This window comes from Xyrauchen texanus, chromosome 16, assembly GCF_025860055.1.
Source record: "Xyrauchen texanus isolate HMW12.3.18 chromosome 16, RBS_HiC_50CHRs, whole genome shotgun sequence".
NCBI lineage: Eukaryota > Metazoa > Chordata > Actinopteri > Cypriniformes > Catostomidae > Xyrauchen > Xyrauchen texanus.
In genome coordinates this window covers 31,553,900-31,671,012 of record NC_068291.1, presented here as the reverse complement: position 1 = coordinate 31,671,012, position 117,113 = coordinate 31,553,900, and the positions used below count along the sequence as shown (strand labels likewise).

Below are 117,113 nucleotides of genomic sequence, written 5' to 3'. Positions count from 1 at the left end.
AATAGGGTTTAGGTCTAGAGACATGCTTTGCCAGTCCATCACCTTCACCCTCAGCTTCTTTAGCAAGGCAGTGGTCGTCTTGGAGGTGTGTTTGGGGTCGTAATCATGCTGGAATACTGCCCTGCGGCCCAGTCTCCGAAGGGAGGGGCTCATGCTCTGCTTCAGTATGTCACAGTACATGTTGGCATTCATAGTTCCCTCAATGAACTGTAGCTCCCCAGTGCCAGCAGCATTCATGCAGCCCCAGACCATGACACTCCCACCACCATACTTGACTGTAGGCAAGACACACTTGTCTTTGTACTCCTCACCTGGTTTCCACCACACACGCTTGACACCATCTGAACCAAATAAGTTTATCTTGGTCTCATCAGACTACAGGACACGGTTCCAGTAATCCATGTCCTTAGTCTGCTTGCCTTCAGCAAACTGTTTGCAGGCTTTCTTGTGCATCATCTTTAGAAGAGGCTTCCTTCTGGGACGACAGCCATGCAGACCAATTTGATGCAGTGTGTGGCGTATGGTCCAAGCACTGACAGGCTGACCCCTCCCCCCCCTCCTCCCCACACACACACCTTCAACCTCTGCAGCAATGCTGGCAGCACTCATATGTCTATTTCCCAAAGACAACCTCTGGATATGCCGCTGAGCACGTGCACTCAACTTCTTTGGTCGACCATGGCGAGGCCTGTTCTGAGTGGAACCTGTCCTGTTAAACCGCAGTATGGTCTTGGCCACCGCGACACTGCAGCTTAGTGTCAGGCTCTTGGCAAACTTCTTATAGCCTAGGCCATCTTTATGTAGAGCAACAATTCTTTTTTTCAGTTCCTCAGAGTTCTTTGCCATGAGGTGCCATGTTGAACTTCCAGTGACCAGTTTGAGGGAGTGTGAGAGCGATGACACCAAATTTAACACACCTGCTCCCCATTCACACCTTAGACCTTGTAACACTAACAAGTCACATGACACCGGATAGGGAAAATTGCTAATTGGGCCCAATCTGGTAATTTCTTTACGGCCAGATATCCGTTATTGTGATCGTCTTTCCACTTTCAAGTCCCTCCTCCAAAATCCACCTTTTTAAATTAGGTTACTACAAATAACTCTTTGTGACTGTATATATTCCTATGATAATGCACATTTATATTTGTGATTTTAGGTTATTATCTTTTCTTATTGTAAAATTGATTATGTCTGTAAGGTTTCCTTGAGAGTCTTGAAAGGCGCCTATAAATATAAATAAAAGCTATTATTATTATTATTAATTTGGACATTTTCAGTAAGGGGTGTACTCACTTTTGTTGCCAGCGGTGTGAGTTATTTTGAGGGGACAGCAAATTTACACTGTTATACAAGCTGTACACTCACTACTTTACATTGTATAAAGTGTCATTTCTTCAGTGTTGTCACATGAAAAGATATAATCAAATATTTACAAAAATGTGAGGTGTACTCACTTTTGTGAGACACTGTTTATATATATATATATATATATATACACACACACACAAATCTATATATATTTTTATTGTAGCTGGTTGATAGTTGTGATTTGTGTGAAGTCATCATTAGGGTGAATGTTACCACTCTACTCAATTGTTCTTTACAGAAAGTGCATATTTATGTGCACTAAGAGGTACTGAGGAGAATCCAATGAGTCTTATGGGTAGTCCAGTCATAACTTGTCTTATCCTGCATAAGATGCGCTATAACTCAATTTAAATAATTAAACTATAGTTTACTTGTAACTAGTTAAATGTACTTAAATAATTAAGTTCACTTTACTTGAGCCAAATAAGTGTTTACTAAGAAAAAGCATGCAGACCAATTGTCTTAAAAAAAATTAAAGCTCAACTAATTAGATTTTACTGTGTAGTAACTATTTTTGAAAGACTTCTCCCACAAAAACAACAGCAAATCAATGGTATTTTCACTCGCTTTAAGAAAAATATGCAAATATTATGACAATAAACAAATCAATCTGTCAGTCACAATAATAATATAATTTAATTCATCTGAGAGGTTTGACAGGACTGCAATCAACACAGGTAAAACACGTTTATGCACAGAATAAGAGGTTGTTTAATTATTCTTGCATCACAGCACAAACTTGTATATTTGAAAGCACAGCTGCTGAAAACATCCTCTATCCTACTCTAAAGGCAAATAACCCTGTCAGTGACAGCCACACACTATATGATCAATCAACACCTATAATTACCTGTCTGTCATCTTACCAGAAACTACGTTCGGTGTTCAGGCTTTCATTATTATAATTTTTTTTTACATTAAAAATAAATAAAAACAAATATCTTCAGTGACTGGCTATTATTAACTAGTTTGAAGGTAAACCAAATAGCCATAATTATTACATTGGAATGTTTGGAAATCTGGTATGATGTGTGTTTATGGTGTGCGTATAATGCTTCAGTGATGTTTGTGACAAATGTGTGCAAGTCAACCCTGAATTTTTTACTTTGAGCTCAAATGTTTTACACACTCTCTTTAGTTTGGGGACAATGAAACAAAAAAGAAACAAACTACAGAACAGTTTGCATCTCTGGAAACAAAACAGTAAACCAAAACAAAAGCAAACAGAGTACAGCAATCACAATTACACATCTTATCCACACACTGCAATACACACAAACATGTACAACACAACAATGGGGGACACTGGAATAATCTCTGGAGGTCAAAACACACTGGTTTAACAACATTATATGTTTATAGAACCATTATATGATTTATGTCATAACCCAGAGTTAACCCCCAATCATTTTAACATCACTGTATTCGGTATCATAGTAAAGGTGGACACAGGGGTCTGAGAGGAGATTTTGGGGGTGCACAGGTCATGTGACCTTTGGCCTAAGCCTCCTGAAGGTGTTTAGGCCTTAAGAGGTGCTGTGGCGGGCAGCAGACTCTCTCGGGTAGAACTCGGACAGTGTGCTCTGAGGAATTCTCTTCAGCATTTCTTTGGGGAAGATTCGGAGCAGCTGCCAACCAATGTCTAGAGTCTCGAACACAGTTCTGTTGTCATAGGGACCTAGAAAAATTGATACACACACACACTTCAGAAAAGTCCAATTACTTCATACCTATATGTTTCACCAACATCTCTGCCACACACAAAAAAAGTTCTGAAAGTGTGCAAGCATAGAAAACACAAATACAGAGATAAAAGACAGACTATAATAAAAAAATAAAATAAACAGAATATACTGAATGCAATGGAATGCACTGCTTTCAAAAGATATATTTTCTATAGCCTTGTATTTGGCATAAAAAAATACCATATCAAAACCACAGCCCGACTCAACTTAATTCATGTCATGTTTTAGTTAAACAACAGAAAATTGCTTTACAAGAAGGAAACATTTTATTGTTGCATAAACAATGTTGAGTGAATTCATGTTTTGTTCTCAGTAAATAGAAGCAATAACAGATTATTTCAGTCCAAAATGTGTTGGTGGAATGTAGACAATGTCCTTTTCTACCAGTGATGGTAATGACACAGTGATTGTGTGAGCACACAAAGGCAGTGGAGAGATTTCTTCCCCAAAATAAGGCTGTGATCAATGTGAAAGATGTACATGTGCTTTTTTGAAAGTGAAGTGGAGGGTTTTTGGAGATGGAGGGCCTTGCACCTTCTGCCTCACTGAAGAGCAGCAGTATTCAGAAGAACATTCAGTGGGGTGAAAGTGCATTGCGGCAGAGCAAGAGAAGTGGCGGACAGAAATACCACCAAGTGGCTTCCGATACAGAGTATTAAAATGGAATATACCATAATAGAAAAATGCGCGCACACTGTCAGCATCCTAATTCTGGAATTCTGGAGGTTGGTGGCATAGCTTGGTTAGAGGAAAATTAAATATAATTTATCTTTATTTATAGTTTACTATGCTGAGAAAATAATTTAGTTAAGCAGAGGAAGTTTTTGAAACGATTGCCTATTTGTAGGTTTCCTAACTGGAGCACAGCGGGAAAGCCTTGAGAAGTTCCTTTAAAATTTTAATTGCCATTAAATGGATAGTTCATCCAAAAATGAAAATTCTCTCATCATTTCCTCACTTTGATGCCATCCCAGATGTGTATGACTTACTTTCATCTGCTTAACACAAACATAGATTTTTAGGATCTCAGCTCTGTAGGTCCACACAATTCAGGTGAATGGTGACCAGACCTTTCAAGCTCCAAAATCACAAAGGCAGCATAAAAGTAATCCATATAACTCCAGTGGTTAAATTAATGTCTTCTGAAGCATTGCAATCATTTTGAGTGAGAAACAGATCAATATTACAATACTTGTTTTGGTATAAATCTCCACTTTCACTTTCAGAATGTGAAAGTGGAGATTTATAGAAAAAAAAGACTTATATATTTATCTGTTTCTCACCAACACATTTCACATTGCTTCTGAAGATATGGATTTAACCACTGGAGTAATATGGATTATTGTTTATGCTGCCATTGTGCTTTTTTGAGTTTGAATGTTTTGGTCACCATTCCCTTGCATTGTATGGACCTACAGAGCTGAGATATTCTTCTATAAAGCTTTGTTTGTGTTCAGCAGAAGAAAGTCATCCACATCTGGGATGGGATGAGGATGAGTAACTGATGAGAGAACTTTCATTATTGGGTGAACTATCCTTTTAAATTTAAATTACAGGTCTAGAATCCTATACCTAAAGCAAGCAAGCCTAAAACAGGAGCAAGAGATTGTACCTTGAGCAATGAAGTTCTTCTCAAACTTTTGTAGGAACTCCAGGTACAACAGATCATCAGGGGTCAAAGCTTCCTCACCCACCACCGCTTTCATGGCCTGAACATCTTTACCAATGGCATAACATGCATACTGTGAAAGAGAGAGGAACATAGAGACAAACGGTAAACATTATCATCATTAGCCAACATACTCTTTTATCTTAAAGTAAACAATACGCATAGCTCAACATGTTTACCAGTTGGTTAGAGACATCAGCATGATCCTTGCGAGTCATTCCCTCTCCAATAGCAGATTTCATCAAACGAGAGAGAGACGGCAGTACATTGATGGGAGGATAAATCTTTAGAAAAAAGTTGAGGAAAAAAAAAAAAGAAAAAAAATCAATTGAGCATTTTGAGCACTAAAGTTTTATTTTAACTTAAACTTTATAAATGTAAATCCTAAAAAACCATGTGTGTGTGTCTTTGCAGATGATTTCATAAAAAATGTTTTACTTGTCTATTATGACTCTTGAAACTTCTCACCTGTCGGTTATGCAGTTGTCGGTCTACATAAACCTGTCCCTCTGTGATGTACCCCGTCAGATCAGGAATTGGGTGGGTGATATCTGTATTGACATGAAATAAAAATATTTTAGCTTTTTTATATTGTTTTTTTAATGCTTGGTCAAAACTGCATCCAATGAATGAAATTTTTTTGCCAGTTTATATACTATATAACAAAAAAAAGGTTTTACAAAAAACATGTCAGTTGCTGTCTTTGATTAAATCTGAAGACTATAACCAGTATAGCAATTTTGTGTGTTGGGCAGTGAAGAGACAGAGTTATCGAGATAGAGGGTCCAACAGTGAGAAAAAGACTGAACGAAAAAGAGATTGTGGTTTCCTAGTGCTGCTATAATGGGAAAGACCTATTCAGAAACACACACAGGTCCTTCACAAGGATGTTTCTATAGTAACCAAAGCCATCAAGATTACTAGTTACGGTGTCTGGCCAGAACACAAAATAAAGATGTGAACGTTTTCTCTACTGTCCACAATCAGCCTGATTCTGGCTCTTTCTTACCTGTATAATAGATGAAAAGTGATGAAGTAAATCTTATAGATAATTCTATCTGAGAATAAAGTGTGAGAGTTGTGAGAATGGGTGTGATGGCCATTATGATATTGTCATTACAAAAAAATGATATATATAAGTTGTAAAGAATTTATACATTAGTACTCCAGTAATACCATAACAAATGAGTGTTACGGTAATGAGAATCATCATGAAAACTATCTGGATGAGTTATGGTAATGAGAATTGGGTGGTAAATAATGCCAGAAAGGAAAAAAATATTTTAACAATATTCTGGGTTCAATACAAGTAAAGCTCAATCAACAGAATTTGTGGCATAATGTTGATTACCACAAAAATAATTTTGACTAGTTCCTCTTTTTCTTTATATATATATATATATAAAAAGCAAAACATGGTTACAGTAAGGCACTTACAACAGAAGTGAATGAGGCCTGACTTGAATTGAACCCGAAATATTCCTTTAATGGTCTCAAATGTAGGCATCGTTTCCTTTATCAAAATAGATAATTTCATTTGTTTCTGTATCGATTTGGGCTTAAATATGACTGTGGCATTTTCTTGACAGGTTTTGTAAGAATTGCCTTGTGTGTGACTGAAGTGTGAACGCATGTGTGCCCACCATCATTAGGCATGGTCAGAATGGGGATTTGAGTGATTGATCCATTTCTGCCTTCCACTCTACCAGCGCGCTCGTAGATTGTAGCAAGATCAGTATACATGTAACCTGGGAAACCACGACGACCAGGCACCTCTTCACGGGCAGCAGACACCTACAACACACACACACACACACACACACACACACACACACACACACACACACACACACACACACACACACACACACACACACACACACACACACACACACAGGGACAAAAAGTTGTTTTACATCATGAAATGAGTTGTACAACGTATGAGTCACAGGAGACACTTGGGACACACTTTATTTTACAGTATTAATGTTAACGTGTATTTACATTTACTGCATAATACTAATGAAATGCATGTAATTACTGTGTCATTATTTTGTTCAGCTGCTTGCATATGCATGCATATTTTTATTATTAATACTCAAGTAATTAATAACAGTAAAATGTGCAACACAGACACTATAAAATAAAGTGTTACTGACACTTGCATAAATTCCAACTTAAGAACAGTCAAACCTGAGAGTTTGTCTTCAAATACATCCCTTGAAGGTTAAAATAATTTAAAAAAAAAGTAATCCATTTGATTGGTAAAAACATAACCCATAAGCTGAGCTCTATCAAAGCCTAAAGGTGACAGTTACAGGTGAAGTATATAATAATAATAATAATAAAATAAAAAAACTAGTATAATACTACATAAAACTATGCCTTATTTTGGTTTTAGTGTGCACAGACTACTAACTATAATTGTGTCATTGGAAGGTTGATTGCCTCAAGAAGTGTAAACACTGCAGCCTAACAGTGCTTTCAAAACATTGCTCTGTATATTTAAGCATGAATTACTGACAAAGCAGCAATTACTCAACCAATGGTGTAAGAAAAGGATGAATTAGGGCAGTGACATCTGTACCGAATGATCTATGGAAATCATTACCATTAATCTCCCCTTTATTTGCTACATCCACACACTGATACACTTTATTAAGTAGAAAATACACTCAGATTTTCTACCAAGGTTAAAGAGTTTCAAATACTCCTAAACCACCAATTCTGTTCTTAGCCTAACCTTTCCCAGGCTGAATAGGAGAGGAAGTTAAATATTAATGCTCCTGGCGCTTTTTGGATGCGTCTGACTACCAAAGAAGCCAAAGCAGGCAGCTCTGATAGGACTGAATGTATCCCAAGGTTATAGCTTCACAAAGGCAGTAAGCAATGGTCCTTTCACATGCACGCAAACTACTTAGAATGAGTATTATGTGTTTGACACATTCAGACATCAAAACATATTCATTGCACAAAAACGATAATCAGTGGTATGAGGGAGGAAAAAAGGAGATGGTGCCAGAAAAGGGAAGCCAAACAAAAAAAAAAACCTCTTTCTCTCATACTGAGCATCTGAGAATAATTAACTTAAGGCATCTGTGAGGCTGAGGAACATCATGGAATGCAGCTTTTCCACTCTTTCTCTTTCAGAACTGATGTTATGATTACTGCACAAATTATATTTTGTGCTTGTCTTCTGCTTGATTCTTGTACCACTGGTTTGGTTTGTATCGAATGGTATGTTCAGAATTGTGGTTTCCATACTACTCGTACAATTTTTGCAGTATGTGTACTGTGCATAGAATGCACATTTGTTGTATGCACAAAATACCCTACTAGATTTGCCAAAATGTGCAGTATACAACCAGAGCACACTGTGTGCACATATTGCAATATATTTAACCTCACCTTCCATTTTCAGTGTGACAAAGCGGTATACTTTTTTTTTGTCATCTCTTTCAGGACCAATTTGATTGGACTTCCAAAAGGGCAGATATTTCACAGGTGAAAATAAGATGCCACTCTAAATTAAAAATGCAGCAGGTCATGTGACAACATTAATGTACCATGCTACAACTTTAAATGTTTAAAGTTGCACACTGTGTACTATTTAACATACTATTGCATGTTACTATACTATAAATGTATGCAGTATGCTAGCATTCCATTTAAAATACAGCCATATTCTTGGTTTGTGCACAAAGTCGAGTGGAGTATGTGGGTTTTCTCTTTAACAATGAGTTTAAATGCTCCTTACGCTTGGCAGATGGTACTGAAATCCATTCATTATGATTGGACACGGTGGCTCTTAAACATAAATTACACCGGAAACACAATACTAACCGTGACACTGTCCTTTGCTCAAACACTGTTCCAAATGTCAAGAGCAGGTTACTATGCTTTTGTTACGGGAGACTGTGCTCTTTTATAGCTGTTCACACGGTTGTCTGTTTGATCACTGGCATACAGTTGAAATATGATATCAAGTAGCCCTGTGCACACAAAACTACTTTTATTGGTAATCAGAGCTGAGAGAAAGTAAAAAGGTTGTTATATAGGATACACCACTAAGATGATTCGAAATAAATGTGCTTTAAGTGAATCTAGCAAATGAAGCACATCTTACAATTGTTAGTAAATCATAAAACGATAAGGGATCAGACAGAGAGAGACGTTATTTTTTACATCACAAGGTCAATTCTGATTAAGCAGTTCTGAAGTTTCATATACCAAACAACTTGTTACAACAAGAAACAGGGCACTGGAAAATCCCTACAAAGCAGAGAATGGTGTTGTAGCTCTGCATCTAATAGAAAAAAACTACATCTCCATTGAATGCTTTTCGAAGCAATACACTGACAACAGGAACAGTTTATATGAGGGTGCAAGTACAAGTGCAATATATCTTTCTAAAGGAGACCTTCGACCAACATGGTTGAAATGGATGAATTCACCACTGCAAGATTTTTCAAAAAGCGTACAAACATAAGAACATTTTTGTCAAACTGAGAAAGTAACATTCCCTAAGTCTTGATATCTTGACCATCTGTCAATAAAACCCACTGTGATTGCTCTCACAAACCAATTGTTTTATGGTCTCCAAATGGACATTTTAGCAAACTAGGACACCATTTGTTCTGGGAAATTATTAATAGACATCAAATCCTCCTTACCTCTCTCAGAGCTTCTGCATAAGAGCTCATGTCCGTGAGGATAACCAGCACGTGTTTCTCACACTGATAGGCCAGATACTCCGCCGTAGTCAATGCCAGACGTGGGGTGATGATTCGTTCAATACTACAGAGACATTTAGAAAATACATAAGGTAGCATGAGACAATGCATGTTTTACAAAATACACTGAATAAAATCAATAGAGATGGTCAGTCATGACGTAAATTTAAAGGCCAACTTGCAAGGAAAATTAGCTATTGGTTTCCTTGGGAATTTTAATGAGTTTTTAGAAAAATTTTCGATTTCAATTTAAATAAGGTCTGTGGGTAACATTCCTTGAAAGACACTATACCATCAAGGGCACATGACGTGCGTAAAACAGTTTATTATCAATGGGATAATCCTGGTAGTACTTATAGTACTGTTGTAAATTTATGTTGTAGAACAAAACAGGTTGGGTAACAAAAAAGTATCTTCATGTTACCCAAAGACCTTATTTTTCTCATACATTAAAAACTGCTTAAACTCTAAGGAATATTTAATACGAAAACAAAAATTCTGTCATAATTAACTCACCCTCATGTAATTCCAAATTGAAATCACTTTCTTTCTAATGTGGAATATAAAAAAGGATATGTCTTAACGAATATTGTAATTAGTGGTCGACCGATAAATCGGCGAGGCCAAAAAATTGGCCGATATTCCGAGTTTTTGAATTATCGTATCGGATGTAAAATTTTCCCGTTTGGACTATTTGTTTCTTAAGACTGCGAGAGCGCTGACAATGTGAAGGAGCGTCTCAGACATGTAAACAACCTATCACAGTTTGTTTTGTTATTATGTGACATTGTATTACTACAATAATAGTCGGGTGTGGAACAGTTTCATTTAAACGGTTCGCATATCAGAGCCGTGATAGATGCGTTCGAGCTCATAATGTTAAAGTGCTTGCCCGTTTCATTCTCTCTCTCCTCAACAGTTCTCTGTAACTTTTGTCTTGCCTAACATTATTGCCCAATATTTTTGTTTTAAGAAGATTATTTTTGTTTTAAGAAGAAGAATACGAAATTGCTGAATGATAACAGCTGCATTTAAATGCGCAACCTCGTTATAGTGTCGCAGAGGATTCAGTCATAAGACTCCCAAACTGACAGTGCCGATATTAATGTTCAAAATATACTGATTCATGACATAGGGAGTAAGATAATACGCACCATAGAAAAGTCATTTTAACATGTATTATGTTTTTGTATTGTGGAGCATTTAAGTATTGAGTAATTAAGTATTGTGTATTTGACCTGTTTACTTTCATTATAGGAAATATAATAATACCCACTACCCTCCCAACAAAGTCTTGCAGGTGTACAAATGATGCTGAAATAGGAGGGTTTATGACACTTTAACAACAACAAATCAGGTGTTTTGTTGCCAGGAAGATACTTAAGATAATTTAAAATGAGTTCTCACGTAGGATCGTTGGCCAGGTTCAAGAATAAGCACACGTTGTCCATAGATCCATTTTCCTCAAAGTCCGACTTAAAGAAACGGGCAGTCTCCATGTTGACCTGGGATTTAAACAAACAAATAAACTTAAGCAGTGAACAAACCAATATTAAGACATCATTCTAACTGTGTAAATTATGTCAGGTATAGTTTGCCCATTATTCAGTTCAAAATGACCCCTTGAAGTACACTTCCTGCAAGAGGAACAGCATCTTTTCTATATAATAGGTTTAACATTTTGACCACCCTGCCTATGAAAGCAAGATATAGAGTTACAGGTAGTCAATAGTGAATGCATTAGCCATTAGTCCAAACCAGGTCCAAGCGGCCAGAGGACACAAGGTTGGGTCACTGGCATTTCAAACACAGGTTAATAGAAGCCCTCCACACTTGAATACACAGGTGAACCTGACACCTGACATAGGTAATACCTGTCTGAGAGGACAGACTGCAGCCACTCAGGTGACAAAAAAAAAAGGTTTGCAGAGTAAGCGGACATGTGAGGGCAGAAGGTTAAGGTGGTGTTGAAGAGCAGGATTAAACCACCTATGAGGAACAGCATTCATTAACTCACTCAAAAAAGTACACAATTTCACATTCTGTCCACTCAGAGTATTTTTACACTTTACACAAGCATCCTACAATTCATGCAAGAAGACTAACATCCAAGGCCTTATATAGGAAATGGTCTTTATTTATACAACAACAAAACAAAAAGAAACACATACATAAAACAGCCTAGCACTCACCCCCATAGCAGCAAAGACGATGGCAAAGTTCTCAGCACTGTAGTCCATCACATCTTTTGATTTCTGCACCAAACCAGCCTGACGACAGATCTGAGCAGCAATCTAAAAGTCAAAAAGTCAAAACCAAAAAAACATTATGCCAAAAATTATGCTGATTAAGCTTTACTGGTATTGAACCCAGAATACTGCTTGAACTACCATTCCAGTATTGCTTTCCAGGACTTTAGGACGGAAATAATTTCATATTTCCCTGGCATTTGTTTTCCATGAATGGGAATTCTAATTTAAAAGTACATGTCATTAACTAGCAGTTAAATACTTTAGGTACAGGATAAACATTCACGGATGTGTGACAGCTCTGGAAGAATATATTTTGGGCTATTATTGTACATATTCACACATTTCAGAAAATATTTTTTTTTAATTGAAATTCCTAAACACACAATTGGTTAGATAAGGAAAAATATAAGAAATACAAATGTTTGAAACTATATTATTTTTAATACATGTAAAACATTTTGAATATAACAAACTATATGATTAAAATGAACACCAATTTATTTTGAGAAGCCCATTTACTGAATATACTGTATGTGTGTGTGTGTGTATATATATATATATATATATATATATATATATATATATATATATATATATATATATATATATATATATATATACATATGTATATATGTATATGCATGTTGAGCAGTTAGCGCTATCTGAACCTGGTGACCCGAGTTCGATTCCCGCTCATGGCCAACACCAGTGACGATTATCTGAACCGGTCCCGGGCCTCCCCTAGGTCGACTCAGCCTAAAATGAGTACCTGGTGCGGTGTGTAAAACATCGCCACTGGGGAGACAAAGGCGGTCGGGCGTGGTGCTGGCCACCCACCCCCTCGTGTACCGTTCCGGCCTTCATAGGTGCTCGCTAACAGCACTTGCCCCTACAGTCTGTTAAGGCTAAATGGGGGATCTTTGTCTTTGTTGCAAACACACACACACACACACACACACATATATATATATATATGACAAAGATATTACGATTATAAGCATGAGGAATTTCACGCTTATCACTTAATGTAATGGCCCTCGACGTCTAATCCGGCCTGACCCCTGCCTGAACTCTAACCCTGAACACCTGTTTCTCTGAGGGGATAAAGCCGACTGACCCCACGACTCCTGTTTAATGAAACGAGAAACTTTTTATATTACTCCAACAGCAAGAGCACAGTGCCTTCATTAGCGAGACACTAAAACCCACTTTACACTTTGGTTGTTGGAAGTTCATGCAATTCAACCTATGCTTTTGATCATATATTTTCATAACTGACAAACACTATAGCTTTATTCTCTTAACTGCCTCTATACTAAAAACAATAAACAATAATTGGCCAATAGACTGAATAATTTAGTCAGCAAGAGCCACTGGAAATATAGATCCTCAAAAATTTCCTTTTAATTTCTTCTTACAGAGCAGTTTTTCCAAATATTAATCTTTCACAATGTTTCTGTATATTTGTAGCCAAAGTAGAAATTCCAAAAATCATTATAATAAAGAGACATCTTCTGAGATTTAAGGTTAGGCTATTTGGCAAAAACAAATTATGCAATTAAATTATTTTTGCTACTGAGTCTAAGATAAAATACATTTAAAATAAATATCTTTAAATTGGAACGATATGCCATTTAAATAAAACATTTGAGATATTTTATACATTTGACCTACACTTTCTCATTCCTTTGTTTAACTACTATCTGTTAATAACTGACAGGACACAACATTCACTAAGAAAATGTTAAAGTAGCAAAATAATTGCAGAGGGCAAATTTTAGGGGTTAAGACAGCTGTGACGAGGAGGAGGGCGTACCCCGCATGGTCGCCGTTGAATCAGTTGATCAGAGGGAGAGCAAGATAAAGGGGAGACAGAGAGATCAGTCTGAGAGAGACGCACATGGCCACGCAGCATGCGTGTCTGTTTGTTTATGTTTTATCTTGTTTTAAGTTAATTTATATCAGCTGTGACCCTACGACTCCTGTTTAATGAAATGAGAAACTTTTTATATCACTCAAACGGCAAGAGCACAGTGCCTTCATTAGCGAGACACTGAAACCCACTTTACACTTCGGTTGCTGGAAGTTCATGCTATTCGACCTTGACATAACTGACAATCACTATAGCTTTATTCTCTTAACTGCCACTATACTAAAACAATAAACAATAATTGTCCAATAGACTGAATAATTTAGCAGTTGATCAGTGGGAAAGCGAGCCGGAGAGGCCAGCTTGAGAGAGAGGCACAGCATGTGTGTGTTCGTTTATGTTTTTTATCTTGTTTTAAGTTAATTTATATAATTAAACCTTTATGTTGACTGTTCAGACGGTTCCTGCCTCCTCCGTGCCCATTCTTGAACTGTTACAGCAGTGCCGAAACACGGCAGGGAGGAGTGATGTGCAGTTGCGGAGTCCTCAACACTGCCATCCGCCAGGGATTTCAGCATTACTGTAACAGTTCAGTCTCCCTCTCAAATGGGCATCTCTGGCTCCCCTTTATCTCGCTCTCCCGCTGATCAGCTGATTCACGACCTCCTCCTCGTCACAACAGCATAATAAATTATATGACTCAAAATGAAAAAACACACACACACACACCTCTCTCTCTCTCTCTCTCTCTCTCTCTCTCTCTCTCTCTCTCTCTCATGAAAGCATGAGCGAGTATGCTGCAAGCTGGTTTGGCATCAGATGGCTGCAGTGTATTTGTTATGTTTGTTACATCTGTCATGTTTGTTTTGTACAGGAATGTGTACATGTCTGTGTGTGACTGTATGTGTGTGCGTGCATGTTTGTAAACAAGATGCAGTCCCAGTGAGAGATGAAAAATTGTGTGAGAGAGTATGGGAAAGAGGCTAAAATGTAAGTGAAGTGCTTAGAAGTACAAATATTATTCATAGATGTACAAAAATATCTACATAATATCATGTGCACATTGACACCAGGGTTAAACCATTGACCCGCGAATGCAAAAGAAAAAAAAAATGGTTATATCTTAAACAATTTTATTAAGAAATATGGGAAAAACAAAATAAAAAAAAAATATTCTGTGTATTTTGAAAATCTTGACAAAGCTCACAATTTGATTCCTGTACTATAAACGATGTAGCATTTAAAAATTATTATCTATCTCTCCCGGGTCAAACATGAGTGTTAATTTTAAATAATATCCTGGTTTTCCAAGAAGGTACAATATTATAATTTTTTTTTATAAAACGATTGCATCAAGATTTAGAAATGATATGACAATATTACTATGAACAACTTTACAGTAAACACTAAACTGGACTCTAGGGACTAGCAAATTATCTTTTCTAGCAATATTAAGCTTCCATCTCTTAAAACAATACAAGACAGTCTTATCTCTTTAACAGCTCATGTTGTGGGTTATTACATTCATTTTCCATTCTGAATGCAGGAAGGTTTAGCAAATTCTGAGTCATATACAGTCATAGCTGGTGGGCATAACAAACAAGGCACAGCAGTATGTTTAAGGGTAAAGTGTGTATTCATCTGTCAATCCATCCATCAATTCGGTATTCCATCCATGAACAGAAAAGCATAAAATCCAAGTAAGCTGTTTATAACAAAAACATATGTTGTTGTTTTCATAGAACATCCTTCTAGCCATTAACAAAAGCCATTGTATTATTTATTATTATTAGAGCGCTCTCCCTCAGTGCATTGTATGGTATAGGCTATTATCCAATTTATACACACACTACCGTTATGAAGATTTGAAACACTCATTATTTATTATAATTATTTTTTTTGTTTTCACATTTTAGAATACTAGTTAAGCCATCAAAACCATGGAATAACATAAATGGAACTATGGGAATTATGCGGTGCCTAACAAAATCCAAAATAAATAAAAACGGTTATATTTTAGCATCTTCAAAGTAGTCACATTTTCTCGACCAACTTCTTGAGGTATCACCCTGGGATGCTTTTTAAACACTATTGAAGAAGGTCCCAACTATGGGCACTTATTGGCCGCTTCCCTTTATTATTTTGTCCAAATAATCAATTTCAGAAACTTATTTTTCACAAATTTTTGTTTTATAATGAAAAAAAATAATATGGTGGCACAATTATATTTTTTGGCTACAAAACTCATTACAAACATTTAAGAATACGCCTTCAGATCAAAAGATTTTTTAAAGGTCATAAGAAACATTTCAGTCCAGTGTTTTAAAGCGCACACACTTCTCTCCATGTGGCATCTAATACCATACTATTCATAAAGGAATTGATTGCAACCTCTGCCTCTGTTATTTGAAAGTTTTAGAAATCAATTTATGGTTCAAGAATAATTTGTGAATCATAAGAATACAGCAAAAACATCCTATTTACCTTGGCACCAAACAAACCAGCTGACCTATAGCATGTACAGCATGTATTGATCAGTGCTAAGTGGTTGGTTTTGTTATCTTACTCTTGAAATCATACCAGTTCCTCCTGCATTCACACAAATGTAAATGTAAAATGTAAAGCAACAAACCCTTACCCAACTCACTGTCTCCACAGAAACCCCACAGAGTGAAATCAGCTGAAATCAAAAAGCCACCGCAGCTGCTTTAAAGCTGTACAATAAAGGTGCCAAATTTGACCACACCACCTTGAATAAGAACATTTATGTAAATCCCTCATGATTTAATTTGTATAATTAAAAACAGACTGGCAAGCAGCATGGTCTGTATTGTATCTTGTGTTCCTGAATTGGGCTCTGGATAAAGACAGACACATTATTGGAGTGCATTTCAAAGAAAGTTACCTCAGCTAAAAATCTGGCTAGCTGAATGTAAAAGAAACGTTAATAAAAACTGTCACAGTATGATATGCAGTTTCATTTAAAAGTAGTGTTCATTTAATTTCAGGAATTCAGTTTGTCTAATGTAAAGTTATCATTAAATTGTATTCTATTCTGCTTTTCTATATAACAGCATCAGCAAAACCCAAATCAGTCAACCTCTAATGTATTCATGAGAAAACCATGTCAGGTGTAGCTCTTAAACCTGCCATGTCAGGTAATGAACTTCCTGTACTGTTGAACATACCTCATTATGCGGCAGTCCAGCGGCACTAAAGATGGGGATCTTCTGTCCACGAGCAATGCTGTTCATGCCGTCAATAGCCGAGATGCCAGTCTGGATCATCTCCTCCGGGTAGATACGACACTGAGGGTTGATGGGCTGACCTACAAGGGGTCAAAAGGTAAAAAGATGTCTAGTGAGCTCACCGGAGCAGGAAAATGTATCTAATACTTTGCAAATTTATAAAATCATATAAAAAATCATAAAAAAAAAAAAAAGAAAAAAAAGGAGGGCTAACGAAATAGCTGATTTCACTCTGTGGGGTTTCTGTGGAGACAGTGAGTTGGGTAAGGGTTTGTTGCTTTACATTTTCCCTTTGTGTGAAATCAGAGTCATGAGGTAAGTAAATGGCTTAAAAAAAGGACACAAAAATTCCCATTACACCTTAAAATATACAAATACCATCAAGCTGGAATTTTAAGTATTTTTTAAATATTCTAACATGCTGGCCTTTTAACAACACTGCAAACAAACGGAGAGCAAGCTGCAAAAATGCATAGAGAGAAATAACATATTTAACATGGCTGATGGTAGCCTAATTGGCATGGATTTACTGCTAAAAACTGTTTGATCCCATATATTTGACCCAACATCTAGTTATTGACATCAGTTTTGTCACCTGTGAGCCTTTGAATAAGGCACTTTTTCCCAGGTTACACCAGAAGAAGATTGTTAAATAACTTTTGTTGTGTAAATGTTGTAAAACATATTATAAAACTAGTCTCTTACCCATGATGTCCAAGTAGTCCTCAGCCATAACAGTAGGACCCCGGTCAATTGGTTTACCTGATCCATTGAAGACACGTCCTAAAATAAAATGAAATCAGTACTGGTTAGTCAGAAGAAAAAGCTAAAAAAAAAAAAAACATGCATCGATGAATAACATCATCGGATCATTAAATAATTTATGTGTGCACATTTATCTGTTATATGCTTACCAAGCATGTCTTCAGACACCGGTGTGCGCAAAATGTCCCCAGTAAACTCACATGCTGTCTTCTTTGCGTCGATACCGGAGGTTCCTTCAAATACCTGATGGACATAAAATGGAAATATTTTCAGCAGTGTGGATTTTTAATACGCTTTTAAAGGGATAGTCATCAGTACTCACTCTAATGCCATCCCAGATGTTTATGACTTCCTTTTTTCTGAGGAACACAAATATTTTTAGAATATTTCAGTTCAGTTGGTCCATAAAATACAAGTGAATGGTGACCTTTCAAGCTCCAAAAATCACATAAATGCAGCATAAAAATAATTTGAGAGACTCCAATGGTTAAATCTATGTCTTCAAAAGCAATATAATAGGTGAGGTTGAGAAACAGATCAATATTTAAGGCCTTTTTTTACTATAAATCTCCACCTACACTTTCACATTCTGTTTCTCACCCAAAGAGATTGACAAATGAATTACTTTTATGCTGCATTTATGTAATTTTGGGAGCTTGAATGGTCTGGTTACCATTCACTTGCATTATATGGACCTTCAGAGCTGAAATTCTAAAATTCTTCTAAAAATCTTTGTTTTTGTTCAGCAGAACAAAGAAAGTCTTACACATCCAGGATGGCATATAAGGGAGTAAATGAGAGAATTGTAATTTTTGGGTGAACTATTTCCTTGAACCTGCGATGCAATAGAGCTTTTCCCACTGCGGCTACCCCCGGGTTTTTGTCTTTTTAAACCCAGCTTTCAAACCCGGGTTAATCAACGTTTTACACTTGTAATTTTGAAAGGGGGTTAGCACCGGAGCAGGGTTTGCACTACATTGCTGTGCCAAATGTATACCGTGTGAAAAGATGTGGTGTTAGAAATTTACGGAAAGTTAAGCAACATCCAATCATATAATGCCTCAGTACTTACCTAATTTAATATTCACGCACTGTTATTCACACATCGTAAATATGAACGTCAACCCTGAGTTTACGGATGCACAGTGTGAAACCTCAGAACATGAATACCCAGGATTAAGTTAATCCAGGGTTAAGCATGACCCTGGGTTAACAATTTCAAGCGTGAAAAAGCCCTAATAAGTACACATTTTTGTATTACGGCAGAATTCCAAAAGTTTAGAATAATTTGACAATTTAATTTTCACACAACAAATTCTGATAATTTTTTTTAACTTTAGAATGAAAACCTGTATGTCACTTACCTGAACGACAGCCTTGGTGCCAATCACTTCCAGTACCTGACCACTCCTCTTGGTCCCATCAGGTAAAGTTAGGTGAACAATCTCTGCATAACGTGGAAACTATAAAAGGAGGAGGAGAAAGATTGAAAACAATATATGGCCCCACAAAAACAGAAATTACTAAATACAATCTAAAATCTAGTTTAAATGTTTTTCGAAAGAAATAAAAATGTTTTTAACTTGAGTATTTCTGTACAGAATACCACTAATTGTATTGCTGCATTGGAGAAAAGCCCATTTGTTTCTCCAGAAACAAACCCAAATGTTTAACATTCATAACTATTTCCTGTTTTAATCTCATGACTACGGTAAGTATTTGACCAATGGTGAGTCAACAGGACAGTGCTAACAATAAAACAACAAAAATCTAAACCAAAACTAATGTTTCTTTGCTTTTCTGTTACCAGAGAAAATTTAATACAATTTAAGAAAGAAAAAAAAAAAAAAAAATTTTAAAATATTATCACATCCTCTTTTAGTCTGAAAAAATTCAGGTGACAAAAAAAAAAATACTTACTTTGACATGGTCCAGGATGACCAGCGGTCCATTTACACCTGACACAGTGGAGTAGGCTGAGGAGGACAAAAGCATGTTACACCTTTTACAGAAACGGTGCTGGGTTTTTGCCAGCAAAAGAAGCTTCATCTATATTTATATAATATTAGTAAATTATACACATTACATTTTCTGTTTAAACATTTTAAAATGGCTCTGAATAATAAACTTGCTATTACTAAACAGATATATGGAATACTTATTGATTCTAGGTTGCTGCGTGTCTTCTTGACAGGCACGAGTGCGCTGTACACTCACTGCATGCACTAGCCACGACCAATAAAGTGCATGAAATTTACCACAAAAGCCCACAATTGCATGGAAATGAGGACTCTTTCTCTTGACACCTGTGCATCTAATTGTACACAGTGACCTTTACCAGAGTATTCTAAATGGCTTTCATAAATTTCCATGTACAAATGTCACGGCTAGAGGAACATGGTTGGTGCATTTGAGACGCTCTTTCGGCAGATGTCACAACGATAGAAGGCATCTTCACTTTGCTGATGGAACGGTCTATGTTCTTTGAGTGACAATTACTCTGCTCAGACTATGGTAATTTAAGATCCAGGTCCCCAAAAAGTCTGATAACAGACCAGGCAGATGGGTTATTCTGCAAGGGTGGCAGAAATTTGAGTGGGACACAGATGTACCTTTGGGACACCACTTCTTTTATCTTGACCGGAGAGCATGTAACAAGTGAATCACGCTTGGACATTCTAACTATAATCCAGCTATTTTTATTTTTTTGTTACGAGTCATTTGCTCAGACACCCTAAATATAAGAACGGAAAGATATAAAAAAAAAAAATACTGTTAGATGTGTAGTGCAGAGGTATTGCACCACAGTGCACAGATCTGTGATGCAGATTAAAAAAACAAAAAAAACAAAAAAAAAGTGCTGCTAATCTTCAGGGCTATGACATTTCTGGACAAAGTAAAAGAGCTTTGAGCAAAACAAAACCTTATCATTTTTGTGTCAGTTCCAATTTTAAACACAATTTTTATTAATGAGGTGCACGCTCAGGGTGGGCCATCATTAGGACCAGAGGATGTGGTCTCATACTTTAGCCTTTTAATTTAGAAGGGAAAACATTATCCATCCTGTCACGGGAGCCAATTCGGTGTGTGTCCTTTCACTTTGTTTCACTGTGTGTAAAAATATATATATGTGTGTGTGTGTGTGTGTGTGTGTGTGAGAAAGATGGAGCAAGTGTCTAGTGCTTGCTAAAGGGAGAAGAGTCAGCTTTGTCTGTTCTGGGTCGTCCATCACGCCTCAGTGTCGGTTTTGTGTGCGTCGTCAGACTGTGGTCTGATATCAAAGGCAGTAGGAAATGAGAATGGACTTGTCCTAACGCCCAGCCCCACGGGGAGCAGACACTATGCCACTAATTAGGCTTCAGACTGCACAATCGTTTGTCAATGTACTATTGCCATCACACACACACACACACGAAAAGGATGGGTTCCAAAAAAAAAAAAAAAAGCGTAACATTATTCCATTCTTTATTTAATCTGTTCAGATTTTTTTTCATTTTCTATTTATTTTTTTATTTGTTTTGTGTGTTTTGTAATTTTAAAAAAAGTTCAGGAACAGAGGAACTGTGCTGGAATAAATTTGTAAAAGTTTTGTAAAGCCCCCCTGCTCTCATAAATGAATAAATATTGTGTAAAAACTGATTTAAACGTCTTGTGACAGTCTATTATTGAGCTTACAAGTATCATAGTAGCTGCACTTTCCCCTCACCGGCTGCCCTGTGGCTCCATCAATGAATGGAGATAAATGTGTATACCATTAACTAATAGCAATTAATTCATACTGCCCAGTGGACTAAACAAGACCAACCAGTGTCATAGCTACTGCCCTGCAAATGTGGGCCATCAAAGTTTAAAGTAAAATAACAACATATCAATTTAATTGATATGGCAGAATTCAAACAAACATTCATATTACTAAATGTTAACACCTTGCAACATACAAAAAAAAAAAAAAAAAGTGCTTAATTTCCCCATTATATATTATTTTTCAAAAAGCTAAGAAAAATGGCTGGTAAACCACCAGTGGCATTTTACTGGCATTATAAACATTGCAAAAAGAAATCTTAGAAGATTATATTTTCTCTTGTAGGACTTAAAAAAGAAAAAAAAATGAGAAATTCACTTGGCTTGTATTATAGGCAAAGGTGAATGAATTCAGCCATAGCTACCATTATTGTGATTCTCTGTGCAACATGTCTTCCCTAAATAAATGATTAGTCTCATAATTGCAGTTATTACTGTGAAAGAAAAAAAAGTAGTCAAATCACCAAACACTGAATATTTCCTTCTCTCAAAACACACAAAAACATATGCTTTCTACAAATGCGCATACACACTAAAATGCTCGCTTTCTCGAAATTCCATAATTTTTCCAAGACATTATGGGTTTTCCTTGCCTCTGTCCTTTTTGCCTCTACCCAGAAAAATTGCAGTATGTGCTTCACAGGGAGGTGCTTATAAAATGGATTTAATAGCTACACTTACCCTACAAATTGCCCATATGTTTCAAAAGAGATACATATTTCTATTTACTGAGAGGTGATCATAATTACGAGGCTGGAAAATTGCAGCCATATAATTGTACAACAACCCCTTAAAAGTCTGCAAATGCAACGCTAATGGAAAACAGCGAGGAGTTGAAATCTTTACTCAAACAATGCTCGTGACATGCTCCGATTTTGTGCAAAACACTAGACGAATGCTAAATGAAAGTGCGCAGGTGCTAATCTGCTCAACCAAAACAGGACGCAAGACCTGACGGCAATTTTTACTCAAATGCCGAAGGTACATTTTCGTTCCATTGTATCCAAATGCACTGGAATTAATAAAAATCATGAGTTCTGCAAACTGCAAAAATACTTCATGTAGAAAAATCTGATCATAAATAAGATAAAATAATAAAAAACTGAGAGAGAAAAGAAATGGGACGATGAAATAACCCTGCCGAACCATGAGCCAATCACCTCCAGGCTCTGTGACGTAGAGAAGTCTGATCATAAAGAAGCTAAAAGAAATACTAAAAACAAGAAAGAAAAATGGGGCGATGAAATAACCCTCCCGAACCGTGAGCCAATCACCTTCCAGCACTGTGATGAAGATGGTGGCCCACTTCAACTCAACACACAGAGGACTCAGTGCTTCATAAGAGGCCTTGTAAAATAAAGATTAAAAAATGGCTATACATTCACATGGCGTGAAGTAGCAACATTTTCCATTAGGCTTGAAAAACTTTCCCCACCCCTCTTGGGACACTTGAGTTTGAGTGCACCGATCCGAGTGCTAGGCATGCAACACCGGCGCGGGTCAACACGAAGCCTGTGGAGCTGCCAGGCCCCATTGTGTGCTGAGATGTTAATTGGTTCTAATCCGGCGGTAGAAGCTGTTTTGGTAGCCTGACCCCACGCCCTGAAGGACACCTTGGTGTGAAATACTAAAGGGCCCATTCAAGTGGTGGTGAAAGGAGGCATGGAGCATTCCAACACATTTCCATTTCAGCTGTGAAAGAGAAGCGCTAACAGGGAGGGGGAAACTGTGGGACAGGCGTTTTTTGGGCTTGCCAGTTGCATTGCGCAGTGAAACTGAATTAACGATACAAAAGTGCAGGCAAAGGTGCAGGCAAAGGTGCCAGGCCTCTCTCATTCACGTACATGCTCTCTGTGTTTCTTTTTTATTTTAGCGAGCATGCACACAGTGGTTTCCCATAAGACACTTTAAAAGAGTGCTAATTGCCCCATGTTTGGGATCAGATGGACACAAATTCAACAGTCATCAAAAAGACAAACAAGACTCACACAATTGAGCCATGACACCCGCTACTCATTTCCCACAATGTTCTCATTTAACTTATTTGATAATAAGTCAGAAACATTGGATAACTTACCATAAACCATAACTAAAAATGAGTGACCAGACTCCAGAATCCAAAAGCAGTGGAATAATACAGAAACCCATTGATGGGGAGAGTTTACTGCCATCCAAAGACAATCCATAACCCCATAAGTACGAGAAATGAAATCTCATTTCAGCTGGAATAGTTATCAACAATAAAAGCATGTTTTAAAGTGTAGACTTACTCACCCAAGGCTGGACACATTTCTGAAACTATTTTTTCATTGAGACATTGCAAGAAAACGATTTTCATTCAAGCGTTTATGAGGACAACATGTACAAAAACAGTAAAAATTACTTATTGGAAGTGGATTTTGTTGCTACGGCACAAGGTGGCAAGAGTATCAAATCACTTGACTTGTACAATTTAACAATTTGTATACAAAATTCTGAGACTCTGAAATGACTATGGTTAGATATGACACCAGTAATTTTTGTAGTAATAATAAATAGACTGCTTCAGGCATATAAGTGAGCAAATGCTTTATGGCTGAAAGAATTAACTGAATGACTGGCCAAGGCCAAGGCCAAGGCCAAGGCCAAGGCCAAGGCCACCCCCCCCCCCAAAAAAAAACAAATTATGAAGCTCTTCCGCAAGTACGAACAATGTAAAAGACCTTTCTTTATGCGTAAACATGAATGGCATAGGATAAAATGTACATTTTGTGCTTTTGATTAAACACACATTAGCACATTTCTGGGAAAATAAGACAAATATTTTTATGAAAATAATAATGGTTTCTGTAAAGACATGTAATAGCAACTACATTCTAAATTCAGATTTACGCCCATTCAGAAATGCAGAAGACTAAACAAGTGTTAAAATTCAAAGTAGAACAAAATAAATTGCATTTCGGAAACGCTGGATGACCAATAGACAGACATATGAAAGACAGTGAATCAGAGCTCACAGGGGACCTTGATGGTATTCTCTTGGTCTTCAATGCTAACAGAGGGAATCCAATTATGGCACTGACAGCACAATGTGCAACAGACTCAAAAGCGCAGTTGTTAGATTTAAAAGTGGACTATGTATCAAAATAAATTGAGCAAAATCTACATTACACATTTAAATATAAAGCAATATACAAAACATTATACTGTATATACATTATATACCCGGGCCTTAAGGCACTATTGCCTCGCTTTTGATTCTGTTTTCATTTGTTCCCAATTTCTGCTATTTTCAATGTTGTGCTAGAGTAAAACATAACATTTGTTTGCCCTTAATTGGAATTTCCACCCACATTGAACACAAGGCTTCATGGGAATCTTGTGGCAATATCAAGGATACATATAAACATGAATTTGAGTATGATAAAATCACTTACCTTATTGTGTGTAAAGTTTTATCCAATATTACAACTTTACTGTCATGATGTTGTATCGCCACTAAACCCTGTTATCCCAGTAAGCAATTTGAACACAATAAAATCATGTATAATGTTTACATATTGTGGATATACTTCCGAAACAGTATGTATTTTAACAATTTAGATTGGCCCTATTCACTCTTATTGTAAGTGCGATGTTATAGCTTTTAAAAAAAAAAGAAAAGTCTAAATTATTTTTTGTGGTAATTTTTAGAGCTACAAAGGCTGTTGATTGAGCATAACTAGTATTGCATACGGAACATTCTTTTGGATATTCAATTAAATGAAAACCTTTGAAAAAACATTAATACTTGACATAATACTCAAAAAATATTAAATCACAAAGTTTGCATTGAATGTTTACACACAGGTCAGGTAATGTTCTGTTAATGAAAAGGTAATGTCATTTTCAAGAGCTATTTCAGAGTCAGTTTGTCTGAAGCTACAATGTTTGGAATAACATGACAGAGTTAAACGGCAAAATAAAAAATTTGAAAGCCATCATAAAGTTCTAAAGCTACCGCAAAAAAAAAAACAATGACAGCTAAAAAATAAAAAAATATCAAAGCAAGACCACGGACAATCTGATAAAGACAGAGACACTCGCAACCGTGCACACACAATTGTGGCTGTTCATCTGTCCTAACAAAGACAACAGTGATGACACCCCCATCAAATAGGAATGCTTTTAACCCCACAGGTAGAAGCAGAGACTGCAACGGAGGACTCTCCACATGCAAGCACTGATTGGGTCGTGTGTAATCAGACGACTGCGCGTGAGTATGTGTATGGGGGGGGGTTTGGTGGGAAGAGCTGTAATCTGTGTGCGTTTCCTGGTGGGATGCAGACTCAAGAGGAGACAGCTAAACTGTGACAGCTGGTTAACCCCGATGCCTCTTGAGGAGAGGTGGCAAAGTGGTGCAGTTACAATAGATCGAAACAGCCATAATGTTACTGCAACAGTTTTAGAGTGGTTTGCAGGGATAGGCGCATTTTCACCCATAGGCTGCCTAGCAACAGATCTATAACAAAGGTCCGAAAGCGAGCCTCTGACAAGCCAAGTTTATGCAGTTTATCATATCCCATTTATTTGAGTTAAGGTGGATGGCACATTTAAGTTACCTTAACACTTAGAAGTTGGGGGGCATAAAAAAATGGGCATAAATATTTTAACCCTTGCAACTTTCTCGTATCTCAATGAATATTTTCACGCATAATCCAATAAAACTTTAAACGGAATTTCACTGGCTAATAGGGCATTCAACACCATGCATAGATGTACAAACAAGGTACAGTTATAGTATGTAACACACGCAATAAAATGGGCAAAGTAATATTTTTGTATGAAGGCAAAATGCATACTGATATATTTAAATTATTATCAATTTAGGAAACTTGATGTGAAAACTATGACGTAAAAACGGCTAGCTATGCAAGTATACTATACACATTTAAATTGTGTATCAAACCATAGATTCAAATGCCAGAAAGCTGATATTGTGTCTTATATGTGGTTTGTAAAATGGGCAAGGATTTCAGCACATCATTTCATATACTTGGATACTATTTTTGAAAGTCGACTGTTCTATACTCCTCTTTCATTTCCTTTTCTTTGATGGCAAGATGAAGTTGAACGCCCACCAAGGGCTTTCTCTTTCACTGTCATGACAACTGATTAATTACAGGAGGACAAAAGGATTAGCAACAGGAAACAGTAGTTAAAATAAAGGAGGGCTGTGACATCTGAAAGATTTGTTTATAACCATGTCATTATGGGCAATTGTTTCTTCACAGAAATACCATTACTGTGCTGAATGTCTTTTCAGCACATTTTAAAGTCTATTCAGCATTAAAACAAAAGGAATAGACAGTCTGGGTTAATTGCTTTTGTTAAAATGACATGATTAAGACAAAAAGTCCTCTGCTTCCACAGAAAAGATGACATACACTGTATGTTTACTTTGTTTGTTTCTTTATGCATCTTCGAAATTTGACTGGGCACAATGTGCCAACATATTACTTAGACCAGCAAACTATAAATTGTTGGAAATTTTGAGAGGGCCAAACAGAAAGAAATTGGTGAAAAAAATAACAATGGAATTGAATGGCATTTTTTCTACATACCAAACATTTAGTTTGAAAAATGTGAAAAATGCAGAAATTCTTTCAGCAGCTTGAATTCTTTACTGTGCTTTGAATGGCTTTAATAGAACAGTTTCTTTTTTTAATTTGAGAATTAAAAGTTTTAAACACCAGGCACAAATATCTTTTCACAGTGTTTTTGAGAACATATAGGACCAATCAGAACTGCGTTGAAAGACATGGCCTCTCAACTATGATGGCATAGGGATTCATTGGTACAGATCTGTCTGTTTGCCTTCCCATCAGTCTTCATTGCCTTCACTCACAGCCCACTATCAGCATGCACTCTGCCAGTGATGAGGCACAAAATGGTGCTGCTATCTGGCATGCCTACATTAGAGGTGGGGGGTAGAGCTGAGTGTTCAGATCGGGGGTCTTTATGCATGCAGCTTCTTTGGCTTTTTAGTAGGGCAGCCTTCAATTCTTACATTAAGTCATTTATTTTCTTACTGGTTTGCTAAGAGGCTTTTAGCCTGATCTTTCCTTTGACATCTTCAGAGAAAAAAAGAAACAAGCTCCCTGGCCTTCTCAGTGGGACAGTATGTTTTGAGGACTAAATTAATGAGATTTACAATGAATAACAACAATAATACACATGCAGAAAAAAAGGTGAGAGAAAGATGTCAGATGAGTGGTAATTTGAGCAGGTTCTCCATTAAATGGGTAAACAAAATTAACTACTCAAGTGCTGAAACATCACACAAGAGTCAAATTATGCTATTGAAGAGATGCCGGAAACACATTATGGCCGAGAGTCGTGGTTTGATGTTTCAGCTGATTGAATGCAGAATACAAATTCACAGAAAGATGATGGAGAAGACGGAATATCTTATAGGTCAGTGGTTACCAGAAAAAAAAAAAGAAGAGAAAACTCAATGTGTGTGTTATTTGCTTAATTTGCTCAATGCAACTTCAATGAATTGCATAACTTTTAAGTTTTGTTAAAGAATTCAGCAGGCTTATGCATCATGAATGTGAGATCAAACCTTGCATTCAAGCAGATAGAGGGCTATATCTGGGGCCTATATAAAGCAGATAGAGGGCTATATCTAGGGCCTATATAAAGCAGATAGAGAGCTATACATACAGGTGCGTTAGCAGAGGTTGTGCCTCCGCCTGTGTATTTGACGCTGCTAAACTAGATACTTCAGATGCATCTCTCGACTTAAAAATAAGAAGAACTGCGGTACAAATGCGTACCAGCCAGTATAATTGAGAACCAACTGATATACTCAAAGTCTAGATAAAATATTTAATGCAAAGAGGAACCTGAAAATTTGATTATTATTATAAATAAACACCCTCCTTTTGTAGACCCCCACCCCCCACACTAATGAGCTTTCAGCGCCCCCTGGCATCCTTTGAACGCCCCCGTTAAAAACCCTTGTTATAGGTTTTAAAAAAAAACAAGACAAAACAAAAAAACACACACATGCACATAAAAGTTAAGAGGAAAAACTTTGGGTGATCATAATGGTTCTCTTGTGGAACGTTTGGATCATAGAGCACCTATACTTCCCCCATAAATAAAATGTACACATGTGCAAAAGAATCATCCACAAATTAGCTCTTTTAAATCTAGAACCACTGGGTAAGTGAAACCACTTAAATAATACAGAAAAACACACAATTTTGCAATTGTGTTGCAAAATCATGTTTGAATCAGCAATGTATCCAGGGCCTGTTTCCTCTTTGTCAATCATTGCATTTTACTGGGATTTCTTTGTTGAAAATGTAATCTTTTCTCTACAATCAATACAAGCTGAAGAAATACTGTAGAAACCAGCATAAATAAGCCATTTTTGTATCCAAGCAAGTTTTAAAGTCTGAAGTGATGGCTGAATGGATGTCTTTAAAGGAATATTCAGGGTTCAATACAAGTTAAGCTCAACCGAAAGCATTTGTTGGCATAATATTGGATTAACAGAAAAATCTGGGTACCAGTGAGGCACTTACATACATAACAGAGAATGACACAAAACTCCAAACTAAGAGTCTCTTGCAAAATTCAAATCAAGAGTCTTAAAAGTTAAAACACAAGAATGACGTGACAGAACCTAGATTTGAGCTTTTTCTTTAAAGGAAATTTGTGATAATCAACATTATGCCACAAATGCTGTCAATTGAGCTTAACTTGTATTGAACCCAAAATATTCCTTTAACACAGCAGATTGTGCTACTAAACTAAAATTGTAAAAGGCTGCAATGATTTACCCTTTTTATGATTAACAGTTCATATACATCTGCATAGTGACACAGGCTGCGAGGGGCAAAGCCATAATCATATTAAATGTAATTGTACGCAGCGAATCAATTTTCTCTGAATATACTAATATTAGAAATGGCCATTCTGTAAGCCGCAAGCAGCGCATGTATTCAGCATAACATTGATCTAATATAGTCAGGACTGTTTCAATTCTGTTTTCAACTCTTGGATACAAATACTGTCTAACCTTCAAATGGAATCATTCTGGAAAACACTACTCTGAGAATAAAACTCTTATTACAGCATTTTCATGATTGTTTTCATGAAATATGAAAACAGTCAAATAATATATGACTTCAATTTAGTAATGAGGGCATTAGAATAGAAGATATGGGTACTCTGGTTACAGATATGTCACTTTTTCCTGGTTAAAAAAAAAATATTAAAGAAATCACATGATTTGTGTGAAGTATAAGGTTCCTCATGCACATTATTCACCAGCTCAGCTGGCTGTCACGTGATCATATCACATGAGAGGGATCGTCACTTCATCTGTCTCTTGCTATTTAATAACCGATGCGTGTAAAAAAAAATAACCGATGCGTGTGAATCGAAGACCAAATCTAAAAACATGCATTCAAATCACTAAATAAAGACCTAAACTCTATATTTAATGTAAGGACTGTCAGTTGCAATACAGCTAATCGTCTAAATAAAGTTAAATTAATTCTCAATGGACAGAGACTTAAAACACTCATACACAAACTTGATGTTGGTGCCTATTAATCGCCTAAATCGTGCAGTGTATAACCAAAATAATTTTCAAAGAGATTTTGAAATGATCTGGTCACATTAATCCGCCAGCCTTCAAAATAACTAGATTTAGCAATGCTAGCTAGCATGTTTACTTGAGAACTTTTCAGTTTTCTACTTAAAATAAACTTCTTCAAACCATTTCTCCTTTTTAAATTTACACAATGACCTTTCCAGAAATTACCTGCACACAAGCTAAAGCATTGATTTATTTCCTATAAATCTCGGCTTATGGTGGCTACTATAAACTGGAAAGCTATGCTACATTCAGCCAAATGTGTCGTTTAACAAGACTAGCCGTATTTCAGACCTGCCCTGTCGTTATTTAATCTCTGAATGAACAGTAAATGCAGATTGAATCGCAGTGCATGGTATAAAATACCACATAAATGACAAATTTGGCTGCTGTTAGCTGTATGAATGAAAGGTCAATGACACTCACTCAGTCTGGGCTGGGAAATGTAGTTTCTGACCACTGCTTGCGCGTGTTGCCGTGCCGCTGCTTCAGGGCCGTTTAGGTCCACGGGCCGATTCGCTATTAATGTAGACATTGTTATTATTTTTGCTCGTAACTAATTAAATCGTCTGTGTGTAAACAGATGTGCACTGAAGCGGATGAAGAGACGGAGTCATATGACACCGCGGTCAGGACGTAGTAGTCGTGCACGCTCACGGGAATGGACGTTCGCGTACCCACGTGCGTGCGTGCGTGCGCGCGTCTGTGTGGTGTAGGGTGGCGTGCGTGATAAAGAGAAGTGTCAAGGTAAGTTAATTATTTTACTGTGGTGAAGAGTTTTCTTTATGAAACAGCAGAGCAGGTTAATTAAGTTTTGAAGGCACAACTTTAAAAAATGTTCTAAATGTTTCAATTGAAATTGCTTTGAAATGTTCTTAAAATTTAATTGGTATTATCATTCATTTACATATTTTCAGTTCAATGTGAGAAATACTCTGGCTTCTAATTTTATGTAAATGTCTGATCTTTGTACTAATGTCTTTTTTTGGTCTTTTTTTTTACGCATTGCCTTGAATTCTTGAAGAATTTTCTGTACATGTTATACAAGGAACACACAGACTGATGGGACACACGACATGACTTGTTGACAATTAAAGGAGCATTCCAGGTTCAATTTAAGTCATGCTCAATCAAAAACACTTGTGACATAATATTCATTACCACAAAAAATATTTTGACTTAAAAAAGCAGAAATCTGGGTTAAAGTGAGGCACTTACAATGGAAGTAAATGGGGCCAATATTCCGTATGTAAACATTTAAATACTCACTATTTTGAAAGTACAGCCAAACAAGACATATACAATATATGTGTTTACATGATTTTTGTGTAATAAAATCGCTTACTGTCTGGGATTTTTTTAAAAAAGTTATAGCCAATTTTACAACTTGCTGCCATGATGATGTAATCAGAGGTGTAGTGGTAAAAAAAGAGGTGGGTAAACTATAAATTCTGGTGGACCACGATGTGGTCACCCGGTAAGGTGGGCCACTGCGGTGTATGTGTATGCTGATGACATCGCTATAGGCTATCATTTGATGGTACTACCAAGGGTATCACTGGTTGTTCCCTCATCATAGGTCACACAATCACTATTCAATTCATACATTAATCTAAGTTCTTGTTAAAGAGACCCAAGAAGGAATAATATGGTTGAAATCTATAAAGTTTACTAAATGACAAAACAGAGAGAACAAAAATATTTTAGAGAGATAGAGAGGGAGGCTTATATCCAGGGCTTCCAATGCAACTTGTACATAATGATTAGGGATTTGGGATAATTTTCATAGTCGATTAATCTGTTGAGTATTTTCTCGATTAATCAATTAGTTGTTTGGTCTATAATATGTCAGAACAATGTGGATCAGTGTTTCCCAAAAGCCCAGGAGGATGACGTCCTCAAATGTCTCGTTTTGTCCACAACTCAAAGATATTCAGTTTACAGGCGGTGGGCCGGACCTCGAAATTATGAATTTAATACTTACCTCACAGCTGTGTAAGTCTTTTTTTGCTGAGGTCATGTAATAAAATCTTATAAGTACTACAGACATTTTTTCCAACTTTGTTGTTTGCACATTTGACGCAAAATGTCCTTACAAACTCTTACTTTTTTAAACCGGCAAATAAGCAGGAGTACTAATCATAACGTAAGAAAACCTCCCGTTTCCTTGACAACCAATGTAAATAATAAACACAGATGACCAGGAAGCTGCGTTCTTGAAATTACAATTTTGCTGTAAATCATTAAAAATGTAAATTTAGTTCTGTAGTTCAGTAATACTGAGGTAAAAATGAGGTGTTTTATCCATTTAGCCTCAAATGTAAAAAGCCCTGTAACCCCCCTTTCCCAGACAAGTTGGGCAAAGATTGTTCAATGTACAAATTTATCGGTGAACCTGCAAACCACAGAGAGTACAGTAGCTGAAAAAGCCGTATTGGCAATTTGGCAAGTGATGCATTCATGACATCCCCAAAATAAAAAGGTTGCTGCTCAGAAGTCATTCTGAATATACACATAACCAACATATATTTAGAAAGCCAACCCTTGAGAGTTTACATTTCAAGACTCAAAATTAACCAGACTGTTATTAATATTGAGATATATAAGCTCAAACATAGAAACAAAAACAACAAATATTAAGAATATATTTATAAAATGTATCAAAATATTATGTTAATTTAGGATTGCAACTTATAACCACAACTAAAACATGGGGATTTTTTAAAGACAATCATCCCGCACATCCTATTCAATATTCTATGATAAAATCAACTAATCGAATATTCGAAAATCGTGACTCATCCCTAATTAATATAGTATTTCAGTGCAAGTGGATGACATGACAAGTAGCAAAAGGCAGTGCAATATGTCAAGTCAAGTCAAGTGGTTTTTATGTGTGTAAGTGGGGTCAAATGTTCATAGCAAATTTAAAAATAAAAAAAATAAACCAATGTAGCAGCATCATAGTGTAAACTACCAGTGTATTTGTGCAAGAGTCAATCAGCTGCCCTTAGGTTATTGGAGGTGGGGGTGGAAGGAAGAGGCTCTCTATGATTCCCCTATAGAAAGTTAAGAGGATGGATTTGTTGGAGATGAGCCTTCCTCAACTGTGGGAGGAAGTGCAGAGGTTTTTGGACTTTCTTGGCCAGGTTCTGTTGGTGGTGTCGATAGATCAAGATGGGTCATCTGTGATGTGGATACTAAGCAACTCCGTGATCTTGACCTGCTCCATTCATGGTGCTGCTGATGTGATTGATGATTGTCAACGATCACCTCTGTAGTCATTTGGGTGTGGAGAGATATGATGTTGTCCTGTCCATGTCTGTGTGTTAGATAAACAACTGAATTATATTCAGATACATAAACACAGAAAGCACACATTACTAGATAATTTTAAATCACATTTTTCATCTTGACATTTGTATTGAGATGCTAACCATCTTAAACGAGCTTGACAAGACTACTGCAGTTCTGACCACAAATAATTTTGTTAAATAGCTCAAAAACAGCCATCTTTAAATAAAATATTTTTCCACCATATGTGCATAAGCTACCATGCACAGAATTGTGTCATTGTATAAACTGTGACAATCAACCATAAATGGCTTATATAACTCCATGACTACCACTATAAAGTTGATTTGAAATAATTTATTTGTTTTGCTTTGCACTATTTTTAGCTGATAATTAGTCTAGCTTACTTGTAGCCTAGGTAGCTTGCTATAAACCAATCCAACCTTGACATACCTGTCAAATTATTTCCTACGGTCTTCCCGTTTAAATATTTACCTGTAATTATCCCGTATTTGAATAATCTTTGCTTAGTTCATTGTGTATGTACCAAATGATTTGGATTAGCCTAAGCAACATACTGTTAGACCTAGCTTTACTGCTCCACTACCAACATTCTTTCGTGGCTACTGTTCTCATCAACGACAACGCATATATTCACGACGAAGTATAGCTTGCAGTCTTAAATACAACTTATATGAAAAGCATTAAGATATAGGGGTGTATAATCATTGTAAAACAAATCTTACCTTGACGTTGTCTTGCCGAGACACACCGGTCTCTCCAGGTTGGGTTGTAGACTCATTTGGCTTCAGACTGACGCGAGTCACGCGACGCCGGTTCAACAAATAACGTGATTGGCCAAATTAATTCAACAAGGTAACAACACAAGCGTTGATTGGATCTCACTCCGGCCAACGTTTGTGATCAGCTAGCGAAATTAAATCTATTTTTATACTTTAATGTGCAACAATTGGCGTTGGAAACAATCGGTAATCTTTTTGTGAATTATTCATATAGACAAATAAAAAAAATTAGCCAGACAGCTGCTGGGTAACTATCAAATCAAAAACTAAACGAGATAGACGGACTCGGCCCACCGCCTATTTACTGTCACAGAGGAGAGAAGACACTAGAACATATTCACATTTAACAAGCTGGAATCAAAGAAGTTTTTACTTTTGTCTTAAAAAATGACTCAACCTGACTAATTGATTATCAAAATAGTTTAGATAGTAAAATAGTGCAGATAACGACAGAAGAATGAATCTGGTGCCACATATTTTAATTTTAATCATTTGGGCTAGTGAGTGACGGATGAATCTTGATGCAGTCTGCTGCTTCCTGCTGATTGGTCAACACTGACAGTAATGCAGCCAGGGTTTCCCATACGTTCATTTATTTGTGGCGGCCCGCCACAATATCAACGCTGACCGCCACACATTGATTTTCGATTTATTTTTTATTTTTTACTAAGCCTATTTAAAATCGTAGCCTATTTGATTGCAGAGAGCCGTAGCGCATTCGCGCAGCACTAGCTACCTCTCGCTCGTCCCTCTCTCTCTCTCTCTCTCTCTCTCTCTCTCTCTCTCTCTGTCTCACCCGTACCTCTCGCGCTCTCTCTCCGTCATTGAACACCGCTGCATAAATCTGTCCAACACAGCACTGTCAGTTATTACTTATTAGCCAGCATGCAAGGAGCCTAGCTAATAAGGAGAGCTAAGTTATTGTTAGAATACAGCTGGATTTTTGAGGTCAGCACGCTGTATATAGCTGGTAGGAGTCAATATCGATGCACGCGCATGGGAAACACTGGCAGCAGCGCATTATGAAAGACTTCGTCTTAGGTTTAACAACCTATGAAACTAATAATGAACAATATGAAACTAAAACGACATAAGCTTAATTTAAAATGGCTTAGGAACTATCTATTTAGAGGTGGATAAACGCAATTTAGAGGTGGATAAACCCACTTTGGAGGTGGGTAAACGCTATTTCCGAATTTTGGGAGGTGCGTAAACGGCGTTTACGTGCGTTTAGCCTCCACTACATGCCTGGATGTAATGTCAACAAACCCTGAAACAATTGTAAAAATTACGATTTAAGAAACGTTACAGCTCAAAAAATACACAAGTTTTGACAGATGAATATGTAAGTGATTTTATTGGCCTGGGTAGCTCAGTGAGTAAAGACGCTGATACCACCCCTGGAGTCGCGAGTTTGAATCCAGGGCGTGCTGAGTGACTCCAGCCAGGTCTTCTAAGCAACCAAATTGGCCTGGTTTCTAGAGGGTAGAGTCACACGGTGTAATCTCTTTGTGGTCGCTATAATGTGGTTCTCGCTCTCGGTGGGGTGCGCGGTGAGTTGTGCGTAGATTGTAAATTGTGTGCCTCCACATGCGCTTCGTCTCCGCGGTAACGTGCTCAACAAACCACACGATAAGATGCGCGGATTGATGATCTCAGACGCGGAGGCAACTGAGATTCGTCCTCCACCACCGGAGTCACTATGCCACCACGAGGACTTAGAGCACATTGGGAATTGGGCAATCCAAATTGGGGAGAAAAGGGGTGAAGAAAAATATTTAAGTGATTTTATAAAATTGTAAGCTTCATATTTCTGTCTTTAAAGCCTACAAAAATTGGCACCTTTCACTTTCATTGCAAGAGTCTCACTGTAACATCGATATTTCCTTTTTTTTTTTTTTTTTTTTTTTAGAAAAGGAGGGTCAAGTGAGAATAATTTTTGGTGTAATCAACATTATGCCACAAATACTGTCAATTGAGCTTAACTTGTATTGAACCCAGAATATTCCTATAAAGGGGTCTGTACACGTGATGTCTTAATAGTTATAATTCTCTAAAGTCAAACAAGTCACAGTGTTTTTAAACAAGTGGGTTGTGTCCCAAAAATGAGTCACAGATCCATTCTAAAAGTGTTGGAGGCAGCAGGGTAAACACAATTGTAAAAGCAAATCATTAAATTCAACTAACCATAGTTTTCCCTATATTTTGTTGCAAAATCATCTGTCACTTGGTAGAAGCTAGGCTAATTAGGTAGATGCCAACATGGATATGTTGCTTGACATCCCCTCATCCTCAAAAACCATTAATAAAACTACACGATGTAAAAGAACCAGTGACCAAGACTACATGCAATACAAACATAAGTCACACTCGGCCTATTCAAGAAGATTGGATGCAGGGCTCAGATTCCATTCCATCAATGATGCTTCTCAACTCATTTTTGGAGAGTGCACCAACACTTATACACAGAATATTCATTAAATATCTGCCTCTCATAGTGTGAGTCACAGGTGCACACATGGCCTTGATGGCAAATGGGACAAATGTGCCATCAATCATCACAAGCGGTTTCAGTTTTTGGAATAACTTAAAAATAATCCAGTTAGAAAAGCCAGTGGTCATTCAGTGATGATAATTTGAAATCTGATTACTAAACTAAAGAAGTTCTGTTCAACAACAGCCATTATCCATTGCAATCAGATTTTAAAAATTATGTTTTATTAATGTTAAAATACCCACTTTTTTCCAAATTTAATGTGCAGAGACAAATGTAAGTAATCTATAAGAAGGTTATAAAATACAATACAAAAAATGAATAAATAAATAAAATATATTATATCTATGGCTCTGTCTAAACTTTGCTATGTTAACAGTATCATAAAATACTAAATGTACGGAAAACAACAGTTTTGAATATTCACGTTTATACAGAAATCAGATGAAAATAGAAAAATACAACAACTTCAGAATAAAAAAAATAGATATACCATTCTATGGTCTATTTAACATGATGTGAAAACAAGCACAAAGCACTTGCAGATGAGAAAATATGGTTTACGTATACGCAAGGATTGGAAAGTTCACATTGCATGCAAAAAGTTTGTTTGAGGAACTTTTTTTATGTCTTGCCTTTAAAGCTTTATCCTTCTTCCACCAGCCCTTACTCTGAGCACATTGGATCACATGGACTATAGCTACGTTATACACTCTCTGTAAAGTTGAGACCTCACTCACACCTGGAATCAATCATCTCATTATGATAAAAGCCTACTTGGAAGACTTGATCAAGGTAACAAGTTACTCAGAATGGTAGATGTTCTCTTAAGAATAATGCGTACATGTATTTCTTTAAAAGGATAACTCACAAAGAATGGATATTCTTTCTGGGGTGATATTAGTGTCAGTTTCAGGGACATAGAGGGATCCAGCTGCTAGAGCTTTTTCTCACTCTCTGTCTCTCCATTAAGGCTTCACAGTTTTAAACTACTTGAAAGTGCTTCAGATAGAATACCATCAAAGAGCATCAAAATACCTCAATGAGGTGACTTTTTTTTCCAGCAGTATGACAGGAAAGCTAAAAACCTGCAGAGCTCTACATGGGCTTCAAGAGCTTTTCTCTACATTTTCTCTTCATCCAACATGTAAGAACAGTGATGCAGGTTTAACATAGAGTTACTGTCACTGTAAATCAACTATAACATTCCTTTAGAATTTTGGTTATAATGTTGAATGAAAAAAATAAAATAAAGGAACATTAGGGACAAATCTTTTTTTTTTTCTTATCCTAATTTCCTATCCTACTCTGTCTAATTCTTCTGTTTCTTTGGAGCACCGGGAATTGTGAGCATGAGTTGAATGCGATAAACATCCAGTAGTCTAGTAAATTATTTTAAGAACATTTATTAAAATAAAACAAAAACATAAATAGAGAATGTTACACTCATTCCACTCATGCTTACAATTCATGGTGGTCAAATAAAATAGAAGAATTAGACAGAGTGCTATCACTATTTTTGGGCTTGCTTCAAACTCATATGTTCAAACTAAAACCGAACAAAAAAAAAACGAGGGGCAAGTCAAAATTAATTTTTGTGATAATCAATATGCCACAAATTCTATCGATTGAGCTTTACTTGTATTGAACCTGGAAGATTCATTTAACTAACATAAGTAAACAGTTAGAAATATTCAAATGTTGTATAATCACACATTATACTCAATTATTAAATTCACCTTTATATAAAGAAATACAAATATATTTGTATCTTAGTAAATTGTGGCTCTTACAATCCCTGAAGCTCAAACTTTTCATAAAAACATTGTGGATCCTGCAGATTCATGCAATCCTCTTAATGATTGTTAAAGGAATGTGTCATTCGTGTCGATATAATTTGTGGCACAGAAAATAATTTGTCCATCAGTTTTTTTTAGCAAAAAAATCTAGTGTGATAGAATCACTCACTGACATTTTCTGTGTAAAGTTGTATCCAATCTTTCAGCTTCAATGTCAATTCCATGCAAAGCTAGTAAATCAAGTAACTTTCACATGATATGAACATGACACCAGAACATTTTCATGGAGCAAATTTTGCTACGAGGAATTGCGGTAACCATCTAAAGTGGTAAAGCCATCGAAATTAAACTGATTTTGTTACTAATGCTTTATTGTAACTGCTTTAAGAAAAACATTTAGCTATTACTTCCATTGTTTGTGTGTTTCTATAACCTTGAATCTTCTTTCAAATTTAAATTGATTACATTTTTTAAACATTTTTTGCAATTATTTTCTGTGGTAATCAACATTATGCCACAAATTCAGTCAAATAATTTGCTTGAACTGAATTCAAGTAACATTGAAATCCAGGAAATCTACACAGTCAGAATCCTGAATTTGGGAGACTCTGTTTGTATCTGTTTGTGTGTGTATCTTTCATCTCAACCATTACCACTCTTCCTGACTGACAGCTTACTAAATGTTTAAACACTCTTTAGACACTTAACTGTACTTTTCTCACACTCTCACTGGATTTGCCTGCACAATAGATCCAGAACTCAAATCAAATTTTTGAGATTTAAACCTCTGACCCAGTGCACGCAGACGCACATGCTAACACACCCATTCTGTTCACATATGAGTACACACACACACACACACACACACACACACACACACACACACACACACACACACACACACACACACACACACACACACACACATCTCTCTCTCTCTCTCTAGTTTAAAAAATGTTGGCAGGGAAAAGCACTAGAGTTTGGAGTGGGTGGTTGTTGCAGTGGTGATGCTGCCGTTTGCAAAGTCTCTTGAGAGTCAATCCAAATGTTTCAGACAGAATGCAAAAAATAGCAAATTAATGCTCCTGAAGAGTACCCACCCACTGGAGTCTTGCCCTCGCTTAAAATACATCATCCATATCAAAGTCTGTCCACAAAAACAGCAGGGCTACACAGTGTGGTTTGGTCCAGGCAGAGAATGGTTGGACTGTTGATGTATTTATTATTGTTCTGTTAAAGCGACCTTGCACGCTGGAAACGTAAATTGAATCAAAATACACTGTGACGCAGCTTGTCAGAGATTCAAACACTGTGGGAAATTAATCGTCTCAATAGAACTGCACTATTGTAAAAAAATGAGTGATTGTTAATTGCACAAGATATTACACAACAAAACCAAAACGTTATGAAATAGGCTATTTTAGTGTAGTGCAGCTCTCATAGGCTGATAAAACCTTCACATCAAAGAGATGCTTGCAGCTTTTAATGTGGCGATTACACCTGGATAATTACTGTTTAAAATCTGCATACATTTGCTTACAACACCTGTATATCATGTGACACAGAAGGGGACCATTATTGGCATCGGGTGATCATTGTTTTGAAATGTCTGCTGTGTGATAGGTAATAGGCTTACGGCTGTGCCACCTGGTCAGCAGATTTCTCTTATAAACTGGTATGGACATCACATGTCTATAGGCAGTTAATCAACTCAGAACCCTTTAAGTATTATTAGTCTTTTATGTCACTGATTCTGTATGTTTCAAATCATTGATGTTTTTTTTTAGGTGTATATTTGTGGCAGGTTTCATGTGATCATTACATTGTCATCATCATTACTGATCATATATGTCATTATTTACATTATTTATAACATTCATCTATTGTACTTTTTCCTGGTCAAATAAATGTTTTATATAATTTTGAACTATCTTGGGGTATCTTTTATGTTAAACTAAGCAGTGTTTTTGTTTTTACTCAAAATAGCAATCAACTAGGGGCCTGGCTATCTCAGCGAGTAAAGACACTGACTGCAACACTTGGATTCGTGAGTTCGAATCCAGGGCGTGCTGAGTGACTCCAGCCAGGTCTCCTAAGCAACTAAATTGGCCCGGTTGCTAGGGAGGGTACAGTCACATGGGGAAACCTCCTCTTGGTCGCTATAATGCGTGGTTCTCACTCTCAGTGGGGCACGTGGTGAGTTGTGTGTGGATGCCGCGGAGAATAGCGCGAAGCCTCCACACACGCTACGTGTCCGTGGTAACAAGCCATGTGATGAGTGGATTGACAGTCTCAGACGCGTTGTGAGATTCGTCCTCTGCCAAACTGGGGAGTAAAGGAGAGAGAAAAAAAAAATTGTAATCAACTACAAATTACTAATTCTATACAATTTTAATTATATTTCTTTACTGATTACTTCAATGATTACTAATTACTTTTAAGTTTCTTTCTTAAAATTTTCTCAGAAAGTGTTTTTTGCTCAATGAATTTAAAATCATGTCTATATGTCCTCCTCGTTCATTGTTCCACGCAAGTCATACACGCAGCATCACACGTTTCTCCCTTACAATTAATCATTAAGGGGTGTATGCCTTTCAGTTGTCACAGACCAAAAAACATAAATAATGCTATTTTAGTTATGCGTAACCAAAATAATATACTTGGAAGTAAACTTATACTTAATTGAAGTCAGTAACTATAATCTGATTACTAGAATTGATTTGAAATGTAAATTGATTACAGTAACATTATTTTGTAACCGGATTACACCAACACTGATGCTAAGTAACTTTTTTCCACTGTAAAGTTGGGCATATAAATAAATAGTACATTTGTCAAATCTGTTTAAAATGATGTCTTCCACATGAAAAAAATATGTTACGGCTGCTACATCCTCAAGGTGGTCACCATGTTGAGATCACATATTAAATAATAAAATCGTGGGTAACAAGTACATCTATTATTCGGTATTATATGGTATTGTATCCAAAACTTCATCCAAATCAATCAGTACAAAGTCCAAGACCACTATCTTACAGGCCAGCAAAATGTACAGTAAACAAAAAATTACTTGGTGCACATCTACTTTAAGGCCACACAAACTATAGAACGCCTGAGCCCAGGTGTGTGCACTCTACGTGCTGAAAGTATCTACGTGTAGCTGCTCTGCTTTACGAAATCCTCTGATTGGTTTATTGGATCAGTTATTTCGAAAAGACTGTTAAGCTTGTATGACACTTTAGGGAAGGCCCAGGAGGGCCATAACAGGAGTTAAAGCTCCCCAGGAACATTGGGGTTACGAGTCCACTCTACACTTGGACTAGGTTCTTTCTCAGCGTACGTTTACGGTCTGATCATCATATGAAAGAACAGATAAAAGAGGATGTAAAGGACTCACAAAGAGCACAAAACACGCACAGGATGCTGCCTTTCCTCCCGCTGTAAGCCTGGGTTTAAGGGCTGGTCATGTGACGTCGAGAACGTGTTGGTGGTCTGACACAATCCCTCCTTGCCTCTTTCACACTTTTACTCCCCCATCGACTGCACCCGTTCCCTCACCCCCAACCACAATGCAGCTCAACCTTCAGCCTAATTGGGCTGCGAGGGAGGAGAAATGGAGTGAAGGGGGTAGGGAGAGAGGAGGCCAAGACCGTTGTTTTTTTTTTTTTAGGACTATATCCAAGATTCAGAAGGGTAAAGACTGCTCAAACACTCAGAGAACCAAAATGACAAAGGTCTTTGGTTGTTACCCTACAGTCAGTGCACACATATAAACACATACATTCACATGTGGTTGATCAGATTTGAAAACTAACACTAACACAAATGACATAACATTAGTTTGAAATGTAGGCAAACTTCTAAAATTCTAAGTGTTAAAAATAGTTTAAAGAGTTTAAAAATTGAATGTGATGTGGTTGAATATATCTGCCAGACATCGTCACAAGTCATATTTTAAGTTACAGTGGGGTTCATAACTTTTTTTCTAACTGAGTATTTTGTTTTTCATTACAAAATTATATCATCAGCATAATAATTTGAGTGAGAAGTTGAACTGAAAATGTTTTCGAATTTGGTATGTCCCACTTTTACCTTAATCCATAACCTGATGATCCATGTTATCACTGAATAATTTGAGAATGTTCCAAACAGCATCTTGTGTGCTTCAGTGGAAGCAAGGAAATTGGACCATTTAATATAGTCAGTGTCACTTTTTTTATTTTATTTTTTTTATTAGAAATGGTCAAATGCAGAATTTTAAATATTTGTTATTTCAAATGCCATGTTGTGGTGATCCAGCAAGGGTTTTAAGAAGTGGTGCAGATGGAAAGGAACCTCATTGTGTCGCAAGTTCTGCTTATTTTTGGCTGGTCATTGAGTTTGGTAGCCTTCAAACTCTGTCCTAACAATATCCCCATACATTTACAAAGTCAGATGGACAATTTCACTTTCTCCTTGTCACATCTCAACTTGTTTTCAGTCAGTCTGTTTCTTTCAGAAAATGGAAATTGAGCCATGAAATCATGATGTTCGTCCAATCACAAGGACACTGTATTATTTTCTCCTTCTGTCTTTTTGTCCCTCTTTATGTTGGAAAAATATAATTGTCTGATTAACTTTACTGCCAGAATTACATCACATTTAAAAAAAATCTCAAAATAGAATAATTCTATCTCATTTATCAGCCATTGATAGAAATACACCAATTATTTTAAATACCTTTAAAAGTAAATACAACATAAACCAAATTGTTTCAACTGACAGTTATGGGATCAGTGACCACTCTGCTTGTTTACTTCCTATAATATCACATTCAGACACCAGTGCCAGTAATTTTCTCATGGACTCCCTGCTATTGTATTTGCTCTGATTGTTTTAATGTACACAGAGTGTGGTCAGACTGACAACTGTTCAGTTGTCAAAACATTAAGACCAGTCTCATCATTTAAAACACATCCTGTAATTTACAATGTGTGATGACCAACACAGTCATTTCTATGGTAGCTCATATAGACAGAATGTGTAAAAGTAAGACTGTTTGCCATTTCATATGTTCAGAGACATACAGCTGTTCATTCATACAAGGCTATTCCCCTGTCTCTCATACATCACACAAGAGAGAAGGTCAACCAGTGCTGTGTTAGAGCTGGCAGTGTCAAGCGACCTTGGATGATATACACTGACACTGAGAATTTCTCAAGTAGGAACCATCACAATAGCCATGTAGAATTTAGACTGCTAAGAAATCTTTTGTGTTGTCTAAGAAGGTTCACTGTGTAACAACATGAGTAATGAAAGAAAGAATAGATTGGTTTTGGTTTGATTTTTTTAGTTATATATAATATATATCCACACTCATACCACAGTTCACAAACTTCAAGATATTTAACAACAACACCACCAGAGCTTTGATTGGTTCTTCATCCAGAAAACCTGCCCCCTTCCCCATACATTCATTCTTTCATTATTTGCAGATATACTGATGGAGTATTTATAACAGACGTGAATAATTTACAGTAAAATAACAATTTTTGTTACAATTTTCAGTCTTCATTTTATACTACAATAATTTTACCCCACTCCTCCTTCCCAGAGATCTGCCTCATCTCAGCTCAGATGATAGAACAGAACTCGAATTCTTCTGGAAAAGCATAGTAGAGGCTGCTGCTCTCTGCAAAACATCTAGCCCAATAATGCGAGGGTCTAACTGATGCTCCAGAGCTTAATCTTTCCTCATTTTGGCCCCATAGTTTTTTCAAAAGGTTTTTAGCTTAAACACGCACCTAAACATTGAAACCAGGACTACAACTTCAGTACCAGCACACACAGAGAGGAGAAAAACTGCATATTTAAGACATACAAACTCACAAACTGAGACTGCCTTCAAAACTCATTTTGGGGAGCACCCTCACAGAAACCATTTAGAGAACAATGAACACAGTACAATTGGACTATTTAAAGGTGTGACAGAATTTCCCTTTGATTTAGTCAGAACATGTTTAACCATATGAATACAAAATGTTATAGACATCTGATTTTATAGCTTCATATGGCAAATTCATGACCTTCGTAAGCAAACTGTGTATTCCAACTTTTGGAAATAAATCCAGTTATAATGTATATACTGTATCATTATTGTTAAAATCACATTTAGATTACTCTCCAACTTCAAACGGTAAACATGAAGGATGTTGCTGTGTAATTAGTTCAGTTTTATGTTTTGTATCATTTTCTCTACCATTTTTACTCAGCAGCTTTTTTAAGTGTATGGGAAATGTTTTCCCTAAGATATTGCCACAGCAAACATTTTTCCTCTCTTCCCCTCCATAATCTCTTGCTACATTCCTTATTCAAGCTTTTGTTTTCAAATTCAAAATGGGGTTGAGAAACTTTGATTTAGTGCAAAATGCTCTGACAATCCTTGTTTTGGAAAAGTACAAGTATGAGTCCGCCTTTTTTAACAGTTTTGAGAGGCAACAATGTGCAGTTTGACAACTTGAAAAAACACAACAGCACGGACAAGACAAAAGGGGAGAAAGAGATTTAAAAAGGAGTGATAATCAGAGCTCAAATTTCAAAACAACGAGAAAAAAGATATAGAGACCCCACGGTGATCATTCCAAAACTTTCTTGTCTAGTACTTCTTTGCCATTGGTCCGCGAGTAGGGTTCAAAGGCGGAGGAGCTCAGGTATCTAGCAGAAAGTTCCTGCAAGTTTCCGGCGAGGGATCCAGCCATGCCAAGTGGGTTGGAGGACATACGTGAGGCTACAGACCCGAGCAGAGACGGCATAGGGAAGCTGAACAGCCCATGGGCAGGCGGGGATCCCTGCAGCCCTGTGACTGTCCCCGAGCTGGTCACCGTTGGCAGTGGGGGGGTTCCTCCGGCTGTGCCCGAGCTGGTGGCGCTGCTGCTGCTGCTGGAGGAACCTCCATTGGCCGTTATGCCCAGGGAGGGCACACGGAGTGCAGAGCCCAGCGAGGAGCTCCCGCAGTGGGGCAGCAACCCTGGCAGGCCTGGAGGAGTAAGAAGTCGGCCCTGCTCCAACAGCCGCAGGACACTACATGTGGCAGCTGTCTCAGAGACCACGGAGCGCAACTCAGAGTCCTTGCCCTGATCTTTCTTCTGCTTTGTGCGCCGGTTCTGGAACCACACCTTTACCTGAAGAAGAAGAAGAAGAAGAAGAAGAAGAAGAAGAAGAGAGAGAGAGCAGAGAGAGAGAGAGAGAGAGAGAGAGAGAGAGAGAGAGAGAAGCAGGAAAGAGTTTGAAAAAGAACAACGTAAACACTGTGAATTTGCACAATGACTGGTAATTTGGAAAAATGTACAGTAAAAATGTATTTAAATGTAAGATATAATGATATGACTATTTAGAAGAAAATATAGTGTGCCAGATTGATCTGCATAGATTAGCAGTGAAAAACATTCATGTTTAGCACAAATTTGGTATGAAAAACAGACACTTTTTTAGGCAATAATGTAGGAGAGACCTATTGTGGGTGGAGTGGGCTGAAACAGAAAGAACGATTAAAAGAGTAACTGTAAACCTATTTAAGTGAACAAATGTGTCTATATTATGTTAAAAAATACCAAAACAGATTTTACGCAAGCTTGTCTCGCATTGATTGTTGATAGATCAATACTGTTTGTATCTCTTTCATTTAGGTTCACAAAGAAAGTGCAATGGCAATTTCCAGATAATACACATTTTAAGGCAAGTTCCAATAGAATAACAAAATCCTATCATTTATATTCATTTTTCATAAAGAAAAAGAGGCCCACTTTATATTCACTGTAATTAAAATGATTGATAATAGTTTTGGAGGGCTATGAACAAGAATGACTAACATCTCCAAAATTAGTCATACAGTTGAACAGTCATGTTTATAAAGAACCATTAAAATAAAGAGTGTAAATGCATTGATGTTGAAAGTACAGCAATGGCTGTAATCCTATTTACATTATACATCATGAGTTGTGTAATGAGGTGCAATGTGCATGCATGAGGTGCAATGTGCATGCCTTAGTAGTTTCAGCAGTGTTGTAATGGAATGCTAGTTCCTAAATTGTGAGATTAAACCAGACATTGTGCCTAAATCACATGCATGCTTTTTCATTTGTATTTGGCTATTCAAGTGTCCCCTCTTGTTCAATCCCTGTAGCTCACTGTTTTGTGGATACTGTGTACCAGAAGGCCAAGAAAAACATTGAATTACCAGCAATTCCTACACATCTTTATAAAATCCAATATTGTCCCTATTATAACCAAATTTAATTCACGAAACTCAACCCTACAAAATATAAAAATAGATGTATTGCAAAAACACTTCAAAAAGGATAACTTCCTTGTTTGATCTTGCCATGGAAAATTTTTGTGGTTCTGAACAAAATGTTAATTTCAAGAAGGCGTCATTAAGGAGCACTTCACCCTTCTCATCATGCGGCCAAGAAGAGACACGGGAAGCTTTAATGTAATCAAGGCATGGATTTGAACTGCACTGCTGCACAGGGTATTAGTGAAGCTAACTCTATTGTCCTCCTGGTGTTAGCAGCACTGATCTGTCTTAGGGCTTTAAATGTTGTAATTTCACCCCATAGGACAGCAGAAGAATTTTTAAGTCGTTAGTGGAGTGATGACGTGATAGCATGTGACAGAGTTCAAATGGCCAATAGAATTTGACACGTTGAGACAGCGTTTTCAGTTCGCAGATGTTCAGGGTCTTTAATTAGGGGAGCCCCGAATCATTAATATTGACACATTTAAGAAATTATTTAAAAATGTGAAAAAATATTTACATTTGTAAATGTAAAACAAATAGAGAGCAAACTGTAATTGCAGTTTTATCTTATAATGTTTTTTAGCTATCCTGTTTTCTTTTTCTTTTTTACTAAACCAAGAGATGCAGACTAAACTGATTATGCTGTTTGTTTAAAAATAAACACTATGGCTCCAAAATTAGCCTTACTACTGCAGTCAGGCAAAGGGCAGAGTTTGCCTGCACTGCAGATTATCCAGGTAGACATGCAGAGAGGGGGGTAAAAAGAGTATGAGAGAGGAAGAGAGATAGTGCATGTACAGTTCAGTCATGTAATCTCAGGCTCATGACCTCTCGCTGACCCCCATGCAAAGCATGTGCCACAAATGCATCGCTTGGCTTATCTTTAATTTTTTTTATAGCAGGCCTTTGCAGCACTAACAAACTGTCAAACTATTGCACTGCTGATAAGGGCATAAAAAGTGAATTATCTGGAAAAATGTCAGGACAGTATGTTGCGATTAGATCACTGATGTTCTAGGTGGCCTGAAGGTATGCCACAAGATCAAAATGGAATATGAAATAAAGATCAAAATCTTTTTTTTTATAGTAAGACCAACTCCAACTCCTCTTTGTCAGTGACTCAACGAGAACATAAGAATAATAATTAGATTAGTGTCACAAGGATGTGTGTGATACAGTACCTGTTTATCTGGGTGTATTGTTGCACATATAGGCTGGTTTTCATATATGTGTATTTTGCTTCAGCAGCCTTCATAATTATTTGCACCTTGTTTTTTTGCATTTGCGATATTTGGGTGTATCGATACGTGCAAGTGAGTGTACCTGAGTTTCTGACAGGTTTAGTTGTCGGGCAAGCTCAGTTCTCTCTCGTCCCACAACATACTGGCACCGCTGAAACTCCATCTCGAGTCTGTACAGCTGCTCAGCTGTGAACGAGGTTCTAGTGCGTTTTGGTCTGTCTAGATCCAGACCCTTTGGCAGAATAATCTCTCGAATCGAACCTTTGGCATCTGAATATGAAGGGAAAAAATGCTTTCAGCAAATAGTCCAAACCAAATTAGTTCACACTTGCTATATGAATATCATCTAAATACCCACACCTACAATTAGCAGAAGTCAGCATATAATACAAAGATGAAGGTAGAAAGATGTTAAAAATGCAACTTTTTGTTTGTGAAATATGTAGTCACAAGATATATACACATAAGTTGTCACACACACACACACACACACACACACACACACACACACACACACACACACACACACACACACACACACACACACACACACTTAAAGAATCATACACATTTTGTGGATATATATAACCCACAAAACATACATGTGTTTATTTAAAATAAGGAAATAGTTTAAAATACACACAAAAAAAAAAACTAAAGAAATAACTTTTTCCTGTTAATTGTGGCTGTTAAAATAGCCACATTTAAATGTCAAACAAATGCCGACTGGTCCTTTATTATTCTATTAATTATGAAAAATTATTTAAAAAAATATATTTTGTAATTAAAAATCATGGAGAAAAATAAAATGTGTAATGTAAAGTAAAAAGTAAAATCCAAGAAAACAAGAAAAAAATTATATTGGAAATACTTAACAAAAAAATTCAAAAAAAAAAAAACTAATTTACAAAACATTTTCTATTAATCTTTTTGTCTATTATTTACAATCATTTTGAATGCATCTACAACGTATTTTAAGATGACAAATATTTCACCGGTAATGGAGTAAAGGCATACTAAATATTTATTTATTTATTTATTTTTTTAAATAAAATTAAATAAAACAATACATCCAATAGGTTAACAGGCAATGTTTTTAATGTTTACTTTTTTGTTGTTTTCTTCTATGTGATAAAAGCACAATGAATTGATATGAATGAATACATTGATCTATATCAATAAATACATACATATATATAAATAAAAAAGCTTTGTGGCAACTTCATTTGAAAATAATATTTTACAAAATATCAGTCTACATAACTGTTCAAATCTGGATACTGGATTACATTGTTGGCCGTTGAATCATGACTGAAGAATTACAATTTCATAAGGTTAATTTCCTCATATTTCAGCAGGCCTGTCTTTGACCTGAATTTAGCTTCACAACCTAAATAAATTAATGGAGCTGATTGCTCTCCTGAATTTAACAATCAGCTGACACAAGCAGGAGGGGCTTCACAACTATGTTAGTAATTTAATACAAATATAGACAATTGATTGAAAAAGCATTATAAAATCTTTCTAAAAATGTTATATGAAAAATGTAATTGCTGCTTCAGTCTCAATTATACTGTTACAAAAAGTTTGGAATAAAGAAATAAATCCAAAATATAAATTTCTGCTAAATGAGATCGGTAAATTTAACACTTTGCCATTCAGATAAAAATTGTTTATATTTTGAAAGGATGAACAAAAACGGTAGTGAATTTCACAAAACAGGGATCATCTTGGACCATGTATCACATTATGACCATAATAAACTATATACACAAAGTTAAATTATCCCTAAAGATATGTACAAAAATAATTATTCCTTAAGTCTCACTATTATAAAAACCCTGAACTTTAAAATAAAAATAAAACATTAACAATCGTACTGTACAGTGCTCAAACATTTTCCAGTTTCAGTAATTATTATATTTATTTTTATTCTGTCTCTTTTTCAAATCAAGAAAATTAGAAATTATGCTAAATAACTTTTGCAAATATTTGCGACTAAGAGGCTGTGGAGAAATTGTGTCCTAAAGCTTTGAGACACACCATAACAGCTGATAAATTACAATTGGAATTTCTTTCCTCAATGGAGAACTAATTCTCATCTGCCATCTAATTAGAATAATTAAATTTGAAGTATATACACACACCCGCAGTCAACACACTCACAAATGGATAAAAAACAAAGCCAATATGAAGTTTCTGCAAAGGTGATTTCCTGTGTTTTTGGTGCAGTATGAACTGAACGCTCCACGGGAGTGTTTTTAAACTTACCTCGAACTAGAATCCTCCGGCAGTAATCAGGATCTCCCGAGCTTGTCCGGCTCTTTTCGCAGGCTTCCACCGGTCCGGATGAAGAAAAGGAGTCCTGCTGGTCCTTCAGTAAGGTTTTTGAAATGTTTCCCTGGGAATCCTTTCCCTCTTTCCCCTCTTTAAGTCCATTCTTAAGGAGCATTCCGGACTCTGTGTCTTGGCTATAGCGGACTTCCATAGTCTCTTATCCTCTCACAAGATTTATTTTTCTACTTGTTGGTCAAAAATATGGGGAATGACAGTTTGGGTATTGCACAATGCTTATTCTGGGTAATATAGGTTTGGTCTTTCTGTAAAACAGCAGCTTGAAATCTGAGTCAGATAGCTAATGTGCCACCAGCACTTTCCCAGTCCACTGATCTGCCCTATTATCTCTGTGCAGACTCACTTGCCCAATGATCATAGACTTCTCACCAAAATTCAACATCAATTTAATAGCTCCTCTCCTTGTAACATTCACATCAGGCTGATCTCTGGGTAATCAGAGCTGTGGACGGACACGCTCGCCGCTTCAATTGATTACGGTAATTTGGCTTCCTCCACATTTGCGTAACCTCATGAATACTCTAAACTATTTGGGAAATACACGTTGTCCTGATAGAGGGGTCCAATTGCTCTCCACCCTCGTTCACTCTGAGTCAAGGCAGATGATTTGTCTTAGATCACAAGGCACGACAGTCAACACACACCAACCGCACAATCACAGAGCTGAAAAAACGGCAGAAAAGTTCCACTTCATTCCTTGATGCCCTGGTGCTCCGAAGCCATTCCTCTGCTCTAAGGCCATGGACGTTTGGTCAGGCTGTGGCTAGCGAACTTTACACACACTTTGATGAATCTCCCCCCAGTTAATGAATGGCCCGATACCACAGACTGCACCCTCTACACATCGGAGCTAATACAAGCACAGAGCGAAAAGAGAGAGAGAGAGAGAGATCGGTAGAGAGCGAGAGAGAAAGAGAGAGAGGCAGAAAATGAGACACAGTAAGAGAGGCGGAGAGACCTAGAATACGAAAAAAAACAGAATCCACTTCGGATTAAATTTGTAGTGGTAATGAACAGGGATTCACAAAGAACGGAGATGAACACAAGCAATCTCTGTCACACAGAGACAGTATGAGTAACAACCACCCTAAGTCACCTGGTACCTCTAATAAGAACAGAAACCCTACCGCTACAAGCAAGCTTATTACAACTCCTACACAGCAGACTCATAGAAACAAGGGAACTACCTTAAAATATGCCTGTTAAATAAACAACAACAACAAAAAAACTCAACCAACACAACCTGCCAGAGATCCCAACACTAACACCCAAGCGACCCCCACCTCCTCCTCCTCTCTCCCACTCCTTCCACACCGCTACACACCCACCCACTCAGTCTCTTGCCTATTTTCATTGTCAATGCAACAATATCTGGGGGAACAGCAGTGGTCTGTAATCCAATAAGACCATTGATTAGGCTACAATGATTCAATTCAAACCAATGGTTGTGAGCAAGGAACAAGCTTGGACCCTTCTTGTCACCTTGCAGGGCCAGAGGCCCTCTTCATGCTGAACCCCCCCTCCCCAAAGCCATTCATTCCTTTATGGGAAACCGAGAGCAAAAGGAGTGAAAGATGGCAATTATCTAATTGGACTATTAACAAACAATTCTGTGAGTGTGTCTGGTAGGGAGCAGAAGAGTCTGGGGGGGCTGGACAAACTTCATTTAGTGAGTGTGTGGGGCAGCTTGTTGGAGAGAGGGAAAGGTTGTTTAAAGAAAAGATGAGAGGGGAGGGATTGTTTAAAGAAAAGGTAAGAGGAGGCTACGGAAAGGGGGCTGCTAGGGCAGGAGGGCGATTCTGCACTGAGCTTGGGAATATAATTTTGGTGGGACACGCACCAGCTGTGGTCCAAGCCGATTCCAGGTCAACAAAAGAGTACGGATGAAGCTGTCCTGCATACAGACACAGATGCAGCTGTGGGACAGTATACTGTAGGCCCTGTGATTGCGTGATGGAAAAATCTTCAGATATGTGTTACTTTTGAGACTGTTGGTTATACATTGTATATAGCATAACAAGTAGAACAACTAGCAATGCACCGATGTTTAGGCTAATGATCGGTATCTGCGATAAAGCTGGTTGTTTCAAAACAGCCTCAGATCAAGGCTGATTTTTCCCTCTAAATCAAAAGAGGATGTGAAAATGCATTGGACAATTACTCTACAACTCGTGCTGTGTGTGTGAAAGAAAATGTCTCTTGTGTGGAATTACTGTGAAATGGGTGACAGCAGAGTTGCAATCATTCGAGATTCATCATTTAGACTTCAGTTGATGTGAGTTAATAACATAATTTTTTTTTTAGAATGTTAAGGGGAGTTAATGCGCTTTTTGTTTCAGTGTTTTGTTTGCACAGTAACTGAGACAAAATATGTAGAGACATAGAGAATCAAGTTATTATTTAAATTCCTTTTGAAGTTGTATAATTAATGTACAGTGATTTAAAATGAGTTAGCATTAAAAAATGAAACCACAAAACTATTGGTATTAGTTTCTGCAGATTTTTTTTTCTTAATACTTGGATTTCAGTTTCGGCACACAAATTTTGTATCAGTGCATTCTCAATTAGCAATGCCAAGGTTGTGGGTTTGATTCCCAGAAAACATGCATAATGATAAAATATACCTTGAATGCACTGTAAATTGCTTTGGATTAAAGCCACTGCCATAATATAGGACTTATAACAATGGTAATGAGGTCAATGGAGAATGGCCAGACTGGTTCGAGCTCAAAGAAAGGCTACAGTAACTCAGATAACCACTCTGTACAATTGTGGTGAGCAGAATAACATTTCAGAATGCACAACGTCGAACCTTGAGGTAGATGGGCTACAACAGCAGAAGACCACGTCAGGCACTTTACTGGGAACAAAGTGTTCTCAATAAAGTGCTATGTGAGTGTATACTGTAAGAGCTGTTGATTGAAATTGAAATGGTTTGATCATTAGTAAAAAAGGCAGTCATAAAATTGTAAAATGTTTCCACATGACATTTTTTTTGTGCTTTCAACCAAACTTTTGTGTAGTTTTTTGTTAGTTTTTGTAAATATACTTTTTAAGGTTTGCTATGAGATCTCTATAAGATTCCCCCTAATGAGGAAGCAGTTGCCAGACTTTGTGGATCCTAGAACTATATCAGAGCTGATTCCTTTCCCTCTGTTTGGCCTCTATTGTGTCATTGCTGGTAAAGCTTCCCATCAGATGTAAGTAAACCCACAACGTCAGAATGGCAAAACCCACACACCTCATTTATATAGAGACAACAAAACAATTCAGTGCCAAAAGAGGAGAGTGGACAAAGAGGAGATGGGTGGAAACACAGTCTGAGACAAAAAGACAGATGGTGAGACATATCAATAGATAAATAAGAACAAGTGATGACATGACAACACCTGAAGAAATGAAGGGCACATTTTGTGCAGTTCCTTTCAGTCTGGCCATTGTTGGTGCATTCCCCACAGTTTGAGTTACACAGCTTTTGGAACAAGTTTATATGTATCAAACTATGGTTTTGAAAAATATAAAATGGTAGCATAAACAGGATGGAAAAATACATTAGCTTAACCAAAAAAAAAAAAAAAAAGGGAAGATATGAGATAACTTAAAAAAATTACTCTGAGGGTAAGATGAATGTCTAAAGCTCTAATGTCAATTATTTTTAATTAAAATAATTCCTCATAGATGCAGCATTTAATAAAGGTGCACTCAGTTATTTATTTATTTTTTTGCTCATATTTTTTTAAGCAGAAAGAAATAGTAATTGTAGAAGACTAGTTAAATCAGTCTTTGAGAAAAGCTGCTATACTCTACATATGATGCAGGTGCACATTCATGAACATGGCTATGTTTATATCATGTGACCAGCCAGATATCACTCATTTTATCTGTAATCCCCTATAATTGGGAATTTTTAATCGTGGAATAAATTAATCACGATTGACTGCAAGTAGGGTATTTTTATAATGAATTTGGTAACTGAGTTACCTAAACTCTAGGTGTCAGCGTAAAATAAAAACAACCATAAAGTTGCTTAAAAAAGTGTAACTTCTAAAGAAATGCATTGTAATTTTGCAATATATGTAGGAAGTCATGACCATTCACATTAAAATGAAGACTCAAGTCATATCAGTAACCTTATAAAAGCTGTATTATTCTACATGGAGAGGGCCCACACATGGGGGCTGTTAGAATCCCATGACCAGTCCATACAAAGACAAAAGTTACTGAGTGCATCTTAAATATTTATAATGATTTAATCACATAGTTAAGCTATAGTAGGTAGTAGGCACCAACATTTAAAATATACACACCTAATACCTTTGTCGACATATTGCAACAACTGATCAACAATCTAGCAGCATTGTCAAGTCTGCAGAACGTCTACGACGGTGTGTCGAAGAAGCGACACTAGGGGTCCAATTTAAATCACGCCATGCGCTGAGCCGTGTACGTGTACTGCTGACACAAGAGCGGGCAAGCAGTGGGCAGTCCAAATATGTAAGCAAAGCACATACCGGACACAGCAACGAAGGGGCTGGGTCTGCCTCCTCCCGGGGCAGCGCTTGCAGGTTGACTACATGGTCTCTGAAGGGTGTGGTAGGCCGTGATAGCAGCAACGTACACCTTCAAGGTGGAAGGGGACAGCCTCCCCTCAACCTCTCCTGTAGGAATAAGAGCACTCACCTATCTGCGCACCTCTGTGGATCTTCAGACCAGGAAGAACACCAGTTTGCGAACAAGCGCCACTTCAGGGCGTAAAGTTGCCTAATAGAGGGGGCTCTGGCTTGGCTGATCGTGTCTACGATGGCAGGTGGTAGACCAGCTAGATCTTATGCGTCCCATCCAGGGGCCAGACGTGGAGGTTTCAGAGGTCTGGGTGCGGATGCCAGAGCGTGCCCTGTCCAAGAGAAAGAAGGTCTTTCCTCAGGGGAATTCGCCAGGGAGGGGCTGACGCGAGGAGTACGAGGTCCAAGAACCAGGCACGAGTGGGCCAGTAGTGGGCCACAAGGGTGACTTGTTCCTCTACTTGTTCCTCCCACAGCACCTGTGCAAGAAGGCTCACTGGGGGAAATCTGTACTTGCGCAGCCCCCGGGGCTAGCTGTGTTCCAGTGCGTCTGTTCCGAGGGGAGCCACCGCTAGGGAGTACCAGAGCGGGCGATGGGAGGTCTCTTGGGAAGCGAACTGGTCTATCTGTGCTTTGCCGAACCGCTCCCAAATCAGCTGAACCGCCTGGGGGTGGTTCTCCGCTGAGCGTACCATGTCGTGACAGCGCGTCCGCTGCTGTATTTGGTTGACCAGGATGTGAGTGGTGCGCAACGACTTGAGTCATTGCTGGCTACAAAGGAGGAGATGGCGGGCGAGTTGTGACATATGACGAGAGCCTTGGTGATTTATATACGCTATTGTAGCGGTGCTGTCTGATCGAATAAAACGTGCTTGCCCCGTATTAGTGGGAGAAACCTCCGCAGGGCAAGTATTGCAGCCAGCAACTCTAGGCAGTTGATGTGCCAACCCAGCCGGGGCCCCATCCAGGAGCCGGCAGCTGCGTACCCATTGCACATGGCACCCCAACCCTGTTTGGAGGCATCTGTGTTGACTAGAACGCGTCGGGACACCTGCTATAGTGAGACTCCTATCCACATGCCATATGCCCCAGGAGCCTCTGGAATTGTTTTAGAGGAACCGCTGTACCTGGCTTGAATAAGGTGAGGCATTTCAGCACCGACTGCATGCGCTCATTGTGAGGTACGCTGTCATTGATACTGAGTCTAACTCCATGCTGAGAAAAGTGATGCTCTTAACCGGGGTGAGCTTGCTCTTTTCCCAGTTAACCTGAAGCCCTAGGGGGCTGAGGTGCCTGAGCACCTGGTGCCTGTGGGCACACAGTAACTCTCGAGAGTGTGCTAGGATGAGCCAGTTGTTGAGGTAATTAAGTATGCGGATTCCCATTTCCCTTAGCAGGGCAAGGGGTGCCTCTACAACCTTCGTGAAGACGCGAGGGGACAGGGACATGCCGAAGGGGAGGACCTTGTACTGATACGCCTGGCCGTCGAACGCAAACTGTAGGAAGGGTCTGTATTGATGCCGGATGCAAGTTAGAATGTGTCTTTGGATGAGCATTTTGAATGGGAGTTTGTGTAAGGCTTGTTTGAAAACACGCAAGTCCAAGATCGGTCATAAGCCGGCGCCTTTCTTGGATATGATGAAGTAAGGGCTGTGGAAACCCTTCTTCATCCCAGCTGGAGGGACATGAGTATGAGTACAGGCTCTATCACGTCTATGAGTAAAAGGGTCGCGATCTCTCCACGCAGGGTGTTGGCATGTTCGCTGTGCACCGAGGTAAAGCAGACGCCACCAAAAGGGGGAGGGGGCATGGCAAACTGAATCGCGTAGACGAGTCCTGGCCAACCAACGCAACGGATTGGGAAGTGAAAGCCACGCGTCCAAGCTCCGGTCGATGGGCACTAAGGGGACAATCGTTTTTGCCGTATCTGGCGAGGCAGGCAGGTAGTGTGGTCGTCGGGAGGCAGAAGCACGTCCCGAGGCTTTGGTGCTGAGAGAAGACTCAAAGCACTTACCTTACTCCGCACACCCGGCATGGGGCAGATTAATGACTGAGGAGGAAGTCCCGTGTAGGCATCCTCTGGATTCATCAGAACCGGCCTGCCGGGGGGCAGCAGTTGTGGGTCCGGAGGCGAAAGGGGTGCCGGGACTGCTGAAGGGTCGCACCGGGTTGCAGTGAGAATTTGTGGGCCAGGTGACCCAGGGAAAGAGGAAATTGATTTATTACTGAAAATGTGGGTACCGCAGCCCAAAGGGGGTGTGGCACAGAAATGACCAACAGACCAACATAAGATACAGTGTTTGAATACTAGAATGACAAGCTGCTACATAATTTAAGATTATAACATTCTTTCAGGCAGATAACATCTTAATTGTTTTACATGCAATAGCTTAAAAAAAGTTGGCAGGTTCTATCATCTGGCTTCCGACACATACCTGACTGTTTTCAGATGGAAATCATTTTCAGATAATTGTTCTGAAGGACATGTGGTTAATGTTGCCTCTCTCTCTCTCTCTCTCTCTCTCTCTCTCTCTCTCTCTCTCTCTCTCTCTCTCTTCTCTTTCTCTCTCTCTCTCTTTCTCTCTCTCTCTCGCTCTCTCTCATCCTGATACCTAAAGCCCTTCATTCAGATTTAACAAATCAATACTATCTCTCAGCCTCTACTCTCCTGTTCAAAACAGTGCCAGGGACCATCTTCAAATCATCATCTTGTGTAAAATGTTTGAACCTTTGGCAGTCCAATTAAACAATGGATCAAAGAGATGTTAAAACTTCTGATTCATTCATCAAACTGGAAATGAAAGATCAAGTCCAGCTCATTGCGTTGTTGGATACAGTATTGCATGTGCTCTGTATCTTTACTGCATATTTGCATACCTCCAGGTATTACATGAATACAGTATACATAATATAAACTGTAAAAATAGTAAGAATAGTATGGAAGGATACTATTAAATATGAACTTGTACATGGGTTCATATGCATGTGTGCAAGTACTACAAGTATAGCAAGTTGTCATTCAGACAAAAAGTGTCTGACATTACAGTGACAATGCCCATGGAGTAACATGAGGTTACATAACTAGTTAATTGACATTTACATTTGGCAGATGCTTTTCTTCAAAGCAACTTACAGAGCTTTCAAGGTATATGTTTTTTATCAGTTTGTGTGTTCCCTGGGAATCGAACCTTGAAAAAAAAAAAAGCACTGTTGGTTTATAAAGAATTAGCATCTACATTTTACCTGGGTCTTTTTCAGTCAACATATGCAATTTATTGGGGTAAATATAGCATATGCAGTCTAGGGTTAATGCTATCATTAAAGTGCATCAACTAAAACCTCTTTAAAAAGTCCAAAAAGCACTAAAGAGACTTAAAAGGAATATTCTGGGTTTAATACAAGTTAAGCTCAATCGAAAACCTTTGTGCCAAAGAACGTTGGCAACAAAGTTGTAAAATTGGATATAACTTTACACAGAAAAGGTTAGTAAGCCATTTTATCACACTATAATCATGTTAATATGCATATTGTTTATGTCTTGAGGCTATACTTTTGAAACACTGAGGATATTAAGGTTTATGGATTGGCTGTAAATAAGGTACAAAAAAAGCAAAATGTATTAATATTTCTTTGTTTTATTTGATGCAAGTTAGTTAGAGCTACTGACTTCCCCTCTTATTTTAAAACATATAGTGTGTGTGTGTGTGTGTGTGTGTGTGTGTGTGTGTGTGTGTGTGTGTGTGTGTGTGTGTGTGTGTGTGTTGGAACTGACAAAACTAAGACAAGTTTAGGTTTAAGGTTGCATGTATGTCATGTGTAAGTGTAATAAATGTGTATGTGGAATATTGTGGTTTAACCCTCATTCATCCCTCAATCTGGCAACGTATCTCAGGGGATACAAAATGTGCTAAATAACAGAATGAACAACATATTACTTAATTTTCTTCCTTATCTTAAGACAATGTTAATATTAGCAGTTTTATTAATTTATTTTGTGTGTTTTTTTTTACTGACAGGCTTTTTAGGTCAGGCTGACTTAACGATCACAGAAAATTTTAACCAAGTCATGTGATGTGACCCACATACTCGAAACAGACCCAACTATGATAAATGATAACAAGATTGGGTGAGAAACACTTTATCATACCCCCTATAAGAAACTAAAGAGTATGTATCTTGTGGCGCACGTTGCCTGTTTAAGGGTTCAAGAAAAGGAGGGACAAGTCGAAATTAATTGTTATGTAATCAACATTATGCCATAAATGCTGTCGACTGAGCTTAACTTGTATTTTACCTGTACTATTCCAATAAGGGAGTCTTTATTTTATTTATTTTTTTAAAGAAAAACTGATCCAATCACAAAAACAAAAAAGCTGTAAACATTGTTTACATGAAGATTTTACAATGAAAATCAAATATGAGTTTAATATATGAAGGGTAATTTAACTAAGCTGTACAGATTTAAGACACATTTCCTGACAATTTTAGAAATGTTATGCTCACAGCAGGACTTTTTTCAGTTCTAAATGTCAGGCAGCATTTAGGCTGTAAACCTTCTCTAAAGATCTCCCTTCCCCCTTCCACTGTCCCACTTTGGCTTGTTTTCAGCATTGCATCCACAAAGCTCTACTTATAGGAGCATCCTAAAGACCTCAATCTGTTCCACCACTGGTATGAGTTTGAGGATAAATTAATGCGACATGCTGTGGAATATAATGCAGAGACCGATTTGCAGGTGTGGGCGGCTGTTGGGGAGGAGGATGCCGCCTCTGTCTGTCATCTATAGCATGTTGTCTTAGAATGAGCCATGCATTCAAAACCACAGCCTTAATAAAATACAAAGTAGGTGGCCGGTCTACCTTTACATCATATATTCTGAAATTAACACACTGTCAAAAGTGTCTTGTATTATTGTATATTGATTGACCTTCTACATCGATAAAAGCAAGTATTGCATTCCGTAAGTAAACTAACACATTTCAATAGAACTTGGATAATTGAACCACTATCTATAGTCAATACTGGGGAGAGTAAAAAGATAAAGGAAAGCGCACAACATTGGTTGACAGAGATAGAGAAATGAGGTTTAAAACATAGACCTTATTTTTAGCCAAGTGTAGTCCCCAGTGTTTGAGGATGGTCGTCATCATTTTGCCTACAGTTTAGCCACTGACGCCACCTTGTGGTGATTTAGAGTGTGACAAGCGCTTTCAAAATGTAATCACGAGCAGGATATGAATGACAGATATCTACAATTCTATTTCCACCACTTAAAATACAAATTCTTGACTTCAGCAATCCAAATCACTACTAGTGTAAAGGCAAATTCTCGATAGCAATAAAGAGTAAATAGTTAAAAATGCAGATATCTACACTTCATTTCATTCTAGTTGAAATTCCAGTTTCACATATCAGCTATGTATTTCTTGCCAGTATAACTTTTTGATATCAATAATTATATTGCTACTAGTACAAATATTACATCCTGATATCAACAATTGAATTACAGCTGTAGCGAAAATGCCTTTTTTATATCTGTAAATGTTTTTCAACATGTACATTTTGTTTTGGTTTTTTAACAATGGGGTTTGGGGTCAATTGTAAAATATAGTTTTATTAAGCCTGTTTGAAAAATATTCCCAATATTTTTATACATTACCTTTATTAGACAAAAACTGTTTTATTACAAGAACTCTTTCAAACAGCATTTTAAGTGCTGTTACAGTTGCAGCATTTATTTCATATATATATATATATATATATATATATATATATACACACATACATATACACACACATTCTAGATATAATATACTTACTATTTATTACAGTATACTACATATACATGTATATATATATATATAACAGTAATGCAGTATACTTTAATAAATAGTATGTATATTATATCTAGAATATGTGTATATATCTATCTATTTATTTATCTATATCTGTATATCTATATATCTATATCTATCTATCTATCTATCTATATATATATATATATATATATATATATATATATATATATATATATATATATCTATCTATCTATCTATCTATCTATCTATCTATATATATATATATATATATATATATATATATATATATATATATATATAATTGCTTATAATGACACTGTCACAGTCCATATAATATGCCACCACAGTTATGTCATTTTCACGAGATCATGCTTCATTTAAAAGCTTTGAGAAATTCTGAACAAACCTTTTTATTATCTCTAGTTAATAAAAAAAATAAAAAAGAACCTGCAAGTAGGTGCTTATATTAATTGTAAAAAAGAATAATTTTCTTTTTTTAATTTAAAACTGGCTGTGCTACACATTCTTATAAATGGGAAGTGAATATTAATGCATCAGAAAACCAACCAAATTTTTGCTGAATTGGTTGATGATCCCCTACCTTGTGATATGCAGTATGTTTGAAAGAGGAACCACACTGAAGCTACAGTATATTATGGTTTATAGCTGTAATACAGAACCAACATTCATGTGAAGATTTTTGAAGTTAGACTGGAATAGCCTCATTGTATCCATTGACTTAGGTGAGTATTCTCTGAAACACTGGACAAATGTAGCAGTCCTCTCAAAATTAATTAAAAAACATTTAAAATATATTTGCACTGAAATAATCGAACTTCTACAACATTATATCAAGACCACTAACCATTTCTTACCTCCAGGCCAGGGCGTGCCACATCCTCCAGCCCTTAGCTGTCAGAGACACGTTGTGATCACCGAACCGAGCTGAGAGAAAGTGACACATTCAAAAGACCCTGCTGACCTGTGTAAGTATCAATCACTTCTCTCCTCTTTTTCTGCAGAGTGCTGCTAAAATGTATTATTACCAGAACAAAATCAGTAAAACTTCAGATTCCTGTAAACTATTTTCAACTTTCGCATCTCTTCTCTATCCTCCTCCACCACATCCTTCTATTTCTCTTACTGCTGATGACTTTGCCAAATTTTTTTACTGACAAGGTAGTGAGCATCAGCAGCCAGTTCTCTACACCTAACACCCACTGCTACTCTCTTCCAACATCCCATCCTCTGCTTTCCTCTTTATTTCCTCTCTCCGAGACTGATGTCTCTAAACTGCTTCTTTCTAACCATCCTACCACCTGTCCACTTGACCCTATCCCCTCCCATCTTATGCAAGCTTCCTCTCCATCGATCTTACCCACACTCACAAACATTATCAACGCATCTCTCAACTCTGAAAACTTTCCCAATACATTCAAGCAGGCTCGAGTAACCCCACTGCTTAAAAAAACAACACATAACCCCGCCATAGTCAATAACTACAGACTGGTCTCTCTCCTACCCTTCCCATCTAAAACTCTTGAGAGCGTCATATTCTACCAATTGTCTGCTTTTCAGAATCAGAATCAGAATAGTGTTATTAGCCAGGTAAGATTTGACTTGGCAGTTGCAGACAGAGGACATACATTAAGATAGACAAATGTACTTATAAGTATAGACATGTAATACAATACAGTAAATACAAATATCTGCAAATAGATAGATATAGAAAAGAAAAAGGTGTGCAACAGTGTATAATATATATACGATTACATCAATATGTATGCATTTATGGACAAAAAGTGCAAGAGCATATACTTAAAAATGCCCATTATTTAAGAGAGTGCAGTGCCACCTATGTTCTTATGTGTTCAGCAAAGATATTCTTATTTCTTGTTGTTGTTTTTTTTAATGGACCTGAATCTCCTTCCTGATGGAAGAGGCTGGAAAATACAGTGGGCAGGATGTAAGGAGTTCTCGGTTATTTTAATTGCTCGCTTTCTGCGATGGGCCTCATTCTGATTTTGGATAGAAGGCACACTATAGCCAATTATCTTTTTTCAGTTGTCCTGATGATAAGCTGGAGTTTTATCCTCTCACATGTGGTCACTGATCCAAACCTCACAGTAAAGGATGAAGTGAGGACAGACTCTTTGATGGCTGTATAGAATTGTATGATCAGTGCTTATGGGAGGTTGAACTTTCTTAGCTGCTGCAAGAAGTACATCCTTTGCTGTGCCTTCTTAGTGATGGAGGCAGTGTTATTGTCCCATTTTAAGTCGTGGGAGATTATTGTTCCTAGAAATTTGAGGGATTTTTCGACTGCAACAGGTGTTCTGTCAAAAAGGGCTCATGTCACCCCAATCTTAATTTCACTCCACTGACTACCTGTAGCCTCCCGGATCAAATTCAAAGCTTTGACTCTGACTTTCAGGACAGCCAATGGAACCGCACCCTCTTACTTCAATTCCTCAGGTCTATGCTCCAACTCGCTCTCTGCGGTCAATGAACGAGCGACGCCTGGTGATCCCATCACAAAGAGGTTAAAAGTCTATTTCACAATCGTTCACCTTCTCTGCTCCTCTGTGTTAAAATTTACTTCCAACCTCCATTTAAACATTGTATGACAAATTGCTTACTATGTGTCTCATTTGTAAGTCGTTTTGGATAAAAGCGTCTGCTGAATGACTAAATGTAAATGTGAATACAGGTGAGGATATCTGATAAAGCGGGATAGTTTATTCAAAAGTAAAAGTTATGTCATAATTTACTCCCTCGTGTTGGGCAATATGACTGGCAGCCTCAGCATCATTATTTCTCAGAATTTCTTCTCTTTTGTTCCATAAAGAATGTCAAGCAGGGTGGGTTAGTAAATGATTAAACAATTTTCATATTTGGATGAACCAACCCTCTTGTATCATAATTTTCAATCAGAATTAAGTTCATCCAGTATTGTATAATAACGATGAAGCCATTTGTATCATATTTTAAAAACAAAAACCAATTATCAGAAATTATTCCACTTTACTTTTATTCACCCTACAGCCTCTCAGAAAAATACAGATATTAATGATTCTGTCTAGTCGGGTGTGCAGCGTAGCCATTATCTGTATTTATCTGTATCGGTTTATATGACAAAATGATCTGTGTCTCTCTCTCTGATTTCGAATTGAACCGGATGTTGGCGGAGCTTAAACAGGAAGTGCATCAAAACTAAATGAAATGCTAATCTTTGAGCATTTCATTTATAGTTTCTATTAATAAAATATGCCTTGTATATGCATTTTCATAATAATAGCCTAATTATTATTTTTATTATTATACATTTTAAAAATATATATATATATATATATCTATATAATCTTATTCTTTTTTTTTCTTACCAGATGAAGATGAATTGTAAGCTACATTATCTGTTAAATATGTTGTGGTTTCTCCTGGTATTCAGATATTAATATCTGCATGAAACTGAATTTTCATTTGTCTGTGAATGTATAACAACATTATTCTAGGCAGGAGGTGTCAAGCAGAAATGTGAAATGTCAAGCACACATTTTGCAGAGAATAATAAATACAAATTCAAACATTAAAAGAAATTAAAATAAAATCAATATAGCCTACAAGCAGGTGAAAGGCCCATAAGTCTATCAGGAATATTTACAACAGGACACCATTATTTAGTTAAATAATAATAATAATAATACATTTATATAGCACCTAACCAGAGTTCAAGAACACATAACATTTTCAAATTTAGCACAGTTTAAAGAAGTAGAAGAAGACTACTAGTAGTAGAAGAAGAGTAGAATAAAAGACAGAGCATGTTTCAGTATGTTTGTTTTACATAAGGAGGAATATTCCTAATAGATGAGTATGGAGCATTTAAACCTTTATGGAGCATTTTCACTTTATTTCGGAATAAAGTCTTAACCAGTTAATAACTTTAATCGCTGATGTGGAGATAAATGTGGCTAACTTTAAGAAATGGAAAGACTAAGCTGGTTTAGGCTATAAATAAATACATTAGAATCACGTGTGAACCGTGTGATACATTAACATGGAAAGTGTATATGATGTTGTATCTTAGTTAATGTTACACTTGACAAGCTCCAGACAATTAACAGAGACCACAAATGGAGATAAGACTGCACCCATCATATCTGACATCACAATGGGCACATCTTCATTCATAAGGATTACACTTTAGAAATGTTGGCTGCACAGATTCATAAATTTGTTGTAAGCACATCCCTACTGTATAGCTTATACTAAAAACACAACATACAGTATATAGACTTTTCAGCAAAAAAATAAAACCAACATTGTGTTGACTCTTGACTGACTGTATGTCAGTGTGGTTTTATTGTGTTGTTTGCCCAACAGCTATTGCAAAAATATTATGATACTGACGTTCTAGTTGTAAGGATAGAAATGTCATATTATTCAAATAAAGGTTTTCAACTTGATGTTTGAAACAAACATACAAATTTACTGCTAGAGAAAACAAATCTTTTTGTAATTGGACTTTTAACTCAAAACCTTATAGCTTCTGATTTATAACCCTTGAACCACTAGCCCCAGTCTCCCCTGTATAATATTATACTTGATTATATCCTGTTCTATCTAAAAAAAGACATTGGCATTCAAAGCAGAAGGTTGGCTTATTGGGTTTGGCTTTCTGAGAAAAGAAAGCAATTCTTAATGGGCTTAATTCTTAGAATATGTGTAATACTGGATGCACTGGTATGGAGGTTATACTGCCAACACAATGGGGTGTTTATTAAATCACATGATCTGTCAGTTGTTTGTTGGTTTCTACAAACTCAACCACAGGGAAATATTAAATCAAACATTAAAATAACTCAACTTATAAAATATGTACAATACAAATAAAATACACAAAAACACGACTTTCTTTCTATGTTGTGACAGATACTATGAGAACTAACCAAACCACAACCTTAAATGCTAAAGGAATAGAGCTCAAAACCAAGAGTAAAAATGTAAAAAAAAAATTTTTTACATTGTGGACTATTAAAGGAGTATTAATAGAGTATTAATGGGTGGAGCTAAAGCAGTGGTGATTGTCTACAGAATGAATTTAGAAAAGCAGGAAAACAAGCTTTTCAAGATGACTATATATATATATATATACGCACCACATTTGCATGTTTTGCAGTGTAGCAATTTTCTTGCGTTTCACAGGTAGCTTGTGCATAGAGATCTCTTTCAACCATGCTTAAGGTAGGCTAGTCTTCTTTCCTCCCTGGAATTCTTAATAAAATTGTATCTAATCTAAACAAATCTTTACAAAGTGGAACTGTCTTCATAATCTAAAGTGTGGAAATTGTAATGTTTGGCTTTTTACAACAGTGTATGTCAGTAAACAAGTTAAATCTAGCAAATCATGCATAATGTTTAATGAAAACTACTTCTGTAGACCTTTTTCACAGACTTTGATAATTTGCGTCCACCTTATTTATCAGTGTAAATCTCTCATTTGTTTATATTAAAATGTTTTAAAATATTGAGTGTAAGTTTATAATATTATGCTTATTGTTATATTACCCTGGAATTCGTTTTAAAAACTAATTACCACAGCTGTGAGGGGGTATCTATTACAGCTGCTGAGAGAGTGACATTCAATTTGGCATCTTCTCCCATTTTACTGTTTTAATCCACCGCTCTCTATTTTTTAACTCTTCTGGAAAGTCATTCAAATGTAATAGTGGATTTTTTCTTTTGGTCTCGGAGCAAATATTTGCTGTGTCTCCAATTCATTGCTGTTGAAGTTAACCCTGCAAATGTTTACTTCCATATTCCAAAAACCGGAGTGTGAAAAAGATAACATGTTTATTTCTCAACTGCTCCATTTTCTGTATTTGCTTTTTTTCAACAGAGAGAAGTCAAGCCATACTGGAATCTGTCTGTCAGAGTTTTACGTGCGAAGATCAATCATTCATTAGACTACTGTGAGACAATAAATCCCTCTTATCAGCATCCGACAAAAATAAATATATTAATTTACACATTGTTATGCAGAGCTGGACTGGTAATCTGGCATACCGGGCATTTTCCGGGTGGGTCGACGCACTTTTGGGCGGACTGGCCATTGGGCCGCGAAATGTGCCAAATGGGCCGCGGTAAGCTAAAATGAGCCGCCGCGTTATGCAGAACGGACAACAAAACGGCGCCGCGATATGCTGAAAAGGACAGCGAACCTCCAGTTCCAGTCCAGCCCTGTTGTTATGTAATCTTATTAGCAGAATTCTGGGGAGTTTTTAAAGAAAGCTTGTAGCAAACATTTCCAAACCTCTGTTTAAGCAGTTTTGTTGAGAAATGTCTTAACCCTTATTTTCTGTTGAGATTTGCTTCACTTCCTTGTAGTTTGCACTGTTACCATAATGATTAAAGTGTGAAAATTATAATTATGAAATAAACCTTTTTTCCTGCTTAAATGTTCCTTTCCATTTATCCTGAGCTTATTGAACTGATTAAAGAATTTAAATAAGTGTACTATCATTAACTCTTACATTTACTGAAGGCGGAATGTGCATTTCTGAAAAGCAACTAAATACAGAAATAACCATATCATTTCTTATTTACACAAAATAATAAAAAATATATATATACATAGCTGTATATGTTCTATATATGTTATTTAACAAATATAAATATCCCTTTTGTTTTTGTTTTTTTCCAAAAATAGTAACATTACTTATGTTTGGGGTCAATCTGATATCATTGTTTTAAAAAAAATTAAAATTCAGTAAATGCAAAAGTGCTTTTTTTTACTACACACTCACTAACCAGGCAAACAAACTATTTACTACTAACTACTAGCAAATTTACTGTAAATACACATCAACTTGGCAACAGGACAGCCAAATGTAAATTTCAAGGGCACGTTTCAGAAAAAAAAAATGAAATCTAAAAATAACCATATAACTTTTGAAAACCACAAAATAAAAAATGGTATATTGATGTGATGTGCACTCCGTAATAGCTTTTTGCCGATACCAATATGTCTTGAACTGCTGATATTCAAAGAGTTTTTATTTTATTCCTTCTATATACATATATAACATATAATACACAAAAATGATGGCCACTTTTCTCCTAAAACCCTGTCACACCACAAAATCACTGATACTGTATTATACTAATGTTGAAAACCAAAAAAGACAAACTTTTCTAATAGATCATTTGCGCGTGTGCTGTACACAAATACTTGTGACATTTCAGACATCTTCTGTAAGTCTGAATAATTTTCTCTGGAGCAGACCTGGCATCATCCACATTTTCCAGCAGCTGCTGGAGAAGTGATTGCTTCAGGCCGATTTTGAATCTCCCTCAAAGTGGATGCAGCAAAAAGTGACCTAGGAAGGTTCTCTCTCCTGTCAATGTGAGGCCTCACCAAGGCATATCCTAGCTGCTCCAAGAACATTCTCCTCCACTATTATTGGCATCACAAGCTGCCCATATCTTTATAACATATCTTGCAGGCTTGCTTGGCATGCACTGCCAAAAGAGACATTTTCCTCTGAACGGAACAAGACATTCATCGACTGTCACATAGGGACATGGTTTATAGAAGAGGGGCAGTTGCTGAACCCATCTATCCCAAACATCCCTTATGGCTGCCAGTTTGTCACATTCCCTCCTGTGAACTCTTGTCTCCCTGTTGTCAAAGCGCGTGACTTCTGACAGGACATGAAAAGTTTCAAGAGGCATGGTAGCTGGGAAAATAGCTCTGCCACTGTTTGCATTCCAAAGGCTAATTGCAGCCTCACCTTTTGATCTGTATACGCCAGCAAGGAGCAGTAGCCCAATATAGCTTTGAAGGAGTATAGCTCTTTCCACTTGTCACCATAAACCTGCCTCCCCTCTAAATTTGTCATCTCAAGAATAATTCTTTCAATTGGAGGTGAGATGTAAAGCTTGAAAGCCAAATTTATGTCTGTGACTTGGCTTACTGCATACCTGGTAGGACCTGGTACCATTTTTATTGTATTTGTATTGCTAAGTCTACCCCTTTGGTGGTGAGAAAGACCATGACAATTTTCTATTTTTGGAAACAAATGTGCCAGGTCTGGGTAGCTGAGCCAAAGGGTCCTTTGTGGTTGTGAGGATTCAGAAGGGCCATCCTCTGGAGCATTGCTCTCATCAGAGGAGGATCCAACATAATCTGGGTCCTCCACAACATCATCGATTTCAGAAGCGTTTTCTGACTCTGACACATCCTCCTCAAATTCACTGTCGGTGAGGTTCATATACCATGCCTCAAAAATACTGAATCTAGCTCTTTTATTCATTTACAAAACCAAAACGAGAGAAACCTAGCAGAAGTTTTAGAATGATTCAGATTTTCTGGCCTTCCCTTTTTATTTACTTGCTCCACGCCTATGCCTGACAAGGTAGAAACTCTAAAAAAAAATAATTTACAGGTGTATACCACAGATTCTCGCAGACACACCTTTCCCCCCTCTGTGGAAACATTGATAAATGTAATTTTGTGAGTGTGTGTATGATAGAGAAAGTGTGTGTGTGTGTGAGTCAGAGAGAGAACATGGATGTGTGTGTGTGTGTGTGTGTGTGTGTGTGTGTGTGCGCACGCACATGTGAGAGTGAGAGCATGTATGTTTGTTTGACTGTGTGCGTGTGTGTGTGTGTGAGAGAGAGAGAGAGAGAGAGAGAGAGAGAGAGCGAGATTGTGTGTGTGTGTGAGTGGATGAGTGAGTGAATTAGTGAGAGAAAGAGAGTGAGTGAATGTGGCCTATGCTAGACAAAGTAGAGACAAAATAGTTTCCCCGGGGATTTTCAGTGTATACCACAGATTCTCGCAGATGCACCCTTCCCCCCTCTGTGGGAACATTGCAAATTATAATTTTGTGTGTGTGTGTGTATGATAGAGAAAGAGAGAGAGGGAGATAGTTTTGTATTGAGTAATTGCACATTAGGTACAAAACAGATTGTAAACAGATTGCTCTCAATAACATTTATTACTGGGGTCAATATGACCCCAATTATCACATGTGTGTAGTCATGTCATAGCAAACATCAGAAAAATTATCATTAAGTAAAAAACACATTTCTGAAAAGATCTTATGTAATTAGGAAAATTCATGAAATATTAGGATAACAAAATAATGATGCATATGTTTTTTTACTATTTGAAGAAGTTCTGGGGTCATATAGACCCCAAACAGAACATAAGGGTTAAGTACTGTTGGCTACTGTGTGTATATGTGAGATCATTTGTACCTGTTTATACAGTGTTGTACCTATGCCATCAAGCATAATTCCATAACTAAAACCAAGTGAAATTTCTCTTATGAGAATATTGAGGTACATTATGTGTATATAAATAGGTAAAGGTAAATTTTCTCACAACTTACTCATACATTTTTCTAATCCAAACCCAATTTCTGCTTAGTGTCTACATCTGACTGCTATATAATTCTGAATTTACCCACGGCATCGGCCTGTACAAATCGCACCAAGACTATTCCAAATAGCAACACACCTGAATGGAATGAAACCTTCAAATTCAGGCTTCACAGCTGTGTAAAGGTAAATCTAATCCTACAGTGTTTTTTGCTTTGTCTCTTAAAAAACACTGTTCTTTTCTAAGAGAGGATGTGTCAAACTATTTAATTATAATGATTATGTGCTGTTAGGTATAGTGTAGTGGTAATCACATGGCCACCCAATGATGTGGTAGGCCTCACACAAGACACCAAAATATATGGTGATTTTTGATCACACGTGATTTAAGGTGTAAGTGTGTGTGTGTGTGTGTGAATGTCAGATGGTCCCTCCCTCTGTTTACCTCTGGGCACCAGTTAAGGAATTTCACCTTAACAGTCTAAGAATGATCCAAATAGACCATTCAATAAATTATTAATATAAATTGGAGAAAGTTGTTATCTAAATAATCTGAAGGATTTCGGAAAATTCTGCCTAACCTATAGAGCCTCCTACTGTATTATCAACACAAGGACTACATAGTTGTAATAAATAATTGTATTTACAAAAAGATAAGCAAGAATAACTAAGAACTACTAAATGGTACTAATATACTAAAGGAGACTAAGAATGGGAAAAAATAAGGTGCACAGGATGGAAAGATGCAAGAGTTGAGAGTCGGATGAGTGGAGGAGTGAACTGAAGTAAGAGAGTTCTGTTCCACAGGCTGCCCTGTAGACCAGAGTAAAAAGCCAGGAACTGGTGTAGGGTAATACAGCTTGGGTCCGTAGACCAGTAGGCATTTACATTTACATTTATGCATTTGGCAGACGCTTTTATCCAAAGCAACTTACAGTGCAATTATTACAGGGACAATCCCCCCCAGAGCAACATGGAGTTAAGTGCCTTGCTCAAGGACACAATGGTGGTGGCCATGGGGTTAGAACCTGTGAACTTCTGATTACCAGCCCTGTGCTTTAGCCACTACACCACCACCACTCACATTACACCACCACCACTCACATTAGTAGGCTTGGAATGAAGACCCAGAGTCGAGGTTTCAATCAATTAGTTGCAGTTTTTACTGAAGAAAGTTGCTTGGAATATCAAATGGCAGAAGTCAGCAGTACAACATAAACAAAAGATACAAACACACACATGACGGACATGCCCGTAAACAATCTCTCTCTCCCACACCATCTTCCGCAGTTGGCTTTTGGCTTCCTGTATTATCGTAGTACCCCCCCATAAAAACACTGTAAAATTTTAGAGAGGGAAAAGAGAGGGAAAAGTCCAATGCGGAGCGGCAGAGGAGAGAGAGATGGAAAAAATAAAACTTGCTTGCCGCTTCTCTGATGCACCGTTGCATGGTCCTCGATCACTCATCTACCCTCTCAGGCGGATGACAGCTGCCCATCCCTGGGTGGATCGGAGTCAGACCCACGACGCACGATTAGCCTAATAAGGGAACGGGTGTGTAGAATCACCACCCGGCCCCGCCCTCCACCCTGTCACAAACCCGATTGAACATCTCTGGAGAGATCTGAAAATGTCTGTGCACCTACGCTCCTCAACCAACCTGATGGACCTTGAGAGGTCCTGCAAAGAAGAATGGGAGAAACTGCCCAAAAATAGGTGTGCCAAGCTTGTAGCATCATACACAAAAAACTTGAGGCTGTAATTCGTGCCAAAGGTGCTTCAACAAAGTATTGAACAAAGGCTGTGAATACTTACGTACATGTGATTTTTTTTTTTGTTTTTTATTTTTAATAAATTTTCAAAGATGTCAAACAAACTTCTTTTACGTTGTCATTATGGGGTATTGTTTGTAAGACTGTAACATAACATAATGTGGAAAAAGTTAAGCGCTGTGAATACTTTCCGGATGCACTGTATGTTGTTGGGCCATGAAGACACTAGAGAAGCTTACATAATCTAGGCCTCTTAGTCAGCAGACACAGTGTCGCTGGTCTTAAATTGCTTGTGTGAGCATGAAAACACAGAGAACATATATTAAGAGACTATAATAATGAATAATTTGCTCACAAGAATATGATGTGTATGTTATAATGTTGTATACATAATTAGCTTTAAAATCATTAAATTAATCACATTAGGTTGAATGCTGATCAGTTTAGATTTAAATTACTCAAAGGGTATATATATATGTATTGAAGAAGAGGAGGTGGTGATTTAGGCATCCACCCCTTCATAGGTAACCAGTGGAGTGAAATCAAGAGTGGGGTGATTAGGTTGATTGAAGACCAGATGCGCTGCTGCATTGTGGACCATCTGCAATTGCTTCATTGTGCTAGCTAGGAGGCCAGCCAACAGAGCATTGCAGTAGTCCAGTCTTGAAATGACCAGGGCTTGGACCAAGAGCTGTACATCATATTCAGATAGGAAAGGTCTGATTTTTGTGTTTTTTAATGCAAGAACCTACAAGACCGGGCTGTCCTGATTGGCGTTGGTGTAGTTGTGAGGTGACCGTCTGTGTTCTGCGACTGCTATTGGGTCCTTGAATAACGTATAATGTGTGAGGAAGGGCTGCCGGTGGAGTTTCTGGTGCCCCTCTATGGTAAGATAGTGCCTCCCTAGGTAGATGGTGCCCTATGCAGACTGCGTAATATGCATATAGGGAGTGGTAGTCTGTCCTCCCAAGATCCAATCCATATGTAGCAACTTTTCTTCACCGAGACAGTTAGAGAGAGGCCCTGCCACAAACTGGGGACCCTGGAATGCTATCTAGTACGTTTTTCACTACAGTGGGGTATTGAGCTTATGCATTATTGATTACCAAAAATGGTTGCTGTCAGTTCTGCGTCACTGGACCTCTTTGCCTATTTGTAGTCATCACTCTCTACTTGAAATGGAAATTACAGAGCTTGTTGTTACAGGTTGTTAATACAGCAAAAGGTTATCATCAACAATCTCAGTGTTTCACTTTCCCTAGAACATTCTGGAGTTCTTGATCTATGATGAGGACCCATATATGAAAGACGACCATATTGCCACAGTCCTATTTGACATCAGTAACCTCACACCTGGGAAAAAGGAGACAAAATGCTTAATTATAAACAATACGGTCAGTGTTAAATAAAGATCTCAGACTGCCAGGAATGAAAATATTCAGCAAAAAATGTATCTTACAGCATAGACTGAAAACCTATCTGAGACCTCTCACTATGTATGTACCTTCTTTCTCAGACAAAGGATGAACTTTGGGTGGAGTTTGAGATCAAAAAGAGGTGAGTTTTGATAATTATAAGCACTACTTACAACTTACATAGTGCACTTTCATTAGAGACATGTCCTGTTTTTTATTTTATTTTAAGAAAAAGTACATGTCTATACATAAATCCAAACTATGCAGCAGTCTTGCCTTTGTTAATGCATTGCAGCTCTGAGAAGCCAGTGCCCTGCATCTCTAATGGAGTGTTGGTGGTAAGAACCTTTACTACAGCTCACTAGATGTTTTTTGTTTTTGGCACCATTCTGAGTAAATTCTAGTGACTGTTGTGTGTGAAAGTCCCAGGAGATCAGCAGTTAAAGAAATTCATAAACCAGCCTGTCTGGCACCAACAATCATTCCATTTTCCCCCATTCTGATGGTTAACATCATTAACTGACGCTCCTGACCTGTTTCTGCATGATTTTAAGCACTACATTGCACTGCTGCATCTAATTAGATAATTGCATGAATAAGTAGGTGTACAGGTGTTCCTAATAAAGTGCTCAGTGAGTATAAATGTTCTACAATCTTTATCAGATAAGCTTTGTTTTCCCATTAAATCAGGCTGGTCCTTTTTGTGAGCTGAATGTTGAAGTTGACAAGCTGCTCAATAATTCTGAAGGTAAGTGCAAAAGATACATTCAAATGAACATGCTATTTTATTATATTTAAACGTCAAGGTTACTAGTGTAACCCTGTTCCCTGATGGAGGGAATGAAATGTTGTGTCGATTGTAGTGACACAAGGGGCTTTTTTTGTGAGCCTCGTATACCTCTGAATATGAAAAAGGCAATGCCAAATTGGCGAACAGAATTTGCATGTCCCGCCCCCCGGACATACAGGTATAAATCAAATCAAATCAAATCAAATCACTTTATTGTCACACTACTGTGTACACAAGTGCGACAGTAGGTGAAAGTCTTGTGTGCAGTTCCGAATAACATAGCAGTACCAATTACAATAAACAACATATTTACACAACACAATTTACATAACAAATGTACACATACTTACACAAAATAATATACAATGTACAGTAAACAATACTCACAATATAGAATACACATACAATAAAAAAAAGAAATAAGGGTAAGGGTATATAAAATATATATACAGTAGTTGAATTGGGGAGAATATACTTAACAATCCAGTGTGTGATACAAGATGATAATTAATAAAGTGCAGTGCTGATATTTGATCGTGAGAGATCAAGTGTTCAAAAGTCTGATTGCTTGGGGGAAGAAGCTATCATGTAGTCGGCTGGTGCGGGTCCTGATGCTGCGATACCGCCTGCCTGATGATAGCAGTGAGAGCAGCCCATGACTCGGGTGGCTGGAGTCTCTGATGATCCTCCAAGCTTTTTTCACACACCACCTGTTATAGATGTCCTGGAGGGAGGGAAGCTCACCTCCGATGGTGTTTCTGGCAGTTCGCACCACCCTTTACAGGTCTTTGCAGTTGTGGGTGGTGCTATTGCCGTACCAGGCGGTGATGCAGCCAGTCAGGATGCTCTCTACAGTACTAGTGTAGAACCGTGTGAGGATGTGGTGGTTCATTCCAAACTTCCTCAGCCGTCTCAGGAAGAAGAGGCGCTGGTGAGCCTTCTTCACAACGGCCTTAGTGTGGACGGACCATGTGAGTTCCTAGTAATGTGGACACCGAGGAACTTGAAACTGCTTACTCTCTCCACCGGTGCTCCATTAATGGTGATGGGGCTGTGTTCTTTGTCTTTCCTCCTGAAGTCCACCACAAGCTCCTTGGTCTTACTGACATTGAAGGAGAGGTTGTGCCCCTGACACCAGTGTGTCAGAGTGTGCACCTCCTTTCTGTAGGCTGTTTCGCCATTGTCAGTGATCAGCCCTACCACCGTCGTATCGTCAGCAAACTTAATGATGGCATTGGAGCTGTGTGTTGCCACACAGTCATGTGTGTATAGGGAATACAGGAGTGGGCTGACAACACAGCCCTGCGGGGCTCCAGTGTTGAGGGTCAGTGATGACGAGGTGTTGCTGCCCATTCTAACCACCTGACGTCTGCCTGACAGGAAGTCATGGATCCAGCTGCACAGCGAGCTGTTTAAGCCCAGAGCCCGGAGTTTCTCATCAAGTTTGGAGGGCACTATGGTGTTGAATGCTGAGCTGTAGTCTACAAACAGCATTCTCACATATGTGTTCCTTTTTTCCAGGTGGGAGAGAGCAGTGTGTATTGTAGATGTAATGGTGTCAGTGGAGCGGTTGTTGCGGTAGGCAAACTGCAATGGATCCAAAGATGTGTGCAGAACAGAGCAGATGTAATCTCTGATTAACCTCTCAAAGCGTTTGCTGATGATGGGGGTCAGAGAAACAGGACACCAGTCATTTAAGCAAGTGTATAAAAGGCGGGATGTGCCTCTGTTCAGTCAGGTTATGTACTGAGGAGCCAAGGACAAGGTTTGGCCATTACAGCGGCTTGGTACAGTTTTGTGGCAAGGGGGACACAACGTCTCATTACATTAGTATCCTAGACATTCCCCTTCTGTCACTTACTCGACGTTGTGTCGATTGTAGTGACACAAGGCGCCACCTACAATGACCATGTTACATGATCTGCTGATACTGGTGCAGCAGGCTGTTGCGTGCCAAAGGCGCATTAGCATCAAGGTGCACATAACCCTCCCCGATACCCCACTAAGACATCATATTGTTTTTATTAGGTTCCCTGGATCCGACCAAGGATTCTCTTGGGGGGTATATTGTTTTTATTAGGTTCCCTGGATCCGACCAAGGATTCTCTTGGGGGGGTGGGAACAAGCAACGTGGCAAGCATGGGAGCAGGCCGCACCAGCCACTGCCCTTTCTCTATGTTTCTCCTCATAGAGTGTTAGATGAGGCTGGGGCTATGTAGCTATAACACGCATCAGGGAAGGCGTTCTTTTCCGACTCCTATTCTTTCAGGGGGAAAAGACCCCGCAGAGACCACCACCTGCCCAGTCTGGGGGGAGGCAAAGTGTGGCGAAATACGTCACATGGGTTTTCAGGACACATGTGGAAGTGAGGCGGTGGTAGATCCTACCTGCTGAGAGGGAGGAGTTGCTACAAACACAGTGACCGGGGGGCAGAGGGGACTGCCCAATGGAGACGTGTGTACACTGGTAGGGGGACTGTACCGCGTATAATACACACAGGGGTATTAATCCATGAAGGCGAACCCTGTGGAGCAGGGTAATTAGTACAGAGTAATTAGTACCCATAGTGGGTCTGCTGAATTTGCGGACCAGAGGGCTAGGGAGGATAAGACATCCAGGGACTGCAAGTTTAGTGGACTCGCAAGCAGTACACCCGGTCAGTCATCCTGTGTTACCGAGTTCTACATGCTCGGCCTGACAAAACATGGGTCGAGACCGACTCAACCCGGAGATTGTAGAATATCTCAAAGGTATTGGGTGTTGCCCAGCCTGCTGCTCTACAGATGTCTGTTAGAGAGGTGCCGTTGGGCAGTGCCCACGAGGATGCTACACACAGAGTGGCTTGGGTCTGATAGGCCAATGCGTTGGCGTCGACTACCCAGTGGGCAAGCGTCTGTTTGGTGACAGCGTTCCCTTTCCGCTGTCCGTCAAAGCAAACAAAAAGCTGCTCAGTGTATCTAAAGCTCTGTGTGCAGTCTAAATAGATATGCAACGATAAGGCTGGGTCTGCCTCCTCCCGGGGCACTCCAGGCAAGTGTTGCTGACAGAGAATGCTTGCAGGTCTCTAACCCTCTTGATGGAAGCAAGCGCAATCAGGACAGCCGTCTTCTGGGAGAGGGCATTTAGCGTCCTTTTGCAAAAGGGTCGCGATTTCCGCACGCAGGGTGCTGGCTTTTTCACCGAGCACAGAGGTGGGGCAGATGCTGCTGAAATGGGGCAGACGCCTGGCGAACTGAAATGAGGGAGAAAGCCGCTGGCAATGTGCCATAGATCCAACAGGAAAGCTCTCTAGAGGTAAGGTGGAACAGAGTGGGGTTTCAGCTCGCTGAACACACACACAACCGCTCGGCTCCAAAGAAAGAGTCTGACAGAACAGAGGCACATCCCACCTTTTATAGCTGAATGTCCGGGGGCATTGGCCTTTTTCATATTCAGAGGTATCCGAGGCTCCCGAAAGAAGCCCCTTGTGTCGACACAATGTCGAGTGAGTGACAGAAGGGGAAAGCATACTGTTTCTAATCATTTTAAATAAATACATAAATAAAAAGTAATATAATTTTTTTTAAATGCAATTATCAAATGACAATTGCTGTGTTTTACATAAAAAAATATATTTTTTAGCTCAATATTAATGAAATAAACCAATACAAACATAACCTTGCTGCAATGTAGACACTAGAGGGACAAAGATATAAACTCAGGTTTAGGTGGTTTTGCTTATTCTGTGTGTTTTTAGCAATACATAACATGGTGTTAAAGCTGAAAGGGGCATACAAAGAGGATTTTGTGATCTCTAATTCTGAGGATAACTCTGGCTTCCTGAAGAAATTGCAATACTACATCAATCGAGACCTGGAAACTGAACTCAATCTCACTTCTGAGACTATTGCCATCCCAGCACAAGTATTCCTAATACACCATGCTTATTTATAATTTATTGCATTTGAACTGTTGCAAAAATTATAATCCTATTCATATTTCATATTTGTTGCCATAAGAAACAGGACACATTTGTTTTGTTTTTTTGCTTCTAAAAGCGGTGTGAAAATATATAGATTTACAAAGTGTCAAAACAAACACAACAGGCTTTAAATGTTTAATTAAATATTTACTGTTTGTCCAGACTATGATGGACATAGTGGATGGTGCAGTTCCAATCATTGTAAACACTGGATCCTCAATCCCTTTAAAACCAATGCCAGCCAAGCACCATCTTACAGTCTCTTTGCCTTTGGGAGAGGTGAGTACTGGCAAAATCAACTTTGTTACTACAGTGTGTTGCAGATTAGTCACCTATTAGTAGATTATACACTCACCTAAAGGATTATTAGGAAACCATACTAATACTGTGTTTGACCCCCTTTTGCCTTCAGAACTGCCTTAATTCTACATGGCATTGATTCAACAAGGTGCTGAAAGCATTCTTTAGAAATGTTGGCCCATATTGATAGGATAGCATCTTGCAGTTGATGGAGATTTGTGGGATGCACATCCAGGGCACGAAGCTCCCGTTCCACCACATCCCAAAGATGCTCTATTGGGTTGAGATCTGGTGACTGTGGGGGCCATTTTAGTACAGTGAACTCATTGTCATGTTCAAGAAACCAATTTGAAATGATTTGAGCTTTGTGACATGGTGCATTATCCTGCTGGAAGTAGCCATCAAAGGATGGGTACATGGTGGCCATAAAGGGATGGACATGGTCAGAAACAATGCTCAGGTAGGCCGTGGCATTTAAACGATGCCCAATTGGCACTAAGGGGCCTAAAGTGTGCCAAGAAAACATCCCCCACACCATTACACCACCACCACCAGCCTGCACAGTGGTAACAAGGCATGATGGATCCATGTTCTCATTCTGTTTACGCCAAATTCGGACTCTACCATCTGAATGTCTCAACAGAAATCAAGACTCATCAGACCAGGCAACATTTTTCCAGTCTTCAACTGTCCAATTTTGGTGAGCTCTTGCAAATTGTAGCCTCTTTTTCCTATTTGTAGTGGAGATGGACCCGGTGGGGTCTTCTGCTGTTGTAGCCCATCCGCCTCAAGGTTGTGCGTGTTGTGGCTTCACAAATGCTTTGCTGCATACCTCGGTTGTAACGAGTGGTTATTTCAGGCAAAGTTGCTCTTCTATCAGATTGAATCAGTCGGCCCATTCTCCTCTGACCTCTAGCATCAACAAGGCATTTTCGCCCACAGGACTGCCGCATACTGGATGTTTTTGCCTTTTCACACCATTCTTTGTAAACCCTAGAAATGGTTGTGCGTGAAGATCCCAGTAACTGAGCAGATTGTGAAATACTCAGACCGGCCCGTCTGGCACCAACAACCATGTCACACTCAAAATTGCTTAAATCACCTTTCTTTCCCATTCTGACATTCAGTTTGGAGTTCAGGAGATTGTCTTGACCAGGACCACACCCCTAAATGCATTGAAGCAACTGCCATGTGATTGGTTGATTAGATAATTGCATTAATGAGCAATTGAACAGGTGTTCCTAATAATCCTTTAGGTGAGTGTATACAGTCTATGCATATCTCATGTTTTAATATGTATATTTGAAATATGTTAATTGTCTAAAAATGTGTGTGTGTGTGTGTGTGTGTGTGTGTGTGTCTGCCAAAGGATAAAGTTGATCTGCAGCTCCAAATGGACGTTCGGTAACAAATCTTTAATTTCTGTGGATCCTCTGTAATAGGTTAAAAAGAAAATACATATGTATGTGCAAGACAAAACATTATAAGCTTGCAAAAACCATGAAACATAGTAAACTTTGGTGTGTGTTTTGAAGCTCTAATGAAGATCTGGATGTACGACTGGATTTTGATATCCCAATAGAAGAGAAGAATTTTTTGATGAAAAGGACAAAAGTCGTGTCACAAGCTCTACAGAAAGCTTTGAATCTCAACTCTCCACCTGAGCCTAGCAAGGTAGTACAAATGCAAGCACAAATACAGTATATCCATAAAACGACACTAGACATTGCACACTACACAAAGAACAGAGCAGATTGTTTTACTTAATATTTCATTACTTTTACTAAACACACGCATGTGTTGATTTTACTCATCAATTAACTTAAAGGTGTTGTGTGTAATCATGTGCTGGACAATTATGTTTATCTGACCAATGAGCAGACTGCAGACAAGGGTTGCAACGGTATGAGATTTTCACGGTATGATAACCGTCTCAGAAAATATCACGGTTTCACGGTATACGGTATTACACAATTACTATTATCAGTGAAAACAGAAGGGTTATTTTATTTATCTATTTATTTTAGAGCAAACACTTTTATTTTGTTGAAGTATGTGTAAAAAAGTCTCCCTTTTGAAAATAATATAAATAGAAAAAGTAAGAAAGCTAACAGAATTATAATAAACAGAATTATAAACAAGATAAAACATAGCATGTAACTATAACATGTTATTTAACTAAAGCATGTTAGTTTACATGTTAAATGAACTACTAAATGAAAAATAACATCAGCTGTGTGAGCTTTTAAAGTAATGTCCTATGATTATTAACAGTTAACATATACTGTAGGTGCGCGACAGTGAGGTCAGACTGCTCCTGTCAGTACCTTTAACTCAGTGGTTCTCAACTGGTTTTGCTTCAGGACAGATTTTTCATTTGAAATCATGTGTCGACCTGCCATAGATTAAACATAACCTGTATATAATGTATCCTGGGTTGCATTTCCTTTTATGTTGTATAGTTTTGTTCATGGTTTTCCAGTACAAGGACATGAATCAAGTGACATTATTCTTGTTGTTGTTGTCAACAACAAAATCTACAGGAAGTTTTCTCTCCCCATTTTAAAAATTGAAGAACATATTTACTTATATGAGCCCATTATTATCCCATTTGTTATCTAACATTACATATTTATACACATATTACACAGAAGGAAAGGGTCCTCGTTACCATGGTCAGTGTGCTAGTCTTAAATAATAGTAATAATAATAAATGTATTTATGAAAAATAAATACTAGCTGAAACACATCTTGAAACTTTAACTAAAACTGCCACTGTTGATATAAAATGAGGTTTAATAGATTCTACTTTTAGATTATTTCATATGAAACCATACACATTTTGTCAAAATATAACAGTTACTCATGTAAAATCCTGAAACAAATTTGTAAAGGTGATGGTGTGTAATTTTGTATTTATTTATTTTTTTGGCACATAGCACAGTGTTGCTCTTTTCCTCCTCAGTGCTGTTTGGCATGTCAGGGCTGCTACTGTTTGAGAGGTTCGAATTGACAATCTCCGAAACACTTTAAACTAGAAAACTCTCACTAGAATTGAAATTGGTCGCATCAGTTTTGATGTCTGCGCTCCGCAATATCGAGGGAAGCCCAGTTGTTGAACGCGCGCACCAGAGAGAAGAGCAGATCATTAGCACGAGCTCGTTACACTTGCGAAAGTGCCGATGAGAAGTCTTTAGCTGTTTGCGAAATTATCATTAAATCTGCCTCGGCAGTCCTAAATAGTCGATCACTCGGGCGGCCGCCAAAATATCTTCAATGGGAGAAGTTACCATGGCATTGTTATTTCCCTGCTGTCTGCGACCCAGTCCGAATAGACCAGTTGAGAAACACTGCTTTAACTCACCCACTCATGTCAGACCCCCTCGCCTCGCTTCTCTCTGACATCTGCTGCATGTGTGTGTGTGTGGCGCAAGTTGACGAGTCTGACAGACAGTCGAGAGGGAAAGGAGATGTGCATGCGCATGTGAGAATCTCCGTCTGGTTGCATTTGTTTCTCAATACCGTAGATAAGCAAATGTACACGGTATGATAACCGTCAATTTTCAAACTGTGGTATACCGTGAAACCGGTATACCGCTGCAACCCTACTGCAGACCAATGAGAGACAGTTACTTTTGCTTGGTGATGCTCATGGTATAAACATTACAGAATTTACCTTTTTAATGTAGTGCAGCAATTCGGTGCAAACTCAACCCCCACTGTCCATTCACATTATTTTCAAGTGAATATTGTACAAATGATCTGATTGCAATGTAAATAAATACTCAGCAACAAACAGAAGAAAGTTTGACTCATGTCAGTTTTGTTTTTTATGTGATTCCTCAGGTGCCATTGGTGGCTGTGGTGTGTTCTGGGGGCGGGTCCAGAGCGATGACTGGCACATACGGAAGCCTTAAAGGCCTGCAGAAGCTCCAACTTCTTGATGCCGTCAGCTACATCACAGTGGTTTCTGGTTCCACTTGGTGAGAATAATAAGCACTTTATGCCCCAAAACGAGTTAGATAAATGTGTGTGTGTATCGTGGACAACAGTATCCTCAGAATATTGTTAAAACTGCATAAGGCCGTAAACCGTGAAATCCCAGTAATTTAGTAGTCCACTGCAAAAAAAAACATAAGCAACATTACAGCTCAAACAATATATGAGCTTTAACAGAAGAATTAATGTGAGTGCTTTCATACAAATTATGAGATTTACATTTCTGCCTTAAACTTGCCAAATTAATAACATGAATAAGAAGACTACAATTTGAATTCAGAACTGAAGATCTGTTGCTGAGTTTCGATGTAACATTTTTAATCTTTGTCTTTCAGGGCTATATCCTCTCTATATGAAGACCCTAACTGGTCAAAGAGTGACCTTGATAAGTTAATGGAGTCTCCAAAAAAAGAGCTTTCTAAAAGTATGCTCTCCATGTTTTCCCATGAGCAGCTGAAACACTATAAAGAGAAGATGGAAGAGAGAGAGAAAGAAGGACACCTTGTCTCTCTCATTGACATGTGGGGTCTGGCTTTAGAGTATCTTGTCCAAGGGAAGGTACTGAAATATAGAAAAAGTTTAGGCTGTCAGTAATTAATCTATATGAAAATCTTATATACTGAATAATACATTCCTTTTATAGAAACAAATGAGTACACTATCTGAACTGCAGAAGTCACTGTCAGAAGGCCAGAACCCTCTACCCATCTTCACTGCTGTCAACTTGAAGAATGGCAAGACCGAAAGTATAGTGGATGCTGGTATGTATGTGCTAACAGTAGATGATGGCCGTTCAGCTGCTAATGTAGTCTCTGCCTCAGATGGCAATGCCCATGGACTGTTCATGGACCATCTGATAACATTACATGCAAAAAAGGCAAGGGCTTTCCAAAAGTGCAAGCTCCAGCCTATTCACTGCATTAAGAATTTAGTTTCAGTGTAGCGATTTGCCCTAATCTGTGAGGTTTGAATAGATAAGTCAATTTATGAAAGTTATTCAAAGGTTTCGAGTTTTAGGGATGTTAATGAGCATAACCGTACACTCACCTAGCTCTTTATTAGGAACACCTGTACACCTACTTATTCATGCAATTATCTAACCAGCCAATCATGTGGCAGCAGTGCTATTCATAAATTAATGCAGATATTGGGTCAGGAGCTTCAGTTAATTTTCACATCAACCATCAGAATGGGGAAAAAATATGATCTCGTGATTTAGACCATGGCATGATTATTGGTGCCAGACGGGCTGGTTTGAGTATTTCTGTAACTGCTGATCTCCTCTTATTTTTTTACACACAACGGTCTCAAGAGTTTACTCAGAATGATGCAAAAACAAAAAAAATCCAGTGAGCGGCAGTTCTGCAGACGGAAATGCCTTGTTGATGAGACAGATCAGTAGAGAACGGACAGACTGGTTCGAGCTGACAAAGGCTTCAGATACTTAACTTAACCACTCCGTATAATTGTAGTGAGCAGAATAGCATCTAAGAATGCACAACATGTTGAACCTTGAGGCGAATGGGCTACAAGAGCAGAAGACCATATCGGGAACTTTATTTCAACCATAGTGTTAAGTGAGTGAATAATCTGCTTTGTTTTTAGGCTATAAAGCTATAAATGTATTATTTTTTTATTTTTTTTTTATCCAAATTGAATTCCATAACATTAATTTAGAATGGTTGCACTGTATGGGTTAAGAAGGGATAAGCCCATCGGGGGCACCTTGGGTGCCCCTAGGGCTTTGCATCTGGGGCTTAAAGGTGCTGCAAGCATTTTTATTTTTGTATAATATTTTAAATGTAATGGTATGCAGAAAAAGTTCCTTCTCCCTGTAAGATATCACTGAAATAAGAGTCCTGAGATAATGCACCAGTCTTTGTGACAGCACTAGAATGTGTATACAGCAAACAAAAATGTTACTGTGGACAGCGGACACATTATTTGATCAGCCAATCAGAAGACTTTGTTGTGCTTTCAGCCTGTCAGTCATTTTGCACATTCTCATAGTATAGAAGTTTAATATTTTAAGAATATATTTTAATACCAAGTAAAACAAATATTTAAATGAATGAATAATACCAAAGTAACATCATAATCGATATAACACCAAAGTACTGATTCACCATCTTGTTGGCAACCGTTTTCCAGCTCATGTATATGCGTGCATACGATTTCTGAAGCCCAAGCATCCGACCAAGCCGGGGCCCCATTTTGATAGTGTTTGCTTAAATTAAATCAAATAATAATTTTTAATTCATCCTATCAACCATTGTAGCCAAGTACAATCAAAATGTTTAATGAAATAAAGATAATGCACATTTTTCCAGTTTTTCCACAATACAGTGATTTAAAAAATATATATATATTTATCTACATACATTTTTACAAAACCTATTTTTTGTGCAAAATCTACTACACCCAGTAACATTTTGGAATTCAGTTGTTATTATAACCCAGCAATTATTTATTGTTGTCATATGTCATTATAATATAATGATACAGTATTATTATTGCTTTGAAGATTTGTTGTATACAATAGTAAAATATTCCTGTCTTATTTACTTTCACCTGGAGTTTATATTCTGATGCTGAGGCTGTATTTTATGTAAGTATCGTAGGCAACGTTCATATTGTAACAAACATACAAGGCATGGTAGCCCCTCAGCACACTAGAGCAGAAGGGGGGAAAACCATTGCCGTTTATCAAGCGCTGAAACTTTGCTTTTTGCAGAACAATCTGGAATAATGTTAAACATTGGTCTTAAAGGGACAGAGATAGTACCCTTTTTGCTACCTGAACTTGTTCAGAACGTTAAATCTTTGTGACACCTGCGCTAAAAAACTAAACATATCTAGACACAGTTCAACGACTGAAACTGAACGCAGGTGTCTTGGCATGCATTTTTAAACCTGATCTTATTAACTTAACACAGCATCTAAAAATGTGCCAGTCCTCCATGAGACACTGAAGAAACCATGAGACAGGGTGCAGCATGTGTAGACATTCATCCAGCACATTTACACAGGAAAACAGAGCAGACGCAGGCAATAACACGTTCTCTGTGAACAGCCCCTAACTCATCAATTCGCACGTATTTCTGAGTGAGAGCGCGTGCGCGAAACAAGTTCTGATGGCCTAGCCCCAGGCCTATATATGTGTGTGTTGGATATTGGAAACTGAGTTGGTTAATCCAGATCCAGGAAGTACCTAATATTAAGATAAATATCCCTGAAAACAAATGTAATATATTCAAATGTGCTCGAGGAATTTGCAAACTTTAAGTCACGAGCCAGACCATTTGCGTTTTTTGCTAAACGATTTTATTAAGACTAGGTGCCATTAAACTTTTGGCAAAACTTAAATTTTTTCTCTTAAGCATCTATTTTAGCCTATTTACAGCCTCAATGTACACGATGTGTGTCAAACTATGGAAAGCCAAAAGGGCTTTTTTTATTTTATTTTTTCTAAACATTTAAATCACGTTTTTAAGTGCATAGTGTTAAAAGCATGCCATTTTTTGATCTTCAAAAGTATCGGCACAAAAGTTTTTTTTTTGTTTCAGTAATATTTAAAGATTTACTACATAAATAAAATCTCAGAGATGTAATATTTAATATAAAGTGTATTGTATTACATCAAAAGATGTAACATGTTCATATGTATCCACAGAGGTCTGGGCTAAGCACTGAATGTACACTGACACTAGAACCGCCCCTGGATAAGACAAAAATCAACCAGCTTTTAATAAATTATAAGACCAATCATTGAAAGTGGTACTACTTAAAATGCTTACATCATATCAATTATTAAATTTTTCTGTTTTTGCTCTCTTTTAATTTAGAATGGTGTGAGTTCACCCCATATGAGGTTGGATTTCCCAAGTATGGCGCCTTTGTACCTGCACAGAACTTCGGTAGTGAATACTACCTTGGTCACATAGTCAAGAAACTCCCTGAAACTGGGTTGTCCACACTGCTGGGTGAGTGTGTTCTAGAACATAATGAAGGCATGAAACCGGAGGAAAAAGTGAAGGAAAGAAAGTGAAGAGAAAGGAAAAGGTGACATGTTGTGCTGAACATTTGTCAACCAAAATAAGTTGCAAATTAAATGATACATTTTAAAGGGTTCATATCATTATTGGGGCTGGACTGCAGCAACTACATTGGACCCAACAACAAACCTCTAATCTATAAGTAAACTATGGAATATAGGTTCATATAAACCCAAATTATAAAAACTGTACAATGCAATCCAAATAAATATGTGCAAATAGTTCAGAGTCAAAATGAAAATGCATTATTATAATAATAAAATATAATACAAATGGTGACCTTTATAGAAATATACCCTAATTATCCATGGGTCTTAAAGTTGCATTCAATTTTGAATACACTTCACTATGTGTGTTTGTTTATGTTTGTATTTATGTAGGATTGTGGAGCAGCATTTTCTCGATAAATCTGACACAGATCTGGAATTACGCCACTGGAGTTTCCCCTTCATGGACTATAGAAGGTGTGAGTAACAAAGGTGAGAGTTTGGGATGCATTCAAACACTATGTACACTTAAGCAGTACACCCACCAGAAATATTAATCATTTTTATGATTATGATTTTGTTTTATCTATTATAATACCAATCACATTTGAGACTTTAATTATTATACACAGTTTGGTAATGACAATTTTCTTTCTCCTTGTCCTCATTTGTAAAGAAACTGATAGTAAACCAAGAGCACTTTCCACGCACCTGATCAGCCCTGTGACTATCTTAGCTGAAATTGTGAGTGGCTTTCTGAACAGCCGCCCCATTATCAGCCAGATGTACAACTTCCTAAGAGGCTTGAATCTGCACAAGGACTACAGTGAGAACACAGGCTTCATCACATGGAAAGGTCTACAGCATTACTTACAGTACAACATTGACCACTTCGAGTGTGCATTCTTTGTTTTTATCTCCCCTTAAAGGGATAGTTCACCCAAAAATTTTAATTTTGGCCGAACGGCCATCCACGTATTCACAAGAGAGTCGAGTTCCAGCGTATGGTGTTGGCATAGTGTAAGCTCTAGTGAGAAGTGACGAATGCAGAAGCGCAGAGGATATAGGAAGCCAGTCAATGCATGGACGGCCATTATCGGAAGCCAGTGATTATAGTTTATAAAGTTCTAAATCTGGATATTTTTCTTACAAAAATGCTTCACTTCAGAAGGCCTTTACTAAACCCCTGGAGCCATATGGGTTACTTTTTTGATGGATGGATGCGTTTTTTGGGCTTCAAAATCTACCATTCATTCCCATTATAATGCTTGGAAGAGCCAGGATATTTTTTTAATATAAATCTGATAATTTTCTTTTTTGGGTGAACTAACACTTTAACAGTAACAGAATGTACAGTTGACACAAAAGAGAGGCGTCTTGGTTGCATATCTTCCCAAACTGGTTTGTTTTGTGATAATTACCGCTGACAGTACATTATGCCATTTATTGCAAGGGAGGCAACTATCACAGTGCAGGCAGTTGGACATGATACATGATTATTTTACCACAGAATGTGATTTTACAATCAGAATAAAGTATTTGATTGTGCCTTCCTTTTAATAAGCAATTTAACTGTTCATCAATATATTTTATAGGGCCTAGTGCAAGAGTGACCAACCCTGCTTCTGGAGAGCTACCTTCCTGCAGAATTTAGATCCAACCCTAATCAAACACACCTGAACCAGTTTATCAAGGTCTTTAGGATTACTTGAAAATGACAGGCAGGTGTGTTGGAGCTAAACTCTGCAGGAAGGTAGCTTTCCAGGAGCAGGTTTGGTCACCCCTGGCCTAGTGATTTGATAACAGTTGTTTTTTCATTATTTCTTTAAAGTAAAATATCTATCTTTATTGTTTACATCCCAGAGGTTCTGATATATGTAATCTTCCTGAAGAGCCATATTTTGCTCTACGATGACAATTCTTTGCTTACATTCAATGCAGACTGATGAGTAATGAGTTGTGAAACAGCTGTCATTAAACAGCATTACGACTTAGTCATAAACCTTAATCATTTGAAAGCACAATCAACTGACGCTGCAGCAATTTCCTTAGTCTACTTTAATAATGAAAATATAATTTTGTGATGTTTATCATTGGATGATATATAATCAGGGCTTTTACATTTGAATTGCTGACATTATTTGCACAGTCTACTATAATATGAATACTCTGTCTACAGAAAAACACCCAGATGCCTTTCCTAACAACATGACACCAACTGATCCTGTGCTGAGCTTAGTAGATTCTGGATTTGCCTTAAATGCAGGATTCCCTCCCGTGGTACGCTCTCATAGACATGTGGATGTTATTCTGTCTCTAAATTATTCCTGGGAGGAACAGTTTAAGGTGAGGGTTACCTAAAAGTTTAGTTAAGAGCAGATGCATAGCATAAGTACGGAATGTTGTTTTCTGTGCATTATGTTTTTGTAAAGTTTGTGAATGTAAACAACAGGTATTGAAGCAATCTCAGGAATATTGCATCGATCGCAAGATTCCATTTCCAAAGATCAACTTTAAAAAAGTGGAGTCAGAGCCATTGAAAGAAGTGTATGTGTTTGAGGATAAAGACAATCCAGAGGCTCCCGTAGTGATTCATTTTCCCATGGTGAATATTTCATTCAAACAGTTCAAAGCTCCTGGTAAGTGCTGTCAACATTCATCTGCTTGGGGGGGGATTGAGGCAAATCACTATGTTCCCACAAGCGCTTAAAAGCACATTGGCAAATTGGGCATTCCAAATTGGGAGAAAAAGGGCAAGCAATAATAAAAAATAAAAAACAGAGTACAGATTAAAGTTAAAGATAATGGTGGTGTAACTGATTTTTTTTTTCATGGAAAGCTATGCTATTTTTACTACTCACTGAAAGATACTGAAATAAGTGTACTAAGATATCTCACCAGTCTCTTTGACAGCTCTGAAATCCATAAACTGCTCACAAAAAAAGTGTTAATGTTGCTTTCTGCCTGTCAATTTTGCGCATTCTCATAGTAATATAATAATGCCATTTTTATGACATGTTATTCATAACAGTTATCAGTTGAGGACGCTATATTGATGTTGTTTATAACAACATTTTCTGCTTGTGTTGGTGTCTATAAAGCTAATTTGGTATCTTTGGAGTGCTGGGATTTGGAAAAAGGAGGCGTGGCTAATCCAACGGCTCTTTTTTTGAAAATTCTAGAACAGTTAAAATCACTTACAGCACCTTTAAGATTAAATACTTACACTGATAGAATGTTCAGCATTCAAAATCTAACTATAAATAAGACAGCAATGACATCATTGTAAAAGACTATTACTCATCTACAATTTTAATCCAATTACTTCACTGATTAGTTAATCAAAAAAGTAGCTAATGTAGTATTATTTACTTTAAAGGTATTTTCTAAAACACACAAAAAAAATTCTGCTCAATGAGTTCAAAATAATGTATTTTTCCTCATTGTCCATTCACACACACTTCATCTGTCACAGAAACATTAACTGAAGTACATATTAACATGTTTTAAGTTTACTTAATATTATTTTAGAAATATGTAACCAAGTATTGTACTTAAAATGTGCTAAATTGAAAATCAGTAACTGTAATCTGATTACAAGAATTTTTAAATGTTGTGTTACACTACGTTTTTATTTAAATTAGACTACAGTAATTTGTAATCACATTACACCCAACACTGATAATATACAGTATGTATTTTATTGTATCATCATATGTATTTGCATAATGAATAATGTTTTTTTTTTTTTTACATCAGTTTGCACACTAAATTGTGATTTTGTCTTGTCTTCCCTGAACATCATTTATAGTCATGTTTACACTGCACTACTAACTGTGTTGATTGTGCCATAATGACATAACAAGATGCTCTCTGATGCAGCATTTAATTTACATGGAAACAAAGCCTTACCCTTAAGCCTAAAATGTTAACACTGTTCTTGTGCTGCATTGCAAGCACTGATATTTCTTTCAGGAAATACAAATCCAGTTGTCCTTTGATATTCTGTTTATTTTGTGGTTTCATTTCAGTATCTGCCATCTGTGGATTGAGCCTAAATAAACAAGAATGTTCACCATAACTATAACAATAATGTAGTATTATCTGTTTGTGTGTCCAATAGGAGTGAAGAGAGAGGGTGAGAAAGAGCTGAAGGAGGGAGCAGTTGATGTTGACATTAACAGTAACACCTCTCCATATATTACTCACAAACTTACTTACACACCGGAGAACTTCCAGAAACTGATCAACCTCACCTCCTACAACATCGAAAACAACAAAGACATAATTTTAAATACGCTGAACAAAGTGCTAAACAGAAAAAGTCAGACAGGTAATGATAAGATCAACAAAAAAGAGATGAATGCTGGTGAAAAGATCAGCTTGAGGCCTTCACCAAAACAATGATTGCAAAAGATTGAAGCAAGAAGACTCTAAAGCACACCTCAAAACAGGAAGTGTGTGTTTTATTCAGTGAGTCTTAGTCAGTTTGCCTGCTCTGAATTCTAAGTATTTAACATTTATGTCTAGAAAATTGAACAAAGCCCTGTGGTTTGTCAATGATATTAAGTAATGTGTCATTTGACAAAGTGTGTGATGCAGCAATGTATGTGTAGAAACTGTTTTGTGAAATCCACCTGATACTGTATTCTAAGGATGTACCTTGTATGCACTATGTACCTCAATATTAATTGCAATATTGTTTAATAAGTAATTTTCTTTTGAAATGATCGGTTAAGTATCAGACTATATTTAGAATGCATAGTGTTCTAAATTAATTTTACTTAAGATTATATTTGTTTAGTGTTTAAACAGAGACCATATGATGATGTATGGTTTATGACAAAATAAAACCAATGAAAAGGAGTTTGACATTCAAGTTAAGTAATTTTTATTTGTATAGCACCTTTCACAACACGCATTGTTTCAAAGCAGCTTTACATCATTGTGTAGTTTGATGAAATATGATTAAGAATAGTGTTTAAAAAGTAATTAAATTATAATTATATTTAAAACCACAGTGAGTAAGCAAAAGGCAACTGTGGCAAGGAACACAAAACTCCATAAGATGTTTGTTAATGGAGAAAAATAAATTTGGGAGAAACTGTGGGGTCCAGTTCCCCTCTGGCTAACATCAGGAATATAATGCCAATATTACAAATGCATAGTGCAAGTCGTGGTTTAAAATGATTCAACTTAGTAAGTGTTAAGGGTCAGTGTTTGTTAAAGTTTGACCTTTATCAAAATATTTTCTAAATAATTTAGTGAGAGTTTTGTGTTTGGTAGTTCAGTGAACAGACACATTATCTATATGATATCTAGGTGATACAGTGTCAATGTGTTGCAGTTTATGTGACCTGTGTGAGACATCTCAAGGCAGCTAGCAGATGTTCGAATTAACCAGTTTGTCAAATACAATCATTATTAAGACTATGAGCCAAATTACTAGAGAGGAGAGCAGCACCTTCCATGGAGGGATGGAGTCCGTCTCTCTTTAGCAGGTCAGGTCTACTCCAAAAACTCTTCCAATTGTCTATAAATCCTATTCTATTCTCATTGAATGTGTTTAAAAAAGATTGTAGTTACAGTAACTACAGTTACTCTGCATCTCAGTATTTCAATATTGCTAAAAAAGCATTTTGATTGGAATAATTTGGCAAACAAATAAAATCCAATTAATTTAGAGCCGTTATTGCTCATTTCTTTATAGAGTGCTGTTGGGGTGTGTAAGCCATGCATGACTATGACATCACTGAAGTGTTTTAAAATAACACTATAAAGTGTAATAACCGTTTCAAAGACTTCAATGGATTAGAAACAAGCTTTGCAGTCTCACGAACTGCTGTCAACTGTACAAACAAATACTCACCTCACTAATGAAAACATAAAATTCCTCTAAGCGCTGCCAAACCAATCTGAGGGTTTTTGAAGTGCAACGAATGAGACACCTGTGTTTTGTTTTATTTGTTGCACTGCATCTAGCATGTTCAGTCTAAACAGCTTCTTACTAATGATTTTGAGGAAGCACATTCTTAATGAGTAGAATGTTAGGGCCTTATTTTTTTGTAAGAACAAAGATTTTCCACACAAAAGGCATTGTGGCTGGTTCAGGAAATCTGGGGGTTATTCAATAATTCAGTAGACTATTAACCAAATCACAAATTGCCTGCACCACTGCATTAAAAATAGCTGTTTTTCATTAGATGTAGTTACAGCCTGTGTTCTAAAAAATTCCAGACCCAGTGAAGGCAGTTCACAATTCTGTAACATCACTACTTGCATAACCACAGTTACAACTTGTAACCTATCTTAAACAGCATACTCAACCAAGCTAAGCAGCGATTGGTCATTCCAGACAATTAAGAAATTAAAGTATAACTTCCTATATTTAACGTCAAAGTGTGCTCTGGGTCTGATGTGAATATAGAAACACTGATTCATGTATAGGATTCATTTCCATAAATAGATAAAATAACCATTCTATTAACCACAGAGTTTCATGTCAGTTTAGCTTTGTTTTTGTTTTTCTGCACCATTGCATGAAAATTATCTGACAAAAAGCTATAGTAAGCTAAATCAGAAAAGAAATTAAAGCATGAATGATTCTGAATGGCTTAAAGGGGAGTGTATTCATGCACACACAACTACACTATGAATGTAACTGACAACAAAAGAAAAAATGTAAAACAGTTATTCACAGAAACTGTTAACAATCACATGATCACCCTGCTCTCAATCTTTATTGTGTGCTTTTCATGGGTAGGAACCTCCTAGATGTGTCATCATTTTATTAATGAAGGAATGTCTTACCTCATCCACCTTATAGAAGATGTTTCATAACAAATGTCAGCATGTAGCATTTGATATCTTATTCTTAGCAAGCTTCATTAATCTCAGTACTAGTTTTGCTTCCCTCCAGATAAGGGAATGATATGTGAACCTTTATTCATTTTAACATGTTTGCAGAGGGTTTTTTTTAAAAAAAAAGGAGTTGTAATATTGTTTTCAGTCAGTAGGGTGCAACATGAGGATTGTGATTGATCCCACTGACTTGAGTCTTTTGAATCTGTTCACTAATTAATTCAGTAACGATTTCTCCATATTTACACCAGTAGGTGGTGACAAATGTGTGTAATGTGTAAGAGAGTTTAAATCTTTGATTTTATTTATCTGAGTTGCTCACGACTGATAGAAGTAAATGAAAACACGTTCACATAAAAGATTAGTTCAAAAAAGCAGATGTGTTCACAAACGAAAAACTATCTGTGTTTTAGACATATATTCAAGTGAAGCAAAAAAGATTAGATGTAGAGTGTCTGTTCCAAAACCTAGTGAGCTTCCTCCGAAGGCAGCATTTTAAGACATCATAGATGCACTCCCGACGCAAAGGCTGTTCCCAGGGGCTGATTTAGACATGGGCAACATGGGCAGTCGCCCAGGCGGCGGTATTCCACGCTATTTCAATGATGCACCGAACTGCCGCCAATGTAGAGTATTTCAAATTGCTCTGTTATGAGAGATAATTTCAGTGAGGATTTTGCCATTGAACACAGCTGCCTAAGTAGCCAAGTGACAGTGGAGGGTGGTACATGTTCTGAAAGTTTAATGGAATAGTTCACCCAAAAATGAAAATGATCAATATCCTTAGAAGCATTATGATAGGCATGTGGGTGAGAAACGGATCTTTTTTTTTTTTTTTTTGCTATCAATCTGCACTTTCACTTTCTCATTCTGCTACTTTTGTTTTTGACGATTTGCATTCTTTGTGCAAATCGCCACTTACTGGGCAGGCAGGAGAATTTATAGAAATAAATGACTTAAAATGTATCTGTTTCTCACCCACACCAAACATATAGCTTCTGAATATATGCATTTAACCACTGGAGTTGTATGGATTACTTTAATGCTGTTGTAAAGGGAACAAGGGAAAGGAGGAAGCGAGAACCGGCATGACAATATAAATGATATTTAATGAAGAACTAAACAAAACATCTAGGTTACTGTTGTAATCTCCGTTCCCTGATGGAGGGAACAAGACGTTGTGTCGAAGAAGTGACACTAGGGGAGCCTAGTGACAGTTTTTATTGTCTTGTTGCTGTATTGTTTGTGCACTGGAAGGTTCTGTCACCAGGACAAGTTCCTTGTATCTGTAAGCATATTTGGCAAAAAGCTAATTCCGATTCTGAAAATGTAGGTATCTGTTTACTTGCATTTGTGTTTTGTAGTAAATGATGAGAGAATTTAGATTTCCTTTAAAAAAAACATTTGTTACATAGTCTATAAATGGAAGATAACAACAAATTAGTAAGCAAACATAAACCCACCCTACATGAACCCTACTAACACAACAGATTGAAAAATATGAAGACAAACCCAAAAAACTCTCAAATATTTAGTCTGGGTGTGAGGGGGAGGAAACAAACATGTTCCTCAGGTTTTTGTTGTTATATCTCACAAAGACTGACAAGATTCTCATTTCATCTGTTGGCTTCAAGACTTCACAGCCTACTGAGGAGATAACAATGCAGAAGGTAGTTACGTTTATCTCACAGATATTTGACTATGAACCTAACAGTAACCTAACCTAACTAGAACCACAACAAGCAGCTGTGTGATAAATGGACCTCACTGTTACAATGTATGTTAGAGGAATGCAGACCTGTTATTTACTCATACTGAGCCTTTTCATGAAATAAGCAGAAAAAAACAATTTTGCTCACGTTTCATAAATAAGGCTTAATATTCAAGCATTTATATAAAAATATATGGTTGTCAATCGGAATTTTGCACAAATTCACTATGTGTAAAACAGATATTATTAATTTTAATTTTGTTTTATTCTTTTTCACAGAAAGAGCTCATGCCGTACTGGAACCTTACTGTCACAGTTTTGCGAGGGAAATTCAATAATTCATATGATTTAAGTGAGTTCATCTCTCAGAATAAAAATGGACATGTTTTATAAATGTAATGGAACATCTGGGTACTTCAGACTTGTTCTGTGTTTGTGCATGTTTGTGTCACGTTTGCACTAACTTAGTTCAATTCATAACACCTCTTTTCCATTCTCTCTCTCTCTTCAGTGTCTAAATGTGACTGCTTCGTCGTCTTGAAATTACCCACAGCCTGTGCTTGCTGCCATCACACCCAAACTGTCAAAGACAGCAATGAACCAAAATGGGATGAAACCTTCAGTTTCAGAGTACACAGCGGTGTCAAGGTAACGAAACAAAACCTTTTCAAACTCACCTTCGCATGAAATTATTCTCCTCCCTTATTGTTCTTAAGTTAAAGGAGAGGTGCTATCTATATAACATTGTGGTGATGTCAATAATGGTCTAATGCTGATATAATTAACAGTAATTAAGTAATTAATAATTAACTGTATATTCTATATAAATAATTATAACACAACAGTTCAAACATGTCAGCTTTTTGACTGTATCACCACAGTCAATTAACCATGCAAATATTCCTCAAGATAGCTAGTAAATTGTTAAAATCACAAAACTGAAAATGTTTAGAGGAACATATGTGAAACTAAACCTTTTGAGCCCATTAAAAATGTCCTTTCCATTATGTTTTTGTGTCCTCAGAACATTTTGGAATTCCACATATATGATGCTGACCAGTTTTCGAAAGATGACTTATGCTCCACCGTTCTCTTTGACATCAGCAATCTCACACTTGGACAAAAGCAGACAAAATGCTTCTTTTTTGATGATAAGGTCAGTTTTGTATAGAAATCTGGCATCCAAAGTAACAATTAGCGTTCTTCTTTGGAAGACCTTAGTAACAGGTGATGTAAACAGCATTTATCAGCAGTAAATAAATAAATAATGTAATTGTGAGAAATAAAATGTAATGTATATTATTACTAAAACAAAAGAGTTGGGGCCACATATCATGCAATTAAACAGAGCAATAATTGTATTTATGCAAATCTATGGTTATTGTTTTTTACTTTTTTCTACAAAAGAGTCATATGTTTGGAATGGTGATAGGGCGTAGTCCTACCATTAATTTCAACATCAATGATGTACATCATTTTTTATTTATCTCAGATAAAGAATGAGTTGTGGGTGGCTTTTGAGATGACAGTGAGGTGAGTGAAACATTTTTTAACAGTTTGTGAAAGCAATGCAAAAACAATTATGGTGTCATTAGCCAATTATGTAGTGAAAGTTAATAACAGGCTATTAGGAAAATTTGTCAATTTTGTTGGCTGACACAATCAGTTGTCTTATTTGTTCTTTTTCTTAAAGCTCTGAGAATCCTGAGCCGTACCTCTCTAATGGAGTTTTGATGGTTAGAAGAACTTTCATCAGTTTTACTATACTCAAAAGGACAGGTCATAAATTATTATTGTTATGTGTGAAATCTGTAATTATTTTATATTTCCACACATATATTTCTAAAGTGTAGCTCAACTACACTTTAATTTGGAAATAAACAGACACAATGTGTGCTTATGATTACCTTATATCTAATTGGAACCCAAGAATCTTTAACAATACTGTAAGAAGCAAGTTCAGGCTTTCACAGATAGTACTTTGGGAATATTTGTGGAGCTCCTGTAAAAATAACAAAAAAATGTTCCCTTTATTGTTAGGCCGGTCCATTCTGTGCTCTGGATGTGAAGGTGGAAAATCTTCTCAAAACAACTGGTAAACAGAAAGACATCAGATATTTCTGGGTTATGACTTAACTAATTCAGAACTACTTTTACTGTATAACCACTCAATCTAGCCTCAATCAGACTATAATATTTAAATAAATAACAGCTGATAACAGCTGAAAGCATAAAAAAAATAGTACACTCTAGAATATTTAAGTATATTTTACAGTGAAGTATTTTCAGCAAAGTTGTAACAAACAGATAATTTACAAAGTACAGATTCATGTTTTTACAAACAGGACCTTATTAATATTCAAAGGTGCTGCAAACAAGATCACAAGTAAATATAATTTTTTTTGTATGTGTGTTTTTTCCCTGTTCATCTCAGTGAAAAAGAACCTGATCTTAAAACTGAGAGGCGCATTTAAGGAGGACTGTATGATTACAGGTTTTCAAGAAAACCCCAGCTGCACACAGACTATGCGATATTACATCAACCGAGACCTGGAGACTGAATTTAGTCTCATCACATCAAAAGTGTGTCATTAAATCAATTGATTATTTAAGCAGATGATTTCTTACCAAATCGATATATCATAACTTGTACACAAATGAACAATATGCTTGTCATTGTTTCATTATCTGACTCTTGTTCACATGTTTGCATATTTGTTGTTTGTCCAGGAAAAAACTGATGATGCAAGTCAAAATACTTTGGACATTGTGTCCTCTGTCCCTATGAAATTGCCTTCAGCCAAACATCAGATTAATCTCTCCATTCCTGCTGGAGAGGTTGGTACTGTTTATAGTCTGTAAATATAGTAAATAAGACATTTACAGCAATCATTGTATAACAGTTTTTTTTTATATATAAAAAAAGAATTGCTAGTAATGGAAATATTATTTTTTTCATAGGATAAAGTAAATCTGCAACTAAGCACAGAGGATCGGTAAATATATTTTTATTATTTATCTCTTAAATTACTTTCCCATGTAATCATGTAACTAGAATTGAATGGTTTTAATTGTGTAATAATGAACCATAATTTTATGAGACAAACCATTGTAAAGTAATTCAAGGCTCTGAATAATGTGTTTTTTTGTCTGTGTTTTGAAGCCCAAAAGAAAATTTTGACGTACGTCTGGGTTTTGATATTCCAATGGAAGAAAAAAACTTTCTGTTGAAGAGGAGAAAAGTCATGTCACAGGCACTACAGAGAGCTCTGAAACTCACCTCTCCACCAGAGCCCAGCAAGGCATGATAATACAAATATAAACACATACACCTTTGACACTTCCTTGCTGAGTGACCAAATATTTGACATCCTTTTCACATGTCTCATTTCATTACACATTTATAGTGTGTTTTAGAATATAGATGTCTCTAGTACAGGAAAACCTTGAGAAAAGCAGAAAGACTGGACACCATAGTTACAGGAGATACACGCGATATCACATGTGTTTAGACAAAGGATCTAAGAAATCAACCAAAATGTTATTTTTCAGGTCCCTTTGGTGGCTGTGGTGTGTTCAGGAGGTGGATCCAGAGCAATGACTGGCACATATGGGAGCCTTAGAGCACTTCAAAAACTCCAGCTTCTTGATGCGGTCAGCTACATCACAGGAGTTTCTGGCTCAACTTGGTGGGCATAAGGAGCAATACAACCTCCAATTCAACCTGTTAGACTCTCACTTTGTGCTCCAAATGAGTGTCAAATGAAAGGGGGTCATAAAAAGACTTTTATATATATAATGTATACACTGGCAGCCAAAAGTTTGGAATAATGTAAAATGTTTGCTCTTATGGAAAGAAATTGGTGTGGCATTCAACTGATCACAATGGACAGGACATTAGTAACATGAAATATTCATATTACAATTTGAAAACAAATTTCAGAACTTCTTAAACTACTTTAAATTTCTCATCAAAAACAGTCTAGCTGATCCCACAAAAGCTCAATGGGTTTAAGATCATAACACTCTTTTACAATTATCTGTTGTCTGTGTTCCTTTGCCCACTCAGAGCTTTTCTTTTTGTTTTTCTGTTTCAAAAGTAGATTTTTCTTTGCAATTCTTTCCAAAAGGCCAGCAACCCTGAGTCTTCTCTTTACTGTTGTACATGAAACTGGTGTTGAGTGGGTAGAATTCAATGAAGCTGTCAGCTGAGGACATGTGAGGTACTTATCCTCTTGATTAGTTGTACATCTGACCCTCCACATCTCTTTCTGTCCTTGTTACAGCCAGTTGTCCTTTGTCTTTAAGACTGTAATGAACACCTTTGTATGAAATCTTCAGTTTTAGCCTTCATTCCTCAAAACAATGATTGACTGACGAGTTTCTAGAGAGAGCTGTTTCTTTATTGCCTTTTCTGACCTAATTTTGACCTTAAGACATGGCAGTCTATTGCATACTGTGGCAACACAACAACAAAAACAAAGACAATGTTAAGCGTTAACAAACCAAATACAGTAGCTTTCAACTGTGTTTGATATAATGGCAAGTGATTTTCTAGCACCAAATTATCAATTTAGCATGATTACTCAAGGATAAGGTGTTGGAGTGATGGCTGCTGGAAATGGATTTGATCAAACATGACTTCTTTCAAATAGTGATGGTGCTGTTTTTTACATCAGTAATGTCCTGACTATAATTTGTGATCAGCTGAATGCCACTTTGATGACTTATAGTACCAATTTCCTTCCGAAACAACAAAATCTGTACATTTTTCCAAACCTTTGGCTGCCAGTGTGTGTGTGTGTTCCTTGAGGTTCACTCATAATATTAGTAAAAATAGACATTAGTAAAAAAGAGTCATATATATATTTTTTTGTTATTATTTATTTATTTATATTTTCCTTCACCTGTACTTGTCTTTATGACTGTATTCAAACATTGTTTGATCTTATTGAAAATATATATAGGAAAAACTCAGTTTTACCACCATTTGAGGACTTTTTAGATGATCACTTACCCACCTAGGCAAATTTTCTAACATGTGTGTTAATTTGGCGAACTGGAACGATTTCACCGTCACGCCATCTGACCAGCTTAAATACATGGTTTTCTCTCATTGTCTCATAGGACTATGGCCTCTCTTTACGGTGATGCTAACTGGTCAAACAGTGACCTAAACGAGGTTATGGAGTCTGTAAAAAAGGAGATATCTAAAAGTGTGTTCAGTGTATTTTCCCTTGAACAGCTAAGGCACTACAAAGAGAAGATGGAAGAGAGAGAGAAAGAAGGACACCTTGTTTCCCTCATTGACATGTGGGGTCTGGCTATAGAGTATCTCGTCCAGGGGAAGGTACTGAAAATATACAGTCAGGTCCATAAATATTGGGACATCGACACAATTCTAATCTTTTTGGCTCTATACACCACCACAATGGATATGAAATGAAAGCGAGCAAGATGTGCTTTAACTGCAGACTTTCGCTTTAATTTGAGGGTATTTACATCCAAATAAGGTGAACGGTGTAGGAATTACAACAGTTTGTATATGTGCCTCCCACTTTTAAGGGACCAAAAGTAATGGGACAATTGGCTGCTCAGCTGTTCCATGGCCAGGTGTGTGTTATTCCATCATTATCACATTTACAAGGAGCAGATAAAAGGTCCAGAGTTCATTTCAAGTGTGCTATTTGCATTTGGAATCTGTTGCTGTCAACTCTCAATATGAGATCCAAAGAGCTGTCACTATTAGTGAAGCAAGTCATCATTAGGCTGAAAAATCAAAACAAACCCATCAGAGAGATAGCAAAAACATTAGGTGTGGCCAAATCAACTGTTTGGAACATTCTTAAAAAGAAAGAACGCACCGTGAGCTCAGCAACACCAAAAGACCCAGAAGACCACGGAAAACAACTGTGGTGGATGACCGAAGAATTCTTTCCCTGGTGAAGAAAACACCCTTCACAACTGTTGGCCAGATCAAGGACACTCTCCAGGAGGTAGGTGTATGTGTGTCAAAGTCAACAATCAAGAGAAGACTTCACCAGAGTGAATACAGAGGGTTCACCACAAGATGTAAACCATTGGTGAGCCTCAAAAACAGGAAGGCCAGATTAGAGTTTGCCAAACAACATCTAAAAAAGCCTTCACAGTTCTGGAACAACATCCTATGGACAGATGAGACAAAGATCAACTTGTACCAGAGTGATGGGAAGAGAAGAGTATGGAGAAGGAAAGGAACTGCTCATGATCCAAAGCATACCACCTCATCAGTGAAGCATGGTGGTGGTAGTGTCATGGCGTGGGCATGTATGGCTGCCAATGGAACTGGTTCTCTAGTATTTATTGATGATTTGACTGCTGACAAAAGCAGCAGGATGAATTCTGTGTTTCGGGCAATATATCTGCTCATATTCAGCCAAATGCTTCAGAACTCATTGGACGGCACTTCACAGTACAGATGGACAATGACCCGAAGCATACTGCGAAAGCAACCAAAGAGTTTTTTAAGGGAAAGTAGTGGAATGTTATGCAATGGCCAAGTCAATCACCTGACCTGAATCCGACTGAGCATGCATTTCACTTGCTGAAGACAAAACTGAAGGGAAAATGCCCCAAGAACAAGCAGGAACTGAAGACAGTTGCAGTAGAGGCCTGGCAGAGCATCACCAGGGATGAAACCCAGCATCTGGTGATGTCTATGCGCAAAGGATTTGCAACCAAGTATTAAAAAGTGAAAGTTTGATTTATGATTGTTAATCTGTCCCATTACTTTTGGTCCCTTAAAAAGTGGGAGGCACATATACAAACTATTGTAATTCCTACACCGTTCACCTGATTTGGATGTAAATACCCTCAAATTACATCTTCTTCGTTTCATTTCAAATCCATTGTGGTGGTGTATAGAGCCAAAAAGATTAGTATTGGGTCGATGTCCCAATATTTATGGACCTAACTGTAGAAATAAAATTGTTTCAATTATGCTCTATTTCAAGCAGAACACATAAAAATAAAGAAGTCATCAGCATGCTCCTAAAGACCCCAAGAAATCCCTTGACAAGCGCAGTTTTCTGTGTTGAGGTATTTCCTATTGAAACGGGGAGGACTTTCAAACGGTTTGACCTTGTTTTAAAAAGCCAATTTAAAACAAGGTTTCATAGCCAATAGCTTATAGTTTACATCAAAGCCATGAACCATGATTTGCTATTATTTAATTTTGTATTCAAATGAACAAAAATGTTTGTAGTGCAAGAGGAGTCATCTTCGTCATTATGGTGCAACTTTCTGGAAGAGAAAACTGCAACATAAACTGTTAAAACTATACTGTGTGTGTGTGTGTGTGTGTGTGTGTGTATATATATATATATATATATATATATATATATATATATATATATATATATATATATATATACACACAGCTCTGGAAAAAATTAAGAGACATCTACAAAATGACCAATTTCTCTGGATTTACTATTTATAGGTTTGAGTAAAATTAACATTTACGTTTTATTCTATAAAGTACTGACATTTCTCCCAAATTCCAAATAAAAATAGTCATTTAGAGTAATTTATCTGCAGAAAATGACAACTGGTCAAAATAACAAAAAAGATGCAGTTTTCAGACCTTGAATAATGCAAAGAAAACAAGTTTATATTCATTTTTAAACAACACAATACTAATATTTGAACTTAGGAAGAGTTCAGAAATCAGTATTTGGTGGAAAAACCCTGCTTTGCAATCACAGCTTTCATGCATCTTGGCATGCTCTCTACCTTTCACATTGCTATTGGGTGACTTTATGCCACTACTGCAGCACAAATTCAACCAAATTGATTTAATTGGGTCTTTGAAATGGTATTTCATTTTCTCCATCATAATTTATAAGTAATTCTGAATTCTTTCCTACCTCAGAATAAAATGGCTACACTATCTGACCAGCAGAGAGCACTATCAAAGGGACAGAACCCTCTTCCCATCTACACAGCTCTCAACATGAAGAATGGCAAGATAGGAAGTACCATTGAGCCTGGTAAATAATTACTTCTTGCTGTCCACTGCAGAGTTTAGAGTCAACAATTACAAGAACAGAGACCGTGTACAATGCATTTAGCCACTGTTGTATTCTCACTTTCTTGTAGCAAACTGCCTGCAATCTAGCAAAGATTTGACCAATACTCACAAAAATCCTGAGCAAAGGATCAAAGACATTTAATGTCCTCATATAAAGTTTACCAATAAAGCATTTTTGACTGGTTGATTTCCTGCTACTTTGTTTTACGGAAAAGGTTTTAAATGAATTCTGTTTGTTGTGGAGGGATAGTTGACTGATGTAATGTAGGGCGGAGGGAGGATGTGAAAACAACACAGCTCAATTAGTTGAGATCATTATACTAAAAGAAATGTGCATACTGTCTAACATATATTCCATGTACTTCTTTGTTGTCTTTGCATCTAGAATTATGTGAGTTCACCCCGTACGAGGTTGGATTTACCAAGTATGGTGCCTTCATACCTGCACAAAACTATGGGAGTGAATATTACCTCGGACACATGGTCAAGAAACTCCCTGAACCTGGGGTATACAATTTATTGGGTAAATTGATTTAAATTGTTAAATGGTAAACCACTTTATTAATCTGGTAATACTTCCTTGAGCTCAACTAGTAGAGCATGGTGCTAGCAATGCCAAAGTTATGGGTTTGATTCCCTCAATGAACTGCAAGGCATATTTGATACATTTACATTTGAGTAAATGTAAAAGTGATTGAAGAATGACACATTAATACCCATTTAATTATTCATTATATAAGTTACAGTATGTGGTCTGTTTGCAGGAATATGGAGTAGTGTCTTTTCTGTGAGTCTGACTCAGCTTTGGAGTTGTATCACTGGAGTGATTCCATCCTGGGCCCACAAGATTGGAGAAGAAGTGAACAACACAGGTAAGAGGAAGACAAATAACTATTAGTTTAGGTAAAGGTACATAAGCAATCAGTGCCTGTGAAGCATCTCAGCAGTACATGTAAAAGGTTGCCTTTCAGATTTATTAATGAGTGTTCCTAATGCAGACTGTTTTTCTTTCCTTTTTAATTTCCCTCTGCATTTTCCTATCAAACTTATTAGAATAAAGCACAATCTGGCAATATGTCCTAAAACTGAACACATTTAATATATTAAACAGTCTACAATGGAATATATACTTTATATAAAAAATTCAAGCTTTTGAGGAGGAAGAGAGAGTCTAAGCAAGGAAGAAGAGAAAATACATAACAAGCCAGTCCTATGATTTGCCACAAGAAAACCTCAAACCTGTTATTAATCAGCTTTAATCAGCCATCCTAAGTAGGCTTCTATCAGAAAATACAGTTACCCAGACCCAATAAATATATAAATAAGCTTTTTTAATTTCTTAATGAATCATGTTATATTTGATGTTAGAATTTGTGCTATTTGTATGTAATTAATGTTTTATTTTTCATCCTCCCTTATTTGTAGACACAGATAATATACCATCAACTTTGGACACGCTCCAGGTCAGCCCCATGACGAATTTAGCAAAAATGATCAGCAACTTTCTGACCTGCCGCCCCGTTATCAGCCAAGTGTACAATTTCCTGAGAGGCTTTTATCTGCACAGGAACTACAGTGAGAACTCTGACTTTACAGCATGGAAGGGTCAGAACATGATTTATGCTATTATTATCCATTTTAAAGCTGAAGTATGTAATTTCTACGACATTAGCGCCACCAAACAGAATAGAAAAAAATAAACAATATTTTCAAAACAACTTTCCAAATTTGCACCTCTGCTGTTGTTTAAACAGTCAGAAAGTCCCACCCCCAACTCATGCCATCGGGGCGAGAAATCTTGTTGGGGTGGGTCTAAGCGGGTTGCTCTAAACAAACAAATACATTTTAATAGCAGCACAGAGACACTGTTTACAGTTTACAGAGAAAATTAACTTATGAATGCTGTACTTATATTTGTATCTGCATTTTAAGCTGTATTTTAACACTGAAAAAGTTACACACTTCAGCTTTAAGTTTAGCTTAGTTAATACCACAGCTTAAAATGTCAGTTCAACTGGGAATAGTATTATTGTAAAGTGGAATTTCTTTTTTTTCTGCAGAAACACACCCAGATGCCTTCCCTAACTCCCTGACACCAGCAGACACCAAACTTGGTCTGGTGGACTGTGCTGTGGCCCTCAAGTCATCATTCCCTCCTGTGCTACGCTCTCAGAGGCGTGCGGATGTCATTCTGTCTCTAAACTACTCTTGGGACCAGGACCAGTGTAAGGTGAGGGTAGTCTCAACCTTAGACAGCACACATCCGTTATTGAACACAAAACTGGAAATCACTTTTTCAATTTGGCCTGCACTAATCTGATTGGCTGGCTTTATGCAATTGTCAGGAGTAAGGACAAGCAGGCTTTTTTTTTTATTACTCTGCCTAGAAACCAACTCATGTTTACAATAAGGTAACAGGTTGATACAATGAGCACTGTTGAGGACAAACTTATTACTGGATATGCCAAAGTTTACCATGTTAGTGGCATCAAATATTTATTTTTGTTTTGTTTGAGGAATTTAGTAGCAAGTTATGTAGAATGTAGAATGTACAAAAGTTATTTGTATATTCCAGTTTGTTTTCTGAGTTATGTCTATGAAATAATCAGTAGTTAAAACTTTTGGATAGACATAAACCCTGATCACAAATTCTGCAACATTATTTGAAAATAAATTGTATTACCACAGTCTATTATTGTGTTAGCGTATATATATTTCACAAAAAACCCCATCTCTAAATAGCAAGTGAAAACAAAACATTGGTTGCTTAAATTGTCAGCCAGACTGTCTCTTAATATATGTATACTGTATATTATAATGTTTTTGCATGTGTCTAATAGATCCTAAAGCAAACTGAGGATTACTGCATTGATCGGAAGATTCCATTTCCAAAGATTGATTTTAAAAAGATAGAGTCAGAACCAAAGAAGGAAATATATGTGTTTGAGGATAAGGATAATCCAGAGGCTCCCATAGTGATTCACTTTCCCTTGGTCAACTTAACATTCAAAGAGTTCACCGCTCCTGGTAAGAACTATCAATAAGATTCTTAGGTGGACATTCTGCTTTAGCATGAATGCATGGAACAGACTAATTTCAAATACATCACAATAGAAATGGAATGGTATCAGGTAAAAACTTTTCTGCATGTGTGTATTTGTGTTGTAGGAGTGAAAAGAGTGGGTAAAATGGAGATGAAGGAAGGAAATTTTGATGTTGACTTCACCAGTAGCTCCTGTCCATTCGCCACTCACAAACTTACCTATTCTCCTGAGGACTTCCAGAAGCTGGCAAGCCTCACCACCTACAACATTCTAAACAACAAAGACATAATTCTGAATATACTGAACAAATCACTTAAGAGAAACATGGAGAGAGTTCCTGTTACAAAGATGACAAAATCCTAAATAGAGACTCAGAAGTGTTGAGCAGCATGTAGAATTCATATAGGTACACTTCACAACACTGGTGAGCAGTTTTCCAACCAACATTGTTAAAAGTGCACTCTGTATTTTTTCCAACATTAAAACAAGTTTTACACATAAATAAATGAATGGCACTTTTATAACAAGTACAGTTACATTAGATTATTTCAGGCATATTAGAAGACTTTTAGAAACTGTTTTATTGGGGGCTGCCATATTTAGATCACATGATCAGCCGAATACCGATAACTTTTTATCGGTTACACACCTATTATTCACTTTGACACTTTAGTTTGCAGAATAAATAAATCATGGCTGACTGCTGTTGTTTCTACAATGCCTTCAGTTATGGAAACTTACACCTTTAAACTATGATAGATATGTACGTTGAATATCAAAGTTTATACAATGGGGCTGTTAAGTGCTTGATTCTGATTGGTTAATGGGTGTTCTAAGGTAACGGGTGTTCAAAATATCCTGGCTCTTCCAAGCTTTATAATCGGAATGAATGGTACCTTAGATTTTGAAGCCCAAAAAAGAGCATCATCCATCAAAAAGTAATCTATACGGCTCCAGGGGTTTAATAAAAGCCTTCTGAAGCGAAGAAATTTGTTTTTGTAAGAACAATATCCATATTTATAACTTTATAAACTATAACCACTGGCTTCCGGTAACAGCCATCCACGTGTTCACTGGCTTCCTCTATCCTCTGTGCTTCCGCGGAACTCGACTCTCTTGTGAACGTGCGGACGGCCGTTAACGGAAGCCAGTGATTATAGATTATAAAGTTAGAAATATGGATATTTTTCTTACAAAAATGCATTACTTCGCTTCAGAAGGCCTTTACTAACCCCCTGGAGCTGGATGGATTACTTTTTTGATGGATGTGCTTTTTTGGGTTCAAAATCTAAGGTACCATTCATTCCAATTATAAAGCTTTGAAGAGCTAGGATATTTTTTTATATAACTTCGATTGTGTTTGGATCAAAGAATCCAAAGAAAGTCATATACACCTAGGATGGCTTGAGGGTGAGTAAATTATGGGATCATTTTCATTTTTGGGTGAACTAACCCTTTAAGCAGTTTAGCAACTGAAAAGCTACATACAAGAATGGCGACACTACAAGCCTTCTACTGAGGAGTGTTGTTAAACTAACAGTGTGACGATTTGTAGCAATGCTACTGATGAACATAGCTTAAGACAGCTGCTCCGTCATCAATTATTCCTTACTTATATGAACAATGGTGGTCTAAGGTTAATATTAAACTCTCACTTGACCACTATGGTCCTTCTTACGGTAACGTCTCAAGCCTGGTTGAGTCATCAGCACTTTCTCCACTGCATTTGACTTAACAATCTTTTCCAGCTTTAACAATCCAATTTTGTTTGTTTCTGACTGTTTGTAAGTAATTATTGGTGTAATTATGTATACTGTCATTACCTGTCATGATTTGTAAAACAAGGGTGACATTGAGGAACAAGATGTTCACAATACATTGAGGTTAGTGATTGTATGTGTTACCAGATAAATAACATGATTTTTGGTCACTGAAGGGAAATTCAAGTGCAAAGCACCACATGCCTTTACAAATTTGTTTGATTTGCTTTGGGTGACACAAGCTCTTTAAAAATCCATGAATACAGATATGAGATGTATTGAAACTTATAATTATCATAGACTTCTCTATTATCAGAAGTGTAACAAAATTATTCACATTGCCAAATTAAAAACAGATGCTGAATGAAAGCTGTTGTGAGTCATTTTATGTTGAGAGATTCATGGTATGAGATTATCTATTGCAGGAATGCTTTTTGGGAAAACAAGCCCCCATGTAGTGTCAAGAAGAAAAAAAAAATTAAAACATGACTTTGATGATGCAGGTCATAAATATGATGCTTGGTTCATGATCATGATTTTGCTCTCAAATTAATTAACACTAGAACCAAGCTATTTTTGGACGAGAGAGAGAGAGAGAGAGAGAGAGAGAGAGAGAGAGAGAGAGAGAGAGAGAGAGAGAGAGAGAGAGAGAGATGAACATCTGATAACAGATGATAACATCTAACACAGCAGAGCAGCACATAGCTCACCAATCCTTAAATGTTTAGATTAAAAGAAAATAACATACAAAGGAAAGGTGACCATTAAATACAAACTCCCAATTTGTGATGTCGGGAAAAACAAACAACCTTAAAAAAAAACAACAACCCGCTAACAGACATTTATCACAATCCGCACCACGTTGACACGAATTGGATTAGAACAGTGTTTCTTAATACTGTCCTGGAGTACCATTAACAATACACATTTTGGATGTTTCCCTTATTTGACATACTCAATTCAGATCAAGGAGCATTCTACTAATGAGCTAACCAGTGGAATCAGGTGTGTTGGATAAAAGAGACATCCAAAATATGTAGTGTTAATGGTACTCCAGGAAAGGATTGAGAAACACTGGATTAGAACATTCTGCTAAACATCTCCTTTTGTGTTCTAAAGAAGAAAGAAAGTCATATGAGTTTGGAGCAACATGAGTGAAAGATGACTGCATTTTCATTTTGGGGTGAACTATCCCTTTAATAAATGATAGTGATGTAAAATCATTATTTGCTATGTGGATATATGACCCTTGTCGGGGTCATTGTCTGTTCCACAGCCCATCTCCACCACAGTGGTGGCATTTTGTGCAGAAGGGAAAAGTGATTTTGGTTTGAGATGAGCATTTGGCCTCCTGGCACTGTGGTTTGATGGAAAACTACAGCCTAGGGGAAACAGTCATGATGACTACTGGAGTCTGCGGGGAGAATAACATGACGTCTGATCTAAGGATGGAACCACAAGAATGAGGAAGGTGAAGATTAAGATGGAGAGAATGGAAAAGTAGATCAGTCCAGTGAGGTTCTGGGTGTGGTGTTGGATGATTGGAGAGGAGAAGGGGAACAAAATGAGGAGAGTAGGGTGTTAAACAAATAAAAATCAGATAAGGAAGGAAATTGAAGTGGATGGCTATATCCAGGGAAGGAGAAATGAAGTGGTGTTATTTTAATAATCTAAACTAATAACTAATTGAAAATTAACATAATTGAGAAAAAAAAGATGTTTTATTAACAATGTTCAAGCGGAGCAAGTTCATTTAATTTGACTAATCACACAGCCTGAGTATAAGTATATAAACAGATGCGGGGGAGGAGGACATTTGAGCTTGAAGTCTTGACCCTCCAGCCCTCCACCATGCCGGGACAGCAAGCCTCTTATGTTTACACAATCCTCACAGCAGGATTACATTAACTTGCGAACTACTAAAAAGATACATTTTCATGACTCGAGAAATTTGAAATAATGTTTCTTGTTTCTTTTTTCCATATTGGAATTGAATGGTGAGACTGAGTCTAACATTGTTCCTAATATGTCCTTTTGTGTTCCATAGATCATATGGGATTCGAACAACATGAGAGTGAGTAAATGATGAAAGAATTTCCCTTTTTGGGTGCACTATCCCTTTAACACATTAACTTCGGCAGCCCTAAAATTAAAAAACTAAAATAGAAACTACATTTAAATTTAAGTATTAAGGGGATCGCACACTGGGCACGTCTGGTTCTAAAACTCGAAAGAACTGTTTTCAATGAAGGTACGCACACCGCCACTGACAGATGCCCAAATACAACTCTGGAGGCTGCTTAAATTTCTACCATGCCTCTGCAACTGGAATATTTACCATTAAATTCAACCCAAATCATTATCAAAGGACAATGATTATTGTGGCGAGGTCATGGTTGAGTGCCCGTCCAGGGAGATGGGAAGCGTTAAGGATTCATCCCTGGGTGACAATCAGGTCTAACAGCTGTTTCTTGTTGCAATTACCTGAGAATAGTGATGAGAGGAGCCCATGCCAGAGCCCAGGGTGAGGGAGTGATGTACAGTAGTGCGATGCTTTGGAGCATTGACCACACTTTGAGTGTAATTGTGTGAATAAAGAGTTTTAAATATACCTGAACCACACTTCCTCATTTCCCATACCGACCAGTTACAGTGGTACTGAAACCCAAGAACCTTGAGAAAGATAATATGCCATCACGGAGTCCTCACCGCTGGCCAAAGTCATCAAGCTCCTTGCCAGCATGCACCAGGTGCAACACAAGGCCCGACAAGCCACTTTGAGATCAAGACCAGTGTTTCCAGGTGATCCTCCAGGCTCAAGGAGAGGACCAGCAGGTGCTCTGGAGCTTCATACACCAGGAGTCAGGCTCAGTCACGACCCCAGACTCAACACCTTCCATGCCCCTGCTCATCCTGATGAAAATGGGCCAGCACGATGGACCAGAGGCATTCATCAAATTGTTCGAGCGAACGGTGGAGCTGTGGAAATGGCTGAAATCACAATGGGCGGCCCGCCTCCTGACGCTGTTGTCCCGGAAAACCCAGCTCACAGCCCAACACCTGCCTATCGCGAACCTCCTGGTGTATGAGGACCTAAAGAAAGCCATTATGCAATGGGTCGGCCACAGCCTCAAGCAACAACAGCACTTCCGCTCGCTGATGTTGATGCTGAGCGAGTGCGGCCGCCTGTTCACCCAACAGCTCCTTGATGCCTGCCGGAAGTGGCTGCTGGTGGAGGAGCATGACGCCGAGGGAGTCCTTCGTCTGCTGACCTGAACAGCAGAATGGTTGGTGAATGGTTGGTGAATCCGCTGCTGTGGCTGCGGGCATAGCATCTGTGCCAGCTTGCTGAAGTTGCGAACATCGAGCTGGAACATACCGCATACCTGTGAGTATCAGGTGAAGTACATATCAAGCCTTGGTGGATACCTGTTGTAATCAAATTACTATCCAACAATGTTTGGTTCAAGACGAGGCTTTGGGCATGGGTCAGATGGTGAAGGTAAGGTATGTGCATGGGGATATTCAAAGTTACCCTATAATGACAATCAATATTCAATTTCAGGGTCAAAACATAGTATCGAGGCTACAGTGAATTCCCACCTCGCCCATCCACTAAATTTGGGAACGAATTGGCCCACATTTACCTCTTTATTGAGGGGCATGTGTGTGTGGATAAGTCCTGCGACAAAGCATATCAGTGCATGGTGTGTGACTCATTGGCTGGGGAGGTGGTGCTATTCCAAACGGCTCATCATAACCCAATGGTGGGCCACTTAGGTCGAGAAAAAAAATAAACCGTCTAATGGCCCGTTTCTATTGACTGGGCATTCATGGGGATGCTCACAGGTAGTGTGCGGCATGCCATGAATGTCAGTTGGTGAATCCACCATCCACCCCAAAAGCGCCATTGTGCCCTCTGCCTCTAATCAAGGTCCCCTTTGAAAGAATTGGAATGGACCTCATCGGGCCATTAGAACGGATGGCACGTGGACATCACTTTGTGTTAGTTCTGGTGGATTACGCTATGCAATGTCTAGAAGCAGTGCTTCTGTGCAACATCTAAGCATGTAGGGTTGCGGAGGCACTCTTCAGAATTATCTCCTGAGTGGGGATTCTGAAGGAAATCCTCACTGATCAAGGCACTACTTTTATGTCATGTGGAGAATGCCTCAAGCACAGTTTACAGCTGAACATCTCGGCTGCACTTGGAAGGGCTTTTCAGTTTTGAGTTTAACTTGCTCAAGCCAGATATCAGCTTTAATCCTGCCTCTAATTTGAAGAAACATATCGAGGTAAATTTCATATTTCTGCTTACTAGATTTTATGTTTCTATAACGTAGCCTGTAATCGAACTATCACTCAGATTATTGGGCTGATGTGAGAGATTAATGCAATGTTATCAAAAGGGCTGAGCAATAAAATTATCTTGATGTTTATCTGAAAAAAGAGAGAGATGTCCTCGATCAAACTTTTGAGTAGTTTTCTATATTTAGCCTATGTTAAACATCTACAGGGGTGTTCATTACATCAATTGCGATAGTATGAGTACCACTGTTGGTTGATCAAGATAAAATATAAAAGATTGACTTTTTATTTCCTGACGTCTGTAGCTGCGTGTTGTTTGATTGACAGGCGGCTAATGTTTGAGTGCTAAATGAAAAAATACACTTTATAATTCTGCCAATGCCCGTCTTGATGAGGCATTAATGTAAACGTGTAACAGCCTGGAAAAGCGAGATAGAAATGAATACTCAGACAACGATGTTTTCTCTCCGGTATCTCCACCAAGAATGAGGCATCGCGCTGAGAGCTTCCGCTTCTGACCTTGCAGACATAACTAATCAATCACGGATCAGTTTTCTCAAAAAGGCAAAACTAACAGGTCCGAAATCTTTCACAGGTATAGCTTACATACAAATGTTCTCAAACAGTATTTACTATGTTAAATCTTTTAGAAACGTTTTATACCTTCTTGAAAAGTCCAAAAGTTTAACAAACTTTTAATAGGTGTGTTTACATTTACTTTTATGAATTTACTGTACTCATGAATTGAATTATGATCCCTCTGATCTTTGACTCAACAATTTCAAAATTGTATAACAAATCACCCTATTACAAATGCAGTCGTTTATATCTAAAGGGAATTTAAACAGTGGGACAAAAAGCGTATTTGCATCAAAATGTTGGACTTGAAGTGTACATGTATCTGAATTGAGCACTGTCTAGTAGGCTATGTCATATAAAGGCTATTAATCAAACAACAAGTAAACGAGAAAACCACTCACTACTTTTGAATAACTTGAGTAGCTTTAAAATGAAATAGAATAAAACCAGGACATTTTTAATAATAATACTTTAAAAAAATATTGTTCGTTTTTTAATAATACTGACCACTGATGTAGAGAGTGTGCTAATTGGTGTAATAAATTACCAGGAAAGTAGAGATGATCATGCATTAGAATTAGAACTCAACTATTTATTGGCTTAAAAGATACAAAAATGAAATCAATGTTAAACACTGTATCTCAAAAGGAGGACAATGCGGCCATGTGCATTTGGATTGTGAATCACCAAAAACACAAGAAGAACAATGTGAAATTTAAAGTGGAGATTGACTGAGCAGAGAGAAGAAATAGTAAAAAAGGTATTAAATATTGATCTGTTTCTTACACATCTATATATCTAATATATTTTCTTCTAAAAATCTTAATTTGTGTTCTGCAGAAGAAAGTCATACACATCCAGGATGGCATGAGTAAATGATGAGACAATTTTCATTTTTGGGTGAATTATTCCTTTTTAAGCATGATGTAGCCCCTGTTCCAAACAACTTTTCCCATGCCTGCTCTACCTCCTTTGTTGTGCAGTACATAACGTATCAAGTGATCTGGTTTATTTAGCAATTCTTTGCATTCCTTGCATTGTTTGAACATGTTTTATGCACAAGAATAATGCTCTGTCAGCATTAAGGGAAATGTAGACCTTACACATAAACTGATTTTAATGTAATTGTTTAATGTAACTGTTTCATATGATTTTGAATACTTTGTTTCCAAGTATTCACTAAATGATTATTAGATAGGCTACATCACCATTGTCATCAGTTATGGGTTGAGACGGGTGAGATGTGTCCTCGCCACTTTATGAAATAGCTATGTGTATAGATTATACACAATAGGTATGTGTATAATCCAGATGAATCATCTCCAGTTCTTGAATTGGAGTTTCAAATTCATCTGTGTGTGTTTTGACTAGCGATCCTAAGCTGGAACGTGTTATTTTGCTATGATAAGTGTTCGTTGTTGCAGCTGTTATCAGTGTCGTTTAGTGTTGACAGTTTTGCCTCAGCTTGCACTCTTTTCCTAGTCCCCCATGGTGATGGCCTTCTTTACCATATTGTTTGTGTGTGTGTTGTTTTTTTCTCTTTCTCTCCCTCTTTTTAAATGCTCTCAGGTGAACGGTAACCAGGTAAGCTGATTGTTGATAGGGCGCAACAGTGCTCAGTGTTTTTCTCCGTGTTTCATGGCGGGGTTGTGCGATGGGAGACGATTGTTCATGAACTGTGCCATCTCGTTCACGGGCACATTCTGGGTTCCCGCTGCTGGAGCGGAGAGTTTGGGGTTGTGACTGTTTGAATTTTGGAGCTTGCTATTCTTTAACATACAGAACTGTCAATAAATGTGTCTTGTTTTTCTTGTCTTTTATTGGATTTTATTTTTAAAGTACAACACCAATCCACTGACGTACAGATGCAATCTTGTTATATTTGGACAAATTAGAAACCAAAACTTATATACTAATATACAATGTCTTGGTGCTCTGGGGATAGAAATGTTGTTGCTTATTTTTTATTATGCAAAAATATATATACACACCCACACACACAAAAACATTTTATGTTGGCAAATCAGAATCAAAATGGTTACTATGTGCTTCATGAAATGCAGTTTTATCACAAATTCATAGACGTAGACAATTTGATAGTGACCCCAATTAATTAACTAGTAGGCCTACATGTTGCAATTAAGCTTGGTACCTTAATCCATAAGAACTAGGCATGGGTGCTTGCTTTTTTTATGCCACCCCATAAAAACACCAGATCCGCACCTGGGTCTGTTTGCATTTCTTTGAAGTTTCATCAAGCCTCTTTTCAGTTAAATTCCCACCCCACTTATTTTGCAGCATGTAATTCCATTATATATTGATGAAGAATCTATCCATTCCTCCCTCCCCCAAACAGTGTCCTCGGCAACAGGCTACCAGGATCCCCCATTCCTAACAACTAGTTCTCTTCACATTTTCCTCCTTTTCATAGAGCCCACCTCTACTGATTGTACCCATTTTCAGTTCATTTTCATCAGACCACAGCAAATAATTCCAAGATCATCTGGCTTTTTGTTTTGCAGATATTTCAGACTTTAATTTTGTGTTAGATTAACAGTTAACATTTTCCTAATGGCTCCCATACAGATTATGTATACAATGCAGAATAGTTGACCTATGTGCCATTACTTCAGGTCTTTTGCAGAAATGTAGGGATTATGCCTTGCATTCCTGGTGAGTGCATGTGTTGTTCTATTTCCTACTCTGATGGATCTTGTCTTTTCTTAAATACTACCCTTTTAACGTCCATTTCTTTACTTGCATTACAAACCATGGAAATGGCAAGAAGCATTTAGATGCATTCTCATCGTGTTCCCACAGTTAATGAGTGTATGCACAACACCCAGAGGGACTCATTGTATTTATTAAGCTCTTGAATTTTCATCACCTGACATAGATTAAGGCCTAACAAGTCAATTAAGTTCTGAGCCTTTAGAAAAAGCTCTAGTTTACAGGATCAAAAGTGGGCAAATTGTTTTTTTCATTGCCACATTTAATTGTAATTTTTTTAAATTGTATTTCCTAATTTAACATATAAATAGTCTTTTATGATTTATGCATGGAACACAAAAGGAGTTATTTAGCATGATGTCTAACATGCTCTTTTCCATAAAATAAAACTGTATGGAAATATTTTAACTGAGGTTGTCAACCTCCAAAAATGACATAAATGTAGTCCATTCAACATTTGCATTATATTCTAAATCTTTTGAAACAGTACAGCAGCTTTGCAAGAAGAATAAACAAACCCAATCTCATGAAAATTCATACAAATTTTAAGAGTTGGTGGTTTCGTATGATTTCATAAAATCTCAATTAGAGGTCTTCTCAGGTCCTAAGATCTGTACCCAACCCAAATCGACCCGAATCACTTCTTACCCAAACCCGACATGCATAACTTAATAAAAAAATAGGGGAAAACCAGACCTCTGACAGATCCGATCAAATTGGACCTGAGTCCAAACCGATCCGACATAATTGTTTTTTTCTAACCTGACTGGACCTGAATGTGAAAGGCAACGAATTCTACACAGCCTCCACGCACCAGTAGCCATGTTTGGGTTCCACCAGCTGTGCGTAAGATCTCACATAAGTTTGGAAGTAAAGTTCACACTAAGGTCTTAGTATCTACTAGTTAGTTTGTAACTAAGTCAGTACTTAATTTGGTTGCACCACCTGTTCTGAAGGCAAGACTGAATTAGTAGGTTGGCTCTCCGTTAAGTAAGGCGTAGTCACATAATATGATGTTTACCTTAATTGATCCAATAAAAATCCAACAAATTTATACACAGAACTGTGTATGTGAATTTCTATTTGATCTTGTTATGGTTGATGTTCAAACTTTGTTTGCTCATGTAACTGTCAGCTGTAATAAATTATAACCCCATTAAAATATGAAATTACGTAATAAAAAAACATTCATAAATGGTATATTTAGCCTATGTAAATAACAATATTTAATAAATGTATCAAAAATGAATAAGGGACAATAAATAAATAATTACATATACAACAGGCTGTTGTAAACAATATTGACAAATGGTCCGTTTCCCACCACAAATTCAATGATGCTGTTTAAAAGACTCATATAAATGTTATAAATATCCTGAAAATATTTTTTCCAATATACTTATTTTAAGTCAAATATTTGCTGCTAATTATTTAATGGTTTTGTATATTTACAAGTATGTTTATGTTGATTATGGTCTTTCTAAGCACATCATGGCAGGGTTGTGACATCTAGCCATAGTTTAAATTTGGAGAGTCCTTTATTACTGTTGCAAATACAGAGAAGCCAAAGTTTGTTTAACTGAGTGTGTATATACAACAGCATGGTTTTGCTAATGGAGTGATCATACACTAGTCTGGGACGTCTACTT

At 37.4% G+C, this 117,113-nt stretch overlaps 4 protein-coding genes across 7 annotated transcripts; 2 read left to right on the top strand and 2 right to left on the bottom strand.

Moving 5' to 3' along the window:
- Window positions 1–1,912: 1,912 nt before the first annotated feature.
- atp6v1ba (ATPase, H+ transporting, lysosomal, V1 subunit B, member a) lies at window positions 1,913–30,731 on the bottom strand. The gene is made up of 14 exons (XM_052145338.1): window positions 30,516–30,731; window positions 19,574–19,629; window positions 19,018–19,116; window positions 17,803–17,896; window positions 17,594–17,671; window positions 16,829–16,968; window positions 11,711–11,812; window positions 10,926–11,023; window positions 9,459–9,582; window positions 6,429–6,579; window positions 5,254–5,336; window positions 4,965–5,069; window positions 4,729–4,858; window positions 1,913–3,049 (listed from the first exon to the last, which is right to left on the bottom strand). The coding sequence occupies exons 1-14, from the start codon at window positions 30,622–30,624 to the stop codon at window positions 2,898–2,900; spliced, it is 1,521 nt and encodes a 506-aa protein (XP_052001298.1). The 5' UTR covers window positions 30,625–30,731; the 3' UTR covers window positions 1,913–2,897.
- Window positions 30,732–43,834: 13,103 nt separating this feature from the next.
- vax1 (ventral anterior homeobox 1) lies at window positions 43,835–51,141 on the bottom strand. Its single transcript, XM_052145339.1, has 3 exons — window positions 50,270–51,141; window positions 48,081–48,268; window positions 43,835–45,639 (listed from the first exon to the last, which is right to left on the bottom strand). The coding sequence occupies exons 1-3, from the start codon at window positions 50,484–50,486 to the stop codon at window positions 45,094–45,096; spliced, it is 951 nt and encodes a 316-aa protein (XP_052001299.1). The 5' UTR covers window positions 50,487–51,141; the 3' UTR covers window positions 43,835–45,093.
- A 10,295-nt stretch (window positions 51,142–61,436) lies between these two features.
- Window positions 61,437–91,373, top strand: pla2g4f.1 (phospholipase A2, group IVF, tandem duplicate 1). Of its 4 annotated transcripts, XM_052145333.1 has the most exons (20): window positions 65,918–65,978; window positions 66,634–66,706; window positions 70,171–70,307; window positions 73,156–73,287; window positions 73,410–73,450; window positions 73,604–73,646; window positions 73,999–74,056; window positions 77,835–78,001; window positions 78,222–78,338; window positions 79,729–79,763; window positions 79,895–80,033; window positions 82,206–82,342; window positions 82,694–82,916; window positions 83,002–83,119; window positions 86,204–86,341; window positions 86,794–86,892; window positions 87,077–87,256; window positions 88,580–88,746; window positions 88,853–89,039; window positions 90,524–91,373. In XM_052145333.1, exons 1-20 carry the CDS (start codon window positions 65,970–65,972, stop codon window positions 90,805–90,807), a joined length of 2,484 nt encoding a protein of 827 aa, XP_052001293.1. In that variant the 5' UTR covers window positions 65,918–65,969; the 3' UTR covers window positions 90,808–91,373. The 4 variants fall into 4 exon arrangements, with proteins under 4 accessions (XP_052001295.1, XP_052001293.1, XP_052001294.1 ...); XM_052145335.1 differs by lacking the exons at window positions 65,918–65,978; window positions 66,634–66,706; window positions 70,171–70,307 and adding exons at window positions 61,437–61,477; window positions 61,616–61,720 and having other exon boundaries at window positions 90,524–91,372; XM_052145334.1 differs by lacking the exon at window positions 66,634–66,706 and having other exon boundaries at window positions 65,948–65,978; window positions 90,524–91,371.
- Window positions 91,374–94,863: 3,490 nt separating this feature from the next.
- pla2g4f.2 (phospholipase A2, group IVF, tandem duplicate 2) lies at window positions 94,864–107,035 on the top strand. Its single transcript, XM_052145006.1, has 20 exons — window positions 94,864–94,931; window positions 95,252–95,324; window positions 95,484–95,620; window positions 95,997–96,128; window positions 96,465–96,505; window positions 96,666–96,708; window positions 97,013–97,067; window positions 97,407–97,555; window positions 97,703–97,810; window positions 97,934–97,968; window positions 98,136–98,274; window positions 98,525–98,661; window positions 100,100–100,322; window positions 102,885–103,002; window positions 103,429–103,566; window positions 103,808–103,915; window positions 104,469–104,648; window positions 105,104–105,273; window positions 105,884–106,070; window positions 106,212–107,035. The coding sequence occupies exons 1-20, from the start codon at window positions 94,923–94,925 to the stop codon at window positions 106,448–106,450; spliced, it is 2,421 nt and encodes an 806-aa protein (XP_052000966.1). The 5' UTR covers window positions 94,864–94,922; the 3' UTR covers window positions 106,451–107,035.
- The last annotated feature ends 10,078 nt before the right edge of the window (window positions 107,036–117,113 follow it).

Excerpts from the sequence above, each read along its gene's own strand:
- atp6v1ba (XM_052145338.1), bottom strand. The coding sequence starts at position 30,624 with ATGTCTACATTAATAGCGAATCGGCCCGTGGACCTAAACGGCCCTGAA. Across the intron at positions 11,813-16,828 it reads CTGGACTGCCGCATAATGAG|ATTGCTGCTCAGATCTGTCG; the intron begins GTATGTTCAACA and ends TTTGACTTTTAG. Across the intron at positions 4,859-4,964 it reads CTGATGTCTCTAACCAACTG|TATGCATGTTATGCCATTGG; the intron begins GTAAACATGTTG and ends TCTCTTTCACAG.
- vax1 (XM_052145339.1), bottom strand. The coding sequence starts at position 50,486 with ATGGAAGTCCGCTATAGCCAAGACACAGAGTCCGGAATGCTCCTTAAG. Across the intron at positions 48,269-50,269 it reads CCGGAGGATTCTAGTTCGAG|ATGCCAAAGGTTCGATTCGA; the intron begins GTAAGTTTAAAA and ends CTTCATATTCAG. Across the intron at positions 45,640-48,080 it reads TAAACCTGTCAGAAACTCAG|GTAAAGGTGTGGTTCCAGAA; the intron begins GTACACTCACTT and ends CTTCTTCTTCAG.
- pla2g4f.1 (XM_052145333.1), top strand. Across the intron at positions 80,034-82,205 it reads CTCCACCTGAGCCTAGCAAG|GTGCCATTGGTGGCTGTGGT; the intron begins GTAGTACAAATG and ends GTGATTCCTCAG. Across the intron at positions 88,747-88,852 it reads CCTGGGAGGAACAGTTTAAG|GTATTGAAGCAATCTCAGGA; the intron begins GTGAGGGTTACC and ends TGTAAACAACAG.
- pla2g4f.2 (XM_052145006.1), top strand. Across the intron at positions 95,325-95,483 it reads CAATAATTCATATGATTTAA|TGTCTAAATGTGACTGCTTC; the intron begins GTGAGTTCATCT and ends CTCTCTCTTCAG. Across the intron at positions 106,071-106,211 it reads CAAAGAGTTCACCGCTCCTG|GAGTGAAAAGAGTGGGTAAA; the intron begins GTAAGAACTATC and ends TTTGTGTTGTAG.